General features: G+C 41.9%; 3 protein-coding genes across 4 annotated transcripts; 2 read left to right on the plus strand and 1 right to left on the minus strand.

Moving 5' to 3' along the window:
• Positions 1–20885: 20885 nt before the first annotated feature.
• LOC142400690 (leptin receptor-like) lies at positions 20886–36866 on the plus strand. Its single transcript, XM_075485793.1, has 18 exons — positions 20886–21059; positions 21180–21507; positions 21804–22605; positions 23747–23895; positions 25015–25156; positions 27219–27379; positions 27507–27612; positions 27969–28068; positions 29045–29259; positions 29586–29734; positions 30345–30498; positions 30700–30782; positions 31282–31495; positions 32575–32778; positions 32889–32972; positions 33077–33170; positions 33538–33613; positions 34423–36866. Coding segments are annotated over exons 1-18 (3888 nt in total). The 5' UTR covers positions 20886–21057; the 3' UTR covers positions 35248–36866.
• A 15040-nt stretch (positions 36867–51906) lies between these two features.
• LOC142399989 (uncharacterized) lies at positions 51907–57708 on the plus strand. Its single transcript, XM_075484548.1, has 6 exons — positions 51907–51960; positions 53942–54269; positions 54566–55367; positions 56509–56657; positions 56742–56754; positions 56864–57708. The coding sequence occupies exons 2-6, from the start codon at positions 53973–53975 to the stop codon at positions 57706–57708; spliced, it is 2106 nt and encodes a 701-aa protein (XP_075340663.1). The 5' UTR covers positions 51907–51960; positions 53942–53972.
• Positions 57709–76992: 19284 nt separating this feature from the next.
• LOC142400691 (leptin receptor-like) lies at positions 76993–87499 on the minus strand. Of its 2 annotated transcripts, XM_075485794.1 has the most exons (13): positions 86474–87499; positions 86239–86344; positions 85784–85883; positions 84599–84813; positions 84124–84272; positions 83361–83514; positions 83077–83159; positions 82365–82578; positions 81083–81286; positions 80889–80972; positions 80691–80784; positions 80248–80323; positions 76993–79438 (listed from the first exon to the last, which is right to left on the minus strand). In XM_075485794.1, the coding sequence occupies exons 1-13, from the start codon at positions 86696–86698 to the stop codon at positions 78614–78616; spliced, it is 2529 nt and encodes an 842-aa protein (XP_075341909.1). In that variant the 5' UTR covers positions 86699–87499; the 3' UTR covers positions 76993–78613. The 2 variants fall into 2 exon arrangements, with proteins under 2 accessions (XP_075341909.1, XP_075341910.1); XM_075485795.1 differs by lacking the exons at positions 85784–85883; positions 86239–86344; positions 86474–87499 and adding an exon at positions 85596–85713.
• Between the last annotated feature and the right edge of the window lie 18698 nt (positions 87500–106197).

Raw genomic sequence — 106197 nt, forward strand, 5'->3', positions numbered from 1 at the left:
CTGTAGCAGTTTGAACAATCCAGCCAAGAGTGGTTGCTCCTGCAGATCCTTATGAAGGCATGTTGATGAGCGTAGATGGAAAGCAGGTGCAGGAGCTGAACCAGACTCCTCCCTAGGCTTCCTGGAAAACCTGCTCAACCCCACCTAAGACCCAGAAACCAAACAAACACCACAGCCAAGCATACTCATGACAGTTGTGTATGTGTAAAATGGGATATCTATTTTTGTCTGGTCCTTGTAAATGAGAGATGCTGTTTCCTGTAGATAAAAGACAAGAGCTTGTTTATTTTAATGATGAAAACTATTGTAAATATACATCACATGATTAAAAGAAATTGTTCTATAAAGATATCTTGTGTCTATTTTTTTCCATTGTGATAATAAAGTATTTATTGTGAGCATGTGTTGTTTGTTTATTAATATTCGTGGATTGTTACTGGTTATGTGACATTTAACCAAAAAGTTTTTAGTTTTTTTTTTTTTTTATCACAAGTTTAAAATGCATTAAGACCAAGCTCCACAAATAACTTTTTGGACAGTGACCCAATTCTGTTTAGTTGTGATTTTTTTTGTTTTTTTTCAACCTTTGAACACTTATATAGTATTACTGCTTAATGATAATAATTTGTATTTTATTTAGTGAGGATGATCATTATTAAAAAATCATAGAAAAAAAGGAAGCGAATATAAGAGAAAAAGCAAGCACAAAAAAACACTGAATATTGTTGTTCTCACTTGTAGTGATATTCTGTCACCTTATGGCTGCAACAAGTAAATGTGATCTAAAGGTATCAGGCAACAACTTGTACTGTGGGGGGGCTGGAGCCTATCCCGGCTGTCCATAGGCAGGGAACAGATCGCCAGTCCATCACAGGGCTACACGGAGACAAACGGACACGGAGACGCGCTCACATTCACTGAAATGAATTAAGTTTGAAGTTAGTCAAGCCTTATGCTAACCTGTAGCTAGTTAGAAAATTAGCAGCTACTGTCATAACAACAGTAACTCGGATGCAATATAACACCTACTGTGAAAACGACTTGTGCATTTAATTTATGTCGATGTAGACAGCCACATTTCGGTAACACATAACTTTGCCTCAGTTACTAAGTTATTACTGCTATCGCGCTAATGTTATGGTCTGTTGCGTACTTCACTGTGGCTGCAGGGCTGCATGGTGTGCTGATCAGAGCATGTGAACGGAGCGGAGCTGCAAAATATAGTTGGAGCATGGAGCCAGTTTTGATGAAATGCCTCCAGTTCCGCTCCGATACTGCTCACACCACGAGTCTCGGGCATGCAGAAATCCACCCAGAATTGAGCTGTGCCCATCACAGGACTATGGTGGGAAAGCGCCCACAATGGCCTTAACCATGGCCTGAACAGGCTAACGTTATGGTTCCTTAGCTAGCTAAGTTTAGCTCGCCAACGCTAAGTCGTAGCAGTAATTAAAAGATATTAAGAAAGATACTTGGATGATAAAGTATGTTCTCTTGTTATTTATTAATAAATAAGAAAAAGGCTTAAAAAGACGTGAGCATTTTCCAGTGAATAAAATTAAAATGGTGATCAGAGCTAAGATAGACATCCAAGTTTGCACTGACTAGGATAACCCTACATGTATGTTTTCTTTTTTTTTTTGTGTGCTTTGTGAACATTAGCAGGGGAATTTCCATGTCAGATTCACAGAGATGCCTATCTGAGAGGTGCTACAGACAGCTAGCTCTGATCACATGTATAGTTAATGGCTGCGAGCGCAATTTATAGTCCTCTCACCCTCTCTCGTTCACAGTGACGGTACCGCGGTCAACACCGCTCTATCGATACACAGCAGGGAAAAGGGAGGTGAGTAAGGTGCACAGGTGTTATCACAACGTCATTACAAGTGCATTAAAAAGATCTGTAGCCCATTTTGGGGGTAAATTTTCTCTCCCATGAGTCCTTGTTGCATTCCCGCTATGCTGATTGGTTCTGAGCTGGTCACGTGTTTCGTGGACGCCATGTTGGCTCCTCTATATTCCTAGTTCATAAAGCGATAATCACAGTGAGCTATATAAGAACACTTCAACTACATTATTAAATTATTATTAGTTGTTATGCCAATATAATGCCAAGCTGCAGTGCACATGGCTGTAGTGTAAGACCGGGTCAGGGGAAACAACTACACCGTTTCCCCCGTGACAAAAAACGGAGGAAATGATGGGAGATTAAGGTCAGAAGGAAGGACTGGAAAGCGACAGATTTCTCCGTGTTGTGTGAGGTAAATGTCATTTTTTCTCTGACTTTTGTTAACAATTACATCAAAAAATAAAGTCATAATAGCATTAATATATGCCATTCTCTCAAAAACTCCTGACACCGCTTAAGAAATGAATTAAGTTTGAAGTTAGTCTAGCCTTATGCTAACCTGTAGCTAGTTAGAAAATTAGCAGAGTCTACTGTCATAACATCAGTAACTCGGATCCAATATAACACCTACTGTGAAAACGACTTGTGCATTTAATTCATGTCGATGTAGACAGCCACATTTCGGTAACACATAACTTTGCCTCAGTTACTAAGTTATTACTGCTATCGCGCTAATATTATGGTCCTTTATTCCCGCGATTGACATCTGACTAAAACCTCATCCTATGCTTGTGAAAACACGTAACTTTGCCTCGGGTACTACCAAGTTATTATTGCTATCGGGCTAATGTTATGGTCCTTTTCCCCTGCAATTTACATCTTACTGAAACTCACGTCCATAGCCTCATCCCATACTGTCAATCGCGTTATCATTTTCTTATGTATTTGGCAAAGAAACTGTAACTTTGTGTAACCCCACCAAGGCTACTACACATGTAGGGATATTCAATGATAGAATTAACAAAAGGGAGGAGACTGATGTGCAAAATAAAATATAATTTGTTTCATTAAATCGCTGTTTCAAAAAGGAGAGAAATGGAGAGTTACTGTATTTTATTAACAATTAATCAAATGAATAAAATAAACCACATGCTTCCAAAAGTATTAATGGTTGAAACACAGGCTGTGGCTGTGACCCCCAGAGGAATATGCCCAGTAGTACACCTAACCCCACTAATAAATACTATTTTACTGCACACCAATAGGGGGCACATCAAAGGCCGTACACTACACACTAGTAGTAGCCAACTCAAGGGCCGTACACTACACAACAAGAGCCAACTCGGGCTATTCACACAGCAAGCAAGTACACAGCACACCTGAGGGGTGCAACTACTAAACCTACTTCCCCAAGCTACCCAGCCACAGCACTGAGCAAAATAAATGTAACAAAAACAGAAATAAAGAGAAGATAAACATAAACACAAGGTTAGAAAGGAGGGGGTTTCACAAGTACGACAGACTAGCGAGCCTGGTGTTCACGTTCTAGGTTCTTGGGAAATTAACCTAAAAATAGTATATTAAAAACAGTGGTTGCATTAACCGTCTTGTTTCTGTGCAGTTTGCCTTTGCTTTCCATCCGGGTCAGCGTAAGGAAATGGCAACCTCTGCAAAGTTCAGTCCCTCAGAACCGCTGGTCTAAGGTGACGTTCTCCTTTGTTCTCCACTACACTGATTTAACTTGTGCAAACGTTGCTCTAACGCGTGGTTCTCGTCTGTTTTCACAGTATCCCCAAATGAATAATCGATGGAAACCTGCGACGGTACCCGTGTAACTGAAGTAGGATTTCCTCACCGCCGGCGCAGCTAAAGTGTACAAGTGCTTCTCTCAGCGTTTGCCGCGTCAATGTGGTTTTGAGAGAACAATAGATGTGATGGAGCTACCGGAGACCGTCATGTCACGTGACAAGCTATTGAGAGACCTACCTAAGATTTAAAGGGCCAGGGCCAGCGCCCCTCATCACATTTGTATACCATCGTCATCAGCTATGTACTGTATCTAGATCTACTATGTCATCAATCATCCACTCTAATAGTACTCACCAGGTAAAACAAGACGTCCTTTTATGCGTTGTCTTTCCCTGTAACTCCACTTCCACCGCAGATTTACGCAGGTGTGTGGAATTTGCCAGACATATAGGCCTAGAAAGGCTACAGTACATAGCTGATGACGATGGTTTGCTATGTTCACACGGGGGATTAGCTCAGATGGTAGAGCGCTTGCTCTCATGTTACTGTGTCCCGTCAATTTGGCCAAAGTAAGCCCACATTAGCCAATCATGTTTCCCTCTGTGGGCTTACTTTGGGCTTACTTTTGACCAATCACCGTCCCTCCCTCCATCATAAAACAGCGCTTCGCTCATAATTCACACATAATCATCGCATATTAGGCGATATTTTAACCTTTTATATTTTGCATTGTTTACTGAGTTGAGGGACACCCTTTGCTATTTATTTATCGTAGAAAATCTTGCAATTTTACGTTCAATAACAGAATAAAACACGACAAAAATTCCAACAAATTCAGTATTCTGTTGGAAGTTTCAGATGTGTCTACAGTGGTAGCAGAAATGATGTGTAAAATAATGAGCAACTTTGTCTTAAATTACTAAAAGCTCGTGGCAGCTTCGGCAGTGATGAGAGGCGCATTTTTCAGTCCATATCTCTAACTTGCAGAGACCCATGCCATTATGTTTTAGAGGGTACCACTATTATTCAGTTGCTTCTGCACTGGGACAATGAGCATAGACATCCAGGTAAATCAGGAGAACCTTTAAAACCCTTTCAGATATATATATATATATATATATATATTTTAATTATTATTTTTACGACAAATATTCAGAAATGAAGATGGCTGGTTGACGTTGTCATAAATAGAGAGGAGTTTTAAACAACATCCTCCTCAGTACTATGCATGTTTCCAGATAAATTCATTAGACTGAGCCGGCCCTCTGGAAAAAACCCTGAAATATTTCCACATGGTGCAGCTGAAAGAGCTGTGATGTCATGTCATTGTTAAGGAAACTTGAAGAAAAACCTGTGGAATTACAGACTCTTGGATAATACAATTTAATTTGATGCACTTTAGTAGACATGAGTAGAAAAAAAGCTTCTTCTGGGCTTTAAAGGCATTCTACCAACAGCTGCTGTAAACTGCCTCCCATGTTTGTTCTGTCATATCTGTGGATATTAGTCAAAGAAAGACTAAATCAAATGTTATAGCTGATCATTTAGAATTCAGATGAGTAAAACATTCCTTATGTGTCTGACACAGACTGCAGAAAGCTTTGTAGGGTCTGCTTTTAAGAGTGTTGCATCAGAAGATGGTCGTTCTCTGAGGCAAAGTTGTTGTTTCGTGTTTCATTCAGCAGAGGAGAGGGTAAGTGTAAAAACTGTTCATTTTTATTGCTTCCAGCACCAAAGCAGCATGTAAAATGTAAATGCAAACATTTTGTTTTAAATACATCATTTACGAATAATGTCTTTAAAGAACAACACTGTCCCACTGGTTGTCTTTCAGTCCCAATTATCTGCGTCTCGTCTCGACTGTTATTTCTGCAGGTGTAGGTGAGCAGATCTTCTTCTCCTTGTGTCTGTGAGGAGCTTCACACACGAAGACGGCTTCATCTGTACGGCTCGGTGTGGGATGCTTTTCATCGTTTCAGCTGGGGCCGTCTGTGAGCAGATTTGGTGCTGGAGTGTGTTCAGGGGACGGCCGTGCAGCTGGAGCTTCCTGGGACTGGTCCATGTCCACTGTGAGGTGCTACAAGGAAGACAGAAAGAAAGTCCTGATTTAAGCTTAAGCATAACTTTGTGACAATTTGTCATCTTTTGTTTTTAAAATAGCAGCTTGTTTCTTTACTTTTTTCTATAATATCAGCTAATATCATCTAACTGCAGTATATAATGGGCCTTTTAACTGATCACGACTTTGTGACACTAAAAAGGACCTACCCCAAGTCCTCCTTTATTGCTTTTTTTTTTTAACATCAGCTTCTCTCATCCGGCTGGGAGCTCCTCGTCGTCACGGAAACCCTGGGTGCATAACGGCAATGTCGGGTCCACAGTCTCTCTCCTTCGGACCTGCGCTGGAGTCTTCTCTCATCTATGATCACCTCGGTAAAACACAGCAGGAAAAGGAAGGAAAAACTGCACAAGTACTCAACATGTGTGAGCTAGCACACATTCATTTCTGTAGATTTCGTTCATTAGTCAGACGGAATCATGCACTCACCTGTTTTGCACAATACGTTACCTGCGGTAGCTCAGGTGTTCCACTTTGTCCTCCGTTGGTGTCAGAGTTGTTGTTTCTTTGTCATCCGCAGGAAGCCACAGAGGCTCAGGCCAGCGTGACATGTGTTCACACAAAGGAGGAACATCAGAGGTGGACACTTTATTAATCCTGCGAGGGGGAATCCTTTAACTTCCCCTCGCAGGATTAATAAAGTACTTTGATTTGAATCAGGCCTGGATCAGAAGGAGGGACCCCCTCCTGAAACTTAGCCTGTAAGATAGTTCCACCTTCCTGTACTTATATGACTGTGACATGACACAGGTAGCAGTGAAGAGAATGCTTACTATTATATCTAGTTTCCAAATGAATTACAAAGCCATGTCCTGCAGATAAACCGGTTTGTAACACTCCACAACACACTCGCTCACAGTGCTATCTTTTGCCTGAAAAAATTCCAAAGGTGAGTTCAGTGCGTCCCCCTCTTTCTCTCTGACATGCAGCAACCACTCAGTCAAAGCGATAACTACCAGGTGAGCACGACACCGTTACGCACTATGATGATTCCACCTTAGAACAGAACACAAGTTTTAGAAACCATACGTAATCTTTTACATCCGTCAATATTTCCACTCGGCCCCCGAAGCGTTGTCTGACAAACACAACATCAACACCAGAGTTTGGGTGCCGTGCCCAAGGACACTTTGACATCTGAACTTGAGGAGGTGGGGATCAAACTACCAACCCTTTCTCCTGAAACACTGCCACCCCGTCTCTCACTCTCTTGCTAGCTGTCATTTATCTCTTTGAGGTCTTGTTTCTCAATAAAATTCACAAGATCAATGAACAGGGCTCTATGTCCTCTTCTTTCCAGCAGATCACATGCCACATTCCTCCATTTCTCTCTTAATTTGTAGGGAAGTTTCAGGATTATGCTCCGCATGTTAGAAGGTATGTCCAGTTCACTCATGTACATCACTTGTTCCATTAAGTTTGAACATCCTCTGAGAAATAAAGAGAGTGATTGCAATCCTTTTACATCCTCACTTTTTACTGGTGTCCAGTTCATTATTTTTTCCATGTAAGCAGATGCAATTTTATGCTCATCTCCAAAGTGCTGTGCAAGAAGGCTCTTGCCTCTTTGATAGCCTTGATCTGTGGGAAGATGTTGGCAGCTATGCACAAGATCCCTTGGATGCCCCCTGGTGTACTGTTCAAGGAAGTGCAAACAGTCGCTGCCATTATTCGTCTTCATCTCCACTCCATTTTCAAATAAATAAATGACAACATTTTGCTGAACTAACAATGCAGTGATTTCATTTTGTTTTTGCATAATGTTCACCATATCAATTTTGTTGTTTCCAGTTTGAGTTTGTGAGTTTAAACTGTTTCCCATTTGATGTCCGAGGCGAGCAGTATGAGTTACTTGTGGCAGCTTTGCATTCATTTGCGCAGCAGATCTTTGTCTTGGCCTTACTACTGGTGCAGGATCAGGTACGGCAAGAACATTTTCATGAGGAACAAAGACGTTGGCTTGGGGATTTAGTCCGACGGATCTTTGGGCTTTGCTCCTTTCCAAATAAGAGTTCATTCCATCTGACCGTTTTGAACCACACTGAGATGCCTTATTTTCTAACACCTCGAGCATTGCTGTTGTTGCTGCCGAGTCCGAGTCCAAGTCCAAGTCCAAGTCCGCTCGTACCCATGGTTACTCCAAAGATTTTCTTAGTCCTATTTGACCATCTCTGGTTACTCCACAAACGCAAAGTCCTGCACACATTTGGGAATGCTGCAGAAATCATACATATTAGAAGAACTGTCATTTTAACACGCCATCTCCATTTGAAATCAAATGTAGCATGCTTGAAAACACACTATGTAGAATCTTGGATGTTAAGTTGCAGTATTTGATCAATGAATATGGTTCGTTTGTTATTGCCATTTTATAGAATTCTGAGAAAGCCAAGTTTCCCTTGACTTCCACTGGGAGGCGCCAGTAGCCAGTAAATGGCGATGCACGCATTGTAAATAACCAGGGAAACCCATACTGAGGAACACAAAAATGAATGAACGTCATTAGGACCAACACATTTTTTTGTGTGTTGCACTTTTTTTTTTTTCTATTCCCTCTAAATCTGATATCACAGCCATTATCAACCATTAGGCTCTATCTGAGTCTGACTTATTTGGAAATACTGATTATAACCCCATGTGTAGGCCTATGTTGAAAAGAATTTTGGTCTGAATTCATTGTAGGCTAAATATTCCACTAGGTGGTACAACATCCCTCTGTCTAGACATCAATGCTGTGGATTTACCTTGTACACGGATGTTTAAGTGTGTAATGCTACCCCAACTTGTTTTTCATGGAATAGTTAAACTCTCATAAATAAACAAAGCCAGCTGCACTGAATGTTTCTTCAGAATAGTTTTTAGTGCAAAAATAGAACATACAATGTGATTTAATGCACACTTTGATAGAAGATATTTAACTGTGGCGAATGCAAAGAACAAAAACACAAAAACTAAGTCAGCAGCAGTAAGTGCAAAAATGTCACAGTATCACACAATAGAAACATAAACTGTGTAAAATATTGGGCCTTTTCAGAAGGCCTAACAATATATAAAACTACAGAATACAATAAAAAAAGGTGCAGAGAGTTGCACAGATCTGGAGAGAGTGAAAAACTTTTCTTACGTTGTCTTCTTCTCTGGCTTGACCCTTGGCAAATTTGCGTTAAGAAAGACGAGTGCTTGGACATTTTTAGGCTTGAGGCGACTTCTTCTTTCAGAGATCAGTTGTCCAGTCTTGGAGAATATTCTCTCAGAGGGAACTGATGTTGCCACCACACAAAGCTTCTTGGCCATCAACTTGCTTAGCCTTGGGTATACAGGGGCTCGGCTTTTCCACCACTTCAGGGGGTCTTCGTGTCTTGGTAGGAGAGGCTCCTCCAGGTAGGCTCGCACCTCCATTATGGCATCTGCAGTGGGGTTCCTGGCTCCTACTGTTCCAGCCACCTGCTCATAGGGGTGATGGAAGACATGACAATGGATACCATATTATATTACATTAGATCCAACTTTTGTCATTACACACATAGCAATAAAAGGCACTTTTATTACTAAATAGAAGTGTCAGTAGATTTGCATAGGCTATGTGCAATGTGGGCAGTATGTAGCCTACCTGTACAAACGAAATGCATTTATGATATTATTAGACTGAGACTAGATTTAGAGGTAAAAAGAGAGTAGTTGTTTCCATCCTTACTTCTTCTTGGAAATAGCTCCAAACAATTGATGCAGCACCACCTCCTGCTCCTTCCGCTCCTTCTTCAGCTGGTTCAGCTGGTTGCTGCTGGTGGCTGGTCTGCTGACTCTTGCAGCTGCGGTTGACACCCTCTGAAAGGCTTCATCTGCCACTCTGCCATCTGGGAAGGCCATTCGTTTGAATCGTGGGTCCAGTGCAGCAGCATCAGATAGTATGGAATGGGCTTCGATTCTGTGAAATTGGGCTGACATGCTGTCGGACAAACACTGTAGCATATCTTGTGCTGCTTTCGTTGTTGTGCTTTGTCGGAAATCAGATGTGGCTCTTCGGAGTCCCCTGGCCAGGACTATGACCTTAGAGGCAGTCAAATACCTGAGAAAAATAAATAAATGAATACATGAATGAATGAATAAATAAATCTTAATCAGTTTACTATCACTTTAAAGTTACAGTTTTAAAGCTGAAACAATGATAGCCTATACTAACATTGTTACAAATATCTGTCATATTTATAATATACGGTTTTATCAAGTACATGCATAGTAGCCTACAGAAATCTACTGGTGAGATGCATACCTTTCTGCACTTAGCTCGACGGTCACCTCTTCAAAGGGCTGCAATATTGCGCACATCTCTTTCACAGCAGTCCATTCCTCTGGGGACAGGTGGTCTACGGGTGCGCTGGTGATGGCCAGTGTGGAGATGATGGCATCTTTACTCTCCAGGACGCTCTTCAGCATATAGTATGTCGAATTCCATCTGGTGACGCAATCCTGCTTTGGCCTCCGTTCCTCGAGGTTGATTTGGGATTGGGTTTCCCTCAGTTTTTGCGCACCCACTGTGCTGCGGTGGAAATACTCGACTGCGGCCTTCACCTTCTCAGTTATGGAATTAGTGGTCTTGAGAGCATCGCGAACCACAAGGTTTATTGTATGGGCCAGGCACGGAAGGTGCGTCCATCCGGGTATCTGTATGGCCCTCGTAACGTTGGCCGCATTGTCGGTCAGGCAGCATGTCACCTTTTCATCCACCTCCCATTCTGTTGCCACATCCATGAGCTTTTTGGCGATGTTGTCTGCCGTGGGCCGGTCACTGAACTCGAAGCAGTCCAGGAGGCAGGAGGATAGGGTGTAATTCTCGATGAAGTAACAGGTCACTGACATATAGGCGGTCGTCGTCCGCGAGGTCCGACAGTCGGTGGTTAGAAAGACAGCCGGCGCTTTTGCCACTCGCCCTTTCAGTGCTGCGGCTTCCCTCTGGTACATAGTTTGGCATCTCTGGGTTAAGGACCTCCGACTCGGAAGACTGTAGGCAGGGTTAAGAACCTTTGAGTAGGATTTAACACTTTGGGGTCTAAAGCCCACCGGTGGGCATTTTTGACACATCTCCAAAAACACATCTGTAATTCTGTGAGTTTTTGTCATTGAAACATATAAGTGACACCATTAAAAACCTTGAAACTTCTAGTTTTCAAATATATATATTTTAAAATAAATTATATAGCTGGCCCTTTTTAAAGAGAGTGAACAGAAATCTTTGGATTTTCTGTAGTCTCAGGCCCCATCCACACGTAGCCGGGTATCTGCTAAAACGAATATATTTTTCTACGTTTGGACCTGTCATCCACATGAAAACGCATAAAAACGCATCGTAAACGAATGTTTTTAAAATCTCCGGGCAAAGTGAAGATTTTTGAAAACTCCGTTGCAGTTGCGTGTAGACAGAGATAACCGGAGTTTTGCGTTTTCGAACGTCACAATATGCGGCAAAACAACAACAAATCTGCTTTAAAGTCTAAAGTGCGACCTTTGTTTACTGAAGAAGCATGGATGCCTTGAGAACTATGGTGGTTATTGTTTACTGCCTTGATTTTACACGCCCAAGTCGTACTCCCAGAGGAATGACGTGACAATTTCTCATGTCTCGGTCCTCAGTCCTCTCGCTGTCGGAATTATTACGTCCTCATATCGAGGGGCAGTCCACTGTCATGCGATCACCTGTCAGTGTGCTCAAAAAAGTTGCGTGCACACTTTATTATTTAGCTGACGAGGGCAGATTGCGCAAAACAGCAAAAGCATTTGGGTTGTCAAGACAGGTGAAAACGCAGATGTTCGGTTATGTGTGGAAGGAGTTTTTTTCGAAAACGAGGTAATGTGGATACAAATTATTTTATAAACGGAGGGGGGGAAACATTCGGTTTTAAAAATACCCGGCTACGTGTGTACATAGCCTCAGACTGCAGCAGCTTCCGAGGTCACACCTATCGCTATTCACATGTAAAGTACCAGGTGATTGAGTGGCTATTCACAGGTGAGAACACGCCCCATTCAGCCAGCATGTGGGGGAAGGCAGCAATGTCCTGCCAGTGACAGACAATTATCACATGGAGAGTGACAGGGGGGTGGGGGAAATCAGGGGTGTTACACACCCATCTAATTAGTATGCAACTAACAGAGACACTGACTGGAGTTACAATTACTTTTTTACAGTTTGTGCGAAAACAAAAAAACATTTCTGACTGCACTTTTTACTTTTATGCAGCCAACACTTTTGTTTACAAGGTTCAACCTTCAAAAGTCTTGGCTAGATATATTTATAGTGTGTTTTCTTGCACTGTTTGAAGACCTCTAAAACTTGTTTTTTTGTACAGTTGTGTTTCCCCTCAATTTAAATAAAACTTGTTTGTATTACATTCACTTCACTCTCATATTGTTTTTTGTTATGCTTTTCCGAATACAACCATATGTGTCACTTTTGCATAGATGTTTACAGTTAGTTGAAATACTTGAAAATGTCAAGGTGGTGACAACTGCCTCAAAGTCTCTGAAAAGGCCTTAGACCCCAGAGGGTTAAAGCCTTGGTCCTCCACTTTTGAAAATGGCTGGAATTCAGTAGCCACCATCTTCGCCAGCTCTTCGTCGATCCTCTCCTGTCTCAGGGGGGTCAAAACAGGGGGTAGATATTGCGACAAGGATGTCTGCTTCCTCTTTGGAGCTGGAGCTTGTGACGATGGAGATGGAGGAGGTGGTGGTGATGATGCCTGGCCAGGCGCAGATGTGGCACTTGTCTCCGAGGCAGCTGAAGTTGACGCAGAGGATTCATCATCACTGTCCACTTGTGTCCTTACGTCGCTCAGTTGCACGGATGGGTGCTGCGTCCGTAAATGCCTATGTAAATTATTTGTCGATCCTGACCTGAATGATGTGTTTTTTTTTTGCATAAGTTACATTTAGCTTTGGTATCCCCCTCAGCTGAAAAGTGGGTCCAAATATTGCTCTTCTTTCTCTGGCTCATTTCGAAACAAATTTGGCTGCTTCCCTTTCTGTCCCTTTCTGCGAGCAATGAGTGACTGACTGTCTGACTAGATTCCTATTTTACTTTCCCCTCACGTTCTATGTGTGCACGTGTCGGCGTGGCGCCGCTTAGGCGCTTATTTTCGCAGCACGAAGGCCTCCCCCCCATACAGAAGTGTCAGTGCTCACTCAGACACTCACTGCTCATGTGAAGGGCACGTGCAAGCTGCCTGCGCCCTACCCCCCCTAGTCGTAGTTGTCCTGTGTGGGGGGAATCCGCAACTAGATGTCCCCTGGGAGCTGCGTGAAACACGCATGACAAAAAAAAAAAAAGAACGAGAAATAGAACGGCTCCCGCGCCGCCGCGACTCGGCTCCCTTCGTTCATATCAAAGAGCCGTTCAAAAGAACCGGCTCGTTCGCGAACGTCACAACACTATCATGTAGTATGCTGAGCGCCTCCTCGTAGTACTGAATGAACAAGGCAAGCTGCGCGTTCACAGCATCGGAATTTCCATCTGATTCCATTAGGCCGCGGATTTTATCCATACACTTTTTAGCTTGTTTCATTTTTGCAGAGCGGTTTTCCTGGCAAGTCTTTATGTAAAAGCACATTCCTTTAGGTGTTCATTTAATTGACCGTTTTGATGCAGGCCTTTCCACTTCGGATTTCGCTTCCGTATCAGTCATTTTGTTACAAACTTGTGTTTTGAATAAAGTTCAGAATGCGCCAGTGAATAAAAGCAGAAAGTGGGATGTTATCTTAAACAATGCCCTTTTTAAAAACAAGCAATCCTCTTCATCCACACAGGTTGCAAATGCAGACCTTTTTTTATCGTGCTTATTTTTTTTATGAATGAGCGTGGCCTGGCGCGTAAATCAAACAAAGCGCGCAGCAGTCAAGGCAGTCGGTTTTAAAAGTCCAAGGAACTTTTCAATGAGATGATTTTCACCGTTTTCCTATACGGCTTTTTAACTGTTCAGAAGTGCACATACCATGAGTTCTTTGTTCTGGGCAAGGCCTTCCTCCCTCACGCCACCAAACAATCCATGAATGGCGACTGAGCGAATCCTTCCAGTTTTTCCATCGGATAGGCTATTCCAATAATGTCCGAAAGATCCAGATACAAGGAAAGCGTTTTCTTTAATCCATAGCGCAGACTTTTCTTGGGAAGACTTTTTTCCTTAATCCAATTACTTTGGCGGGTTTTTTACTTGTTGTAGTGGCCGTTTGTCAAACAAATCAAACAAACACTTCAGGCACCATGGGCAGGTAATGTACGCAGGCAAGACATAGTCCAATTTCCAGGCAGAAGATTCGAGTTGAGCAAACAACATGGTCTCTCTCGCACTGATAAAAAACCATATGCCCATCACCCAGGTGCCTACACAGATTACCACCTTCTTCCTACCTATATACAGGTGTGCCTACGCCCACTACTGCCCCCAGGTGTTCAAATCATATCAGTAAATAAATCAAAGAAAAAGACTAAACCTAGAAAGCAAAGCAATTAACTAAACAAATAACTAGACAATAATATTAGCAAAATATCAATAATTATTGTGAGCAAAATGATAATGAAAACAATAAACAAATTAACCATTACATTTACCATTAGCCTACTCAAAAAGAAAAATAGTATAGCTCCAACAGACCCTAACATTAGAGCGATAGCAGTAATAACTTAGTAACTGAGGCAAAGTTATGTGTTACCGAAATGTGGCTTTCTACATCGACATTTCTTTAACAAGAGCCCGCTGGAGTGAGGATACCTGGATCTTCAAGATGTTCAGTTGTTGTTTGTCCCAGTTTGTAGTGTCCTCGCTGACATTCTCCCTGCCCGCTGTCTCCCCGCTTACAGCCTTATCAGTGCATGCATTGTCCATCAGATCGAACTGGTCATGGTCAACTTGAATATCTGAAAAAGAATCAGAAGAAAAGAACACACACACTCGTTAAATGCGGAAACGTGTATGCAAGCTAACTAGACATGGGTTGAATCGGCCGCTATCAATTCAGTATTGTTTTCAGACTGCACAGAGAGTGAGAAAGATTTAATGGTATAATATCAGTCATGGTCAGACTTCACGTTTGCAATTGTAAACTTTAGTAAACATTACCAAAATGAATAATAATGCTGTCAATTATTATTTTGATTAGCCAAAAGCATTGTCACTTTTAGTGGAAATAAATACCTGCATATAAAATAAAGCAAGAATTTATAACATCCAATAAATTGATATTTATGTACATGGCACATTAACTTTGTAGCTGCATTTTGCACTCCTGTCCTGTCGGGGCACTCTGGTGGTGTGAAGATGAACTTGGTTGGGACAGCATTCGGTTCGAGTCTCCTCAGGCCATCTGCTCTGCCACTCTCATACTGTTTTTCATCAAAGTGGTCCTAAAAGGAAAATGACAGTGACTTTTTAATGGAAGTAAATGAATTGCAGATAAAAGAAAAATGCAAATGTATTTACAAAAGCTATCAATAAGTTATCATGTATTCTTAACCAGACATCTCTTATTTCACAAACACATGGATGAATAAAACTCTCATTTCTAAATTGGCCAAATACACACAAGTTCAATACATCCAAAATGTTCATGACTAACTACTGAATTCTTCACAAAGTTACAGTTTCTTTGCCAAATACATAAGAAAATGATAACGCGATTGACAGTATGGGATGAGGCTATGGACGTGAGTTTCAGTAAGATGTAAATTGCAGGGGAAACGGACCATAACATTAGCCCGATAGCAATAATAACTTGGTAGTACCCGAGGCAAAGTTACGTGTTTTCACAAGTACAGGATGAGGTTTTAGTCAGATGTCAATCGCGGGAATAAAGGACCATAACATTAGCGCGATAGCAGTAATAACTTAGTAACTGAGGCAAAGTTATGTGTTACCGAAATGTGGCTGTCTACATCGACATGAATTAAATGCACACGTTTTCACAGTAGGTGTTATATTGGATCCGAGTTACTGTTGTTATGACAGTAGCTGCTAATTTTCTAACTAGCTACAGGTTAGCATAAGGCTAGACTAACTTCAAACTTAATTCATTTCTTAAGCGGTGTCAGGAGTTTTTGAGAGCATGGTATATATTAACGCTATTATGACTTTATTTTTGAAGTAATTGTTAATAAAAGTCAGAGAAAACAATTACATTTACCTCACACAACACGGAAAAATCTGTCGCTTTCCAGTCCTTCCTTCTGACCTTAAGCTCACATCATTTCCTCCGTTTTTTGTCACGGGGGAAACGGTGTAGTTGTTTCCCCTGACCCGGTCTTACACTACAGCCATGTGCACTGCAGCTTGGCATTATATTGGCATAACAACTAATAATAATTTAATAATGTAGTTGAAGTGTTCTGATATAGCTCACTGTGATTATCGCTTTATGAACTAGGAATATTGGGAGCCAACATGGCGTCCACGAAACACGTGACCAGCCCAGAACCAATCAGCATAGCTGGAATGCAACAAGGACTCATGGGAGAGAAAATTTACCCCCAAAATGGGCTACAGATGTTTTTAATGCACTTGTAATGACGTTGTGATAACACCTGTAGAGATGCTTAACTCGAATCTTTTGGGTGATCCGGGCTGATCGGATCATTTCAAGGAGGTGATTCGAGTTATACGGATCACTTGAATCACTTGAGTCACTTATTAAAAAAAAAAAAAAAAAAAAACCTTTCTGCCGTTAAGTGGCTATGTACCTCGCCTTTTTTTTTTGTCCCATTTATCAATTCATTTTGATAAATCAAAGAGCAGCCTACGGCTACAAGTTCACTCATTTATTTTTGTCAAGTAATAATTCAATGCCATTTTATCTGAAAGCCAGACATGAAATGATTATTTTTCAACGACTGTACAAGATGCATGAAGCCACGCTAACCGAGCCTGTAGCGAGCTACAGAGGCTTCAGCAGACGGGTTGACGAGTCGACAATCCTTGCTGCCGGCAGAATCGAAACTTAAAAAGATCCGAGTTGGCACGGATCCGCTACTTGCCCGTCTGACCGCTGAATCGCTGGCTCTGAGTGACTCAGCGGGTCAGACGGGCAAGTAGCGGATCACTGCCAACTCGGATCTTTTTAAGTTTCGATTCTGCCGCGTGACTCGACTGGCCGTGAGTCACCCAGAGCCGGCATGATTCGCCCGACTCAGCTTGCGAGCGAGCAGAGAGATAGAGCCGAGTGCGCCGCGACCCGCGACTCGCAGAGTGATCGTTCGAGCAGTACGAGTCAGCGGGGATCCGTCCCGTCCGGACGGATCGCAAGTCAGGACGGATCAGTAGGGGGCATGGCTCACTTAACCAACAACAAACGGGCTCGTGACAAACGGGGCGGGACTAGCTAGCTAGCACCCAACTACACCAGTTCTAACATGATTATTACAATTCTTCCTCTTTATTTTTTTATTATTTATCACACAAATACCAGTCTGTGAAAACTACCAGTCTGTGATTGGCTGGTGGCGTGGCTCATTTATACAACTAGGAGTTGCGAGCGAGCAGAGCCGAATGCGCCGCGACCCGCGACTCGCAGAGTGATCCGTTCGAGCAGTACGAGTCAGCGGGGATCCTTCCCGTCCGGACGGATCGCAAATCAGGACGGATCAGTAGGGGGCATGGCTCACTTAACCAACAACAAACGGGCTCGTGACAAACGGGGCGGGAGTTAGGTTTCGTTTCACTCAGTGTGTGCCTGTGACTGTGTGTTCGTGACTGAACTAGTAGGCAACTAAAGAGGGATATATATATATATATATATATATATATATATATATATATATTCCGGTTTCATCATTTCTCTCACGACAAAGGTGCAAGAGCGCTGTAACTGCCATTTGTTGACATAATGAAATGCCGTCTGGCTCAACTTGGGCGGATCTTTTTTTTTTTTTTTTTTTTTTTTTAAGGCGGATCAAATGCATGCCACCATCCGGTCTGCCCGGGTGACGTATTTATCCGGGTTGAAAACCGGATAACCCGGATTTTGTTACAGCTCTAAACACCTGTGCACCTTACTCACCTCCCTTTTCCCTGCTGTGTATCATAGAGCGGTGTTGACCGCGGTACCGTCACTGTGAACGAGAGAGGGTGAGAGGACTATAAATAGCGCTCGTAGCCGTTGATTATACAGGTGATCAGAGCTAGCTGTCTGGAGCATCACACTGATAGACATCTCTGTTGATCTGGCGTGGCATCCCCGCCACTTTCACTACGTTCACAAATCACAATACACACAAATAGAATAAATACATCCATGTAGGTCCACCATAAGTCAGTGCAAACTCAGATGTCTATCTTGTGAGGGACAGGCGGTGCTTGACAGGTGTTAGCTGCTGCCGGAAGAGCTAACAGTCAACCAGCAGCAGCTCTGATCACAATTTTCATTTTATTCACTGGAAAATGCTCACGTCTTTTTTAGCCTTTTTCTTGTTCTTATTTATTAACAAATAACAAGAAAACATACTTTATCATCCAAGTATCTTTCTTAATATCTTTTAATTACTGCTACGGCTTAGCTTTGGCGAGCTAAACTTAGCTAGCTAAGGAACCATAACGTTAGCCTGTTCAGGCCATGGTTAAGGCCATTGTGGGCGCTTTCCCACCATAGTCCTGTGATGAGCACAGCTCAATTCTGGGTGGATTTCTGCATGCCCGAGACTCGTGGTGTGAGCAGTATCGGAGCGGAACTGGAGCGCATTTCATCAAAACTGGCTCCATGCTACAACTATATTTTGCAGCTCCGCTCCGTTCACATGCTCTGATCAGCACACCATGCAGCCGTGCAGCCACAGTGAAGTACGCAACAGACCATAACATTAGCGCGATAGCAGTAATAACTTAGCAACTGAGGCAAAGTTATGTGTTACCGAAATGTGGCTGTCTACATCGACATACATTAAATGCACACGTCGTTTTCACATGTTATATTGCATCCGAGTTACTGTTGTTATGACAGTAGCTGCTAATTTCCTAACTAGCTACAGGTTAGCATAAGGCTTGACTAACTTCAAACTTAATTCATTTCAGTGAATGTGAGCGCGTCTCCGTGTCCGTTTGTCTCGTGTAGCCCTGTGATGGACTGGCGATCTGTTCCCTGCCTATGGACAGCCGGGATAGGCTCCAGCCCCCCCACAGTAGCCTACAAGTTGTTGCCTGATACCTTTAGATCGCATTTACTTGTTGCAGCCATAAGGTGACAGAATATCACTACAAGTGAGAACAACAATATTCAGTGTTTTTTTGTGCTTGCTTTTTCTCTTATATTCGCTTCCTTTTTTTCTATGATTTTTTAATAATGATCATCCTCACTAAATAAAATACAAATTATTATTATTAAGCAGTAATACTATATAAGTGTTCAAAGGTTGAAAAAAAAATAATAAAAACCTTGCTGTAGTGTAAGACCGGGTCAGGGGAAACAACTACACCGTTTCCCCCGTGACAAAAAACGGAGGAAATGATGGGAGATTAAGGTCAGAAGGAAGGACTGGAAAGCACAGATTTCTCCGTGTTGTGTGAGGTAAATGTCATTTTTTCTCTGACTTTTGTTAACAATTACTTCAAAAAATAAAGTCATAATAGCATTAATATATACCATGCTCTCAAAAACTCCTGACACCGCTTAAGAAATGAATTAAGTTTGAAGTTATGTAGCTAGTTAGAAAATTAGCAGCTACTGTCATAACAACAGTAACTCGGATGCATAACACCTACTGTGAAAACGACTTGTGCATTTAATTCATGTCGATGTAGACAGCCACATTTCGGTAACACATAACTTTGCCTCAGTTACTAAGTTGTTACTGCTATCGGGCTAATGTTATGGTCCGTTATGGTCCGTGCGATTTACATCTTACTGAAACTCACGTCCATAGCCTCATCCCATACTGTCAATCGCGTTATCATTTTCTTATGTATTTGGCAAAGAAACTGCAACTTTGTGAAGAATTCAGTAGTTAGTCATGAACATTTTGGCTTCAAGATAAGCTGGGGAACAATAGTCTGTTAATGGGGGGGAGAAAGGAGAGAAGGGGGAAGAAGGGAGGGGGAAAGAAAGAAAGAAAGAAAGACGAAGAAGAAAGCGGCTGATCCCAGAGTCGCGAGTTCGATCCCACCAGTCGCATATTATGTTTTAATGAAACGGCTCAAACTATAGTATTGTTTTAAAGTATGTATAATGTATATAAAGTATGTTTATTTCCTAAAGCACTTTCTGAGTGAAGTGAGTGGTAAATTGTTCCTAGTTTATGCATAAAATTATTACTAATATTTCAGAATCAATAGCAGCTCATATTTATTCACAGTAAAAGATCATAGACCTTATCTGTTTTTAAAGAACCAAATATTTATTTGTCAACAACAAAAAGAGTGAATTAAACAATTTTAACCTAAAAAAACTAAAAACTGTGAACAATCTTAGCATTTATTTTACAAATTTACAAATTTTAAACAGTTGGACTTTGTACACAATTACAATAACAAAAATCATGTAGTATCACCATTAAATAAAATAAATAACCCTCTGTGAAATAAATTAAAAGATTGAGAGGTCTGAAACAGCAGTAACTATACAATAAAAAAAAGTTTGTAAATGCTAAAAAAGTATAAATGAGTACACACTTGTGGCTTCTTTTTAATTTCTTTCAGCCACTGCTCTTTAGTTAGAGTTTCACTAGAGGGACAGTAAATTTGCCCTCTATATTGGCTGTGTCCTGTTGCAGCAATTCTGAACTGCCCGCATTTTTTGCACGTGTTGTGCAAAACTTTGCGGGTCAGTTTCCGGGGTGCTCTATTAGGATGAGTGGAGCCTGCTATGGGAGCCGGAGCAGGGGCCAAAGGAGGGACCAAAACAGGAGCCAGAGCAGGAGCCAGAGGAGGGACCAAAACAGGAGCCAGAGCAGGAGCCAGAGCAGGAGCCAGGGCAGGAGCCAGAGCAGGAGCCAGAGCAGGAGCCAGAGGAGGGACCAAAACAGGAGCCAGAGCAGCAGCCAGAGGAGGGACCAAAACAGGAGCCAGAGCAGGAGCCAGAGCAGGAGCCAGAGCAGGAGCCAGAGCAGGGACCAAAACAGGAGCCAGAGCAGGAGCCAGAGCAGGAGCCAGAGCAGGGACCAAAACAGGAGCCAGAGCAGGAGCCAGAGCAGGAGCCAGAGAAGGGACCAAAACAGGAGCCAGAGCAGGAGCCAGAGCAGGAGCATGTGGAGGAGTGGCAGAGAACGTCCAAAAACTCTGTGTCTGTAAAGTAGTGGGGACAACATGAACCTGAGGCCTTTTGGGTGGAGCAGGGAGAAGCTGCCGCTGTCCTGGTGGATTTGTATCATCTGTAAATGTTAGGTTTCTTTTTAATTTGGCCTGTCCCACAGTGTTAGGTGGTAAACTGTAAATATGTGTTGGTTCTGAATGTGGTATGGCATAATGGGGACGTATACTTTATTAATGTGAATTCCAGGTATGCCTGTGACACACGTGTCATTCGCCTGATGCGGGATCGGACTCAGGGCAACAGCTCTGCACGGCTGTTAAAACAGCTGAAAGAAAACCACGGGGAGGAATGGCTGGATAGGTTGGGGCACTATTTTGAAGAGTGCTCTAACTTTGTTAATCGGCCCAGCCTGTTCCCAGTTGTGTGCCAGGAGCCCCCAGAGCCCGCTGACGTCCCCACTGCTCGCTGGTTGCTGTCTGTGTATGGCAGAGACATCCTGTCACGCATAGACCACATCAAGGCCAGCCTCACATCCACCTTGGGCACCATCTTAAAGTTGGACTCCACCAAAAAGGTGAGTAATAATGTAATGATAATAACAATTATAATTATCATCATCATTATTATTATCATATGCTCCTAGAAAAACTACTTTGTAATGTGAGAGTATTAAATACACTCATTTAAAAAGGTTTGGTAGATCACACTCATTTTTTCTAATTTCACAAACAACTAAACTTGTTTCATTCTAATTATTTGTGAAATGTTTATTGTATAAAGTGCATAAAAAATGCAATGAAATCTATGGCATACAGTGGTTTCTAATGACAAGACAAACTGTGAGATTTAACATCACATTTTTAATTGTAGATCACAAAGAAGCTGGCAGGACACAGCAAGGGAACGGCCCTGTGGGTGTCTTCTGTGGGCAACGAGCTGGGCCAAATCTTAAATAGTGTCCTGACTGTGCAGGAGGGTCCAGGACTGGACAGGATGGCTGCTGGCCTGATGGAGCGGTACCGCCAGGCTGCGGTTGCACCTCCCAAGGTGCTTTATGTGGACTGTGGCTGCTGTATAACTGAGGGGCTGAGCAAGCTGCAGGCCAGGTTAGGGGAGTGGCCAGATCTCCACATACGACTTGACATTTGGCATTTCATGCGGCGGCTGGCTGTGGGATGTACGACAGATGCTCATCCCCTGTATCCTGCTTTCATGAGGGCCCTGTCCTCGTGCATCTTTGAGTGGGATGCAGGGGACCTCGACCTCCTCCGGAGATCAAAAACAAAGCAGCTCCAGCAAGAACAGAGACCTGGTATAACCAGATCCATGGTGGACAGCCATATAACAAAAAAAGAGTTGAGTACTTTCTGCCGTAGGAGGACTCGGGGAGAGGAATCAACTCTTGTGCAACTAGAACGGCTGCTGGAGGAGCTAAGGGGTCCAAAAGGGAGAGACCTGATGGGTGTTCCTCTGCTGGATGAAGTGAGGATGGATCACATCTGGCGTGTGCAAAAACGGCACATAAAATGCATCCAGGATGTTCCAGGGATTCTGTTGTACACTGAAGTAGGCAGCAGGAACAAGAGTGGCATCAAGCTCACCAGCTACCGCTGTGCCAGAGGATCAACATCGCTGGAGTCATTTCACTGCCATTTGAACAGGTTTATTCCTGGTAAGTCACTCTCTACATGATTACACCTCTTAGCTGGATTTGATATCAAAACTGGATCAACAAGCAATTTGGATATTAATGGCATGTTGCCTAGATTTAACATTCTCCTCACTGCTGTTCTCCTCGTTTGGGTCTGTGGAGGTTTAACGCCGTGTTACCACTACATCTTTTATCCTTTTAATTGAGATGGTTTTGTGTTTGAAACAACGCTCTTATTTTTTTTGTCTGTAAAAAAAAATAAAAAAGGCTTCTCACATATAGCCATCAATTAACCATAAATTTCCCAAGTTTTTTTCTGTATTAAAGTTTGAATTTTAATTAATTTGATTTCATTGCATTATGATTGTATGCCAATGAATTGGATATAATAGGCTCGAATTGAACTGTATCTTTGAAATGCCTTGAGATAACATTTGCTGTGATTTGGCACTAATGAAATTAAACTGCATTGAATTGAACTAAATTGCTTTCATGTCACAGTCAGACCTATCTTTCCCTATTCATTCCTGAGCCCGCTCAACCACTCCAGCTAAGAGGTGCACTCTGTCGTCTCAGCTGACTGAAGGTGTCGTAAAGTGTTGAGTTTGAATGTTGCATTTACAAACAGTAACAACTATTTTTGCTGTATAGATTAAGATTAACATATTTTACAAACCAGTGTCGCTGTAACACCTGATCTGACTGAAACAAAGGAGCAAAATGAAATGTTGGGAATACTCACCCAATCAGAAATGTTCAGTGCTGGTCATTTTTAGACGAGGTGCTGAACATGAAAATTGAATGAGAGTGCTGTCGAGTCAAAATCCAAAAATCTGTGTGATTCTGTGGAGTAGAAAACACTGTTGGCTATACTCGTGCGTATCATATTTGTAACTGAGATAAATTGTGAAAAACTAGAGTTACTTAATGTCTATAATTCCCCTTTAGTCTTTGAATAAGACCGAGCAGGAATTATTCAGAGCTTTTGTATCACTACCTTGTTATACTTTTGTGAAAAATATGATATTCATTTCATTGTATGATCATTGTATTGTAGCCATACAAATTAGATGATGACAATTTTGAGTACTCTGTCAGATGTATAGCACTTTGATTTGAAGGTTTTGAGTTTAAGACACTGTGATTTTCTTTTGTTTTATAGTGAAACCAAGTCCTCCAGTCAACCTTTCAAACCATCAAACCCATGAGGGAGAACTCATTGTCTCCTGGGACAAACCATCAGACTTTCTGTCTGGCCCACTGAGATACGAGGTCCGATACTCCTCCAATACTACTCATTCAACCTGGCAGGTAGATACTCACCTGTTGCAAACCAAGGGAGTTGTATATGTGTGTCTGTTTGTGGTAATTTCCCTTTTCCCTTGAACCTGTAAGGACCAAGGGACAAGTCATTGAACAACTGCAGTCCTATAAAAATCTGGGGACAATCATTGACTCGAGCCTAAACTTTAAAGAGAACTGCAAAGCTGTGAGCAGGAAGGGACACCAGCGGCTGTTCTGTCTGAGGCTGCGGCTACACGAAAACGAAACAAGGTTTTTTTTGAAAACGGGTACGAAAATTCTTGCGACCACACGGCAACGCGCTGCTGTAAAGACTCAGGTCCAGACGAAAACGGATGAAAACGATGAAACGATGCAGTACACACGCCACTGTGTCACGCCACGCTGTGAGACAATAGAGAAGTGTTAAAATTGGCTCACGAAGTCAACGTTTGACTGACGCAAAAATGTTTTAGCTGTAACAATGGAAACGAAACGAGGCCGTTTTCAAACTTTCCCATTATGGAACCCGTTCTCAAAAACTATCGTTTTGGGGTAGTGGGAACGCCGGCTCCGTGTGGCCGCGACAGCGAAACGATAAGAAAAAGTATCGTTTACAGTGAAAAACGTTTTCGTGTAGCCGCAGCCTGAGGAAGTTGTCCCATTTCCACATTGATAGGACCATGATGACACTGTTTTATCATGCTTTTATCGAATCTATTTGAACCTTTTCACTTGCATCATGGTTCGGAAACTTGTCCCTAAAAGAAAGGCGTTCACTCAATCAGATTATTAAATGGTCAGGTCGGTTGATTGGGGAAACACAGCTGGGCTTGGAGTCGCTGTACGCACTTTACTGCGGAGATCTATTTTACAATTTATTTATTAATGAATTCTTTTTATAGAAACCCTGAGCCTGGTTTCAACCTTTATTTATTGTTCCTTGCCTTGTGGGCAATATCTACTTTTATCCTGTTCAGTGAGCATTGTGAGTACTTGCCATGTCTGTCTTTGTATTGTCTTGACCTGTCCTCTGTCAAATTAATGTCTGTTAATAAGGTGCGGGAGATGCCTTCTCCTATTTTCTGCAGAACAGATCTACCTACGGGGACTAATAAAGTCAACTGAACTGAACTTCTCTTACTCCAGGTGGTGTCTACTTTTGGAAAGCCCAAGCTGTCTCTGGATCTGAAGCCCAACCTAAACTACACCATCCAAGTTCGCTGCTCTGGCCTGGCCGAGCCTCCTATGTGGAGCGAGTGGAGCAAGCCACACAACATCCTACTGAACAGTAAGAGGAGCAATTTCCTTCTTTACATGGAGACAGATAATTCAAAGAAATGTAGGCTTTTTCCCTGATAAACATTGGGGAGCTTCAAATTTTTGTTCTCTGTGTTATGAATGAAGTCACTCAGTGTAATTCTGCCCTGTTTTTGAGTCATTGTTTATAAATGTCTGGAGATCCACACTCTTTAACAAGGGGTTTAAGGCTCCACTTGGAAGAACTCTACTGGTTCATTAAATTGATCAGAAAACCACTGACATCCAACTCTGACCTACAAAAGAGGGCTACTTTCACGAGTTGCTCTGTTTCAGAGAGCATTGTATGGCTCTAAAATATGGGAGTGAAATGACACTAACTGTTTTGTTTTAAAGAGACACTGTAAGCTGTAAATAAAAACATAATTCAGCGATTGTAAATTTTATAATCTGATCTTTTCTTCACAAGAAGCCAAAGAAAACGTATCAAATGATGAAACTGAGATATTCTACTATTACATGAAACATATTAGCTCATTTTGAATTTAATGGCAGCAACACATCTTAAAGTGTTGAGACAGCAGCAATAAAGCTGGTACTAAAAAGAAATGATTGCAGAATCTCTTATAAGTGAAGATAGGCAGGGGCTGCTATCATCCAAATAACTTTTGTCTACAAAGTATGGAGCAATTTCAGAGTAATGTTCCTCAAAGTAAAATTGCAAAGACATTTAATAATCCATCATTGACAGTACATAATATCATCAAAAGAATCAGAGAATCTGGAGAGAATCTCTTTCCAACTCTTCAAAGAAAGATTACGCTGTTGGCCTAAAACAGAAACTTCTTTGCATACTTCAAGAGTGCACATGCAGTACATTCATTTGATAAAATAGGCTACACAATTGTAACTCATCAGATCTACCTGTGCTGTCACGATGTGGCAGTGATATTGATGAGCTTTTATTTTATGCTATTATATATTGAATGAGTAAGAAATCTATTTGTTAGTTAGGGTTGTTATGCCAGATATGTGGAAGATACCCTGGAAACGTGGAACCTCGTTAGTAGCTCAGGCCCTAGGTGGCTGCAGTGGAACTCTAATTTTCCATTTGCAATCTTTGCATTTCTTTATTGTTTCTGAGTTTTAATTTCTAGTTCCTTTAAAGTCTTTAAACACTTGATGTGAAACTCGTGGATTTATAGTTAATTTATTGGTGGAATTATTGTAATGTATGTTAAAACAATAGGATAACAACCAGATGGGAGTGGGTTCCCTGTTATATTTGAAGAAAAAAGATCAATCAAAACCTGAACTTCATAACACGATTATAGAAATATATCCTGGCATAAATAAAGGTTATTTCTGAGGGCCTCATAAAAAGTAAGAAGTGAGATATTACAGCAAAGTGCTATGTGTGGAGAAAGGACGATATAGTATTCCAGCATAAGAACCTTATCCCATGTGTGAAACATTTTGGTGAGACTAAAGCTTTGGGCCTACTGTGTATCTATGAAAGATACTGGACCCCTGGATCTAAACATCTCTGTACCTTTAACTGAACATTTGCAATGCTCAGCAGCTGAGAGTTGTCTTAACTCAAATGAGTTTCACAACTTCTTTAAAGTGCCAGTTGGAAATTCTCCAAAAACAGAAAAAAAAAATAGATTAAGGACTTTGGGGGTGTGAAGTTCTAGCTGTCAGAAAAGTTTTGGTGTAGTACAACAAAACAAGAATAACACACCGCACCCTTTACACAGAAGTACTCGCACATGTTTCTGTTCTGCCAGTATTAGCAGAACAGTGAGCTCTCTTCAGATGATAGTTGACTGCATGATATTCCACACCATCTGACAAAGAAAACACTTTTTTTTATTCCATTGAGGTTTCTAGTTTTTTTTTTTTGGTGAAAATCTAAATGGAAACTAGGTGAAATATAATGAGTCAGGTCTTACTTTACATCTCTTATATTTCTTCTGACATTTATCCAGCTTCTTTTCAAAACATGTCTTGATTGCTGGAAACCAAAATGAGGAGGAGATATGCTGGTCCTTACAGAAAGAAACATTTGTATATTTATTTTCTGTGTGCAGCCGTGAGCTACATCCCTGAAACAGCTGTGGCACTACCAGGGGAATATGTAACAGTGTATTGTGTGTTCAACGACCACAGCAGCAACGCCAGCATGGCCATGTGGACGCTCAACCTCCACCAGCCACTTAATCACAGTCAGTACTACCCAGTCAACCAATGGGTAAGAAAAAATAATGTGTTTTTCTGATAACCAGTAAGCTCAATGACTCTCCTTTGATTTAATTATTTTTTTTAAAAAGCAGCTCATGTAAATATATATATTTTATTTACTATTTTACCTATAACAGGTCAGCAAGATTACAGTGCGTGCTCCAGAGACTGGAATATACGACCTGCTGACATGCGCACCGGAGTTGACCTTTCCTTATCCTTACAGCAAGATCTATGTGGAAGGTGAGTTTTGTTGCACAAATAAAATCAAAACTGAATAGCATTCAGTTAATGACTAATACAGCTACAATTTACTCAACTCAACTTAACTTTATTTATAAAGCCTTTTAACACAGCCGTGGCTGAAACAAAGTGCTGTACAACACGAAATACAAGGCATAAAACACATTTAGAAGAAAGGAATGCATAGTTTATTTTCAGTGGCTGGAAGCCAATTCTCTCTGCAAGCAAACAAAAAAAGGAAATAAGGTGGGAACATGTCACAACTCAACAATGGGAGCCAAAATCATCCGAGGCAACCTTTGGTGAAGTTTGTTTCATTACTGCTAATTGTAACTACTTTTCGCTCTGTTTTTCAGGGGCTTTCATTGATATAAAGTGCACAACCAGTGGGGACATCGATGCTATGGTTTGCAAGTGGAGCAACAAAAAGAGGATTAAACTCAAATTTCAATCCAAGTAAAGCAGCATTTTCAACTTTCTCTGTAGTGAAGTGTTTTTTTATGTGTAGGCATGCAGAGATGTTTATGAAACCCTTTGCAAACATTAAGGACTTAATGTGCTGAAAACATGGAAATGCCTGAACACGGAGCACCGGACACATCCTGGAAATACTACAAATCCTGTGCAATCCTGTGCTTCCTGAGGTGATACCAGGACATTTTCATTTAGCACTTAACTTTATGTCACCGTTATCAGCGTGTCTGACCTCAAGAAAAACAACAAGAAAGAATATATGAATTTGGCCTACATTCTGCTGTCTGGACATAAGAGGAAATGTTTTAACCCTTAACCCTTGATAAATTATTCTAAATCGGTAAACGAAAGGGTTTGTTGCTGTTATTTAGACTGTGCCTGAAAGTCTCCACTTAGTAGTAAATGGAAATGTGTTATACGCTTCATATGTCTTTTGGTTTGTTATTTTTTAGGCTAATGGCAGCTAAAAAGAGACAATTTATCGTGTCTTACTGTAGCTTTCACCATTTTGATGCTATTGTTTTGGCAAAATCTGCCCACCAACAAAGACAGATGGACAGCGTACTAAAGAGGTGCTTTGTGATAGTCTGTTTAGTCTATTTTCCTACAATTCATCTGTCCAGGACCACATTTTACTGTGATGCACTTGCACACACATAACAGTTCCAGCTTTGTCACTCCAGCTGGTAACAATTGTGTTACAAATTTAAGAAGCAAAGAAGTAAGGAGTTTCTGTTGCTAAGCAGTCATCCTAGAATCACTCCTGAAGAAGCACACTAACATTTTGGTGCTAAAGTGAGACTTAAGTTGAAATAAATGAGAACTATCTTTTCATTTTTGCTTGTGGGCATCTGATGCTATGTCTCATCTACAGCGGTTTTAATCCCACTGGTGGGGAGAAGACATAAGACCAAGAATAACATGACTTGTCTTATTTTTTGTAATTTATTCTTGGCAGGTGGGCTGTCATGCCATGCAAGGAAATGAAGGAAAGGGAGAGAGCTGGTGAGAATGTTGGGGTGATGGGACCTCCTTGCATGGAGGTCAGATCCACTCAGAAAACCTGCACCATCCAGCCTCTGAATCTAGCCTGCTACAAACTGTGGTTGGAGATGCCATCTGCATTGGGTCTCATCACATCCAAACCTCTCTTCCTGTCACCTTTAGATCATGGTGAGCGTGATGTGGGGAGCACATCTTTAGAAGTATTGCAGAAGTCATTATTAGTTCATATGCACTGGGTCCCTTGGGTGCATTTAAAAATTTTGGCTATTTGAGAAATATCGATCTCCTTCTGTTAGTTAAGATCAATTTTCCACGTTAAGTATTTGCAGTAAAAGAGACAAGTCATTTGACTTTATGACTGAATTGAGAAATATTTTCTTTTATATTAGCTCCAAACATGTTCATTGGATGTTCTACAGCAACTGTGATACTGTCCTACATATTGTAGATACTCAAACCTGAAACCCTATGCTTTTCCTTGCACCCCAATACAGTGAAACCTCACACACCTACGAACGTTAGGGCGCTGAGCAAGAGCAGTGGAGTCATGAAGGTAACTTGGAAGCATCCACCTCTGCCGGTCCAGGGCGTCCAGTGTGAGTTTCGGTACTGCTTGTCATCCAATGAGAGAGATGAGTGGAAGGTGAGTTTGTCACAATGATTAACCATCAAAGGCTTTTACTGAAATTTTGGCCATGTGGCAGTATGGACTGCTTGCCGCTCTCCAGAATTAATTATTCTCCACCCAGCATAGATTTGAAATGAAATATTTTGTAATTGCAAAACGGAACGCTCATTTATTGTTGCTCATTTGAACACGACTCAAACTGATCTTTCCAAAATGTTTTTCTTTTTTTTTTAGATATGTAATTACACTATAGGGATCAAGAATTGCTCAATTCCATTTTCAATGTTCCTGTTGAAGCTGAACAAAAGGAACAAACATAATGACTGAGCTTCATATAGCTTTAATTACAATAGACTTCAGATTATACTTTTTTTTTTGTCTCCCTGCCGAAGTAGAGGCATAAGAATGCTGTTGCTTGTCTGCAAGCTTACACAAACTAACCAGCAAAATTTCATAAAATGTGCATAGTGGGCAATGGAATATCGCAAAACATTTTGGCTTTGATCCAAATCATACCAGTCATCTATTCAAAAGTGCTAAAGATGTATTGTCCCCATGCCAATCTTACTTCTATTTGTGATATTTGTCATTTTTAAAATGATCTCTAAAAACGTTGTATCTGCAGGTCCAGAGTTCAGTGCGGGATCCTTGGGGAGAAGTTGTGATACCAGACATATGCCAGGAGTACATGGTTCAAGTACGCTGCAAGCACATCAGTGGGAAAGGCTACTGGAGTGATTGGAGTAAATTTGTAAAGTCCACACCTCTTAACAGCAAAGGTAAGGACATTTCATTCCCAATCTAAACTTCAAAAAGCATTCACTTTGACAGATGCAGTTTCATTTGAATGTAAAAAGTCACATCACAACTTTACATATCTGCTCTAGCGGAAAAAGGTACACATAAATACCATAATCTTATCTTAAGGGTATAAACGGAGGGCAAAAATCTATTTAACGTTCAATGATTGGTCTCCTCAGCTCCTGAACGTGGTCCTGATTTCTGGAGAATCCGTCAAGATGACCCAGACAGAAGAAAGTCTAATGTCATTCTGCTATTTGAGGTACACAAAGAAACATTTTATGGCATATTATAAAAGACGGTGCTTGGATTTTTCAGCCTGGTCTCTATTTTCACATGTATTTTGGAGGAAATTATTGGTAATTGCAAAAGATCTTTGTCATTTGATCCAGATTAAGTTAACAGCAATCAATATTCATTTCATTTGAATGGCAACCGCAGAGTAGTTGCAATCTGATTTGTAAGCTTGCCAGTTATGATTACAAACAGCTTTACTTTTCTTCATTCAGTTTCCCTGTTATGTCACATTGCAGCTGTTTACTTGTTGCTGGTCATTCTTTACACCAAACCAGGACTCAGGTTGACTTTTCTTAAATTTGAATAGAAAATGAACTGATTAACTAGTATCTGTGTAGCCGAACTTGATATATCTTATCCCTCCATGTTGTGCTTTAAATTTTTGTTTATATTCAGCTTAAAATGGCATTGCCCAGCCGTCTAAAGTTGGTGAGCTTTGAAGATAGCAATGCTTTTTTTCCTAGGATTTCGGAGTATCTGGTGACTCCTACTGTGTGGATGGATTTATAATCCTGCGCCAGGCCTTGAATGGATCTGTGAAGAAGATAAAGACCGATCTGGTGTCCTCCTACAGCTTTGAATGGGATCAGGACTTCCAGACTGTGACCGTGGAGGCCTTCAATAGCATTGGCAGCTCCATTAACAACATAAACATGACGCTGGAGAAACAACCTAAACGTGAGTGAGGAATCGTACAGAAGGTTTGATCAATCACAAAGGAAGGTTGACATGTTTTTGTATGAAATACATGGAAATCTGCCCTCACCACTGTGGTCTGGAGCTGTAGGTTCTATGTTGCGGCGTCAGAATTATGCTCAAATATGAATATTTGCTTTTTGAGAAACAAACGTGTACTTGACTTGTTTTTGTTAATTGGCCACAAACGTTTACTCTTTCCTGCTTTACAACACATTGCAGAAGAATATGGGGGAAAAATGGCCACTGAAGTGTATGTTTGAGATAATTTTTTTTTGTCTGTACTTGGTCAGATAAATCTATCTTTGATAATTGGCTATGTTAAACCATTGATATAAAAAAGCCCACTCTCAATCATGGTCATGTAGCAGATTACATGTTGATATCTATCCTTGCAGAAAAATAGTTTGTATGAAGAGTTTCAGTCTGGAATTGGAGCACATTGCACTGAAATTACAGTAGCTAAAATGACAAATTACTTCTTTATTGCTTCCAACAGAGGACTTTGCTGGTTCTTTTTTTTTTTTTTATCTCAGTGCGGCCTTTGACACAATCAGTCATGAATTTGGATGAAACTGGGTTATTAATGTTGGCTGAAATCTTTTTTTAATATTTAGCTATGCAGTTATCTAAATAGTATTATTTTGGCGTTGAGTGCCGTTGTTCTAAACCTTGGGAGTTTCTTTTTTTTGTCCAAAATTTGTTTTTGATTTACATATTGAACAAGTCTCTCCATCAGCCACTTTGATTTGCAGAAAATTACCGAAATCAGAAGTGTCCAATCCCAAAGTGCTGCTATAGATGTTGATTTGAAATTTCCAGCCCTGCACATGCAGATTTATCTGTAGGTATCAATGAATAAAATACGTTATATACAAAGTTATATGTTTATCAGTTGTTTAGTTTTAGATGATGACAGGCTGAAAGCAAATGGAGAAGAAGCCTGGATAAATTGTATGTAATAAAATATCACCAGATCGGTTTCCCCTTAACTTGTCATGTGTGCGCCAACTGGAACCATGAGATTTACCCGACAGTATTGTTTCTTTTCTGCACTGCAGGACCCTGTATGCATTGGTTCCATGTGTTGGCTATAAACAGCACCTGTGTGTCTCTGTCATGGAGCTTGTTGGACAGCAGCTCTATCCCTCTGTTCATGGTGGTCCAGTGGTCCTCACAAAGGCAGCAGGGCCCTGAGGACCCTGGCCTGAGTGAACAAAAGTGGGTCAGACTGCCCTACACTGATCGCCCTGTCTATTTACAAGGTAAAACATTTTCTGCGCTGTCTTTGTGATTATTTTCTTTTCCCTTTTCACTGTTTATAGTAAGTGGTATCAGCCAAAATGACCTTGAGACATTTTTATGATAATTTCAGGAGATTTTTATGGCTATGAGGATTTTGTCTTCTACTTGTATCCCGTGTTTGCTGATGGGGAAGGAGAGCCGATGTCCACTTCAGGTGTGCTTTCTGCTCAGATTTCCATTAATATCACACGCAACACTAAACGCCAGCACTTTCATTGTATCATTAGATGTCTAATGTGTACTCTCTCCTCGTTACAGCAACCAGACGAGACCCTGAAGCCTACATTATACCATTGTTCATCTTTATACTTTGTGGGGTCCTATTTTTCAGCCTGGTTATCATGCAAAAAAAGTAAGAGCCTATTATGTCTGAAAAATGACTGCTTGTGTTTTAACATGCAGATTTTTGCAGGTTTTGATCCATGTATACCTTTGTTTCTGGTGTAAATTGAAGGGATCCAATTTGAAAACAATTAGCCTCGCATGCAAACACCTGTAAGAAATGATAAATGGGGTTAATCACTAGGTTGCAGTATAATTCGGGACACAGTGACACTGATCATGAAAAATTAGAACTGTGACATTTAACAGCTCATGAGGGTGTAATTAGAATTGATACTAGTCGATAGGAGGGGGAGGAATCATGCAACAGAAAGGAAGGAGAGAAGAGTGCTTCGATTGTGTGTTCATCCTGAATGTGTGCTATGTTTAATTTCCAGAATGAAAAAGTTAGTGTTGAAGAATGTTCCCAATCCAAAGAAATGCTCATGGGCTGAAGGTCTTAACTTCAAAAAGGTAAAACATCTTAATATGAAACTCAATGCTTGCTATTGGATGAGATGGAAATCTATAGAATGTGTAGATAGCCAGACTGAATCTGATCCTGGTCAATTAATCTGCCTTCAGCTACTCTAAAAGGTCACTAATTCATTATGGTGCCACATTAACGGCAGCTTGTTGCCGCAGCTCTTGACATATTTTGTCTTTTTCCAAAAGCTTTATCCTACAAAAACCCCCAGATTTAAAAAAAAAAAAGTATTATTGGATTTAAATAAATTGATTTAATTAGATTGTTCAGTCTTTACCCCAAGCTAAGCCGACCAACCTCATAACATTTTACCAGGAAACATGAAACAATAAACACACTTCTCAAATTTTTAAGCTGTTTTCTTCTATGCACCAACACATGCCTTTGACCAATGTTCTGTTTTATAACAGACTTGTTTTTATCATGGAGCACTGTTGTAGATACAGTAGGTTAAGCATTTTATTACATGTTGTTTTTCAATGGTTTTTTTTTTATCACCTACTTTGAAGACACAGCATAATCAAGTTTATTGAAGCACATTTACATCACAACAGCACTGTATGAGGTAGTTATTTCCACATAGTTACAGAAAACATGCGATTAATTTCTCTTGTTAATATTAAATAAAAGTTAGAGACAGTAATATACTAGGCTTTACCAAAATCTTTGTAACATCAGGGACAGTCTGTGGCATGCTGGTTCAGCTTGTTCCAGAACTCCAGCCATAAATGCCAAATATAAGTGTCAGTAATTCTGATGTACTGTCGTTACTGAAATGCAGTTGTTGTCTTTCCAGGTGGACACCTTTGAGCACTCTTTCCAACCTTTGAAAGGTCTGCAAGCTTTGCCACTGCTGCTGCCCTCTGAGAAGATTTCCAAAATCATCATCGTTGATAAAACTCAGACGGAGGACCTGATGGAAAGTGGAAGACTCCTCAGTAAAACTCCCTCCATAGCCATTAATCTGGATGCATTAATTACCTCAACCCCGAATATAAATGAAATACAACCAGTTGATCCCATAGTGGACCTGCATCAAAGTGGCACTGACACTTCTACCCAGTCTTCAGTCACATATTCCAAAGTGCTTCTCTCTGATCCAAAGCAGGACCAACAGCCCATTCATCTCCATTACAAGGATGATAGTGGTGGTTACTCCAATGATGAAGGAAATTTGTCTGCCAACAACTTGGACATTTCTGTACCTTTCTCCAATGGAGTGAGGGGGCCAGACAGTTGTTATAGTGTGGAGATAGACAAGTCAAGGCGCTCCTGCTCCTACAACTCTGCGGAGGACATTTCTGAAACATCAGAGGAAGAAGTTAAAGGAGATGTGAAGCAAGAGAAAGATTTGTATTACCCAGCAATGGAATATCCAGCAGAAAATGAGGAGGGAGAGGAAGAGGAGCAGAGTGATCATTGTGCAAAAAGTGAGCTTCTTAAAAATGCTGTTTTGAACAGAGAGGACTGTTCTGTGGAGTCACATCTTCTTGTCAGCCCAGAGGGCTTAAGTGAGCTGTCCAGCGAGCTGCTGTTGGATTCAACTTGTGGCTTATCCCCGCTGTACCTGCCTCAGTACAGAACTGCTCCACCCACAGGGATACTCACAGCTCAAACGTAAAACAGCAAACCCCATCTCTGACATAAACCTGCATCATTGAACACTCTACATTGTGAACTACATCATGTTTACGTATTTAACAAAGTGGATCTTCTTTCTTTACTGGTCTTTAAATCCCTGATTCCACTGTGCCAAACTGCTGTTCTGTATAATTACTGTTACAGTTACATTTTCTGAGAAAAATCATAACTCATGCAAATCAGCAAAGAGGTGGTACAAGGAGCATCTTGGTATTCAAGAACAATCAAAAGGGCACTGGTAGCCTTTACTTGAAAGTTTATCAGGAATTTGGGCAGAAAAAGAACAGCGGATGACATTCAGCAAACTGCCTCAGTCTCAGTTCAAACTTTGACAACCTACAGCCTCCAGCTTATATATAGCTGAGCTACCTGGCACCCTGACACAGAGAAGGTTGACATGTGGTAGTATCAGATATCCTGCGGTTAAAATAATCGGCCAATTTAATAATTGGTCCCCTTACATGTAGATGTTTGGATTGAAAGAACTCCGTCTCCACTATAGATCATTTGCTCCAACTACGAGGCTTGAAAAGTCTTTTTTTGTCCTCCAACTGAATTATTTCTGTTGCATTTAAGTAAAAGATGAAAGCGCTTCAAAGAGAATAGAGTTATGCACAGAAAGTGATGGATAAAGCCAATAATTTGGACTTCTTCAAAGCATGTTTGACTCTGAGATGGAGATCAAACTTGGATGTCTCTTTAATGCCTTTCATTTAAAGACACTTAATTCACTGCATTCATGGGCAGCTTGTGCGTGAATGTCTGCGTGGACTCATGCACCCACTTACTCAAGGAAACCTTTTTGTATTTTGTGCTGTAATGTATTTGTAACTTTGTTGTTGTCACCATGAAAGCCGGGTTGACTCACAAATCGGACTTATGAGCAGATTGGGTTCAGGGAGATTTGAGTAAAGGCGAGGTTTATTAAAAGGTTGGTGCAGCGATGAGCCCATGAGTGGATCCAGGTGAACAGGTAACTCTGAGAGGAGAGGGAGATCGTTAGCGTGAGCCGGAGACAGGGTCATTTGTGCAATTTGTGTTTTTCCTTCCTGGATTAAAGAGGCTTTCCAGAACAGAGGGGAGGGTGCTGGCTGTGGTGAAGAAGGTACTGAGTCAACGGTGGGGCGAGCAGGTAAGTGTCTCGGAATCCCCAATGGAGAGCTAAATCCTTTAGCATGGAAATCCAGAATGCACTGAACAGAGCAGCAGACACTAGGAGCACAAGAGAACGACTTATGTACATTGAGGTTTTTACTTGTGGAAAAAAGGGGCAGAAGTCAGCCACTGTCGCAGTTAGAACAATCCAGCCAAGAGTGGTTGCTCCTGCAGATCCTTATGAAGGCATGTTGATGAGCGTAGATGGAAAGCAGGTGCAGGAGCTGAACCAGACTCCTCCCTAGGCTTCCTGGAAAACCTGCTCAACCCCACCTAAGACCCAGAAACCAAACAAACCCCACAGCCAAGCATAATCATGACAGTTGTGTATGTGTAAAATGGGATATCTATTTTTGTCTGGTCCTTGTAAATGAGAGATGCTGTTTCCTGTAGATAAAAGACAAGAGCTTGTTTATTTTAATGATGAAAACTATTGTAAATATACATCACATGATTAAAAGAAATTGTTCTATAAAGATATCTTGTGTCTATTTTTTTCCATTGTGATAATAAAGTATTTATTGTGAGCATGTGTTGTTTGTTTATTAATATTCTTGGATTGTTACTGGTTATGTGACATTTAACCAAAAAGTTTTTAGTTTTTTTTTTTTTTTATCACAAGTTTAAAATGCATTAAGACCAAGCTCCACAAATAACTTTTTGGACAGTGACCCAATTCTGTTTAGTTGTGATTTTTTTTGTTTTTTTTCAACCTTTGAACACTTATATAGTATTACTGCTTAATGATAATAATTTGTATTTTATTTAGTGAGGATGATCATTATTAAAAAATCATAGAAAAAAAGGAAGCGAATATAAGAGAAAAAGCAAGCACAAAAAAACACTGAATATTGTTGTTCTCACTTGTAGTGATATTCTGTCACCTTATGGCTGCAACAAGTAAATGCGATCTAAAGGTATCAGGCAACAACTTGTACTGTGGGGGGGGCTGGAGCCTATCCCGGCTGTCCATAGGCAGGGAACAGATCGCCAGTCCATCACAGGGCTACACGGAGACAAACGGACACGGAGACGCGCTCACATTCACTGAAATGAATTAAGTTTGAAGTTATTCAAGCCTTATGCTAACCTGTAGCTAGTTAGAAAATTAGCAGAGTCTACTGTCATAACATCAGTAACTCGGATCCAATATAACACCTACTGTGAAAACGACTTGTGCATTTAATTCATGTCGATGTAGACAGCCACATTTCGGTAACACATAACTTTGCCTCAGTTACTAAGTTATTACTGCTATGGCGCTAATATTATGGTCCTTTATTCCCGCGATTGACATCTGACTAAAACCTCATCCTATGCTTGTGAAAACACGTAACTTTGCCTCGGGTACTACCAAGTTATTATTGCTATCGGGCTAATGTTATGGTCCGTGCAATTTACATCTTACTGAAACTCACGTCCATAGCCTCATCCCATACTGTCAATCGCGTTATCATTTTCTTATGTATTTGGCAAAGAAACTGTAACTTTGTGTAACCCCACCAAGGCTACTACACAGGTAGGGATATTCAATGATAGAATTAACAAAAGGGAGGAGACTGATGTGCAAAATAAAATATAATTTGTTTCATTAAATCGCTGTTTCAAAAAGGAGAGAAATGGAGAGTTACTGTATTTTATTAACAATTAATCAAATGAATAAAATAAACCACATGCTTCCAAAAGTATTAATGGTTGAAACACAGGCTGTGGCTGTGACCCCCAGAGGAATATGCCCAGTAGTACACCTAACCCCACTAATAAATACTATTTTACTGCACACCAATAGGGGGCACATCAAAGGCCGTACACTACACACTAGTAGTAGCCAACTCAAGGGCCGTACACGACACAACAAGAGCCAACTCGGGCTATTCACACAGCAAGCAAGTACACAGCACACCTGAGGGGTGCAACTACTAAACCTACTTTCCCAAGCTACCCAGCCACAGCACTGAGCAAAATAAATGTAACAAAAACAGAAATAAAGAGAAGATAAACATAAACACAAGGTTAGAAAGGAGGTGGTTTCACAAGTACGACAGACTAGCGAGCCTGGTGTTCACGTTCTAGGTTCTTGGGAAATTAACCTAAAAATAGTATATTAAAAACAGTGGTTGCATTAACCGTCTTGTTTCCGTGCAGTTTGCCTTTGCTTTCCATCCGGGTCAGCGTAAGGAAATGGCAACCTCTGCAAAGTTCAGTCCCTCAGAACCGCTGGTCTAAGGTGACGTTCTCCTTTGTTCTCCACTACACTGATTTAACTTGTGCAAACGTTGCTCTAACGCGTGGTTCTCGTCTGTTTTCACAGTATCCCCAAATGAATAATTGATGGAAACCTGCGACGGTACCCGTGTAACTGAAGTAGGATTTCCTCACCGCCGGCGCAGCTAAAGTGTACAAGTGCTTCTCTCAGCGTTTGCCGCGTCAATGTGGTTTTGAGAGAACAATAGATGTGATGGAGCTACCGGAGACCGTCATGTCACGTGACAAGCTATTGAGAGACCTACCTAAGATTTAAAGGGCCAGGGCCAGCGCCCCTCATCACATTTGTATACCATCGTCATCAGCTATGTACTGTATCTAGATCTACTATGTCATCAATCATCCACTCTAATAGTACTCACCAGGTAAAACAAGACGTCCTTTTATGCGTTGTCTTTCCCTGTAACTCCACTTCCACCGCAGATTTACGCAGGTGTGTGGAATTTGCCAGACATATAGGCCTAGAAAGGCTACAGTACATAGCTGATGACGATGGTTTGCTATGTTCACACGGGGGATTAGCTCAGATGGTAGAGCGCTTGCTCTCATGTTACTGTGTCCCGTCAATTTGGCCAAAGTAAGCCCACATTAGCCAATCATGTTTCCCTCTGTGGGCTTACTTTGGGCTTACTTTTGACCAATCACCGTCCCTCCCTCCATCATAAAACAGCGCTTCGCTCATAATTCACACATAATCATCGCATATTAGGCGATATTTTAACTTTTTATATTTTGCATTGTGTACTGAGTTGAGGGAAACCCTTTGCTATTTATTTATCGTAGAAAATCTTGCAATTTTACGTTCAATAACAGAATAAAACACGACAAAAATTCCAACAAATTCAGTATTCTGTTGGAAGTTTCAGATGTGTCTACAGTGGTAGCAGAAATGATGTGTAAAATAATGAGCAACTTTGTCTTAAATTACTAAAAGCTCGTGGCAGCTTCGGCAGTGATGAGAGGCGCATTTTTCAGTCCATATCTCTAACTTGCAGAGACCTCGTTCTCTGAGGCAAAGTTGTTGTTTCGTGTTTCATTCAGCAGAGGAGAGGGTAAGTGTAAAAACTGTTCATTTTTATTGATTCCAGCACCAAAGCAGCATGTAAAATGTAAATGCAAACATTTTGTTTTAAATACATCATTTACGAATAATGTCTTTAAAGAACAACACTGTCCCACTGGTTGTCTTTCAGTCCCAATTGTCTGCGTCTCGTCTCGACTGTTATTTCTGCAGGTGTAGGTGAGCAGATCTTCTTCTCCGTGTGTCTGTGAGGAGCTTCACACACGGAGACGGCTTCATCTGTACGGCTCGGTGTGGGATGCTTTTCATCGTTTCAGCTGGGGACGATCAACAGTCCGCTGTCTGGGAGCAGATTTGGTGCTGGAGTGTGTTCAGGGGACGGCTGTGCAGCTGGAGCTTCCTGGGACTGGTCCATGTCCACTGTGAGGTGCTACAAGGAAGACAGAAAGAAAGTCCTGATTTAAGCTTAAGCATAACTTTGTGACAATTTGTCATCTTTTGTTTTTAAAATAGCAGCTTGTTTCTTTACTTTTTTCTATAATATCAGCTAATATCATCTAACTGCAGTATATAATGGGCCTTTTAACTGATCACGACTTTGTGACACTAAAAAGGACCTACCCCAAGTTCTCCTTTATTGCTTTTTTTTTTAACATCAGCTTCTCTCATCCGGCTGGGAGCTCCTCGTCGTCACGGAAACCCTGGGTGCATAACGGCAATGTCGGGTCCACAGTCTTTCTCCTTCGGACCTGCGCTGGAGTCTTCTCTCATCTATGATCACCTCGGTAAAACACAGCAGGAAAAGGAAGGAAAAACTGCACAAGTACTCAACATGTGTGAGCTAGCATACATTCATTTCTGTAGATTTCGTTCATTAGTCAGACGGAATCATGCACTCACCTGTTTTGCACAATACGTTACCTGCGGTAGCTCAGGTGTTCCACTTTGTCCTCCGTTGGTGTCAGAGTTGTTGTTTTCTTTGTCATCCGCAGGAAGCCACAGAGGCTCAGGCCAGCGTGACATGTGTTCACACAAAGGAGGAACATCAGAGGTGGACACTTTATTAATCCTGCGAGGGGGAATCCTTTAACTTCCCCTCGCAGGATTAATAAAGTACTTTGATTTGAATCAGGCCTGGATCAGAAGGAGGGACCCCCTCCTGAAACTTAGCCTGTAAGATAGTTCCACCTTCCTGTACTTATATGACTGTGACATGACACAGGTAGCAGTGAAGAGAATGCTTACTATTATATCTAGTTTCCAAATGAATTACAAAGCCATGTCCTGCAGATAAACCGGTTTGTAACACTCCACAACACACTCGCTCACAGTGCTATCTTTTGCCTGAAAAAATTCCAAAGGTGAGTTCAGTGCGTCCCCCTCTTTCTCTCTGACATGCAGCAACCACTCAGTCAAAGCGATAACTACCAGGTGAGCACGACACCGTTACGCACTATGATGATTCCACCTTAGAACAGAACACAAGTTTTAGAAACCATACGTAATCTTTTACATCCGTCAATATTTCCACTCGGCCCCCGAAGCGTTGTCTGACAAACACAACATCAACACCAGAGTTTGGGTGCCGTGCCCAAGGACACTTTGACATCTGAACTTGAGGATGTGGGGATCAAACTACCAACCCTTTCTCCTGAAACAATGCCACCCCGTCTCTCACTCTCTTGCTAGCTGTCATTTATCTCTTTGAGGTCTTGTTTCTCAATAAAATTCACAAGATCAATGAACATGGCTCTATGTCCTCTTCTTTCCAGCAGATCACATGCCACATTCCTCCATTTCTCTCTTAATTTGTAGGGAAGTTTCAGGATTCTGCTCCGCATGTTAGAAGGTATGTCCAGTTCACTCATGTACATCACTTGTTCCATTAAGTTTGAACATCCTCTGAGAAATAAAGAGAGTGATTGCAATCCTTTTACATCCTCACTTTTTACTGGTGTCCAGTTCATTATTTTTTCCAGGTAAGCAGATGCAATTTTATGCTCATCTCCAAAGTGCTGTGCAAGACGGCTCTTGCCTCTTTGATAGCCTTGATCTGTGGGAAGATGTTGGCAGCTATGCACAAGATCCCTTGGATGCCCCCTGGTGTACTGTTCAAGGAAGTGCAAACAGTCGCTGCCATTATTCGTCTTCATCTCCACTCCATTTTCAAATAAATAAATGACAACATTTTGCTGAACTAACAATGCAGTGATTTCATTTTGTTTTTGCATAATGTTCACCATATCAATTTTGTTGTTTCCAGTTTGAGTTTGTGAGTTTAAACTGTTTCCCATTTGATGTCCGAGGCGAGCTGTATGAGTTACTTGTGGCAGCTTTGCATTCATTTGCGCAGCAGATCTTTGTCTTGGCCTTACTACTGGTGCAGGATCAGGTACGGCAAGAACATTTTCATGAGGAACAAAGACGTTGGCTTGGGGATTTAGTCCGACGGATCTTTGGGCTTTGCTCCTTTCCAAATAAGAGTTCATTCCATCTGACCGTTTTGAACCACACTGAGATGCGTTATTTTCTAACACCTTGAGCATTGCTGTTGTTGCTGCCGAGTCCGAGTCCAAGTCCAAGTCCGCTCGTACCCATGGTTACTCCAAAGATTTTCTTAGTCCTATTTGACCATCTCTGGTTACTCCACAAACGCAAAGTCCTGCACACATTTGGGAATGCTGCAGAAATCATACATATTAGAAGAACTGTCATTTTAACACGCCATCTCCATTTGAAATCAAATGTAGCATGCTTGAAAACACACTATGTAGAATCTTGGATGTTAAGTTGCAGTATTTGATCAATGAATATGGTTCGTTTGTTATTGCCATTTTATAGAATTCTGAGAAAGCCAAGTTTCCCTTGACTTCCACTGGGAGGCGCCAGTAGCCAGTAAATGGCGATGCACGCATTGTAAATAACCAGGGAAACCCATACTGAGGAACACAAAAATGAATGAACGTCATTAGGACCAACACATTTTTTTGTGTGTTGCACGTTTTTTTTTTTCTATTCCCTCTAAATCTGATATCACAGCCATTATCAACCATTAGGCTCTATCTGAGTCTGACTTATTTGGAAATACTGATTATAACCCCATGTGTAGGCCTATGTTGAAAAGAATTTTGGTCTGAATTCATTGTAGGCTAAATATTCCACTAGGTGGTACAACATCCCTCTGTCTAGACATCAATGCTGTGGATTTACCTTGTACACGGATGTTTAAGTGTGTAATGCTACCCCAACTTGTTTTTCATGGAATAGTTAAACTCTCATAAATAAACAAAGCCAGCTGCACTGAATGTTTCTTCAGAATAGTTTTTAGTGCAAAAATAGAACATACAATGTGATTTAATGCACACTTTGATAGAAGATATTTAACTGTGGCGAATGCAAAGAACAAAAACACAAAAACTAAGTCAGCAGCAGTAAGTGCAAAAATGTCACAGTATCACACAATAGAAACATAAACTGTGTAAAATATCAGTAGATAAATAACAGTAGATAACAGTAGATAAAATTCGAACAAACAGAATACAATAGTCAGCTGCAGAGTGCAAAAATGTCACAGTAGGCTAACCCACGATAGAAACAATAACTGTAAAATATTGGGCATTTTCAGAAGGCCTAACAACATATAAAACTACAGAATACAATAAAAAAAGGTGCAGAGAGTTGCACAGATCTGGAGAGAGTGAAAAACTTTTCTTACGTTGTCTTCTTCTCTGGCTTGACCCTTGGCAAATTTGCGTTAAGGAAGACGAGTGCTTGGACATTTTTAGGCTTGAGGCGACTTCTTCTTTCAGAGATCAGTTGTCCAGTCTTGGAGAATATTCTCTCAGAGGGAACTGATGTCGCCACCACACAAAGCTTCTTGGCCATCAACTTGCTTAGCCTTGGGTATACAGGGGCTCGGCTTTTCCACCACTTCAGGGGGTCTTCGTGTCTTGGTAGGAGAGGCTCCTCCAGGTAGGCTCGCACCCCCATTATGGCATCTGCAGTGGGGTTCCTGGCTCCTACTGTTCCAGCCACCTGCTCATAGGGGTGATGGAAGACATGACAATGGATACCATATTATATTACATTAGATTCAACTTTTGTCATTACACACATAGCAATAAAAGGCACTTTTGTTACTAAATAGAAGTGTCAGTAGATTTGCATAGGCTATGTGCAATATGGGCAGTATGTAGCCTACCTGTACAAATGAAATGCATTTATGATATTATTAGACTGAGACTAGATTTAGAGGTAAAAAGAGAGTAGTTGTTTCCATCCTTACTTCTTCTTGGAAATAGCTCCAAACAATTGATGCAGCACCACCTCCTGCTCCTTCCGCTCCTTCTTCAGCTGGTTCAGCTGGTTGCTGCTGGTGGCTGGTCTGCTGACTCTTGCAGCTGCGGTTGACACCCTCTGAAAGGCTTCATCTGCCGCTCTGCCATCTGGGAAGGCCATTCGTTTGAATCGTGGGTCCAGTGCAGCAGCATCAGATAGTATGGAATGGGCTTCGATTCTGTGAAATCGGGCTGACATGCTGTCGGACAGACACTGTAGCATATCTTGTGCTGCTTTCGTTGTTGTGCTTCGTCGGAAATCAGATGTGGCTCTTCGGAGTCCCCTGGCCAGGACTATGACCTTAGAGGCAGTCAAATACCTGAGAAAAATAAATAAATGAATACATGAATGAATGAATAAATAAATCTTAATCAGTTTACTATCACTTTAAAGTTACAATTTTAAAGCTGAAACAATGATAGCCTATACTAACATTGTTACAAATATCTGTCATATTTATAATATACGGTTTTATCAAGTACATGCATAGTAGCCTACAGAAATCTACTGGTGAGATGCATACCTTTCTGCACTTAGCTCGACGGTCACCTCTTCAAAGGGCTGCAATATTGCGCACATCTCTTTCACAGCAGTCCATTCCTCTGGGGACAGGTGGTCTACGGGTGCGCTGGTGATGGCCAGTGTGGAGATGATGGCATCTTTACTCTCCAGGACGCTCTTCAGCATATAGTATGTCGAATTCCATCTCGTGACGCAATCCTGCTTTGGCCTCCGTTCCTCGAGGTTGATTTGGGATTGGGTTTCCCTCAGTTTTTGCGCACCCACTGTGCTGCGGTGGAAATACTCGACTGCGGCCTTCACCTTCTCAGTTATGGAATTAGTGGTCTTGAGAGCATCGCGAACCACAAGGTTTATTGTATGGGCCAGGCACGGAAGGTGCGTCCATCCGGGTATCTGTATGGCCCTCGTAACGTTGGCCGCATTGTCGGTCAGGCAGCATGTCACCTTTTCATCCACCTCCCATTCTGTTGCCACATCCATGAGCTTTTTGGCGATGTTGTCTGCCGTGGGCCGGTCACTGAACTCGAAGCAGTCCAGGAGGCAGGAGGATAGGGTGTAATTCTCGATGAAGTAACAGGTCACTGACATATAGGCGGTCGTCGTCCGCGAGGTCCGACAGTCGGTGGTTAGAAAGACAGCCGGCGCTTTTGCCACTCGCCCTTTCAGTGCTGCGGCTTCCCTCTGGTACATAGTTTGGCATCTCTGGGTTAAGGACCTCCGACTCGGAAGACTGTAGGCAGGGTTAAGAACCTTTGAGTAGGATTTAACACTTTGGGGTCTAAAGCCCACCGGTGGGCATTTTTGACACATCTCCAAAAACACATCTGTAACTCTGTGAGTTTTTGTCATTGAAACATATAAGTGACACCATTAAAAACCTTGAAACTTCTAGTTTTCAAATATATATATTTTAAAATAAATTATATAGCTGGCCCTTTTTAAAGAGAGTGAACAGAAATCTTTGGATTTTCTGTAGTCTCAGGCCCCATCCACACGTAGCCGGGTATCTGCTAAAACGAATATATTTTTCTACGTTTGGACCTGTCATCCACATGAAAACGCATAAAAACGCATCGTAAACGAATGTTTTTAAAATCTCCGGGCAAAGTGAAGATTTTTGAAAACTCCGTTGCAGTTGCGTGTAGACAGAGATAACCGGAGTTTTGCGTTTTCGAACGTCACAATATGCGGCAAAACAACAACAAATCTGCTTTAAAGTCTAAAGTGCGACCTTTGTTTACTGAAGAAGCATGGATGCCTTGAGAACTATGGTGGTTATTGTTTACTGCCTTGATTTTACACGCCCAAGTCGTACTCCCAGAGGAATGACGTGACAATTTCTCATGTCTCGGTCCTCAGTCCTCTCGCTGTCGGAATTATTACGTCCTCATATCGAGGGGCAGTCCACTGTCATGCGATCACCTGTCAGTGTGCTCAAAAAAGTTGCGTGCACACTTTATTATTTAGCTGACGAGGGCAGATTGCGCAAAACAGCAAAAGCATTTGGGTTGTCAAGACAGGTGAAAACGCAGATGTTCGGTTATGTGTGGAAGGAGTTTTTTTCGAAAACGAGGTAATGTGGATACAAATTATTTTATAAACGGAGGGGGGGAAACATTCGGTTTTAAAAATACCCGGCTACGTGTGTACATAGCCTCAGACTGCAGCAGCTTCCGAGGTCACACCTATCGCTATTCACATGTAAAGTACCAGGTGATTGAGTGGCTATTCACAGGTGAGAACACGCCCCATTCAGCCAGCATGTGGGGGAAGGCAGCAATGTCCTGCCAGTGACAGACAATTATCACATGGAGAGTGACAGGGGGGTGGGGGAAATCAGGGGTGTTACACACCCATCTAATTAGTATGCAACTAACAGAGACACTGACTGGAGTTACAATTACTTTTTTACAGTTTGTGCGAAAACAAAAAAACATTTCTGACTGCACTTTTTACTTTTATGCAGCCAACACTTTTGTTTACAAGGTTCAACCTTCAAAAGTCTTGGCTAGATATATTTATAGTGTGTTTTCTTGCACTGTTTGAAGACCTCTAAAACTTGTTTTTTTGTACAGTTGTGTTTCCCCTCAATTTAAATAAAACTTGTTTGTATTACATTCACTTCACTCTCATATTGTTTTTTGTTATGCTTTTCCGAATACAACCATATGTGTCACTTTTGCATAGATGTTTACAGTTAGTTGAAATACTTGAAAATGTCAAGGTGGTGACAACTGCCTCAAAGTCTCTGAAAAGGCCTTAGACCCCAGAGGGTTAAAGCCTTGGTCCTCCACTTTTGAAAATGGCTGGAATTCAGTAGCCACCATCTTCGCCAGCTCTTCGTCGATCCTCTCCTGTCTCAGGGGGGTCAAAACAGGGGGTAGATATTGCGACAAGGATGTCTGCTTCCTCTTTGGAGCTGGAGCTTGTGACGATGGAGATGGAGGAGGTGGTGGTGATGATGCCTGGCCAGGCGCAGATGTGGCACTTGTCTCCGAGGCAGCTGAAGTTGACGCAGAGGATTCATCATCACTGTCCACTTGTGTCCTTACGTCGCTCAGTTGCACGGATGGGTGCTGCGTCCGTAAATGCCTATGTAAATTATTTGTCGATCCTGACCTGAATGATGTGTTTTTTTTTTGCATAAGTTACATTTAGCTTTGGTATCCCCCTCAGCTGAAAAGTGGGTCCAAATATTGCTCTTCTTTCTCTGGCTCATTTCGAAACAAATTTGGCTGCTTCCCTTTCTGTCCCTTTCTGCGAGCAATGAGTGACTGACTGTCTGACTAGATTCCTATTTTACTTTCCCCTCACGTTCTATGTGTGCTCGTGTCGGCGTGGCGCCGCTTAGGCGCTTATTTTCGCACCACGAAGGCCTCCCCCCCATACAGAAGTGTCAGTGCTCACTCAGACACTCACTGCTCATGTGAAGGGCACGTGCAAGCTGCCTGCGCCCTACCCCCCCTAGTCGTAGTTGTCCTGTGTGGGGGGAATCCGCAACTAGATGTCCCCTGGGAGCTGCGTGAAACACGCATGACAAAAAAAAAAAAAGAACGAGAAATAGAACGGCTCCCGCGCCGCCGCGACTCGGCTCCCTTCGTTCATATCAAAGAGCCGTTCAAAAGAACCGGCTCGTTCGCGAACGTCACAACACTATCATGTAGTATGCTGAGCGCCTCCTCGTAGCACTGAATGAACAAGGCAAGCTGCGCGTTCACAGCATCGGAATTTCCATCTGATTCCATTAGGCCGCGGATTTTATCCATACACTTTTTAGCTTGTTTCATTTTTGCAGAGCGGTTTTCCTGGCAAGTCTTTATGTAAAAGCACATTCCTTTAGGTGTTCATTTAATTGACCGTTTTGATGCAGGCCTTTCCACTTCGGATTTCGCTTCCGTATCAGTCATTTTGTTACAAACTTGTGTTTTGAATAAAGTTCAGAATGCGCCAGTGAATAAAAGCAGAAAGTGGGATGTTATCTTAAACAATGCCCTTTTTAAAAACAAGCAATCCTCTTCATCCACACAGGTTGCAAATGCAGACCTTTTTTTATCGTGCTTATTTTTTTTATGAATGAGCGTGGCCTGGCGCGTAAATCAAACAGAGCGCGCAGCAGTCAAGGCAGTCGGTTTTAAAAGTCCAAGGAACTTTTCAATGAGATGATTTTCACCGTTTTCCTATACAGCTTTTTAACTGTTCAGAAGTGCACATACCATGAGTTCTTTGTTCTGGGCAAGGCCTTCCTCCCTCACGCCACCAAACAATCCATGAATGGCGACTGAGCGAATCCTTCCAGTTTTTCCATCGGATAGGCTATTCCAATAATGTCCGAAAGATCCAGATACAAGGAAAGCGTTTTCTTTAATCCATAGCGCAGACTTTTCTTGGGAAGACTTTTTTCCTTAATCCAATTACTTTGGCGGGTTTTTTACTTGTTGTAGTGGCCGTTTGTCAAACAAATCAAACAAACACTTCAGGCACCATGGGCAGGTAATGTACGCAGGCAAGACATAGTCCAATTTCCAGGCAGAAGATTCGAGTTGAGCAAACAACATGGTCTCTCTCGCACTGATAAAAAACCATATGCCCATCACCCAGGTGCCTACACAGATTACCACCTTCTTCCTACCTATATACAGGTGTGCCTACGCCCACTACTGCCCCCAGGTGTTCAAATCATATCAGTAAATAAATCAAAGAAAAAGACTAAACCTAGAAAGCAAAGCAATTAACTAAACAAATAACTAGACAATAATATTAGCAAAATATCAATAATTATTGTGAGCAAAATGATAATGAAAACAATAAACAAATTAACCATTACATTTACCATTAGCCTACTCAAAAAGAAAAATAGTATAGCTCCAACAGACCCTAACATTAGAGCGATAGCAGTAATAACTTAGTAACTGAGGCAAAGTTATGTGTTACCGAAATGTGGCTTTCTACATCGACATTTCTTTAACAAGAGCCCGCTGGAGTGAGGATACCTGGATCTTCAAGATGTTCAGTTGTTGTTTGTCCCAGTTTGTAGTGTCCTCGCTGACATTCTCCCTGCCCGCTGTCTCCCCGCTTACAGCCTTATCAGTGCATGCATTGTCCATCAGATCAAACTGGTCATGGTCAACTTGAATATCTGAAAAAGAATCAGAAGAAAAGAACACACACACTCGTTAAATGCGGAAACGTGTATGCAAGCTAACTAGATATGGGTTGAATCGGCCGCTATCAATTCAGTATTGTTTTCAGACTGCACAGAGAGTGAGAAAGATTTAATGGTATAATATCAGTCATGGTCAGACTTCACGTTTGCAATTGTAAACTTTAGTAAACATTACCAAAATGAATAATAATGCTGTCAATTATTATTTTGATTAGCCAAAAGCATTGTCACTTTTAGTGGAAATAAATACCTGCATATAAAATAAAGCAAGAATTTATAACATCCAATAAATTGATATTTATGTACATGGCACATTAACTTTGTAGCTGCATTTTGCACTCCTGTCCTGTCGGGGCACTCTGGTGGTGTGAAGATGAACTTGGTTGGGAAGGCATTCGGTTCGAGTCTCCTCAGGCCATCTGCTCTGCCACTCTCATACTGTTTTTCATCAAAGTGGTCCTAAAAGGAAAATGACAGTGACTTTTTAATGGAAGTAAATGAATTGCAGATAAAAGAAAAATGCAAATGTATTTACAAAAGCTATCAATAAGTTATCATGTATTCTTAACCAGACATCTCTTATTTCACAAACACATGGATGAATAAAACTCTCATTTCTAAATTGGCCAAATACACACAAGTTCAATACATCCAAAATGTTCATGACTAACTACTGAATTCTTCACAAAGTTACAGTTTCTTTGCCAAATACATAAGAAAATGATAACGCGATTGACAGTATGGGATGAGGCTATGGACGTGAGTTTCAGTAAGATGTAAATTGCAGGGGAAACGGACCATAACATTAGCCCGATAGCAATAATAACTTGGTAGTACCCGAGGCAAAGTTACGTGTTTTCACAAGTACAGGATGAGGTTTTAGTCAGATGTCAATCGCGGGAATAAAGGACCATAACATTAGCGCGATAGCAGTAATAACTTAGTAACTGAGGCAAAGTTATGTGTTACCGAAATGTGGCTGTCTACATCGACATGAATTAAATGCACACGTTTTCACAGTAGGTGTTATATTGGATCCGAGTTACTGTTGTTATGACAGTAGCTGCTAATTTTCTAACTAGCTACAGGTTAGCATAAGGCTAGACTAACTTCAAACTTAATTCATTTCTTAAGCGGTGTCAGGAGTTTTTGAGAGCATGGTATATATTAACGCTATTATGACTTTATTTTTGAAGTAATTGTTAATAAAAGTCAGAGAAAAAAATGACATTTACCTCACACAACACGGAGAAATCTGTCGCTTTCCAGTCCTTCCTTCTGACCTTAATCTCCCATCATTTCCTCCGTTTTTTGTCACGGGGGAAACGGTGTAGTTGTTTCCCCTGACCCGGTCTTACACTACAGCCATGTGCACTGCAGCTTGGCATTATATTGGCATAACAACTAATAATAATTTAATAATGTAGTTGAAGTGTTCTGATATAGCTCACTGTGATTATCGCTTTATGAACTAGGAATATTGGGAGCCAACATGGCGTCCACGAAACACGTGACCAGCCCAGAACCAATCAGCATAGCTGGAATGCAACAAGGACTCATGGGAGAGAAAATCTACCCCCAAAATGGGCTACAGATCTTTTTAATGCACTTGTAATGACCTTGTGATGACACCTGTGCACCTTACTCACCTCCCTTTTCCCTGCTGTGTATCTAGAGCGGTGTTGACCGCATACCGTCACTGTGAACGAGAGAGGGTGAGAGGACTATAAATAGCGTTGGCGAGCTAAACTTAGCTAGCTAAGGAACCATAACGTTAGCCTGTTCAGGCCATGGTTAAGGCCATTGTGGGCGCTTTCCCACCATAGTCCTGTGATGGGCACAGCTCAATTCTGGGTGGATTTCTGCATGCCCGAGACTCGTGGTGTGAGCAGTATCGGAGCGGAACTGGAGCGCATTTCATCAAAACTGGCTCCATGCTCCAACTATATTTTGCAGCTCCGCTCCGTTCACATGCTCTGATCAGCACACCATGCAGCCGTGCAGCCACAGTGAAGTACGCAACAGACCATAACATTAGCGCGATAGCAGTAATAACTTAGTAACTGAGGCAAAGTTATGTGTTACCGAAATGTGGCTGTCTACATCGACATACATTAAATGCACACGTCGTTTTCACATGTTATATTGCATCCGAGTTACTGTTGTTATGACAGTAGCTGCTAATTTCCTAACTAGCTACAGGTTAGCATAAGGCTTGACTAACTTCAAACTTAATTCATTTCAGTGAATGTGAGCGCGTCTCCGTGTCCGTTTGTCTCGTGTAGCCCTGTGATGGACTGGCGATCTGTTCCCTGCCTATGGACAGCCGGGATAGGCTCCAGCCCCCCCACAGTAGCCTACAAGTTGTTGCCTGATACCTTTAGATCGCATTTACTTGTTGCAGCCAGAATATCACTACAAGTGAGAACAACAATATTCAGTGTTTTTTTGTGCTTGCTTTTTCTCTTATATTCGCTTCCTTTTTTTCTATGATTTTTTAATAATGATCATCCTCACTAAATAAAATACAAATTATTATTATTAAGCAGTAATACTATATAAGTGTTCAAAGGTTGAAAAAAAAATAATAAAAACCTTGCTGTAGTGTAAGACCGGGTCAGGGGAAACAACTACACCGTTTCCCCCGTGACAAAAAACGGAGGAAATGATGGGAGATTAAGGTCAGAAGGAAGGACTGGAAAGCGACAGATTTCTCCGTGTTGTGTGAGGTAAATGTCATTTTTTCTCTGACTTTTGTTAACAATTACTTCAAAAAATAAAGTCATAATAGCATTAATATATACCATGCTCTCAAAAACTCCTGACACCGCTTAAGAAATGAATTAAGTTTGAAGTTAGTCTAGCCTTATGCTAACCTGTAGCTAGTTAGAAAATTAGCAGCTACTGTCATAACAACAGTAACTCGGATGCATAACACCTACTGTGAAAACGACTTGTGCATTTAATTCATGTCGATGTAGACAGCCACATTTCGGTAACACATAACTTTGCCTCAGTTACTAAGTTGTTACTGCTATCGGGCTAATGTTATGGTCCGTTATGGTCCGTGCGATTTACATCTTACTGAAACTCACGTCCATAGCCTCATCCCATACTGTCAATCGCGTTATCATTTTCTTATGTATTTGGCAAAGAAACTGCAACTTTGTGAAGAATTCAGTAGTTAGTCATGAACATTTTGGCTTCAAGATAAGCTGGGGAACAATAGTCTGTTAATGGGGGGGAGAAAGGAGAGAAGGGGGAAGAAGGGAGGGGGAAAGAAAGAAAGAAAGAAAGACGAAGAAGAAAGCGGCTGATCCCAGAGTCGCGAGTTCGATCCCACCAGTCGCATATTATGTTTTAATGAAACGGCTCAAACTATAGTATTGTTTTAAAGTATGTATAATGTATATAAAGTATGTTTATTTCCTAAAGCACTTTCTGAGTGAAGTGAGTGGTAAATTGTTCCTAGTTTATGCATAAAATTATTACTAATATTTCAGAATCAATAGCAGCTCATATTTATTCACAGTAAAAGATCATAGACCTTATCTGTTTTTAAAGAACCAAATATTTATTTGTCAACAACAAAAAGAGTGAATTAAACAATTTTAACCTAAAAAAACTAAAAACTGTGAACAATCTTAGCATTTATTTTACAAATTTACAAATTTTAAACAGTTGGACTTTGTACACAATTACAATAACAAAAATCATGTAGTATCACCATTAAATAAAATAAATAACCCTCTGTGAAATAAATTAAAAGATTGAGAGGTTTGAAACAGCAGTAACTATACAATGAAAAAAAGTTTGTAAATGCTAAAAAAGTATAAATGAGTACACACTTGTGGCTTCTTTTTAATTTCTTCCAGCCACTGCTCTTTAGTTAGAGTTTCACTAGAGGGACAGTAAATTTGCCCTCTATATTGGCTGTGTCCTGTTGCAGCAATTCTGAACTGCCTGCATTTTTTGCACGTGTTGTGCAAAACTTTGCGGGTCAGTTTCCGGGGTGCTCTATTAGGATGAGTGGAGCCTGCTATGGGAGCCGGAGCAGGGGCCAAAGGAGGGACCAAAACAGGAGCCAGAGCAGGAGCCAGAGGAGGGACCAAAACAGGAGCCAGAGCAGGAGCCAGAGCAGGAGCCAGAGAAGGGACCAAAACAGGAGCCAGAGCAGGAGCCAGAGGAGGGACCAAAACAGGAGCCAGAGCAGGAGCCAGAGCAGGAGCCAGAGGAGGGACCAAAACAGGAGCCAGAGCAGCAGCCAGAGGAGGGACCAAAACAGGAGCCAGAGCAGGAGCCAGAGCAGGAGCCAGAGCAGGGACCAAAACAGGAGCCAGAGCAGGAGCCAGAGCAGGAGCCAGAGCAGGGACCAAAACAGGAGCCAGAGCAGGAGCCAGAGCAGGAGCCAGAGAAGGGACCAAAACAGGAGCCAGAGCAGGAGCCAGAGCAGGAGCATGTGGAGGAGTGGCAGAGAACGTCCAAAAACTCTGTGTCTGTAAAGTAGTGGGGACAACATGAACCTGAGGCCTTTTGGGTGGAGCAGGGAGAAGCTGCCGCTGTCCTGGTGGATTTGTATCATCTGTAAATTTTAGCTTTCTTTTTAATTTGGCCTGTCCCACAGTGTTAGGTGGTAAACTGTAAATATGTGTTGGTTCTGAATGTGGTATGGCATAATGGGGACGTATACTTTATTAATGTGAATTCCAGGTATGCCTGTGACACACGTGTCATTCGCCTGATGCGGGATCGGACTCAGGGCAACAGCTCTGCACGGCTGTTAAAACAGCTGAAAGAAAACCACGGGGAGGAATGGCTGGATAGGTTGGGGCACTATTTTGAAGAGTGCTCTAACTTTGTTAATCGGCCCAGCCTGTTCCCAGTTGTGTGCCAGGAGCCCCCAGAGCCCGCTGACGTCCCCACTGCTCGCTGGTTGCTGTCTGTGTATGGCAGAGACATCCTGTCACGCATAGACCACATCAAGGCCAGCCTCACATCCACCTTGGGCACCATCTTAAAGTTGGACTCCACCAAAAAGGTGAGTAATAATGTAATGATAATAACAATTATAATTATCATCATCATTATTATTATCATATGCTCCTAGAAAAACTACTTTGTAATGTGAGAGTATTAAATACACTAATTTAAAAAGGTTTGGTAGAACACACTCATTTTTTCTAATTTCACAAACAACTAAACTTGTTTCATTCTAATTATTTGTGAAATGTTTATTGTACAAAGTGCATAAAAAATGCAATGAAATCTATGGCATACAGTGGTTTCTAATGACAAGACAAACTGTGAGATTTAACATCACATTTTTAATTGTAGATCACAAAGAAGCTGGCAGGACACAGCAAGGGAACGGCCCTGTGGGTGTCTTCTGTGGGCAACGAGCTGGGCCAAATCTTAAATAGTGTCCTGACTGTGCAGGAGGGTCCAGGACTGGACAGGATGGCTGCTGGCCTGATGGAGCGGTACCGCCAGGCTGCGGTTGCACCTCCCAAGGTGCTTTATGTGGACTGTGGCTGCTGTATAACTGAGGGGCTGAGCAAGCTGCAGGCCAGGTTAGGGGAGTGGCCAGATCTCCACATACGACTTGACATTTGGCATTTCATGCGGCGGCTGGCTGTGGGATGTACGACAGATGCTCATCCCCTGTATCCTGCTTTCATGAGGGCCCTGTCCTCGTGCATCTTTGAGTGGGATGCAGGGGACCTCGACCTCCTCCGGAGATCAAAAACAAAGCAGCTCCAGCAAGAACAGAGACCTGGTATAACCAGATCCATGGTGGACAGCCATATAACAAAAAAAGAGTTGAGTACTTTCTGCCGTAGGAGGACTCGGGGAGAGGAATCAACTCTTGTGCAACTAGAACGGCTGCTGGAGGAGCTAAGGGGTCCAAAAGGGAGAGACCTGATGGGTGTTCCTCTGCTGGATGAAGTGAGGATGGATCACATCTGGCGTGTGCAAAAACGGCACATAAAATGCATCCAGGATGTTCCAGGGATTCCGTTGTACACTGAAGTAGGCAGCAGGAACAAGAGTGGCATCAAGCTCACCAGCTACCGCTGTGCCAGAGGATCAACATCGCCCGAGTCATTTCACTGCCATTTGAACAGGTTTATTCCTGGTAAGTCACTCTCTACATGATTACACCTCTTAGCTGGATTTGATATCAAAACTGGATCAACAAGCAATTTGGATATTAATGGCATGTTGCCTAGATTTAACATTCTCCTCACTGCTGTTCTCCTCGTTTGGGTCTGTGGAGGTTTAACGCCGTGTTACCACTACATCTTTTATCCTTTTAATTGAGATGGTTTTGTGTTTGAAACAACGCTCTTATTTTTTTTGTCTGTAAAAAAAAATAAAAAAGGCTTCTCACATATAGCCATCAATTAACCATAAATTTCCCAAGTTTTTTTCTGTATTAAAGTTTGAATTTTAATTAATTTGATTTCATTGCATTATGATTGTATGCCAATGAATTGGATATAATAGGCTCGAATTGAACTGTATCTTTGAAATGCCTTGAGATAACATTTGCTGTGATTTGGCACTAATGAAATTAAACTGCATTGAATTGAACTAAATTGCTTTCATGTCACAGTCAGACCTATCTTTCCCTATTCATTCCTGAGCCCGCTCAACCACTCCAGCTAAGAGGTGCACTCTGTCGTCTCAGCTGACTGAAGGTGTCGTAAAGTGTTGAGTTTGAATGTTGCATTTACAAACAGTAACAACTATTTTTGCTGTATAGATTAAGATGAACATATTTTACAAACCAGTGTCGCTTTAACACCTGATCTGACTGAAACAAAGGAGCAAAATGAAATGTTGGGAATACTCACCCAATCAGAAATGTTCAGTGCTGGTCATTTTTAGACGAGGTGCTGAACATGAAAATTGAATGAGAGTGCTGTCGAGTCAAAATCCAAAAATCTGTGTGATTCTGTGGAGTAGAAAACACTGTTGGCTATACTCGTGCATATCATATTTGTAACTGAGATAAATTGTGAAAAACTAGAGTTACTTAATGTCTATAATTCCCCTTTAGTCTTTGAATAAGACCGAGCAGGAATTATTCAGAGCTTTTGTATCACTACCTTGTTATACTTTTGTGAAAAATATGATATTCATTTCATTGTATGATCATTGTATTGTAGCCATACAAATTAGATGATGACAATTTTGAGTACTCTGTCAGATGTATAGCACTTTGATTTGAAGGTTTTGAGTTTAAGACACTGTGATTTTCTTTTGTTTTATAGTGAAACCAAGTCCTCCAGTCAACCTTTCAAACCATCAAACCCATGAGGGAGAACTCATTGTCTCCTGGGACAAACCATCAGACTTTCTGTCTGGCCCACTGAGATATGAGGTCCGATACTCCTCCAATACTACTCATTCAAACTGGCAGGTAGATACTCACCTGTTGCAAACCAAGGGAGTTGTATATGTGTGTCTGTTTGTGGTAATTTCCCTTGTCCCTTGAACCTGTAAGGATCAAGGGACAAGTCATTGAACAACTGCAGTCCTATAAAAATCTGGGGACAATCATTGACTCGAAAAATGGCCACTGAAGTGTATGTTTGAGATAAATTTCTTTTGTCCGTACTTGGTCAGATAAATCTATCTTTGATAAGGTGGACACCTTTGAGCACTCTTTCCAACCTTTGAAAGGTCTGCAAGCTTTGCCACTGCTGCTGCCCTCTGAGAAGATTTCCAAAATCATCATCGTTGATAAAACTCAGACGGAGGACCAGATGGAAAGTGGAAGACTCCTCAGTAAAACTCCCTCCATAGCCATTAATCTGGATGCATTAATTACCTCAACCCCGAATATAAATGAAATACAACCAGTTGATCCCATAGTGGACCTGCATCAAAGTGGCACTGACACTTCTACCCAGTCTTCAGTCACATATTCCAAAGTGCTTCTCTCTGATCCAAAGCAGGACCAACAGCCCATTCATCTCCATTACAAGGATGATAGTGGTGGTTACTCCAATGATGAAGGACATTTGTCTGCCAACAACTTGGACATTTCTGTATCTTTCTCCAGTGGAGTGAGGGGGCCAGACAGTTGTTATAGTGTGGAGATAGACAAGTCAAGGCGCTCCTGCTCCTACAACTCTGCGGAGGACATTTCTGAAACATCAGAGGAAGAAGTTAAAGGAGATGTGAAGCAAGAGAAAGATTTGTATTACCCAGCAATGGAATATCCAGCAGAAAATGAGGAGGGAGAGGAAGAGGAGCAGAGTGATCATTGTGCAAAAAGTGAGCTTCTTAAAAATGCTGTTTTGAACGGAGAGGACTGTTCTGTGGAGTCACATCTTCTTGTCAGCCCAGAGGGCTTAAGTGAGCTGTCCAGCGAGCTGCTGTTGGATTCAACTTGTGGCTTATCCCCGCTGTACCTGCCTCAGTACAGAACTGCTCCACCCACAGGGATACTCACAGCTCAAACGTAAAACAGCAAACCCCATCTCTGACATAAACCTGCATCATTGAACACTCTACATTGTGAACTACATCATGTTTACGTATTTAACAAAGTGGATCTTCTTTCTTTACTGGTCTTTAAATCCCTGATTCCACTGTGCCAAACTGCTGTTCTGTATAATTAGTGTTACAGTTACATTTTCTGAGAAAAATCATAACTCATGCAAATCAGCAAAGAGGTGGTACAAGGAGCATCTTGGTATTCAAGAACAATCAAAAGGGCACTGGTAGCCTTTACTTGAAAGTTTATCAGGAATTTGGGCAGAAAAAGAACAGCGGATGACATTCAGCAAACTGCCTCAGTCTCAGTTCAAACTTTGACAACCTACAGCCTCCAGCTTATATATAGCTGAGCTACCTGGCACCCTGACACAGAGAAGGTTGACATGTGGTAGTATCAGATATCCTGCGGTTAAAATAATCGGCCAATTTAATAATTGGTCCCCTTACATGTAGATGTTTGGATTGAAAGAACTCCGTCTCCACTATAGATCATTTGCTCCAACTACGAGGCTTGAAAAGTCTTTTTTTGTCCTCCAACTGAATTATTTCTGTTGCATTTAAGTAAAAGATGAAAGCGCTTCAAAGAGAATAGAGTTATGCACAGAAAGTGATGGATAAAGCCAATAATTTGGACTTCTTCAAAGCATGTTTGACTCTGAGATGGAGATCAAACTTGGATGTCTCTTTAATGCCTTTCATTTAAAGACACTTAATTCACTGCATTCATGGGCAGCTTGTGCGTGAATGTCTGCGTGGACTCATGCACCCACTTACTCAAGGAAACCTTTTTGTATTTTGTGCTGTAATGTATTTGTAACTTTGTTGTTGTCACCATGAAAGCCGGGTTGACTCACAAATCGGACTTATGAGCAGATTGGGTTCAGGGAGATTTGAGTAAAGGCGAGGTTTATTAAAAAGTTGGTGCAGCGATGAGCCCATGAGTGGATCCAGGTGAACAGGTAACTCTGAGAGGAGAGGGAGATCGTTAGCGTGAGCCGGAGACTGGGTCATTTGTGCAATTTGTGTTTTTCCTTACTGGATTAAAGAGGCTTTCCAGAACAGAGGGGAGGGTGCTGGCTGTGGTGAAGAAGGTACTGAGTCAACGGTGGGGCGAGCAGGTAAGTGTCTCGGAATCCCCGATGGAGAGCTAAATCCTTTAGCATGGAAATCCACAATGCACTGAACAGAGCAGCAGACACTAGGAGCACAAGGGAACGAGTTATGTACATTGAGGTTTTTACTTGTGGAAAAAAGGGGCAGAAGTCAGCCACTGTCGCAGTTAGAACAATCCAGCCAAGAGTGGTTGCTCCTGCAGATCCTTATGAAGGCATGTTGATGAGCGTAGATGGAAAGCAGGTGCAGGAGCTGAACCAGACTCCTCCCTAGGCTTCCTGGAAAACCTGCTCAACCCCACCTAAGACCTAGCCTGGCGACGCCATCCTACGTACTTCCGCCCAAAGATTTTGGCTCCGCACATAGTCTGGCCAAATCCCCCTACCTCGGTTCGCTCAGTGTTTTGCCAATCATCAAACAGTTGCGAGTGGTGACGCAGAACTCACGCGCGGAGTCCATTGTAGTCCATATAATTGTAGTTCAACCGCAGCGGAAATAAACATGGCGACGGAAGAACGCTAGAAGCTATCCATGAAGTTGTCTCAACTCTGGAGAGCATTACACAATTAAAACGAGAGCAAGAGGAATGCCTCTTCAATATTGTTAGTGGCAAGGATGTCGTAGCTCTCCTTCCAACTGGCTTTGGGAAAAGTTTGATTTATCAAATGGTACCGGTATAATGAAAGCGGATGTGGGAAGCGTGATTCGCGAGCTAGAGCCTCGCGAGAGTAAGCATGAACCTCGGCACATAACCAACGTCATTTCTAAACATTATGATTGGTTAAGGGAACTCCGTCACTCCAATGAATTTAAGTTGCTGGGTAAGGTCCCGCCCTCCATGGAAACGGATTCCTCTTGGGTTTTCCCAGACTGTTTGACAGAGTCAACAGTCGGCTTTCGCCCAGGCTACCTAAGACCCAGAAACCAAACAAACACCACAGCCAAGCATAATCATGACAGTTGTGTATGTGTAAAATGGGATATCTATTTTTGTCTGGTCCTTGTAAATGAGAGATGCTGTTTCCTGTAAATAAAAGACAAGAGCTTGTTTATTTTAATGATGAAAACTATTGTAAATATACATCACATGATTAAAAGAAATTGTTCTATAAAGATATCTTGTGTCTATTTTTTTCCATTGTGATAATAAAGTATTTATTGTGAGCATGTGTTGTTTGTTTATTAATATTCGTGGATTGTTACTGGTTATGTGACATTTAACCAAAAAGTTTTTAGTTTTTTTTTTTTATCACAAGTTTAAAATGCATTAAGACCAAGCTCCACAAATAACTTTTTGGACAGTGACCCAATTCTGTTTAGTTGTGATTTTTGTATTTTTTTTCAACCTTTCAACACTTATATAGTATTACTGCTTAATGATAATAATTTGTATTTTATTTAGTGAGGATGATCATTATTAAAAAATCATAGAAAAAAAGGAAGCGAATATAAGAGAAAAAGCAAGCACAAAAAACACTGAATATTGTTGTTCTCACTTGTAGTGATATTCTGTCACCTTATGGCTGCAACAAGTAAATGCGATCTAAAGGTATCAGGCAACAACTTGTACTGTGGGGGGGCTGGAGCCTATCCCGGCTGTCCATAGGCAGGGGACAGATCGCCAGTCCATCACAGGGCTACACGGAGACAAACGGACACGGAGACGCGCTCACATTCACTGAAATGAATTAAGTTTGAAGTTAGTCAAGCCTTATGCTAACCTGTAGCTAGTTAGAAAATTAGCAGCTACTGTCATAACAACACTAACTCGGATGCAATATAACACCTACTGTGAAAACGACTTGTGCATTTAATTCATGTCGATGTAGACAGCCACATTTCGGTAACACATAACTTTGCCTCAGTTGCTAAGTTATTACTGCTATCGCGCTAATGTTATGGTCTGTTGCGTACTTCACTGTGGCTGCACGGCTGCATGGTGTGCTGATCAGAGCATGTGAACGGAGCGGAGCTGCAAAATATAGTTGGAGCATGGAGCCAGTTTTGATGAAATGCGCTCCAGTTCCGCTCCGATACTGCTCACACCACGAGTCTCGGGCATGCAGAAATCCACCCAGAATTGAGCTGTGCCCATCACAGGACTATGGTGGGAAAGCGCCCACAATGGCCTTAACCATGGCCTGAACAGGCTAACGTTATGGTTCCTTAGCTAGCTAAGTTTAGCTCGCCAACGCTAAGTCGTAGCAGTAATTAAAAGATATTAAGAAAGATACTTGGATGATAAAGTATGTTCTCTTGTTATTTATTAATAAATAAGAAAAAGGCTTAAAAAGACGTGAGCATTTTCCAGTGAATAAAATTAAAATGGTGATCAGAGCTAAGATAGACATCCAAGTTTGCACTGACTAGGATAACCCTACATGTATGTTTTCTTTTTTTTTTGTGTGCTTTGTGAACATTAGCAGGGGAATTTCCATGTCAGATTCACAGAGATGCCTATCTGCGAGGTGCTACAGACAGCTAGCTCCAATCACATGTATGGTCAATGGCTGCGAGCGCTATTTATAGTCCTCTCACCCTCTCTCGTTCACAGTGACGGTACCGCGGTCAACACCGCTCTATCGATACACAGCAGGGAAAAGGGAGGTGAGTAAGGTGCACAGGTGTTATCACAACGTCATTACAAGTGCATTAAAAAGATCTGTAGCCCATTTTGGGGGTAAATTTTCTCTCCCATGAGTCCTTGTTGCATTCCCGCTATGCTGATTGGTTCTGAGCTGGTCACGTGTTTCGTGGACGCCATGTTGGCTCCTCTATATTCCTAGTTCATAAAGCGATCCTCACAGTGAGCTATATAAGAACACTTCAACTACATTATTAAATTATTATTAGTTGTTATGCCAATATAATGCCAAGCTGCAGTGCACATGGCTGTAGTGTAAGACCGGGTCAGGGGAAACAACTACACCGTTTCCCCTGTGACAAAAAACGGAGGAAATGATGGGAGATTAAGGTCAGAAGGAAGGACTGGAAAGCGACAGATTTCTCCGTGTTGTGTGAGGTAAATGTCATTTTTTCTCTGACTTTTGTTAACAATTACATCAAAAAATAAAGTCATAATAGCATTAATATATGCCATTCTCTCAAAAACTCCTGACACCGCTTAAGAAATGAATTAAGTTTGAAGTTAGTCTAGCCTTATGCTAACCTGTAGCTAGTTAGAAAATTAGCAGAGTCTACTGTCATAACATCAGTAACTCGGATCCAATATAACACCTACTGTGAAAACGACTTGTGCATTTAATTCATGTCGATGTAGACAGCCACATTTCGGTAACACATAACTTTGCCTCAGTTACTAAGTTATTACTGCTATCGCGCTAATATTATGGTCCTTTATTCCCGCGATTGACATCTGACTAAAACCTCATCCTATGCTTGTGAAAACACGTAACTTTGCCTCGGGTACTACCAAGTTATTATTGCTATCGGGCTAATGTTATGGTCCTTTTCCCCTGCGATTTACATCTTACTGAAACTCACGTCCATAGCCTCATCCCATACTGTCAATCGCGTTATCATTTTCTTATGTATTTGGCAAAGAAACTGTAACTTTGTGTAACCCCACCAAGGCTACTACACATGTAGGGATATTCAATGATAGAATTAACAAAAGGGAGGAGACTGATGTGCAAAATAAAATATAATTTGTTTTATTAAATCGCTGTTTCAAAAAGGAGAGAAATGGAGAGTTACTGTATTTTATTAACAATTAATCAAATGAATAAAATAAACCACATGCTTCCAAAAGTATTAATGGTTGAAACACAGGCTGTGGCTGTGACCCCCAGAGGAATATGCCCAGTAGTACACCTAACCCCACTAATAAATACTATTTTACTGCACACCAATAGGGGGCACATCAAAGGCCGTACACTACACACTAGTAGTAGCCAACTCAAGGGCCGTACACTACACAACAAGAGCCAACTCGGGCTATTCACACAGCAAGCAAGTACACAGCACACCTGAGGGGTGCAACTACTAAACCTACTTCCCCAAGCTACCCAGCCACAGCACTGAGCAAAATAAATGTAACAAAAACAGAAATAAAGAGAAGATAAACATAAACACAAGGTTAGAAAGGAGGTGGTTTCACAAGTACGACAGACTAGCGAGCCTGGTGTTCACGTTCTAGGTTCTTGGGAAATTAACCTAAAAATAGTATATTAAAAACAGTGGTTGCATTAACCGTCTTGTTTCCGTGCAGTTTGCCTTTGCTTTCCATCCGGGTCAGCGTAAGGAAATGGCAACCTCTGCAAAGTTCAGTCCCTCAGAACCGCTGGTCTAAGGTGACGTTCTCCTTTGTTCTCCACTACACTGATTTAACTTGTGCAAACGTTGCTCTAACGCGTGGTTCTCGTCTGTTTTCACAGTATCCCCAAATGAATAATTGATGGAAACCTGCGACGGTACCCGTGTAACTGAAGTAGGATTTCCTCACCGCCGGCGCAGCTAAAGTGTACAAGTGCTTCTCTCAGCGTTTGCCGCGTCAATGTGGTTTTGAGAGAACAATAGATGTGATGGAGCTACCGGAGACCGTCATGTCACGTGACAAGCTATTGAGAGACCTACCTAAGATTTAAAGGGCCAGGGCCAGCGCCCCTCATCACATTTGTATACCATCGTCATCAGCTATGTACTGTATCTAGATCTACTATGTCATCAATCATCCACTCTAATAGTACTCACCAGGTAAAACAAGACGTCCTTTTATGCGTTGTCTTTCCCTGTAACTCCACTTCCACCGCAGATTTACGCAGGTGTGTGGAATTTGCCAGACATATAGGCCTAGAAAGGCTACAGTACATAGCTGATGACGATGGTTTGCTATGTTCACACGGGGGATTAGCTCAGATGGTAGAGCGCTTGCTCTCATGTTACTGTGTCCCGTCAATTTGGCCAAAGTAAGCCCACATTAGCCAATCATGTTTCCCTCTGTGGGCTTACTTTGGGCTTACTTTTGACCAATCACCGTCCCTCCCTCCATCATAAAACAGCGCTTCGCTCATAATTCACACATAATCATCGCATATTAGGCGATATTTTAACTTTTTATATTTTGCATTGTGTACTGAGTTGAGGGACACCCTTTGCTATTTATTTATCGTAGAAAATCTTGCAATTTTACGTTCAATAACAGAATAAAACACGACAAAAATTCCAACAAATTCAGTATTCTGTTGGAAGTTTCAGATGTGTCTACAGTGGTAGCAGAAATGATGTGTAAAATAATGAGCAACTTTGTCTTAAATTACTAAAAGCTCGTGGCAGCTTCGGCAGTGATGAGAGGCGCATTTTTCAGTCCATATCTCTAACTTGCAGAGACCTCGTTCTCTGAGGCAAAGTTGTTGTTTCGTGTTTCATTCAGCAGAGGAGAGGGTAAGTGTAAAAACTGTTCATTTTTATTGATTCCAGCACCAAAGCAGCATGTAAAATGTAAATGCAAACATTTTGTTTTAAATACATCATTTACGAATAATGTCTTTAAAGAACAACACTGTCCCACTGGTTGTTTTTCAGTCCCAATTATCTGCGTCTCGTCTCGACTGTTATTTCTGCAGGTGTAGGTGAGCAGATCTTCTTCTCCGTGTGTCTGTGAGGAGCTTCACACACGGAGACGGCTTCATCTGTGCGGCTCGGTGTGGGATGCTTTTCATCGTTTCAGCTGGGGCCGATCAACAGTCCGCTGTCTGGGAGCAGATTTGGTGCTGGAGTGTGTTCAGGGGACGGCTGTGCAGCTGGAGCTGAACCCCAAGTTCTCCTTTATTGTTTTTTTTTTTTAACATCAGCTTCTCTCATCCGGCTGGGAGCTCCTCGTCGTCACGGAAACCCTGGGTGCATAACGGCAATGTCGGGTCCACAGTCTCTCTCCTTCGGACCTGCGCTGGAGTCTTCTCTCATCTACAGGCATGCAAACTGGTCAGGGGTGAAAAAGGTGACAAGGGTACACGGACACACGGCACGCGCGGAAAAGCGGAAACAAGAGACGCATTAAGTTGTAAATTATACAAAATATATATTATAAAATATACAGTATGTCCCATTTGCATTAAGTAGAGAACAGCTGTGCAGCATAAAAGATGAATTTATAGGTACAGTAGGCCTATCAATTGCATTTACTGTACTATTATGTGTTTGATATATAACATCACAGGTCTTCAAAAGCATTTAACTGTAGTATCATACATTTAATTACATTAAATTTAACGAAAAAGTTAGTCCCATGGTCCTTAAAGGGATACTACAAGTATGTAGGATTAAACGTTTAATTAAAGCTGCAGTCTGCAAGATTTGTTGTTGTCATACGTAAAGTCCTACTTTTTGGCATTTTAAGAGTTTACATGATCTATCAGAACGCTTGAAGTTGAAAACGGTGACCTCCGTAGTCGCAAAATGCAAGAAATGCTTATTTTTTAACCGAAAAATAAAAAGTTATTCAACTTCCTGTCCCGCCCCTTCAAAACACATGAGAACTCGTGCACGTCTACGTGCACGCCAGATGCGCCTACACGACTCCTCATTCATCAACTCACCTGTCATTTGCGATCATGGAAGACACAGTAAGTAGACTAGCCCGAAATGAAGTTCAATAGTCTAGATAAATAAGCGTGGGGACGAGCCTACCTTGTATCGCGCGTGCACAATCGGTGATTGACAGGCAGCAGAGCCCAGCTCGTAACCTGATTGGTTACCTTTTACCGGTCCGGTCTGCAATTTTGTAAACAAACCTGCTGGCTTTGGAGGGACCTAGCGGGACATATAGGGGACCTAGAGAACTCTTTTTTTTTTGTATTGGGGTATTTAATGTACTACTTTCAGAATCCCCGGACAGTTCCAGGCATTATGCTTGAAAAAGAGTTGCAGACTGCAGCTTTAATTACTGCCCCAAGACAGCCTATGCTTAGCCTGAACGATGACTCTCCCGACCACTTTCACGGTCCGCTGTCATTAAACCACGAAAGTGAACTTTTGGCATGCTGAGCCAAACGAGCTCCACGGGAAAAACTTATATCAGCAATTCACTTGACGTACCGCCAGAGACAAATTTGTATCGACAGCTGGCACTCTAACATGAAAAACATTCTCGCGGCAAGCTTAGTTAAATGGCATTTTTTCATGACAGTGTAAGTTTTGAGACATGCATGCCACGAGCACTACGTAATCCTACATTGTGCCCCTTTTAACTTCGATTGATGGTGCATCATACTGGATGAACACGAGTGCACCTGTAGGCTGTCATCATCAACGGGGGTGTGGGCGAACAGTGAGGGGATGGGGGTCGCACTCTCAAATACGACCTGTGGCAGAGCTCTCCGGACTCTGCATTGATAAACTCACGACGAATGAAACGACCTCCTCAAATGGGCAAAATGTTCGCCCTCCTCACTTCTGATTGGTGATAGTGCTTCTCTCACACGCCACTCTTGTCAGTCATTTGTTGTCAAGAGAAGAGAGCGGTGATAGGTCTAGTGTAGTTTTGAGGTTCACAGTTGCACTCGCTAGTTGACATGCTCACCCCCCCCCCCCCCCCCCCATTTTTTTTTTCTCCTCGGATCTACGCGATTCAGAAGAATGACCCATTTTGATTTCAAAACGGCGAATTTCGCCGAAAGGTGGCAAGTTTGCATGCCTGCATCTATGATCACCTCGGTAAAACACAGCAGGAAAAGGAAGGAAAAACTGCACAAGTACTCAACATGTGTGAGCTAGCACACATTCATTTCTGTAGATGTCGTTCATTAGTCAGACGGAATCATGCACTCACCTGTTTTGCACAATACGTTACCTGCGGTAGCTCAGGTGTTCCACTTTGTCCTCCGTTGGTGTCAGAGTTGTTGTTTCTTTGTCATCCGCAGGAAGCCACAGAGGCTCAGGCCAGCGTGACATGTGTTCACACAAAGGAGGAACATCAGAGGTGGACACTTTATTAATCCTGCGAGGGGGAATCCTTTAACTTCCCCTCGCAGGATTAATAAAGTACTTTGATTTGAATCAGGCCTGGATCAGAAGGAGGGACCCCCTCCTGAAACTTAGCCTGTAAGATAGTTCCACCTTCCTGTACTTATATGACTGTGACATGACACAGGTAGCAGTGAAGAGAATGCTTACTATTATATCTAGTTTCCAAATGAATTACAAAGCCATGTCCTGCAGATAAACCGGTTTGTAACACTCCACAACACACTCGCTCACAGTGCTATCTTTTGCCTGAAAAAATTCCAAAGGTGAGTTCAGTGCGCCCCCTCTTTCTCTCTGACATGCAGCAACCACTCAGTCAAAGCGATAACTACCAGGTGAGCACCACACTGTTACGCACTATGATGATTCCACCTTAGAACAGAACACAAGTTTTAGAAACCATACGTAATCTTTTACATCCGTCAATATTTCCACTCGGCCCCCGAAGCGTTGTCTGACAAACACAACATCAACACCAGAGTTTGGGTGCCGTGCCCAAGGACACTTTGACATCTGAACTTGAGGATGTGGGGATCAAACTACCAACCCTTTCTCCTGAAACACTGCCACCCCGTCTCTCACTCTCTTGCTAGCTGTCATTTATCTCTTTGAGGTCTTGTTTCTCAATAAAATTCACAAGATCAATGAACAGGGCTCTATGTCCTCTTCTTTCCAGCAGATCACATGCCACATTCCTCCATTTCTCTCTTAATTTGTAGGGAAGTTTCAGGATTATGCTCCGCATGTTAGAAGGTATGTCTAGTTCACTCATGTACATTAAGTTTGAACATCCTCTGAGAAATAAAGAGAGTGATTGCAATCCTTTTACATCCTCACTTTTTACTGGTGTCCAGTTCATTATTTTTTCCATGTAAGCAGATGCAATTTTATGCTCATCTCCAAAGTGCTGTGCAAGACGGCTCTTGCCTCTTTGATAGTCTTGATCTGGGGGAAAATGTTGGCAGCTATGCACAAGATCCCTTGGATGCCCCCTGGTGTACTGTTCAAGGAAGTGCAAACAGTCGCTGGCATTATTCGTCTTCATCTCCACTCCATTTTCAAATAAATAAATGACAACATTTTGCTGAACTAACAATGCAGTGATTTCATTTTGTTTTTGCATAATGTTCACCATATCAATTTTGTTGTTTCCAGTTTGAGTTTGTGAGTTTAAACTGTTTCCCATTTGATGTCCGAGGCGAGCAGTATGAGTTACTTGTGGCAGCTTTGCATTCATTTGTGCAGCAGATCTTTGTCTTGGCCTTACTACTGGTGCAGGATCAGGTACGGCAAGAACATTTTCATGAGGAACAAAGACGTTGGCTTGGGGATTTAGTCCGACGGATCTTTGGGCTTTGCTCCTTTCCAAATAAGAGTTCATTCCATCTGACCGTTTTGAACCACACTGAGATGCCTTATTTTCTAACACCTCGAGCATTGCTGTTGTTGCTGCCGAGTCCGAGTCCAAGTCCAAGTCCGCTCGTACCCATGGTTACGCCAAAGATTTTCTTAGTCCTATTTGACCATCTCTGGTTACTCCACAAACGCAAAGTCCTGCACACATTTGGGAATGCTGCAGAAATCATACATATTAGAAGAACTGTCATTTTAACACACCATCTCCATTTGAAATCAAATGTAGCATGCTTGAAAACACACTATGTAGAATCTTGGATGTTAAGTTGCAGTATTTGATCAATGAATATGGTTCGTTTGTTATTGCCATTTTATAGAATTCTGAGAAAGCCAAGTTTCCCTTGACTTCCACTGGGAGGCGCCAGTAGCCAGTAAATGGTGATGCACGCATTGTAAATAACCAGGGAAACCCATACTGAGGAACACAAAAATGAATGAACGTCATTAGGACCAACACATTTTTTTGTGTGTTGCACGTTTTTGTTTTCTATTCCCTCTAAATCTGATATCACAGCCATTATCAACCATTAGGCCCTATCTGAGTCTGACTTATTTGGAAATACTGATTATAACCCCATGTGTACGCCTATGTTGAAAATAATTTTGGTCTGAATTCATTGTAGGCTAAATATTCCACTAGGTGGGACAACATCCCTCTGTCTAGACATCAATGCTGTGGATTTACCTTGTACACGGATGTTTAAGTGTGTAATGCTACCCCAACTTGTTTTTCATGGAATAGTTAAACTCTCATAAATAAACAAAGCCAGCTGCACTGAATGTTTCTTCAGAATAGTTTTTAGTGCAAAAATAGAACATACAATGTGATTTAATGCACACTTTGATAGAAGATATTTAACTGTGGCGAATGCAAAGAACAAAAACACAAAAACTAAGTCAGCAGCAGTTAGTGCAAAAATGTCACAGTATCACACAATAGAAACATAAACCGTGTAAAATATCAGTAGATAAATAACAGTAGATAACAGTAGATAAAATTCGAACAAACAGAATACAATAGTCAGCAGCAGTGAGTGCAAAAAATCTCACAGTAGGCTAACCCACGATAGAAACAATAACTGTAAAATATTGGGCATTTTCAGAAGGCCTAACAATATATAAAACTACAGAATACAATAAAAAAAGGTGCAGAGAGGTGCACAGATCTGGAGAGAGTGAAAAACTTTTCTTACGTTGTCTTCTTCTCTGGCTTGACCCTTGGCAAATTTGCGTTAAGGAAGACGAGTGCTTGGACATTTTTAGGCTTGAGGCGACTTCTTCTTTCAGAGATCCGTTGTCCAGTCTTGGAGAATATTCTCTCAGAGGGAACTGATGTCGCCACCACACAAAGCTTCTTGGCCATCAACTTGCTTAGCCTTGGGTATACAGGGGCTCGGCTTTTCCACCACTTCAGGGGTCTTCGTGTCTTGGTAGGAGAGGCTCCTCCAGGTAGGCTCGCACCCCCATTATGGCATCTGCAGTGGGGTTCCTGGCTCCTACTGTTCCAGCCACCTGCTCATAGGGGTGATGGAAGACATGACAATGGATACCATATTATATTACATTAGATTCAACTTTTGTCATTACACACATAGCAATAAAAGGCACTTTTGTTACTAAATACAAGTGTCAGTAGATTTGCATAGGCTATGTGCAATATGGGCAGTATGTAGCCTACCTGTACAAACCAAATGCATTTATGATATTATTAGACTGAGACTAGATTTACAGGTAAAAAGAGAGTAGTTGTTTCCACCCTTACTTCTTCTTGGAAATAGCTCCAAACAATTGATGCAGCACCACCTCCTGCTCCTTCCGCTCCTTCTTCAGCTGGTTCAGCTGGTTGCTGCTGGTGGCTGGTCTGCTGACTCTTGCAGCTGCGGTTGACACCCTCTGAAAGGCTTCATCTGCCGCTCTGCCATCTGGGAAGGCCATTCGTTTGAATCGTGGGTCCAGTGCAGCAGCATCAGATAGTATGGAATGGGCTTCGATTCTGTGAAATCGGGCTGACATGCTGTCGGACAGACACTGTAGCATATCTTGTGCTGCTTTCGTTGTTGTGCTTCGTCGGAAATCAGATGTGGCTCTTCGGAGTCCCCTGTCCAGGACTATGACCTTAGAGGCAGTCAAATACCTGAGAGAAATAAATAAATGAATACATGAATGAATGAATAAATAAATCTTAATCAGTTTACTATCACTTTAAAGTTACAGTTTTAAAGCTGAAACAATGATAGCCTATACTAACATTGTTACAAATATCTGTCATATTTATAATATACGGTTTTATCAAGTACATGCATAGTAGCCTACAGAAATCTACTGGTGAGATGCATACCTTTCTGCACTTAGCTCGACGGTCACCTCTTCAAAGGGCTGCAATATTGCGCACATCTCTTTCACAGCAGTCCATTCCTCTGGGGACAGGTGGTCTACGGGTGCGCTGGTGATGGCCAGTGTGGAGATGATGGCATCTTTACTCTCCAGGACGCTCTTCAGCATATAGTATGTCGAATTCCATCTGGTGACGCAATCCTGCTTTGGCCTCCGTTCCTCGAGGTTGATTTGGGATTGGGTTTCCCTCAGTTTTTGCGCACCCACTGTGCTGCGGTGGAAATACTCGACTGCGGCCTTCACCTTCTCAGTTATGGAATTAGTGGTCTTGAGAGCACCGCGAACCACAAGGTTTATTGTATGGGTCAGGCACGGAAGGTGCGTCCATCCGGGTATCTGTATGGCCCTCGTAACGTTGGCCGCATTGTCGGTCAGGCAGCATGTCACCTTTTTATCCACCCCCCATTCTGTTGCCACATCCATGAGCTTTTTGGCGATGTTGTCTGCCGTGGGCCGGTCACTGAACTCTAAGCAGTCCAGGAGGCAGGAGGATAGGGTGTAATTCTCGATGAAGTGACAGGTCACTGACATATAGGCGGTCGTCGTCCGCGAGGTCCGACAGTCGGTGGTTAGACAGACAGCCGGCGCTTTTGCCACTCGCCCTTTCAGTGCTGCGGCTTCCCTCTGGTACATAGTTTGGCATCTCTGGGTTAAGGACCTCCAACTCGGAAGACTGTAGGCAGGGTTAAGAACCTTTGAGTAGGATTTAAAGCCTTGGTCCTCCACTTTTGAAAATGGCTGGAAGTCAGTAGCCACCATCTTCGCCAGCTCTTCGTCGATCCTCTCCTGTCTCAGGGGGGTCAAAACAGGGGGTAGATATTGCGACAAGGATGTCTGCTTCCTCTTTGGAGCTGGAGCTTGTGACGATGGAGATGGAGGAGGTGGTGGTGATGATGCCTGGCCAGGCGCAGATGTGGCACTTGTCTCCGAGGCAGCTGAAGTTGACTCAGAGGATTCATCATCACTGTCCACTTGTGTCCTTACGTCGCTCAGTTGCACGGATGGGTGCTGCGTCCGTAAATGCCTATGTAAATTATTTGTCCATCCTGACCTGAATGATGTGTTTTTTTTGCATAAGTTACATTTAGCTTTGGTATCCCCCTCAGCTGAAAAGTGGGTCCAAATATTGCTCCTCTTTCTCTGGCTCATTTCGAAAAAAATTTGGCTGCTTTCCTTTCTGTCCCTTTCTGCGAGCAATGAGTGACTGACTGTCTGACTAGATTCCTATTTTACTTTCCCCTCACGTTCTATGTGTGCACGTGTCGGCGTGGCGCCGCTTAGGCGCTTATTTTCGCGCCACGAATGCCTCCCCCCCATACAGAAGTGTCAGTGCTCACTGAGACACTCACTGCTCATGTGAAGGGCACGTGCAAGCTGCCTGCGCCCTACCCCCCCTAGTCCTAGTTGTCCTGTGTGGGGGGAATCTGCAACTAGATGTCCCCTGGGAGCTGCGTGAAACACGCATGACAAAAAAAAAAAGAACGAGAAATAGAACGGCTCCCGCGTCGCCGCGACTCGGCTCCCTTCGTTCATATCAAAGAGCCGTTCAAAAGAACCGGCTCGTTCGCGAACGTCACAACACTATCATGTAGTATGCTGAGCGCCTCCTCGTAGCACTGAATGAACGAGGCAAGCTGCGCGTTCACAGCATCGGAATTTCCATCTGATTCCATTAGGCCGCAGATTTTATCCATACACTTTTTAGCTTGTTTCATTTTTGCAGAGCGGTTTTCCTGGCAAGTCTTTATGTAAAAGCACATTCCTTTAGGTGTTAATTTAATTGACCGTTTTGATGCAGGCCTTTCCACTTCGGATTTCGCTTCCGTATCAGTCATTTTGTTACAAACTTGTGTTTTGAATAAAGTTCAGAATGCGCCAGTGAATACAAGCAGAAAGTGGGATGTTATCTTAAACAATGCCCTTTTTAAAAACAAGCAATCCTCTTCATCCACACAGGTTGCCAATGCAGACCTTTTTTTATCGTGCTTATTTTTTTTTATGAATGAGCGTGGCCTGGCGCGTAAATCAAACAAAGCGCGCAGCAGTCAAGGCAGTCGGTTTTAAAAGTCCAGCAACTTTTCAATGAGAGGATTTTCACCGTTTTCCTATACGGCTTTTTAACTGTTCAGAAGTGCACATACCATGAGTTCTTTGTTCTGGGCAAGGCCTTCCTCCCTCACGCCACCAAACAATCCATGAATGGCGACTGAGCGAATCCTTCCAGTTTTTCCATCGGATAGGCTATTCCAATAATGTCCGAAAGATCCAGATCCAAGGAAAGCGTTTTCTTTAATCCATAGCGCAGACTTTTCTTGGGAAGACTTTTTTCCTTAATCCAATTACTTTGGCGGGTTTTTACTTGTTGTAGTGGCCGTTAGTCAAACAAATCAAACAAACACTTCAGGCACCATGGGCAGGTAATGTACGCAGGCAAGACATAGTCCAGTTTCCAGGCAGAAGATTCGAGTTGAGCAAACAACGTGGTCTCTCTCGCACTGATAAAAAACCATATGCCCATCACCCAGGTGCCTACACAGATTACCACCTTCTTCCTACCTATATACAGGTGTGCCTACGCCCACTACTGCCCCCAGGTGTTCAAATCATATCAGTAAATAAATCAAAGAAAAAGACTAAACCTAGAAAGCAAAGCAATTAACTAAACAAATAACTAGTCAATAATATTAGCAAAATATCAATAATTATTGTGAGCAAAATGATAATGACAACAATAAACAAATTAACCATTACATTTACCATTAGCCTACTCAAAAAGAAAAATAGTCTTGCTCCAACAGACCCTAACATTAGAGCGATAGCAGTAATAACTCAGTAACTGAGGCAAAGTTATGTGTTACCGAAATGTGGCTTTCTACATCGACATTTCTTTAACAAGAGCCCGCTGGAGTGAGGATACCTGGATCTTAAAGATGTTCAGTTGTTGTTTGTCCCAGTTTGTAGTGTCCTCGCTGACATTCTCCCTGCCCGCTGTCTCCCCGCTTACAGCCTTATCAGTGCATGCATTGTCCATCAGATCGAACTGGTCATGGTCAACTTGAATATCTGAAAAAGAATCAGAAGAAAAGAACACACACACTCGTTAAATGCGGAAACGTGTATGCAAGCTAACTAGACATGGGTTGAATCGGCCGCTATCAATTCAGTGTTGTTTTCAGACTGCACAGAGAGTGAGAAAGATTTAATGGTATAATATCAGTCATGGTCAGACTTCACGTTTGCAATTGTAAACTTTAGTAAACATTACCAAAATGAATAATAATGCTGTCAATTATTATTTTGATTAGCCAAAAGCATTGTCACTTTTAGTGGAAATAAATACCTACATATAAAATAAAGCAAGAATTTATATCATCCAATAAATTGATATTTATGTACATGGCACATTAACTTTGTAGCTGCATTTTGCACTCCTGTCCTGTCGGGGGACTCTGGTGGTGTGAAGATGAACTTGGTTGGGACGGCATTCGGTTCGAGTCTCCTCAGGCCATCTGCTCTGCCACTGTCATACTGTTTTTCATCAAAGTGGTCCTAAAAGGAAAATGACACTGACTTTTTAATGGAAGTAAATGAATTGCACATAAAAGAAAAATGCAAATGTATTTACAAAAGCTATCAATAAGTCATCATGTATTCTTAACCAGACATCTCTTATTTCACAAACACATGGATGAATCAAACTCTCATTTCTAAATTGGCCAAATACACACAAGTTCAATACATCCAAAATGTTCATGACTAACTACTGAATTCTTCACAAAGTTACAATTTCTTTGCCAAATACATAAGAAAATGATAACGCGATTGACAGTATGGGATGAGGCTATGGACGTGAGTTTCAGTAAGATGTAAATCGCAGGGGAAAAGGACCATAACATTAGCCCGATAGCAATAATAACTTGGTAGTACCCAGGCAAAGTTACGTGTTTTCACAAGCATTGGATGAGGTTTTAGTCAGATGTCAATCGCGGGAATAAAGGACCATAATATTAGCGCGATAGCAGTAATAACTTAGTAACTGAGGCAAAGTTATGTGTTACCGAAATGTGGCTGTCTACATCGACATGAATTAAATGCACACGTTTTCACAGTAGGTGTTATATTGGATCCGAGTTACTGTTGTTATGACAGTAGCTGCTAATTTTCTAACTAGCTACAGGTTAGCATTAGGCTTGACTAACTTCAAACTTAATTCATTTCTTAAGCGGTGTCAGGAGTTTTTGAGAGCATGGTATATATTAACGCTATTATGACTTTATTTTTGAAGTAATTGTTAACAAAAGTCAGAGAAAAAAATGACATTTACCTCACACAACACGGAGAAATCTGTCGCTTTCCAGTCCTTCCTTCTGACCTTAATCTCCCATCATTTCCTCCGTTTTTTGTCACGGGGGAAACGGTGTAGTTGTTTCCCCTGACCCGGTCTTACACTACAGCCATGTGCACTGCAGCTTGGCATTATATTGGCATAACAACTAATAATAATTTAATAATGTAGTTGAAGTGTTCTGATATAGCTCACTGTGAGGATCGCTTTATGAACTAGGAATATTGGGAGCCAACATGGCGTCCGCAAAACACGTGACCAGCCCAGAACCAATCAGCATAGCTGGAATGCAACAAGGACTCATGGGAGAGAAAATCTACCCCCAAAATGGGCTACAGATCTTTTTAATGCACTTTTAATGACGTTGTGATAACACCTGTGCACCTTACTCACCTCCCTTTTCCCTGCTGTGTATCATAGAGCGGTGTTGACCGCGGTACCGTCACTGTGAACGAGAGAGGGTGAGAGGACTATAAATAGCGCTCGTAGCCGTTGATTATACAGGTGTTCAGAGCTAGCTGTCTGGAGCTTCACTCTGATAGACATCTTTGTTGATCTGGCGTGGCATCCCCGCCACTTTCACTACGTTCACAAATCACAATACACACAAATAGAATAAATACATCCATGTAGGTCCACCATAAGTCAGTGCAAACTCAGATGTCTATCTTGTGAGGGACAGGCGGTGCTTGACAGGTGTTAGCTGCTGCCGGAAGAGCTAACAGTCAACCAGCCGCAGCTCTGATCACAATTTTCATTTTATTCACTGGAAAATGCTCACGTCTTTTTTAGCCTTTTTCTTGTTCTTATTAATTAACAAATAACAAGAAAACATACTTTATCATCCAAGTATCTTTCTTAATATCTTTTAATCACTGCTACGACTTAGCTTTGGCGAGCTAAACTTAGCTAGCTAAGGAACCATAACGTTAGCCTGTTCAGGCCATGGTTAAGGCCATTGTGGGCGCTTTCCCACCATAGTCCTGTGATGAGCACAGCTCAATTCTGGGTGGATTTCTGCATGCCCGAGACTCGTGGTGTGAGCAGTATCGGAGCGGAACTGGAGGCATTTCATCAAAACTGGCTCCATGCTCCAACTATATTTTGCAGCTCCGCTCCGTTCACATGCTCTGATCAGCACACCATGCAGCCGTGCAGCCACAGTGAAGTACGCAACAGACCATTACATTAGCGCGATAGCAGTAATAACTTAGTAACTGAGGCAAAGTTATGTGTTACCGAAATGTGGCTGTCTACATCGACATGAATTAAATGCACAAGTCGTTTTCACAGTAGGTGTTATATTGCATCCGAGTTACTGTTGTTATGACAGTAGCTGCTAATTTTCTAACTAGCTACAGGTTAGCATAAGGCTAGGCTAACTTCAAACTTAATTCATTTCAGTGAATGTGAGCGCGTCTCCGTGTCCGTTTGTCTCCGTGTAGCCCTGTGATGGACTGGCGATCTGTCCCCTGCCTGTGGACAGCCGGGATAGGCTCCAGCCCCCCCACAGTACAAGTTGTTGCCTGATACCTTTAGATCGCATTTACTTGTTGCAGCCATAAGGTGACAGAATATCACTACAAGTGAGAACAACAATATTCAGTGTTTTTTTGTGCTTGCTTTTTCTCTTATATCGCTTCCTTTTTTTCTATGATTTATAATAATGATCATCCTCACTAAATAAAATACAAATTATTATTATTAAGCAGTAATACTATATAAGTGTTCAAAGGTTGAAAAAAAAATAAAATTCACAACTAAACAGAATTGGGTCACTGTCCAAAAAGTTATTTGTGGAGCTTGGTCTTAATGCATTTTAAACTTGTGATTAAAAAAAAAAAAACTAAAAACTTTTTGGTTAAATGTCACATAACCAGTAACAATCCACAAATATTAATAAACAAACAACACATGCTCACAATAAATACTTTATTATCACAATGGAAAAAAATAGACACAAGATATCTTTATAGAACAATTTCTTTTAATCATGTGATGTATATTTACAATAGTTTTCATCATTAAAATAAACAAGCTCTTGTCTTTTATCTACAGGAAACAGCATCTCTCATTTACAAGGCCCAGACAAAAATAGATATCCCATTTTACACATACACAACTGTCATGAGTATGCTTGGCTGTGGTGTTTGTTTGGTTTCTGGGTCTTAGGTGGGGTTGAGCAGGTTTTCCAGGAAGCCTAGGGAGGAGTCTGGTTCAGCTCCTGCACCTGCTTTCCATCTGCGCTCATCAACATGCCTTCATAAGGATCTGCAGGAGCAACCACTCTTGGCTGGATTGTTGTAACTGCGACAGTGGCTGACTTCTGCCCCTTTTTTCCACAAGTAAAAACCTCAATGTACATAAGTGGTTCTCTTGTGCTCCTAGTGTCTGCTGCTCTGTTCAGTGCATTCTGGATTTCCATGCTAAAGGATTTAGCTCTCCATCGGGGATTCCGAGACACTTACCTGCTCGCCCCACCGTTGACTCAGTACCTTCTTCACCACAGCCAGCACCCTCCCCTCTGTTCTGGAAAGCCTCTTTAATCCAGTAAGGAAAAACACAAATTGCACAAATGACCCTGTCTCCGGCTCACGCTAACGATCTCCCTCTCCTCTCAGAGTTACCTGTTCACCTGGATCCACTCATGGGCTCATCGCTGCACCAACCTTTTAATAAACCTCGCCTTTACTCAAATCTCCCTGAACCCAATCTGCTCATAAGTCCGATTTGTGAGTCAACCCGGCTTTCATGGTGACAACAACAAAGTTACAAATACATTACAGCACAAAATACAAAAAGGTTTCCTTGAGTAAGTGGGTGCATGAGTCCACGCAGACATTCACGCACAAGCTGCCCATGAATGCAGTGAATTAAGTGTCTTTAAATGAAAGGCATTAAGGAGACATCCAAGTTTGATCTCCATCTCAGAGCCAAACGTGCTTTGAAGAAGTCCAAATTATTGGCTTTATCCATCACTTTCTGTGCATAACTCTATTCTCTTTGAAGCGCTTTCATCTTTTACTTAAATGCAACAGAAATAATTCAGCTGGAGGACAAAAAAAGACTTTTCAAGCCTCGTAGTTGGAGCAAATGATCTATAGTGGAGACGGAGTTCTTTCAATCCAAACATCTACATGTAAGGGGACCAATTATTAAATTGGCCGATTATTTTAACCGCAGGATATCTGATACTACCACATGTCAACCTTCTCTGTGTCAGGGTGCCAGGTAGCTCAGCTATAAATAAGCTGGAGGCTGTAGGTTGTCAAAGTTTGAACTGAGACTGAGGCAGTTTGCTGAATGTCATCCGCTGTTCTTTTTCTGCCCAAATTCCTGATAAACTTTCAAGTAAAGGCTACCAGGGCCCTTTTGATTGTTCTTGAATACCAAGATGCTCCTTGTACCACCTCTTTGGTGATTTGCATGAGTTATGATTTTTCTCAGAAAATGTAACTGTAACAGTAATTATACAGAACAGCAGTTTGGCACAGTGGAATCAGGGATTTAAAGACCAGTAAAGAAAGAAGATCCACTTTGTTAAATACGTAAACATGATGTAGTTCACAATGTAGAGTGTTCAATGATGCAGGTTTATGTCAGAGATGGGGTTTGCTGTTTTACGTTTGAGCTGTGAGTATCCCTGTGGGTGGAGCAGTTCTGTACTGAGGCAGGTACAGCGGGGATAAGCCACACGTTGAATCCAACAGCAGCTCGCTGGACAGCTCACTTAAGCCCTCTGGGCTGACAAGAAGATGTGACTCCACAGAACAGTCCTCTCTGTTCAAAACAGCATTTTTAAGAAGCTCACTTTTTGCACAATGATCACTCTGCTCCTCTTCCTCTCCCTCCTCATTTTCTGCTGGATATTCCATTGCTGGGTAAAACAAATCTTTCTCTTGCTTCACATCTCCTTTAACTTCTTCCTCTGATGTTTCAGAAATGTCCTCCGCAGAGTTGTAGGAGCAGGAGCGCCTTGACTTGTCTATCTCCACACTATAACAACTGTCTGGCCCCCTCACTCCACTGGAGAAAGATACAGAAATGTCCAAGTTGTTGGCAGACAAATGTCCTTCATCATTGGAGTAACCGCCACTATCATCCTTGTAATGGAGATGAATGGGCTGTTGGTCCTGCTTTGGATCAGAGAGAAGCACTTTGGAATATGTGACTGAAGACTGGGTAGAAGTGTCAGTGCCACTTTGATGCAGGCCCACTATGGGATCAACTGGTTGTATTTCATTTATATTCGGGGTTGAGGTAATTAATGCATCCAGATTAATGGCTATGGAGGGAGTTTTACTGAGGAGTCTTCCACTTTCCATCAGGTCCTCCGTCTGAGTTTTATCAACGATGATGATTTTGGAAATCTTCTCAGAGGGCAGCAGCAGTGGCAAAGCTTGCAGACCTTTCAAAGGTTGGAAAGAGTGCTCAAAGGTGTCCACCTGGAAAGACAACAACTGCATTTCAGTAACGACAGTACATCAGAATTACTGACACTTATATTTGGCATTTATGGCTGGAGTTCTGGAACAAGCTGAACCAGCATGCCACAGACTGTCCCTGATGTTACAAAGATTTTGGTAAAGCCTAGTATGTTACTGTCTCTAACTTTTATTTAATATTAACAAGAGAAATGAATCGCATGTTTTCTGTAACTATGTGGAAATAACTACCTCATACAGTGCTGTTGTGATGTAAATGTGCTTCAATAAACTTGATTATGCTGTGCCTTCAAAGTAGGTGATAAAAAAAAAAACATTGAAAAACAACATGTAATAAAATGCTTAACCTACTGTATCTACAACAGTGCTCCATGATAAAAACAAGTCTGTTATAAAACAGAACATTGGTCAAAGGCATGTGGTGGTGCATAGAAGAAAACAGCTTAAAAATTTGAGAAGTGTGTTTATTGTTTCATGTTTCCTGGTAAAATGTTATGAGGTTGGTCGGCTTAGCTTGAGGTAAAGACTGAACTATCTAATTAAATCAATTTATTTAAATCCAATAATATATATATTTTTTTAAATCTGGGGTTTTTTGTAGGATAAAGCTTTTGGAAAAAGAGAAAATATGTCAAGAGCTGCGGCAACAAGCTGCCGTTAATGTGGCACCATAATGAATTAGTGACCTTTTAGAGTAGCTGAAGGCAGATTAATTGACCAGGATCAGATTCAGTCTGGCTATCTAGACATTCTATAGATTTCCATCTCATCCAATAGCAAGCATTGAGTTTCATATTAAGTTGTTTTACCTTTTTGAAGTTAAGACCTTCAGCCCATGAGCATTTCTTTGGATTGGGAACATTCTTCAACACTAACTTTTTCATTCTGGAAATTAAACATAGCACACATTCAGGATGAACACTCAATCGAAGCACTCTTCTCTCCTTCCTTTCTGTTGCATGATTCCTCCCCCTCCTATCGACTAGTATCAATTCTAATTACACCCTCATGAGCTGTTAAATGTCACAGTTCTAATTTTTCATTATCAGTGTCACTGTGTCCTGAATTATACTGCAACCTAGTGATTAACCCCATTTATCATTTCTTACAGGTGTTTGCATGCAAGGCTAATTGTTTTCACATTGGATCCCTTCAATTTACACCAGAAACAAAGGTATACATGGATCAAAACCTGCAAAAATCTGCATGTTAAAACACAAGCAGTCATTTTTCAGACAGAATAGTCTCTTACTTTTTTTGCATGATAACCAGGCTGAAAAATAGGACCCCACAAAGTATAAAGATGAACAATGGTATAATGTAGGCTTCAGGGTCTCGTCTGGTTGCTGTAACGAGGAGAGAGAACACATTAGACATCTAATGATACAATGAAAGTGCTGGCGTTTGGTGTTGCGTGAGATATTAATGGAAATCTGAACAGAAAGCACACCTGAAGTGGACATCGGCTCCCCTTCCCCATCAGCAAACACGGGATACAAGTAGAAGACAAAATCCTCATAGCCATAAAAATCTCCTGAAATTATCATCAAAATGGCTGAAGGTCATTTTGGCTGATACCACTTACTATAAACAGTGAAAAGGGAAAAGAAAATAATCACAAAGACAGCGCAGAAAATGTTTTACCTTGTAAATAGACAGGGCGATCAGTGTAGGGCAGTCTGACCCACTTTTGTTCACTCAGGCCAGGGTCCTCAGGGCCCTGCTGCCTTTGTGAGGACCACTGGACCACCATGAACAGAGGGATAGAGCTGCTGTCCAACAAGCTCCATGACAGAGACACACAGGTGCTGTTTATAGCCAACACATGGAACCAATGCATACAGGGTCCTGCAGTGCAGAAAAGAAACAATACTGTCGGGTAAATCTCATGCTTCCAGTTGGCGCACACATGACAAGTTTAGGGGAAACCGATCTGGTGATATTTTATTACATACAATTTATCCAGGCTTCTTCTCCATTTGCTTTCAGCCTGTCAGCATCTAAAACTAAACAACTGATAAACATATAACTTTGTATATAACGTATTTTATTCATTGATACCTACAGATAAATCTGCATGTGCAGGGCTGGAAATTTCAAATCAACATCTATAGCAGCACTTTGGGATTGGACACTTCTGATTTCGGTAATTTTCTGCAAATCAAAGTGGCTGATGGAGAGACTTGTTCAATATGTAAATCAAAAACAAATTTTGGACAAAAAAAAGAAACTCCCAAGGTTTAGAACAACGGCACTCAATAACCAAAATAATACTATTTAGATAACTGCATAGCTAAATATTAAAAAAAGATTTCAGCCAACATTAATAACCCAGTTTCATCCAAATTCATGACTGATTGTGTCAAAGGCCGCACTGAGATAAAAAAAAAAAAGAACCAGCAAAGTCCTCTGTTGGAAGCAATAAAGAAGTAATTTGTCATTTTAGCTACTGTAATTTCAGTGCAATGTGCTCCAATTCCAGACTGAAACTCTTCATACAAACTATTTTTCTGCAAGGATAGATCTCAACATGTAATCTGCTACATGATCATGATTGAGAGTGGGCTTTTTTATATCAATGGTTTAACATAGCCAATTATCAAAGATAGATTTATCTGACCAAGTACAGACAAAAAAAATTTATCTCAAACATACACTTCAGTGGCCATTTTTCCCACATATTCTTCTGCAATGTGTTGTAAAGCAGGGAAGAGTAAACGTTTGTGGCCAATTAACAAAAACAAGTCAAGTACACGTTTGTTGCTCTAAAAGCAAATATTCATATTTGAGCATAATTCTGACGCCGCAACATAGAACCTACAGCTCCAGACCACAGTGGTGAGGGCAGATTTCCATGTATTTCATACAAAAACATGTCAACCTTCCTTTGTGATTGATCAAACCTTCTGTACGATTCCTCACTCACGTTTAGGTTGTTTCTCCAGCGTCATGTTTATGTTGTTAATGGAGCTGCCAATGCTATTGAAGGCCTCCACGGTCACAGTCTGGAAGTCCTGATCCCACTCAAAGCTGTAGGAGGACACCAGATCGGTCTTTATCCTCTTCACAGATCCATTCAAGGCCTGGCGCAGGATTATAAATCCATCCACACAGTAGGAGTCACCAGATACTCTGAAATCCTAGGAAAAAAAGCATTGCTATCTTCAAAGCTCACCAACTTTAGACGGCTGGGCAATGCCATTTTAAGCTGAATATAAACAAAGATTTAAAGCACAACATGGAGGGATAAGATATATCAAGTTCGGCTACACAGATACTAGTTAATCAGTTCATTTTCTATTCAAATTTAAGAAAAGTCAACCTGAGTCCTGGTTTGGTGTAAAGAATGACCAGCAACAAGTAAACAGCTGCAATGTGACATAACAGGGAAACTGAATGAAGAAAAGTAAAGCTGTTTGTAATCATAACTGGCAAGCTTACTAATCAGATTGCAACTACTCTGCGGTTGCCATTCAAATGAAATGAATAGTGATTGCTGTTAACTTAATCTGGATCAAATGACAAAGATTTTTGCAATTACCAATAATTTCCTCCAAAATACATGTGAAAATAGAGACCAGGCTGAAAAATCCAAGCTCCGTCTTTTATAATTTGCCATAAAATGTTTCTTTGTGTACCTCAAATAGCAGAATGACATTAGACTTTCTTCTGTCTGGGTCATCTTGACGGATTCTCCAGAAATCAGGACCACGTTCAGGAGCTGAGGAGACCAATCATTGAACATTAAATAGATTTTTGCCCTCCGTTTATACCCTTAAAATAAGATTATGGTATTTATGTGTACCTTTTTCCGCTAGAGCAGATATGTAAAGTTGTGATGTGACTTTTTACATTCAAATGAAACTGCATCTGTCAAAGTGAATGCTTTTTGAAGTTTAGATTGGGAATGAAATGTCCTTACCTTTGCTGTTAAGAGGTGTGGACTTTACAAATTTACTCCAATCACTCCAGTAGCCTTTCCCACTGATGTGCTTGCAGCGTACTTGAACCATGTACTCCTGGCATATGTCTGGTATCACAACTTCTCCCCAAGGATCCCGCACTGAACTCTGGACCTGCAGATACAACGTTTTTAGAGATCATTTTAAAAATGACAAATATCACAAATAGAAGTAAGATTGGCATGGGGACAATACATCTTTAGCACTTTTGAATAGATGACTGGTATGATTTGGATCAAAGCCAAAATGTTTTGCGATATTCCATTGCCCACTATGCACATTTTATGAAATTTTGCTGGTTAGTTTGTGTAAGCTTGCAGACAAGCAACAGCATTCTTATGCCTCTACTTCGGCAGGGAGACAAAAAAAAAGTATAATCTGAAGTCTATTGTAATTAAAGCTATCTGAAGCTCAGTCATTATGTTTGTTCCTTTTGTTCAGCTTCAACAGGAACGTTGAAAATGGAATTGAGCAATTCTTGATCCCTATAGTGTAATTACATATCTAAAAAAAAAAGAAAAACATTTTGGAAAGATCAGTTTGAGTCGTGTTCAAATGAGCAACAATAAATGAGCGTTCCGTTTTGCAATTACAAAATATTTCATTTCAAATCTATACTGGGTGGAGAATAATTCATTCTGGAGAGCGGCAAGCAGTCCATACTGCCACCTGGCCAAAATTTCAGTAAAAGCCTTTGATGGTTAATCATTGTGACAAACTCACCTTCCACACATCTCTCTCATTGGATGACAAGCAGTACCGAAACTCACACTGGACGCCCTGGACCGGCAGAGGTGGATGCTTCCAAGTTACCTTCATGACTCCACTGCTCTTGCTCAGCGCCCTAACGTTCGTAGGTGTGTGAGGTTTCACTGTATTGGGGAGCAAGGAAAAGCATAGGGTTTCAGGTTTGAGTATCTACAATATGTAGGACAGTATCACAGTTGCTGTAGAACATCCAATGAACATGTTTGGAGCTAATATAAAAGAAAATATTTCTCAATTCAGTCATAAAGTCAAATGACTTGTCTCTTTTACTGCAAATACTTAACGTGGAAAATTGATCTTAACTAACAGAAGGAGATCGATATTTCTCAAATAGCCAAAATTTTTAAATGCACCCAAGGGACCCAGTGCATATGAACTAATAATGACTTCTGCAATACTTCTAAAGATGTGCTCCCCACATCACGCTCACCATGATCTAAAGGTGACAGGAAGAGAGGTTTGGATGTGATGAGACCCAATGCAGATGGCATCTCCAACCACAGTTTGTAGCAGGCTAGATTCAGAGGCTGGATGGTGCAGGTTTTCTGAGTGGATCTGACCTCCATGCAAGGAGGTCCCATCACCCCAACATTCTCACCAGCTCTCTCCCTTTCCTTCATTTCCTTGCATGGCATGACAGCCCACCTGCCAAGAATAAATTACAAAAAATAAGACAAGTCATGTTATTCTTGGTCTTATGTCTTCTCCCCACCAGTGGGATTAAAACCGCTGTAGATGAGACATAGCATCAGATGCCCACAAGCAAAAATTAAAAGATAATTCTCATTTATTTCAACTTAAGTCTCACTTTAGCACCAAAATGTTAGTGTGCTTCTTCAGGAGTGATTCTAGGATGACTGCTTAGCAACAGAAACTCCTTACTTCTTTGCTTCTTAAATTTGTAACACAATTGTTACCAGCTGGAGTGACAAAGCTCTTATGTGTGTGCAAGTGCATCACAGTAAAATGTGGTCCTGGACAGATGAATTGTAGGAAAATAGACTAAACAGACTATCACAAAGCACCTCTTTAGTACGCTGTCCATCTGTCTTTGTTGGTGGGCAGATTTTACCAAAACAATAGCATCAAAATGGTGAAAGCTACAGTAAGACACGATAAATTGTCTCTTTTTAGCTGCCATTAGCCTAAAAAATAACAAACACAAAGACATATGAAGCGTATAACACATTTCCATTTACTACTAAGTGGAGACTTTCAGGCACAGTCTAAATAACAGCAACAAACCCTTTCGTTTACCAATTTAGAATCATTTATCAAGGGTTAAGGGTTAAAACATTTCCTCTTATGTCCAGACAGCAGAATGTAGGCCAAATTCATATATTCTTTCTTGTTGTTTTTCTTGAGGTCAGACACGCTGATAACGGTGACATAAGGTGAACTGCTAAATGAAAATGTCCTGGTATCACCTCAGGAAGCACAGGATTGCACAGGATTTGTAGTATTTCCAGGATGTGTCCGGTGCTCCGTGTTCAGGCATTTCCATGTTTTCAGCACATTAAGTCCTTAATGTTTGCAAAGGGTTTCATAAACAACACTGCATGCCTACACATAAAAAAACACTTCACTACAGAGAAAGTTGAAAATGCTGCTTTACTTGGATTGAAATTTGAGTTTAATCCTCTCTTTGTTGCTCCACTTGCAAACCATAGCATCGATGTCCCCACTGGTTGTGCACTTTATATCAATGAAAGCCCCTGAAAAACAGAGCGAAAAGTAGTTACAATTAGCAGTGATGAAACATACTTCACCAAAGGTTGCCTCGGATGATTTTGGCTCCCATTGTTGAGTTGTGACATGTTCCCACCTTATTTCCTTTTTTGTTTGCTTGCAGAGAGAATTGGCTTCCAGCCACTGAAAATAAACTATGCATTCCTTTCTTCTAAATGTGTTTTATGCCTTGTATTTCGTGCTGTACAGCACTTTGTTTCAGCCACAGCTGTGTTAAAAGGCTTTATAGATAAAGTTGAGTTGAGTTGAGTAAATTGTAGCTGTATTAGTCATTAACTGAATGCTATTCAGTTTTGATTTTATTTGTGCAACAAAACTCACCTTCCACATAGATCTTGCTGTAAGGATAAGGAAAGGTCAACTCCGGTGCGCATGTCAGCAGGTCGTATATTCCAGTCTCTGGAGCACGCACTGTAATCTTGCTGACCTGTTATAGGTAAAATAGTGAATAAAATATATATATATTTACATGAGCTGCTTTTTACAAAAAATAATTAAATCACAGGAGAGTCATTGAGCTTACTGGTTATCAGAAAAACACATTATTTTTTCTTACCCATTGGTTGACTGGGTAGTACTGACTGTGATTAAGTGGCTGGTGGAGGTTGAGCGTCCACATGGCCATGCTGGCGTTGCTGCTGTGGTCGTTGAACACACAATACACTGTTACATATTCCCCTGGTAGTGCCACAGCTGTTTCAGGGATGTAGCTCACGGCTGCACACAGAAAATAAATATACAAATGTTTCTTTCTGTAAGGACCAGCATATCTCCTCCTCATTTTGGTTTCCAGCAATCAAGACATGTTTTGAAAAGAAGCTGGATAAATGTCAGAAGAAATATAAGAGATGAAAAGTAAGACCTGACTCATTATATTTCACCTAGTTTCCATTTAGATTTTCACCAAAAAAAAAACTAGAAACCTCAATGGAATAAAAATAAAGTGTTTTCTCTGTCAGATGGTGTAGAATATCATGCAGTCAACTATCATCTGAAGAGAGCTCACTGTTCTGCTAATACTGGCAGAACAGAAACATGTGCGGGTACTTCTGTGTAAAGGGTGCGGTGTGTTATTCTTGTTTTCTTCTTTTCTGACAGCTAGAACTTCACATCCCCAAAGTCCTTAATCTATTTTTTTTTCAGTTTTTGGAGAATTTCCAACTGGCACTTTAAAGAAGTTGTGAAACTCATTTGAGTTAAGACAACTCTCAGCTGCTGAGCATTGCAAATGTTCAGTTAAAGGTACAGAGATGTTTAGATCCAGGGGTCCAGTATCTTTCATAGATACACAGTAGGCCCAAAGCTTTAGTCTCACCAAAATGTTTCACACATGGGATAAGGTTCTTATGCTGGAATACTATATCATCCTTTCTCCACACATAGCACTTTGCTGTAATTTCTCACTTCTTACTTTTTATGAGGCCCTCAGAAATAACCTTTATTTATGCCAGGATATATTTCTATAATCATGTTATGAAGTTCAGGTTTTGATTGATCTTTTTTCTTCAAATATAACAGGGAACCCACTCCCATCTGATGTTATCCTATTGTTTCAACATACATTACAATAATTCCACCAATAAATTAACTATAAATCCACGAGTTTTACATCAAGTGTTTAAAGACTTCAAAGGAACTAGAAATTAAAACTCAGAAACAATAAAGAAATGCAAATATGGCCTTCCTGGCCTTGATGTGGTCTATGCGTGACAGGATGTCTCTGCCATACACAGACAGCAGCCAGCGAGCAGTGGGGACGTCAGCGGGCTCTGGGGGCTCCTGGCACACAACTGGGAACAGGCTGGGCCAATTAACAAAGTTAGGGCACTCTTCAAAATAGTGCCCCAACCTATCCAGCCATTCCTCCCCGTGGTTTTCTTTCAGCTGTTTTAACAGCCGTGCAGAGCTGTTGCCCTGAGTCCGATCCCGCATCAGGCGAATGACACGTGTGTCACAGGCATACCTGGAATTCACATTAATAAAGTATACGTCCCCATTATGCCATACCACATTCAGAACCAACACATATTTACAGTTTACCACCTAACACTGTGGGACAGGCCAAATTAAAAAGAAAGCTAACATTTACAGATGATACAAATCCACCAGGACAGCGGCAGCTTCTCCCTGCTCCACCCAAAAGGCCTCAGGTTCATGTTGTCCCCACTACTTTACAGACACAGAGTTTTTGGACGTTCTCTGCCACTCCTCCACATGCTCCTGCTCTGGCTCCTGCTCTGGCTCCTGCTCTGGCTCCTGCTCTGGCTCCTGTTTTGGTCCCTCCTCTGGCTCCTGCTCTGGCTCCTGTTTTGGTCCCACCTCTGACTCCTGCTCTGGCTCCTGTTTTGGTCCCTCCTCTGGCTCCTGCTCTGGCTCCTGTTTTGGTCCCTTCTCTGGCTCCTGCTCTGGCTCCTGCTCTGGCTCCTGTTTTGGTCCCTGCTCTGGCTCCTGCTCTGGCTCCTGTTTTGGTCCCTCCTCTGGCTCCCATAGCAGGCTCCACTCACCCTAATAGAGCACCCCGGAAACTGACCCGCAAAGTGTTGCACAACACGTGCAAAAAATGCGGGCAGTTCAGAATTGCTGCAACAGGACACAGCCAATATAGAGGGCAAATTTACTGTCCCTCTAGTGAAACTCTAACTAAAGAGCAGTGGCTGGAAGAAATTAAAAAGAAGCCACAAGTGTGTACTCATTTATACCTTTTTAGCATTTACAAACTTTTTTTCATTGTATAGTTACTGCTGTTTCAGACCTCTCAATCTTTTAATTTATTTCACAGAGGGTTATTTATTTTATTTAGTGGTGATACTACATGATTGTTGTTATTGTAATTGTGTACAAAGTCCAACTGTTTAAAATTTGTAAATTTGTAAAGTAAATGCTAAGATTGTTCACAGTTTTTAGGTTTTTTAGGTTAAAAATTGTTTAATTCACTCTTTTTGTTGTTGATGTGGCGAACCGAGCTCACTGGAAATATAAGCTGACAGTTAAAACCCGACAACGCCACCCTGGGAATTTCACCCAGGGAACAAACCTAAAAATGAATTAAACAAAAATGTAATATGATGCTGCAGTTGCAACCCCAAAAATCAAAGACACTCAGGTCCGTTTTACTCAAAGCATTAGACGTGTTCCAATATGAAAAATATTTTATTAAAACAGATATGGTTTAAAAACAAGTTAAAAACAATGAGGAAATGGCTGTAATAATAATGCTAAGGCTTACCAGTGGGGGAGGCAGGTTAGGAGGAAGACATCTCAAAAATCACACCACAGCACACATGTCACACTCTCACTCACAATCACGCGGTGGTGCAGCCCAAACCCAAATGTGCCACACATGCAACCACACTAGGGAGACTCCGCCACCAAAAGGACCCTGATCCCCACCACTGGAAGCTCTCCAGCGCCTGAAATCAGAATTAATAAAAAAAAAAAGAAGTTTATGTAAAAAAAGGAAATTTAAACAATATATTTACAGTTTTAACACAAGACGTAAAATAAACGATGACTCAAACAAACATCAGCGGCGTCCTCCGTTATCAAACAATGATACGAATCGATCCGGCACCATATGCGCCGCGCAACCAGTGGCTGCCTAAAATCCAGGTCACATAAATGAAATTTACAGGCAAAGCAGCAGCGTTCCTGCAGTTTAAGCCACAGCGGCAGTCAGGCAAGCGGTGGTATGTCCCAATTACTCCGGATTTGGATCCAGTCTAGAATTCTGGGCATAAATAAAACGTATTACTAAACGATTGCAGTAAGTGGACGTTCTGGGATGCGGATGTTACATACCAATCAGGCCGGTGATCCAAGCAAGCAGCAGCGTGAGGCTTATCCACCTTTGGAAACGAGCGCATCTACCTGAGGCTAAACCACCTGCTTAAAATACATCCAACAGAGACTGATGACAGGTGAGAATCAAACTTACTGGGAACGTTCCAGACACACGGGAGGTCACAGAGGGAGACGATCTATCAGAGATTCAACAGTACGTGGGCGGATGGCACTCAACACTCGAGTTCAATCGTAAAACATGAATCACCATCTAGCGTTTATAACCAGGATGGTGAGACCTGATTGGCAAATAATCTCAACAAGCCGGAAACTCATGGGCATTTCCTGCCACATTGACTAATAAATATTTGGTTCTTTAAAAACAGATAAGGTCTATGATATTTTACTGTGAATAAATATGAGCTGCTATTGATTCTGAAATATTAGTAATAATTTTATGCATAAACTAGGAACAATTTATCAGTCACTTCACTCAGAAAGTGCTTTAGGAAATAAACATACTTTATATACATTATACATACTTTAAAACAATACTATAGTTTGAGCCGTTTCATTAAAACATAATATGCGACTGGTGGGATCGAACTCGCGACTCTTGGATCAGCCGCTTTCTTCTTCGTGTTTCTTTCTTTCCTCCTCCCTTCTTCCCCCTTTCCCCCCCCCCCGCCCCCACTTAACAGACTATTGTTCCCCACCTTATCTTGAAGCCAAAATGTTCATGACTAACTACTGAATTCTTCACAAAGTTACAGTTTCTTTGCCAAATACATAAGAAAATGATAACGCGATTGACAGTATGGGATGAGGCTATGGACGTGAGTTTCAGTAAAATGTAAATCGCGGGAATAAAGGACTATAATATTAGCCCGATAGCAGTAATAACTTAGTAACTGAGGCAAAGTTATGTGTTACCGAAATGTGGCTGTCTACATCGACATGAATTAAATGCACAAGTCGTTTTCACAGTAGGTGTTATATTGCATCCGAGTTACTGATGTTATGACAGTAGCTGCTAATTTTCTAACTAGCTACAGGTTAGCATAAGGCTAGGCTAACTTCAAACTTAATTCATTTCTTAAGCGGTGTCAGGAGTTTTTGAGAGCATGGTATATATATTAATACTATTATGACTTTATTTTTTTAAGTAATTGTTAACAAAAGTCAGAGAAAAAATGACATTTACCTCACACAACACGGAGAAATCTGTGCTTTCCAGTCCTTCCTTCTGACCTTAATCTCCCATCATTTCCTCCGTTTTTTGTCACGGGGAAACGGTGTAGTTGTTTCCCCTGACCCGGTCTTACACTACAGCAAGGTTTTTATTATTTTTTTCAACCTTTGAACACTTATATAGTATTACTGCTTAATAATAATAATTTGTATTTTATTTAGTTTGGATGATCATTATTAAAAAATCATAGAAAAAAAGGAAGCGAATATAAGAGAAAAAGCAAGCACAAAAAACACTGAATATTGTTGTTCTCACTTGTAGTGATATTCTGTCACCTTATGGCTGCAACAAGTAAATGCGATCTAAAGGTATCAGGCAACAACTTGTACTGTGGGGGGGCTGGAGCCTATCCCGGCTGTCCATAGGCAGGGAACAGATCGCCAGTCCATCACAGGGCTACACGGAGACAAACGGAGACGCGCTCACATTCACTGAAATGAATTAAGTTTGAAGTTAGCCTAGCCTTATGCTAACCTGTAGCTAGTTAGAAAATTAGCAGCTACTGTCATAACAACAGTAACTCGGATGCAATATAACACCTACTGTGAAAACGACTTGTGCATTTAATTCATGTCGATGTAGACAGCCACATTTCGGTAACACATAACTTTGCCTCAGTTACTAAGTTATTACTGCTATCGCGCTAATGTTATGGTCTGTTGCGTACTTCACTGTGGCTGCACGGCTGCATGGTGTGCTGATCAGAGCATGTGAACGGAGCGGAGCTGCAAAATATAGTTGGAGCATGGAGCCAGTTTTGATGAAATGCCTCCAGTTCCGCTCCGATACTGCTCACACCACGAGTCTCGGGCATGCAGAAATCCACCCAGAATTGAGCTGTGCCCATCACAGGACTATGGTGGGAAAGCGCCCACAATGGCCTTAACCATGGCCTGAACAGGCTAACGTTATGGTTCCTTAGCTAGCTAAGTTAGCTCGCCAAAGCTAAGTCGTAGCAGTAATTAAAAGATATTAAGAAAGATACTTGGATGATAAAGTATGTTTTCTTGTTATTTGTTAATAAATAAGAATAATAAAAAGGCTAAAAAAGATGTCAGCATTTTCTAGTGACTAAGATGAAAATGGTGATTTGAGCTAAGATAGACATCCAAGTTTGCACTGACTAGGACAGCCCTACATGCATGTTTTCTTTTTTTTTTTTTTGAGTGCTTTGTGAACATTTGCAGAGGACTTTCCATGTCAGATTCACAGAGATACCTATCTGCAAGGTGCTACAGACAGCTAGCTCCAATCACATATAAAGTCAACGGCTGCGAGCGCTATTTATAGCCCTCTCACCCTCTCTCGTTCACAGTGACGGTACCGCGGTCAACACCGCTCTATGATACACAGCAGGGAAAAGGGAGGTGAGTAAGGTGCACAGGTGTTATCACAACGTCATTACAAGTGCATTAAAAAGATCTGTAGCCCATTTTGGGGGTAAATTTTCTCTCCCATGAGTCCTTGTTGCATTCCGGCTATGCTGATTGGTTCTGAGCTGGTCACGTGTTTTGCGGACGCCATGTTGGCTCCTCTATATTCCTAGTTCATAAAGCGATAATCACAGTGAGCTATATAAGAACACTTCAAATACATTACTAAATTATTATTAGTTGTTATGCCAATATAATGCCAAGCTGCAGTGCACATGGCTGTAGTGTAAGACCGGGTCAGGGGAAACAACTACACCGTTTCCCCCGTGACAAAAAACGGAGGAAATGATGGGAGATTAAGGTCAGAAGGAAGGACTGGAAAGCGACAGATTTCTCCGTGTTGTGTGAGGTAAATGTCATTTTTTTCTCTGACTTTTGTTAACAATTACTTCAAAAAATAAAGTCATAATAGCATTAAAATATACCATGCTCTCAAAAACTCCTGACACCGCTTAAGAAATGAATTAAGTTTGAAGTTAGTCTAGCCTTATGCTAACCTGTAGCTAGTTAGAAAATTAGCAGCTACTGTCATAACATCAGTAACTCGGATGCAATATAACACCTACTGTGAAAACGACTTGTGCATTTAATTCATGTCGATGTAGACAGCCACATTTCGGTAACACATAACTTTGCCTCAGTTACTAAGTTATTACTGCTATCGCGCTAATATTATGGTCCTTTATTCCCGCGATTGACATCTGACTAAAACCTCATCCTATGCTTGTGAAAACACGTAACTTTGCCTCGGGTACTACCAAGTTATTATTGCTATCGGGCTAATGTTATGGTCCTTTTCTCCTGCAATTTACATCTTACTGAAACTCACGTCCATAGCCTCATCCCATACTGTCAATCGCGTTATCATTTTCTTATGTATTTGGCAAAGAAACTGTAACTTTGTGTAACCCCACCAAGGCTACTACACAGGTAGGGATATTCAATGATAGAATTAACAAAAGGGAGGAGACTGATGTGCAAAATAAAATATAATTTGTTTTATTAAATCGCTGTTTCAAAAAGGAGAGAAATGGAGAGTTACTGTATTTTATTAACAATTAATCAAATGAATAAAATAAACCACATGCTTCCAAAAGTATTAATGGTTGAAACACAGGCTGTGGCTGTGACCCCCAGAGGAATATTTCCAGTAGTACACCTAACCCCACTAATAAATACTATTTTACTGCACACCAATAGGGGGCACATCAAAGGCCGTACACTACACACTAGTAGTAGCCAACTCAAGGGCCGTACACGACACAACAAGAGCCAACTCGGGCTATTCACACAGCAAGCAAGTACACAGCACACCTGAGGGGTGCAACTACTAAACCTACTTCCCCAAGCTACCCAGCCACAGCACTGAGCAAAATAAATGTAACAAAAACAGAAATAAAGAGAAGATAAACATAAACACAAGGTTAGAAAGGAGGGGGTTTCACAAGTACGACAGACTAGCGAGCCTGGTGTTCACGTTCTAGGTTCTTGGGAAATTAACCTAAAAATAGTATATTAAAAACAGTGGTTGCATTAACCGTCTTGTTTCCGTGCAGTTTGCCTTTGCTTTCCATCCGGGTCAGCGTAAGGAAATGGCAACCTCTGCAAAGTTCAGTCCCTCAGAACCGCTGGTCTAAGGTGACGTTCTCCTTTGTTCTCCACTACACTGATTTAACTTGTGCAAACGTTGCTCTAACGCGTGGTTCTCGTCTGTTTTCACAGTATCCCCAAATGAATAATCGATGGAAACCTGCGACGGTACCCGTGTAACTGAAGTAGGATTTCCTCACCGCCGGCGCAGCTAAAGTGTACAAGTGCTTCTCTCAGCGTTTGCCGCGTCAATGTGGTTTTGAGAGAACAATAGATGTGATGGAGCTACCGGAGACCGTCATGTCCCGTGACAAGCTATTGAGAGACCTACCTAAGATTTAAAGGGCCAGGGCCAGCGCCCCTCATCACATTTGTATACCATCGTCATCAGCTATGTACTGTATCTAGATCTACTATGTCATCAATCATCCACTCTAATAGTACTCACCAGGTAAAACAAGACGTCCTTTTATGCGTTGTCTTTCCCTGTAACTCCACTTCCACCGCAGATTTACGCAGGTGTGTGGAATTTGCCAGACATATAGGCCTAGAAAGGCTGCAGTACATAGCTGATGACGATGGTTTGCTATGTTCACACGGGGGATTAGCTCAGATGGTAGAGCGCTTGCTCTCATGTTACTGTGTCCCGTCAATTTGGCCAAAGTAAGCCCACATTAGCCAATCATGTTTCCCTCTGTGGGCTTACTTTGGGCTTACTTTTGACCAATCACCGTCCCTCCCTCCATCATAAAACAGCGCTTCGCTCATAATTCACACATAATCATCGCATATTAGGCGATATTTTAACTTTTTATATTTTGCATTGTGGGCTGCACGGTGGTGTGGTGGTTAGCTCCGTCGCCTCACAGCAAGAAGGTTCCAGGTTCAACACCCAGCTGGGGCCTTTCTGTGTGGAGTTTGCATGTTCTCCCCGTGTATGCGTGGGTTCTCTCCGGGTACTCCGGCTTCCTCCCACTGTCCAAAAAATCATGCATGTTAGGTTGATTGGCATCTCTAAATTGTCCTTAGGAGTGAGTGTGAGCATGCATGGTTGTTTGTCTCGTATGTCTCTATGTGGCCCTGCGATGGACTGGCGGCCTGTCCAGGGTGTACCCCGCCTCTCGCCCATTGACCGCTGGGATAGGCTCCAGCCCACCCGCGACCCGATCGACGGATTCAGCGGTGTATAGATAATGGATGGATATTTAGCATTGTGTACTGAGTTGAGGGAAACCCTTTGCTATTCATTTATCGTAGAAAATCTTGCAATTTTACGTTCAGTAACAGAATAAAACACGACAAAAATTCCAACAAATTCAGTATTCTGTTGGAAGTTTCAGATGTGTCTACAGTGGTAGCAGAAATGATGTGTAAAATAATGAGCAACTTTGTCTTAAATTACTAAAAGCTCGTGGCAGCTTCGGCAGTGATGAGAGGCGCATTTTTCAGGCCATATATCTAACTTGCAGAGACCCATGCCATTATGTTTTAGAGGGTACCACTATTATTCAGTTGCTTCTGCACTGGGACAATGAGCATAGACATCCAGGTAAATCAGGAGAACCTTTAAAACCCTTTCAGATATATATATATATATTTTAATTATTATTTTTACAACAAATATCCAGAAATGAAGATGGCTGGTTGATGTTGTCATAAATAGAGAGGAGTTTTAAACAACATCCTCCTCAGTACTATGCATGTTTCCAGATAAATTCATTAGACTGAGCCAGCCCTCTGGAAAAAACCCTGAAATATTTCCACGGTGCAGCTGAAAGAGCTGTGATGTCATGTCATTGTTAAGGAAACTTGAAGAAAAACCTGTTGAATTACAGACTCTTGGATAATACAATTTAATTTGATGCACTTTAGTAGACATGAGTAGAAAAAAAGCTTCTTCTGGGCTTTAAAGGCATTCTACCAACAGCTGCTGTAAACTGCCTCCCATGTTTGTTCTGTCATATCTGTGGCTATTAGTCAAAGAAAGACTAAATCAAATGTTATAGCTGATCATTTAGAATTCAGATGAGTAAAACATTCCTTATGTGTCTGACACAGACTGCAGAAAGCTTTGTAGGGTCTGCTTTTAAGAGTGTTGCATCAGAAGACGGTCGTTCTCTGAGGCAAAGTTATTGTTTCGTGTTTCATTCAGCAGAGGAGAGGGTAAGTGTAAAAACTGTTCATTTTTATTGCTTCCAGCACCAAAGCAGCATGTAAAATGTAAATGCAAACATTTTGTTTTAAATACATCATTTACGAATAATGTCTTTAAAGAACAACACTGTCCCACTGGTTGTCTTTCAGTCCCAATTATCTGCGTCTCGTCTCGACTGTTATTTCTGCAGGTGTAGGTGAGCAGATCTTCTTCTCCGTGTGTCTGTGAGGAGCTTCACACACGGAGACGGCTTCATCTGTACGGCTCGGTGTGGGATGCTTTTCATCGTTTCAGCTGGGGCCGATCAACAGTCCGCTGTCTGGGAGCAGATTTGGTGCTGGAGTGTGTTCAGGGGACGGCCGTGCAGCTGGAGCTTCCTGGGACTGGTCCATGTCCACTGTGAGGTGCTACAAGGAAGACAGAAAGAAAGTCCTGATTTAAGCTTAAGCATAACTTTGTGACAATTTGTCATCTTTTGTTTTTAAAATAGCAGCTTGTTTCTTTACTTTTTTCTATAATATCAGCTAATATCATCTAACTGCAGTATATAATTGGCCTTTTAACTGATCACAACTTTGTGACACTAAAAAGGACCTACCCCAAGTCCTCCTTTATTGCTTTTTTTTTTAACATCAGCTTCTCTCATCCGGCTGGGAGCTCCTCGTCGTCACGGAAACCCTGGGTCCATAACGGCAATGTCGGGTCCACAGTCTCTCTCCTTCGGACCTGCGCTGGAGTCTTCTCTCATCTATGATCACCTCGGTAAAACACAACAGGAAAAGGAAGGAAAAACTGCACAAGTACTCAACATGTGTTAGCTAGCACACATTCATTTCTGTAGATTTCATTCATTAGTCAGACGGAATCATGCACTCACCTGTTTTGCACAATACGTTACCTGCGGTAGCTCAGGTGTTCCACTTTGTCCTCCGTTGGTGTCAGAGTTGTTGTTTCTTTGTCATCCGCAGGAAGCCACAGAGGCTCAGGCCAGCGTGACATGTGTTCACACAAAGGAGGAACATCAGAGGTGGACACTTTATTAATCCTGCGGGGGGGAATCCTTTAACTTCCCCTCGCAGGATTAATAAAGTACTTTGATTTGAATCAGGCCTGGATCAGAAGGAGGGACCCCCTCCTGAAACTTAGCCTGTAAGATAGTTCCACCTTCCTGTACTTATATGACTGTGACATGACACAGGTAGCAGTGAAGAGAATGCTTACTATTATATCTAGTTTCCAAATGAATTACAAAGCCATGTCCTGCAGATAAACCGGTTTGTAACACTCCACAACACACTCGCTCACAGTGCTATCTTTTGCCTGAAAAAATTCCAAAGGTGAGTTCAGTGCGCCCCCTCTTTCTCTCTGACATGCAGCAACCACTCAGTCAAAGCGATAACTACCAGGTGAGCACGACACCGTTACGCACTATGATGATTCCACCTTAGAACAGAACACAAGTTTTAGAAACCATACGTCCTCTTTTACATCCGGCAATATTTCCACTCGGCCCCCGAAGCGTTGTCTGACAAACACAACATCAACACCAGAGTTTGGGTGCCGTGCCCAAGGACACTTGGTGGGGATCAAACTACCAACGCTTTGTCCTGAAACACTGCCACCCCATCTCTCACTCTCTTGCTAGCTGTCATTTATCTCTGAGGTCTTGTTTCTCAATAAAATTCACAAGATCAATGAACAGGGCTCTATGTCCTCTTCTTTCCAGCAGATCACATGCCGCATTCCTCCATTTCTCTCTTAATTTGTAGGGAAGTTTCAGGATTATGCTCCGCATGTTAGAAGGTATGTCCAGTTCACTCATGTACATCACTTGTTCCATTAAGTTTGAACATCCTCTGAGAAATAAAGAGAGTGATTGCAATCCTTTTACATCCTCACTTTTTACTGGTGTCCAGTTCATTATTTTTTCCATGTAAGCAGATGCAATTTTATGCTCATCTCCAAAGTGCTGTGCAAGAAGGCTCTTGCCTCTTTGATAGCCTTGATCTGTGGGAAGATGTAGGCAGCTATGCACAAGATCCCTTGAATGCCCCCTGGTGTACTGTTCAAGGAAGTGCAAACAGTCGCTGGCATTATTCGTCTTCATCTCCACTCCATTTTCAAATAAATAAATGACAACATTTTGCTGAACTAACAATGCAGTGATTTCATTTTGTTTTTGCATAATGTTCACCATATCCATTTTGTTGTTTCCAGTTTGAGTTTGTGAGTTTAAACTGTTTCCCATTTGATGTCCGAGGCGAGCAGTACGAGTTACTTGTGGCAGCTTTGCATTCATTTGCGCAGCAGATCTTTGTCTTGGCCTTACTACTGGTGCAGGATCAGGTACGGCAAGAACATTTTCATGAGGAACAAAGACGTTGGCTGGGGGATTTAGTCCGACGGATCTTTGGGCTTTGCTCCTTTCCAAATAAGAGTTCATTCCATCTGACCGTTTTGAACCACACTGAGATGCCTTATTTTCTAACACCTCGAGCATTGCTGTTGTTGCTGCCGAGTCCAAGTCCAAGTCCGCTCGTACCCATGGTTACTCCAAAGATTTTCTTAGTCCTATTTGACCATCTCTGGTTACTCCACAAACGCAAAGTCCTGCACACATTTGGGAATGCTGCAGAAATCATACATATTAAAGGAACTGTCATTTTAACACGCCATCTGCATTTGAAATCAAATGTAGCATGCTTGAAAACACACTATGTAGAATCTTGGATGTTAAGTTGCAGTATTTGATCAATGAATATGGTTCGTTTGTTATTGCCATTTTATAGAATTCTGAGAAAGCCAAGTTTCCCTTGACTTCCACTGGGAGGCGCCAGTAGCCAGTAAATGGTGATGCACGCATTGTAAATAACCAGGGAAACCCATACTGAGGAACACAAAAATGAATGAACGTCATTAGGACCAACACATTTTTTTGTGTGTTGCACGTTTTTGTTTTCTATTCCCTCTAAATCTGATATCACAGCCATTATCAACCATTAGGCCCTATTTGAGTCGGACTTATTTGGAAATACTGATTATAACCCCATGTGTAGGCCTATGTTGAAAAGAATTTTGGTCTGAATTCATTGTAGGCTAAATATTCCACTAGGTGGTACAACATCGCTCTGTCTAGACATCAATGCTGTGGATTTACCTTGTACACGGATGTTTAAGTGTGTAATGCTACCCCAACTTGTTTTTCATGGAATAGTTAAACTCTCATAAATAAACAAAGCCAGCTGCACTGAATGTTTCTTCAGAATAGTTTTTAGTGCAAAAATAGAACATACAATGTGATTTAATGCACACTTTGATAGAAGATATTTAACTGTGGCGAATGCAAAGAACAAAAACACAAAAACTAAGTCAGCAGCAGTTAGTGCAAAAATGTCACAGTATCACACAATAGAAACATAAACTGTGTAAAATATCAGTAGATAAATAACAGTAGATAACAGTAGATAAAATTCGAACAAACAGAATACAATAGTCAGCAGCAGTGAGTGCAAAAATGTCACAGTAGGCTAACCCACGATAGAAACAATAACTGTAAAATATTGGGCATTTTCAGAAGGCCTAACAATATATAAAACTACAGAATACAATAAAAAAAGGTGCAGAGAGTTGCACAGATCTGGAGAGAGTGAAAAACTTTTCTTACGTTGTCTTCTTCTCTGGCTTGACCCTTGGCAAATTTGCGTTAAGGAAGACGAGTGCTTGGACATTTTTAGGCTTGAGGCGACTTCTTCTTTCAGAGATCAGTTGTCCAGTCTTGGAGAATATTCTCTCAGAGGGAACTGATGTCGCCACCACACAAAGCTTCTTGGCCATCAACTTGCTTAGCCTTGGGTATACAGGGGCTCGGCTTTTCCACCACTTCAGGGGTCTTCGTGTCTTGGTAGGAAAGGCTCCTCCAGGTAGGCTCGCACCCCCATTATGGCATCTGCAGTGGGGTTCCTGGCTCCTACTGTTCCAGCCACCTGCTCATAGGGGTGATGGAAGACATGACAATGGATACCATATTATATTACATTAGATTCAACTTTTGTCATTACACACATAGCAATAAAAGGCACTTTTGTTACTAAATACAAGTGGCAGTATGTAGCCTACCTGTACAAACCAAATGCATTTATGATATTATTAGACTGAGACTAGATTTACAGGTAAAAAGAGAGTAGTTGTTTCCATCCTTACTTCTTCTTGGAAATAGCTCCAAACAATTGATGCAGCACCACCTCCTGCTCCTTCCGCTCCTTCTTCAGCTGGTTCAGCTGGTTGCTGCTGGTGGCTGGTCTGCTGACTCTTGCAGCTGCGGTTGGCACCCTCTGAAAGGCTTCATCTGCCGCTCTGCCATCTGGGAAGGCCATTCGTTTGAATCGTGGGTCCAGTGCAGCAGCATCAGATAGTATGGAATGGGCTTCGATTCTGTGAAATCGGGCTGACATGCTGTCGGACAAACACTGTAGCATATCTTGTGCTGCTTTCGTTGTTGTGCTTCGTCGGAAATCAGATGTGGCTCTTCGGAGTCCCCTGGCCAGGACTATGACCTTAGAGGCAGTCAAATACCTGAGAAAAATAAATAAATCTTAATCAGTTTACTATCACTTTAAAGTTACAATTTTAAAGCTGAAACAATGATAGCCTATACTAACATTGTTACAAATATCTCATATTTATAATATACGGTTTTATCAAGTACATGCATAGTAGCCTACAGAAATCTACTGGTGAGATGCATACCTTTCTGCACTTAGCTCGACGGTCACCTCTTCAAAGGGCTGCAATATTGCGCACATCTCTTTCACAGCAGTCCATTCCTCTGGGGACAGGTGGTCTACGGGTGCGCTGGTGATGGCCAGTGTGGAGATGATGGCATCTTTACTCTCCAGGACGCTCTGCAGCATATAGTATGTCGAATTCCATCTCGTGACGCAATCCTGCTTTGGCCTCCGTTCCTCGAGGTTGATTTGGGATTGGGTTTCCCTCAGTTTTTGCGCACCCACTGTGCTGCGGTGGAAATACTCGACTGCGGCCTTCACCTTCTCAGTTATGGAATTAGTGGTCTTGAGAGCATCGCGAACCACAAGGTTTATTGTATGGGCCAGGCACGGAAGGTGCGTCCATCCGGGTATCTGTATGGCCCTCGTAACGTTGGCCGCATTGTCGGTCAGGCAGCATGTCACCTTTTTGTCCACCTCCCATTCTGTTGCCACATCCATGAGCTTTTTGGCGATGTTGTCTGCCGTGGGCCGGTCACTGAACTCGAAGCAGTCCAGGAGGCAGGAGGATAGGGTGTAATTCTCGATGAAGTGACAGGTCACTGACATATAGGCGGTCGTCGTCCGCGAGGTCCGACAGTCGGTGGTTAGACAGACAGCCGGCGCTTTTGCCACTCGCCCTTTCAGTGCTGCGGCTTCCCTCTGGTACATAGTTTGGCATCTCTGGGTTAAGGACCTCCGACTCGGAAGACTGTAGGCAGGGTTAAGAACCTTTGAGTAGGATTTAAAGCCTTGGTCCTCCACTTTTGAAAATGGCTGGAAGTCAGTAGCCACCATCTTCGCCAGCTCTTCGTCGATCCTCTCCTGTCTCAGGGGGGTCAAAACAGGGGGTAGATATTGCGACAAGGATGTCTGCTTCCTCTTTGGAGCTGGAGCTTGTGACGATGGAGATGGAGGAGGTGGTGGTGATGATGCCTGGCCAGGTGCAGATGTGGCACTTGTCTCCGAGGCAGCTGAAGTTGACTCAGAGGATTCATCATCACTGTCCACTTGTGTCCTTACGTCGCTCAGTTGCACGGATGGGTGCTGCGTCCGTAAATGCCTATGTAAATTATTTGTCGATCCTGACCTGAATGATGTGTTTTTTTTGCATAAGTTACATTTAGCTTTGGTATCCCCCTCAGCTGAAAAGTGGGTCCAAATATTGCATCAAGGGATGGATCCCAGACATCCCCAAAGTCTGGGGGTGGGAGGGAGGGGCTCGAACTAGTGAGTCCATGGGCTCTGAGGCTTTGTGGGGGGCTGCCGCCTCGTAGTCAGGCCCGGAGGCCTCTTGGTCGTGGTCAGGCCCTGTGGCCTCGGGAACGGCTGGGGCCGGGGCCAGCTCTGGAACGGCTGGGCCCGGGGCCAGCTCTGGAACGGCTGGGGCCGGGGCCAGCTCTGGAACGTCTGGGGCCGGTGGCCAGCTCTGGAACGGCCGGGGCCAGCTCTGGAACGGCCGGGGCCGGGGCCAGCTCTGGAACGTCTGGGGCCGGTGGCCAGCTCTGGAACGGCCGGGGCCAGCTCTGGAACGGCCGGGGCCGGGGCCGGGGCCGGGGCCGGGGCCGGGGCCGGGGCCGGGGCCGGGGCCGGGGCCAGCTCTGGAACAGCCGGGGCCAGCTCTGGAGCGGCCGGGGCCGGGGCCAGCTCTGGAACGGCCGGGGCCAGCTCTGGAACGGCCGGGGCCAGCTCTGGAACGGCTGGGGCAGCTGGGTCTCTGAACACTGGACTTGTGGACTCAGGTGTTGAAAAGGTGAGGGGGAAGGAGTAAAGCGCAGCTACCTGGTGTGGCTCCATGCCAAAGATGTCCTTTGTTGCAATGCGCTGCATGGTCCTCTCCCTCCCCCAGATGCGAGACAGGTCCACAGGCCAGGTCTGAAGAATTTTCTTTTCCAAAAAGAAATCAATGACATCATTGGCCACGTCTAATTTCCTCCAGGAGGAGCTGTCCTACTCCCAGCAGGAACAGAGGTACTCACCCAGCCGTAGTGCAGTTTTAAAATCTGCCGCGTCCATTGTTGGTTGGTTCCTTCTGTCAAGTTGTGGGTGTAGGGAGGACACGGATGCGGACTTACAAAGAAAAGGGTGATTTATTTAACAAAAAACAAAGTACGAACAAAAGGCGCGGCAAAGCCGGATTCTAAAAACGTTGCTATAAACAAAACAAAACAAAACAAAAGAACATGGCATGGAATAAATACTTAAAGGATAAGACCGGTTTTTTGACATTGGGCCCTTGATTTCACATTATAACATGATGTTCTACTCACCCCTGCTTGTTGTTGAACATTTGGAGCTGTTCCGAAGATATTCGCGAGGCGTCTGGCTGCTCTCTTGAGATATTCGACCATGAAACGGTTTCCTATGGGCAAGCTTATACAGGCACAAACTATGCTGTTTATAATTTATTAATTACTCTACACTAGCACTGATAACGTGGAGGTGCGTCGCTTACTTAAAAAAATCCGGGTTACTGTAATTTAGATTTTTTTGTCGTAAAGTGGGTGTTACTGACGTCCTCGTCGTGCTACTGCCACAGACAGCCCACAGACCTGCTGCCTATTTATTCATTCGGCTAAAATTCAAAATTAGTAACCCGGATTTTTTTTAAGTGTATGGTGATAAACGTGTATGCAAGCTAACTAGACATGGGTTGAATCGGCCGCTATCAATTCAGTGTTGTTTTCAGACTGCACAGAGAGTGAGAAAGATTTAATGGTATAATATCAGTCATGGTCAGACTTCACGTTTGCAATTGTAAACTTTAGTAAACATTACCAAAATGAATAATAATGCTGTCAATTATTATTTTGATTAGCCAAAAGCATTGTCACTTTTAGTGGAAATAAATACCTGCATATAAAATAAAGCAAGAATTTATAACATCCAATAAATTGATATTTATGTACATGGCATATTAACTTTGTAGCTGCATTTTGCACTCCTCTCCTGTCGGGGGACTCTGGTGGTGTGAAGATGAACTTGGTTGGGACGGCATTCGGTTCGAGTCTCCTCAGGCCATCTGCTCTGCCACTCTCATACTGTTTTTCATCAAAGTGGTCCTAAAAGGAAAATGACACTGACTTTTTAATGGAAGTAAATGAATTGCAGATAAAAGAAAAATGTAAATGTATTTACAAAAGCTATCAATAAGTTATCATGTATTCTTAACCAGACATCTCTTATTTCACAAACACATGGATGAATCAAACTCTCATTTCTAAATTGGCCAAATACACACAAGTTCAATACATCCAAAATGTTCATGACCAACTACTGAATTCTTCACAAAGTTACAGTTTCTTTGCCAAATACATAAGAAAATGATAACGCGATTGACAGTATGGGATGAGGCTATGGACGTGAGTTTCAGTAAGATGTAAATCACAGGGGAAAAGGACCATAACATTAGCCCGACAGCAATAATAACTTAGTAACTGAGGCAAAGTTATGTGTTACCAAAATGTGGCTGTCTACATCGACATGAATTAAATGCACATGTTTTCACAGTAGGTGTTATATTGGATCCGAGTTACTGTTGTTATGACAGTAGCTGCTAATTTTCTAACTAGCTACAGGTTAGCATAAGGCTAGGCTAACTTCAAACTTAATTAATTTCTTAAGCGGTGTCAGGAGTTTTTGAGAGCATGGTATATATTAACGCTATTATGACTTTATTTTTGAAGTAATTGTTAATAAAAGTCAGAGAAAAAAATGACATTTACCTCACACAACAGGAGAAATCTGTCGCTTTCCAGTCCTTCCTTCTGACCTTAATCTCCCATCATTTCCTCCGTTTTTTGTCACGGGGGAAACGGTGTAGTTGTTTCCCCTGACCCGGTCTTACACTACAGCCATGTGCACTGCAGCTTGGCATTATATTGGCATAACAACTAATAATAATTTAATAATGTAGTTGAAGTGTTCTGATATAGCTCACTGTGATTATCGCTATATGAACTAGGAATATTGGGAGCCAACATGGCGTCCGCAAAACACGTGACCAGCCCAGAACCAATCAGCATAGCTGGAATGCAACAAGGACTCATGGGAGAGAAAATCTACCCCCAAAATGGGCTACAGATCTTTTTAATGCACTTGTAATGACGTTGTGATGATACCTGTGCACGTTACTCACCTCCCTTTTCCCTGCTGTGTATCATAGAGCGGTGTTGACCGCGGTACCGTCACTGTGAACGAGAGAGGGTGAGAGGACTATAAATAGCGCTCATAGCCGTTGATTATACAGGTGATGAGAGCTAGCTGTCTGGAGCTTCACACTGATAGACATCTCTGTTGATCTGGCGTGGCATCCCCGCCACTTTCACTACGTTCACAAATCACAATACACACATATAGAATAAATACATCCATGTAGGTCCACCATAAGTCAGTGCAAACTCAGATGTCTATCTTGTGAGGGACAGGCGGTGCTTGACAGGTGTTAGCTGCTGCCGGAAGAGCTAACAGTCAACCAGCCGCAGCTCTGATCACAATTTTCATTTTATTCACTGGAAAATGCTCACGTCTTTTTTAGCCTTTTTCTTGTTCTTATTTATTAACAAATAACAAGAAAACATACTTTATCATCCAAGTATCTTTCTTAATATCTTTTAATTACTGCTACGACTTAGCGTTGGCGAGCTAAACTTAGCTAGCTAAGGAACCATAACGTTAGCCTGTTCAGGCCATGGTTAAGGCCATTGTGGGCGCTTTCCCACCATAGTCCTGTGATGGGCACAGCTCAATTCTGGGTGGATTTCTGCATGCCCGAGACTCGTGGTGTGAGCAGTATCGGAGCGGAACTGGAGGCATTTCATCAAAACTGGCTCCATGCTCCAACTATATTTTGCAGCTCCGCTCCGTTCACATGCTCTGATCAGCACACCATGCAGCCGTGCAGCCACAGTGAAGTACGCAACAGACCATAACATTAGCGCGATAGCAGTAATAACTTAGTAACTGAGGCAAAGTTATGTGTTACCGAAATGTGGCTGTCTACATCGACATGAATTAAATGCACAAGTCGTTTTCACAGTAGGTGTTATATTGCATCCGAGTTACTGTTGTTATGACAGTAGCTGCTAATTTTCTAACTAGCTACAGGTTAGCATAAGGCTTGAATAACTTCAAACTTAATTCATTTCAGTGAATGTGAGCGCGTCTCCGTGTCCGTTTGTCTCCGTGTAGCCCTGTGATGGACTGGCGATCTGTCCCCTGCCTATGGACAGCCGGGATAGGCTCCAGCCCCCCCACAGTACAAGTTGTTGCCTGATACCTTTAGATCGCATTTACTTGTTGCAGCCA

The sequence above is a fragment of the Odontesthes bonariensis genome, chromosome 15 (genome assembly GCF_027942865.1).
Source record: "Odontesthes bonariensis isolate fOdoBon6 chromosome 15, fOdoBon6.hap1, whole genome shotgun sequence".
Classification (NCBI taxonomy): Eukaryota; Metazoa; Chordata; class Actinopteri; order Atheriniformes; family Atherinopsidae; genus Odontesthes; species Odontesthes bonariensis.

Bases quoted from the DNA above. Each gene is read 5' to 3' on its own strand.
- LOC142400690 (XM_075485793.1), top strand. The intron at 27,613-27,968 runs GTGAGTTTTGTT...TCTGTTTTTCAG, and splicing joins CAGCAAGATCTATGTGGAAG to GGGCTTTCATTGATATAAAG. The intron at 29,735-30,344 runs GTGAGTTTGTCA...TTGTATCTGCAG, and splicing joins ATGAGAGAGATGAGTGGAAG to GTCCAGAGTTCAGTGCGGGA.
- LOC142399989 (XM_075484548.1), top strand. From the start codon at position 53,973: ATGCGGGATCGGACTCAGGGCAACAGCTCTGCACGGCTGTTAAAACAG. The intron at 54,270-54,565 runs GTGAGTAATAAT...TTTTAATTGTAG, and splicing joins AGTTGGACTCCACCAAAAAG to ATCACAAAGAAGCTGGCAGG. The intron at 55,368-56,508 runs GTAAGTCACTCT...TTTGTTTTATAG, and splicing joins TTTGAACAGGTTTATTCCTG to TGAAACCAAGTCCTCCAGTC.
- LOC142400691 (XM_075485794.1), bottom strand. From the start codon at position 86,698: ATGAGGAGGAGATATGCTGGTCCTTACAGAAAGAAACATTTGTATATT. The intron at 83,515-84,123 runs GTGAGTTTGTCA...TTGTATCTGCAG, and splicing joins ATGAGAGAGATGTGTGGAAG to GTCCAGAGTTCAGTGCGGGA. The intron at 79,439-80,247 runs GTAAAACAACTT...TTGTCTTTCCAG, and splicing joins AAGGTCTTAACTTCAAAAAG to GTGGACACCTTTGAGCACTC.